Source organism: Haematobia irritans, chromosome 1 (assembly GCF_050003625.1).
Source record: "Haematobia irritans isolate KBUSLIRL chromosome 1, ASM5000362v1, whole genome shotgun sequence".
NCBI lineage: Eukaryota > Metazoa > Arthropoda > Insecta > Diptera > Muscidae > Haematobia > Haematobia irritans.
In genome coordinates, this window is record NC_134397.1 from 278,792,183 (window position 1) to 278,914,078 (window position 121,896).

Sequence of the window (121,896 nt, forward strand, 5' to 3'; positions counted from 1 at the left end):
GGGGTCGCCTTTAGTGGTAGTGCAAAAACCAGATGGCAATGTCAGGCTTTGCGTAGATTACAAAATTGGAGTGAATCAACAACTACAGTCTGCTCACTACCCAATTCGGCGTATAGACGAAATTTTTAACAGCTTAAAAAACGCAAAGTATTTCTGTAAAATTGATTTGTACAAAGCATACCTCCACATTCAAGTTGACGAGCGCAGCAAGGAAATACAAACTATATCTACCCATCGGGGCACCTACAAAATGAACAGACTTTCATTTGGAATTAAAACGGCACCGAGTGAATTCAATAGAATTCTAGACCAGATACTACAAGGGCTAGAAGGTACCATATCGTATTTCGACGATATCGTTGTATGTGGGTTTTCTATAATGGAATGTTTACAAAGACTAGAAAAATTTTTTGAAAGGCTACACAAATTCGATCTTCATGTAAACCAGAGCAAATGTGAATATTTTAAAACAGAAATAACATATTTAGGCTATGTTATAAGCCATAATAAAATTGCAAAATGCAAGAGCAAAACAAAAGCCATTTCAGAGCTACCACATCCCAAGGATGCTGACGGTGTAAAACGTTTCTTAGGAATGATAACATATTATTCAAAATTCATTCCGAATATATCAACCCTAACCCATCCATTACGTGAACTTTTACAAAAGCACAAAAAATTCGTATGGTCGAAAGAATGCCAAGATGCCTTTAATGCTCTAAAACGTGAAATAGTTTCGGATAGAGTTCTTCGGCCTTATGATGAAACATTGCCGATAACGGTCGCGTGTGATGCTAGCCCTACGGGCATTGCTGCAGTTTTGTCGAATGTAGTAGAGGGCGAAGAACGGCCAGTGGCTTTCATTTCACGTGCGTTGACAAAAGCCGAGCAGAACTACAGCCAATTGGACAGGGAGGCTTTAGCCATCATATTTGCAGTAGACAAGCTTTTTATGTACTTATACGGCAGAAAATTCACGCTAATAACCGATAATCAACCTTTATCAAGAATTCTTCATCAGTCGTCCAAAATACCAGCTATGACTTCAGCAAGATTGTTAAGATATGCATCGTTTTTACAAGGATTCGACTATGAAGTGAAACACCGTAGCGCAGAAGAAAATGTGAATGCTGATTGTTTGTCAAGAGCACCATTAAGTCAAAATTCGGAATATATACATTTTCTCGATCAAGAAATTAATATTGTTCAAGAACAAATTTTTAACGAAATTTCAACTAATTCTATAACTGCTTTAACTATAGCAAAAGCAACGAACGAAGACCCGGAATTATCAAAATTAAAATCTGATTTGACGAATGGAAACATTAATGAAGCTGAGTATTCTATTCAAAATGGCATAATTCTAAAAGCAAATCGGATTATTATTCCAAAACAGCTACGAGAAAAAATGTTACAAGAATTGCACCACACCCACATAGGAATTGTAAAGATGAAGCAACTGGCCCGCAGGTATGTGTTTTGGAACGGCATCGATATGGATATTGAAAGAATGGTAAGAGCTTGTGCAGATTGTGCAAAAGTAAGGAAAAGTCCCCCAAAAGTTACAGTGCACCATTGGGAAGAGCCTGAGGAGAATTTTTTCTCGAGTTCATGTCGATTACGCCGGACCATTTATGAACCATCACTTCCTGGTCCTAGTAGATGCTAAATCCAAATGGCCAGAAATACGGATTTTGAAGAATGCACCAACAACACAATCAACAATATCTTTATTGCAAAATATTTTTTACACGCACGGATTGCCTCGAATTCTAGTTTCTGACAACGCCACAATTTTTACAAGCGCTGTTTTCAAAGAATTTTGCGAAGCCAATGGAATTTTACAGAAATTTATTGCGCCAGGGCATCCGGCAACAAACGGCCTTGCTGAAAGATATGTTCAAATCTTGAAGACCAAACTCAAGGCTATGGAAAATGATACAACACCATTATATCAAAAGGTTCAAGAAATTGTATGGCGCTACCGGGCAACACCATTGGCCAGCGGTGATACACCAGCAAAGTTATATTTAAATCGAGAAATTAGATCCAAGCTAGATGTCATCCGACCAAGTAAACCAGAAAAGTCTAAACCATCTGAATCCAAAGTTCGTCAATTTTGCATTGGTGATACAGTACAAGTACATTGGTATGAGAAGGGGAAGACGGTATGGAAGTTTGGTATCATCACAGCAAAGTGGGGACATCTACACTATGAAGTTTTATTGGATAGTGGTTACAAGTTAAAGAGGCATATCAATCAAATCCAAAAGACTGAGGTTCAAAGAGATGATGAAGCCGTAGAAGAGCAGGTCCAACCAAGTAGTAACTCCAAGCCATTAAAGGATGAAATCTGGATTGAGACATCAACCAATAAACCACCAATTGAACCGGCACCATCTACACCTCCAGTGCGCATCCCATCAGGTAGTAATGCAAGCATCATTAGACGATCTAATAGGACGAGAAGACCGCCTGCTCACTTTTCGGATCATGTCCGTTATTAAGCCTGGGAGAGTGTAGTGTCGTCATTACTCCGTATTATCATATCTAAATTTACATATAAATATGGTAACATTGTTCTTTATTATCCATTTGCTTTAACTATGACATTTCATATTCACGACTTGTATGTATGTAAGTTCATCTTAATATTTGAATAAAGTTCAGTTATCTGTTGTCTACTGAAGTAAAGACATAACAAATACCTAAACGAAATTTTATTTTGAACCACATTTTTTTCCAAAATCGGACCAAAGAACCAAGAAATGTGTGATATATAGCGGTTGATATCGGAATCAAAACGTCAAACTTTCAACTTTTGTTAAAATTTGGAAAAATAGACTTTCTGAAAAGGTCGAATTTTTAAAGTCAATTTTAGTTATCATTAAAAGTCGAAATTCTATATCACATAAAGTTGACTTAAACTTTCGACTTAGAGGTAGTTGAAGACCACAACAGAAACGTAATTGGTTTATATTGTTATAGCCCCACGAAGACCGATCTTCAGATTTTACTTTTTCAGAGAATACAATAGATTTCGGAAGTTTCATCCAATTTGCTGTAGTGTTGCTTGCACGCATATTTTTATGCGTCAATTGTGGTTGATATCGGTCCATATTCTTATATAGATCTCATATAGCTCAATGTATATGTGTTAAAACTGTCCAAAAAATATAGAACCTAATCCAAGACCAAGACGTGAAATATTAATTCGACTTTCTTGTTTTATCCGGTAATAGAAATGGTAACTAATGCCATAGATACTATTGAATATGTAATAAAAATTTAAATACTAGAAAAAATAGATAAATTGGAACAAATTTATGAAAATGGACCAAAATGGGCTATATTCCGTTTGGTTCAAATTTAAAAATTAAAAATCTTCTGGACCAATTTTGGTTCGATCGGACGCTATTTATATAAGTAATTAATATACCAGTTTTTGTCTAAAATAGACACCGTATGGACTAAATTACAATTTAGAATTTTTAAGATACCTTACCATCAACAACGGTGAGCTTCTCTCTTATAAATGAGTGCTGCCCGATTCATGTTTAGCTCAATGGCAAGGTACCTCCTTTCTATAGCGTTTCATATTACGCTGAAACCATATAGAAGTGCTTTGAAACACTCAGAAATGTCACCACAATTACCGAGAGGGGATAATCCCCGCTGAAAAACTTCATGTTGTTTGGTCGAAACTGGAATTGAACCCATGACCCTTTGTATGCAAGACGGGTGTGCTAAGCATTACATCGCTTTAGATCCCAAAGCCTAATGTAGCTACATGTAGTCTTTTTCGCCCTCCTTTAGCTGTTTCTTTTATTATGGTTATATTCTTTCCCATGAGCGTATGAAATCAGAACACTGTCTTTTTCCTAAACATCTACAACCCCCTTTGTAAGGTAAAAAGGTAATATTTAGTGGTTGCTTCCAAGATCTCCATTGAATAAAATGGATTGCCAATGAATTTCTTTAATTTTTGCAAAATTTTATTGTTTTGCAGTCATTGATTTGATATTTGTATTAGTTTCGATTCCAATTCAAAATTTAAGAGAAAATTATGTCACAGCAGGATCTTGGAATTTATGAATGCGACATACGGGCTCTCATTGTGAGAGAAGTCTACGTTGAGATTGAGTGAGGAGCAAGTGCAATTGTCTTCGTATTGCATTCTCAACAAACCAAAGCAAACAAGAATGGTGCCTCATTGTCTACGAAGGCTCTCTGGAGTATGAAAATCAGAAATGCTGTGTGGTCTCTATTTTGCCATAATTATGTTGTCTGGTTGCAAATTCTTCTTTGTGTTTTCAACTTCTAGGCAATCTTTAGTAGAAATTCTGGACCACCAACAGTTGAACTGTTTGTTTGGGCCTTTGTGGTTATCCAATAGCTAAAATAGTTAGAACATTGTGGGGATTCCAGTGGCGTGTTTTGTGTTGAGACTTTGTGACAACAAAATGACTTTGTTCTAGCATCCATTGAAGTCAAATTCATACAATCGAATTTGGCAAAAATTCTTTTTGCTAGTTTTGTTTACATTGATTTTGGTCAATATCTGTGAAAGGATAAATGAAACATAATCGGTTGCTTGCCATCTTAATTAGCGAACATCAACAGCGTGGGAAATTTGTGTGCAAGGTGTTAATATTATTCGAACATCCATTGAATAAAATTTTAACGAGGACCTCCAACTTAAAAGTTCTGAAGAAAATGTTCCAGTCAAATCGGATAAAACGGTGACTTTTTGATTCAATAGGTAAAATCGAGGGAGGTCTTATACATATAGGAGCTAAATCAAAACATAAAATCATGTGACACTATCTATGGTAAATTATTTAAGGTTGTGCGATTACTACATACAGATAGACGGACATGCATCCTGATCAGGAATCTATATGTGATCAAAATCGATTTTACGATGGGCCACAAATGGAAATACACCAGGAGATAGGACAAGATGCTAAAAAAATTAGATATATAGTAATGTTACGGCAAGCATCGAAGACATCACCCCTCCGAGTTTTCTCTCTCGACACTCGACACCGCTCCTCATGCTAATGTTAAATGTGACACTAATTTAAAGAATTGTGAATACCAATACGAATTAATTATAAGGGAATAAAATATAGTTAAAGAAATACTGGTTTTATTCACAATTTAAATTTAATTTTCCTCAATATTGCGAACATGATAAATATGATAAAACCTTTGAATGAAGGTTCGTATGTTATATATCGGCCCATATTTTGATATAGTTCCTAGCCCGATTTGACTTCCAGAGAGCATGGAAACCGCAATTTGCTTGAAATGCGAACCCTACGGATATTTTCGGTTCGTTAGGAGATGTGCTACATAGGTATATATGAGTTCATGTTTTGATATAGCTCAGTACAGAACGATCTTCCGATTTGACTGTACACATAAAAAAAAAAAATTTTCTGATTCAATCACGAAATTAATTGATCCAATTAATTTTTAATTGAAATGTCTTCAATCACAGACATGATAGTATCAATTAAAAAATTAATTGAAGGCCAATTAAAAAGTTTATTGATCCAATTAAAAAATTAATTGATACTATTATTTTTGTGATTGACTTTTGTTTCAATTAAAGAATTTGTTGAATCAATTAAATTTTTAATTGAATATTTTTTAAAACTCAATTAAAATTTTAATTGGAAAAATTTTCGAGAATTTTTTTTGTGTGTATGAGGGCATGAAGTCTCAATTTTTATCAGATTTTCTTGAAATTGGAAACCAAGAGGAATTTAAGGTTCGTAAAGAGCTAGTCTATGGTATACATCGGACTTCGTCCCAACATAGACCGATATCCCGATTTGACTTCTAGAGGGCATAGAAGCCGACATTTTCACCCAATTGAAATTTTAAATTTATATGTACGTATTTTAGGTTTGCAAAGAGCTGTAACAAATTTGGTTCACCGAACTGTTTTTCTTCGTAAAAAGAACGAAAATTTTCGTTAAAAGTACGAAATTTTTCGTCGTTTTACAACCAAAGAAACTTTTCATTAATATTTACAACGAAAAGTTCTTCCAAATTTTTCGTAGTTTGTAAGAAAAAAATTCGTACTTTTTATGAAGAATCTTCGTACTTTTTATGAAAATTTTTCGTACTTTTTATGAAGTTACAAGTGTGAAAAATGTCATCACTACTTTACATCTTAAGTTTTTGAATAATTTTTAGTTTTACTGCTTCACTTTTATGCATAGCACGCTATCACCCAAAGGAGAGATAGCATAGACATGCATAAAAAATAGAATAAAGGAATACACTCAAGCACATTATCACAGGCAATTTTATGTTGCGAACGGAAATTTTACAACTTCAATGAAACTTCTTCGTTATTACGTAAGAAAATGTTTCGTACTTTTTATGAAGAAATATTAACGCATGTTTCGTAATATATTCATAAATTCGTAATAACTTCTTCAAAAAAATCATGAAATTTGAAGAAAGTTTCGTTAAAAGTACGAAACTTTTACGACGAAAAATTAATGTAGAATATTTCGTAGAAGTTTCGCATATTCGTAAAATGTTCTTCGTACAATTTACGAAAATGAATGCAAACTTCGTTGTTTTAATGAAGAATTCACGAAGAATAGTTAATGAAGAATTCTTCGTAAAATTAACGAAAAGAATTCTCTCGGTGTTATAGCGGTCTCTATTTTTATATAGCCCCATATAGACAGAAGTCATAAAAACCTATAACGAATTTGGTATATTCAGGATGCAATTAGGTCAATTTATTTAATATTTGAACAAATAATGTATTCTTGTCAAATATTTTCTGCATGTATTAGCGGCACTAATAGTAGATTTGTCTGTGTCATTTCCAACATCAGCACATGCTACAGTATGAAGTAATTCATCAATTTTTTTTTATTTAATTTTTAATCTCTTCACTCAAGCATGATCTGTCACAACATTATCATTGGAAAATATCGTAGATGTTGTATTGTTGCCTCCCAAATGGATGTCAGATATTAATTCGTAGAAAACCAAGCCAGCTAATTACCTCGTCAAGAACTCACAAGTTGATGTCACCATAAAGAGAAGTGAGAACAATCGCCATAAAAAAAAACTAAATTCAAAAGTCATTTCATGACATACACCTCATAGTGTTCCAAAGGACTTTGTTTCGAAATTGTGTTATTTTGCAAACATATCAATTATCCCGAACAAGGTAGGAGACAAAAAATGCCCAAACTCCCTACGAATTGTATGAACGCCAAAAAAAGGATCTTTGAGAAATTCAATGTTTGACATTTATTTCTTCATCCATCATCGAAGAGAAAGATGATATGAACTTCCTCGCACAATGCAGTTTCCTATGGTGGCAGTAACTTCCTTCTTTTCATTGTGCTCTCTTCCTGTTTTCCTGCTACGATGCCACAATATCCTTTCGTCATGTGTGGCTATGTCTTTTTGTGGGCATTCATCATTGTATAGAGACGAAGATATTTGTTGTTTGTCTTGTTCGATACAAATTATATCGTCATTTGACTTTTATGGACCTACATATCTATCCACTGATGTTCTCATAGCCATCTCTGGCTTAATAACTGCCTTAAAGTGTAACAGCAGGATGCCCATATTATCTAATACTACCTCATATGCGATTTTTCGTTTCTTTTCCCATACATGGAAGCATGGAAACTGTTCCCTGACCCACTGAGTTTGTTTTGGTTTTGTCCATTTGTCTTGCCAATTGTTTTTATTAACCAACTCAATAAATCGATCACTTCCGTAATAAGAAAGGACAACGATCCCAACCACCACCCACTGATTTGTAATTACCTATAGACCATTATAATTTGGGAATTTCACTACCCGCAGTTTTAAATGACATTTCAATTTGCCACAATTAGTTTGACATCTTAAATGACATTTCAATTTGCAACAATTAGTTTGGGATAATTCCATAACATTGCAAAATTATTTAAATTTGCAATATTTTGGCATTGAGTAATGAGCATGACTCTGATTTCATGTGACAAAAGCAGATAATATGGCCCTAGCCACCAGATATAAATAAAGATTTCATGAAAAGTATCATTCGGATGACTGAGGTATGTAGCAAATCGTCAAAGAAATAATTTTTTATATAAAAAACTTCCAATCTCGGAGACCTACGCCGTGGTGCAATGCATGCCCGCCTTGCATACACAAGGTCGTGGGTTCGATTCCTGATTTGACCGAACACCAAAAAGTTTTTCAGCGTTGGATTATCCCACCTCAGTAAATTTCTGAGTGTTTCAAAGCTTATCTAAATGACTTCACTGCATTGTGGAACGCCTTCCGGGTTCGACTATAAAAAGGAGGTCCTTTCTCATTCATTTCTCACTTATTCCTTTCAGTTCACCACTGTGGCATCACAATGGGCTGATAGTCTAAGTGAGCCTTATACATCGGGCTTCCACCCAACCTAACCAACACACAAAAAAATATCACCAAATTTTTTTCCAATTAAAATTTTAATTGAATTCTAAAACAGTTTCAATTAAAAATTTAATTGGCTCAACAAATCGTTTAATTAAAACAAAAATCAATCACAGAAATTAATAGTATCAATTACATTTTTAATGGGATCAATGACATTTCAATTAAAAATTAATTGGATCAATTTTGTGTTTGAAGACAAAAAATATTTTTTTTCTGTGTAGAGCAAAAACAACATAAAAATTATGAAAAATTAAGCATTTTAATTATACGAAACATATGTTTTGCTCGTATCCCTCAAAGTAGCCAAAATTCCATCCGAACTCTGAAAAAAATTGTATATGAAAATGTTACTTTGCGCACTGAAAAAACAGTGAACCCACCAGGAAAGATAACTTTCGATTAATTTTAGAAAATTTGGAACATTTTTAGAAAATTTTAACTAAACGGTATTACAAGCGCTGGCATCACTCCGATATGGCAAAAATAAGTAAATATTTTTCGACAAATTCAAGAAAATTTATTAGACATAACTAAATTTTTTCAGTAGTTAAAGAAAATTTTGTAGTTTTAAGAGAAATCTTGGAGTTCAAAATTGCAAGAATGTCTTTAGTGATATACGAAGTTCACGATGGACACATTTTTGGTAAAATTTACAAATTTAAAGAAATAATGAACTATTTTGTAAGAAATACGAAATTAGGAAATCTTTATGCTTTATTTGTGTATAACCTTTTCCCGTTTTTTAGTTCATTTAACTAACATACGCAAAAAATTATTTGACTAAAATAAACTTTTTCCAAACATAATGATTCTATGAACTAATATAAAGTTAATATGGCTTTAGTGAAATAGAGAGTTCACTTTTTTTTTGAGTGCGCGTATGTCCTGATCTCTACATTCTAAAGCGAAAAGGATTTGAATTCGTGATCACCGCAAAGAATAAATCAATATTTAAAAAAAAAAAAACTTTTTTGAGAAAAATAAACTAATAAACTTGAAGCAATTCGAGGTCGCCGAAAAGTAAAAAAAAACATTAATTCGTGATAAAACAGAAAAAAATCAAAAATCTTCTCAAACATGTTTCCAGAGAAGAATGTTATTTTTGGATGGAGTATATACACCCAGAAAAAAGTGACCTCTTCTTTAAGTTAAAATGAACTTATTGTGAAGAAAATTGAACTTCGTATAGCGCCAAAGACATTTTTATTTGTTTGAACGATATGATTTTCGTAGAAATTAGGTAGAATGCATTCCATATATTAGTTAACATTTTCCTATATTTATGTACCACTATACTACAGAATGGAAAAATGTAACTGAATTGAATTCATATATGGAATGATTTTATTGAACTTGTTTCATTCATTTGGATAAATCTTACATATTTGTGGTAAACCTTTTACTTCGAAATTAGAACTGCGTATCTTCGTTTTTAAATAGAATTTTATTTATTTATATATGCAATTTTTTCTTCAATAAAAGACATGTTTTATTAATATATTAAATATATTTATTTAGAATCAACAGCATCGACTGGCCTTGAAATATTTTTTTCTTCTTCTAGTACCTTTCACTTTGAAAAAGTTGCTGCCTAGCAATTTTGTCCACTTTTTTCCAATTTCAATACCTACACTGTTAGAAAAATATGTTTTTCATATGTTCCGATATAAACAAAATGTGTTTCGGGCACAATTTTTAAACACAATATATTTAAGTGCAAACATGTAATGTTCCTAAACTAACACAAAATGTTTGGGACACATATGTTAATATGTTAGAATATATTATGTTTGGGGCATGAATGTTTCATAAAAATAATATGTGTGAATGTATACATATATAAATTTACAAATTTCGAGTAAACATATATATGTTGTGATACTTTATTCAGAGAGCGACAGAGAGAGAGAGAGAGAGAGAGTTAGTATAGAGAAAGAAATAGAGATGTAAACCAGGAGGGTTGAATAAAAAGATATCAACATAACACAGCGAGAATGAAATGAGAGCAATTTCTGTGAAACCGCTTGTATGTAGTTTCGGAAAACTGTTTCATGATAAGGCCAAAAATGTAATATGCTTAAGTCTAAATATTATTTAATTTGAATATTAGAATGAGTATTTGGAATAAAGAGAATAGGCATTCGGAACCAAGAGAATAGACATTTGAAAAAAACAGCATATTTGTATTACAGAAAAAGATGCGAAGAACTCAAAAATTTCGTGGAAGTGAAAATTATCTGAGGAAATGAGCACAATCTTCTTTGAGGAATTCTTCCAAGCATATACTATTTTTGGATTCAAAATGCTTCCAAACATATAATATGCTCACATAAAACAAACATATTAATGTTTCGGCAGTATCCAATAATATATGTGCTTCCTGCAAAATATGTTTGGAACATATGTTAGAGAAGCTATTTTTTTTGAGGGTGTACAAATAAAGGGTGATTTGTTAAGAGCTTGATAACTTTTTTTAAAAAAAAAACGCATAAAATTTGCAAAATCTCATCGGTTCTTTATTTGAAACGTTAGATTGGTCCATGACATTTACTTTTTGAAGATAATTTCATTTAAATGTTGACCGCGGCTGCGTCTTAGGTGGTCCATTCGGAAAGTCCAATTTTGGCAAATTTTTCGAGCATTTCGGCCGGAATAGCCCGAATTTCTTCGGAAATGTTGTCTTCCAAAGCTGGAATAGTTGCTGGCTTATTTCTGTAGACTTTAGACTTGACGTAGCCCCACAAAAAATAGTCTAAAGGCGTCAAATCGCATGATCTTGGTGGCCAACTTACCGGTCCATTTCTTGAGATGAATTGTTCTCCGAAGTTTTCCCTCAAAATGGCCATAGAATCGCGAGCTGTGTGGCATGTAGCGCCATCTTGTTGAAACCACATGTCAACCAAGTTCAGTTCTTCCATTTTTGGCAACAAAAAGTTTGTTAGCATCGAACGATAGCGATCGCCATTCACCGTAACGTTGCGTCCAACAGCATCTTTGAAAAAATACGGTCCAATGATTCCACCAGCGTACAAACCACACCAAACAGTGCATTTTTCGGGATGCATGGGCAGTTCTTGAACGGCTTCTGGTTGCTCTTCACTCCAAATGCGGCAATTTTGCTTATTTACGTAGCCATTCAACCAGAAATGAACCTCATCGCTGAACAAAATTTGTCGATAAAAAAGCGGATTTTCTGCCAACTTTTCTAGGGCCCATTCACTGAAAATTCGACGTTGTGGCAGATCGTTCGGCTATTCATGATGAAATGTCAAAGCATACTGAGCATCTTTCTCTTTGACACCATGTCTGAAATCCCACGTGATCTGTCAAATACTAATGCATGAAAATCCTAACCTCAAAAGAATCACCCTTTATAAACAAAAAATCCTAAACCAATTTTTTCACAAAAGGTTAGCGTCACTAAACATTATCTGATAATCGAAGATTCCAAAATGAAGTCGAATGAAGGGGTTGTTATTCTGCTTGTGTTTTCTTTTTTTATAAACCAATTTTCTAAAAATTTTCTCACTAATTTAAAATAACAAATATTTTATATATTTTATTTGTTTTTTATTATATTATTTTACTATAATATTTTTTAACAATCTCTCCGTATACCATAACAACGCGATTCCAACTAAAAACAACCCACGCGCAAACATATCGATGACAGGTATCGATTACAGGTAGATAAAAGAAATGTAGGAAATTTTCCTATATTCTAATAAGTGTGTTTCCTTAAGTTGTGAAAGGATTGAATACTTCGTAGTAGGAATATACATAAATAAATAAATTTATCATTTTATAAGAAACTTTACTAAATTTGAGGAAACTTGGTTTTAGTTCGGTTTTTGCTTATTTTTACGAATGCTTTGTTATCAGTGAATAAAATTTTCTTGTTCAGTAGTAAATTCTTATACCCAGCGAAGAAAACCGTATTAGTAAAATTACATGCCTTATTCTAGTTAATGAACTATTCTTAACTGCTTTCAGTTTAGGATTTTTTTACTGAAACCAGTAAATTTTATTATTTGACACAAAAATTTAACTGAATGGAAATAAAATGGCTAAACTAAATTGATGAACATTTTTTCCTTTAGTTTCGAAGACACTTTTTTCTGGGTGTATAATATATTTGTCGTAACCATGTTATTTTCTCGGAAATTATCGATCTGAGTATTTTCATTAATGCCGAGAAAACAAAAATGTCCCATGTTCCCCTTCCCAAAAAATGACATTATGCTCAATGTTATTTTTAGAATCCGTCCAACAAATTTAATTTTTATAAGAAAACTCCTATCTCCTCGTTATTATTATAGAGTAACGATATTAAAAACAAATTTCGATCAGGACAAACGAAGTTTTTTGTGTGCATACATACGATAGAAAGAAAAAAATATCACCAATTAATTAGTACGAAACGAAAAAAATAATATAACAAATAATCAATGAAGAGGAACCCCGACAATTATTTATCTATCGATGGCCAGTGTAACATACCTTCAAAGATAAGATATCGAGAAAAAAAATCAAAAATCTTCGTAAGAACCATATTTTTTTAAAGATGCCTTTAGATGACTAACATCAATCAAAGACAACGTATCTATCTGATCATCAAAAAAAAATGACAACAAATTCTTCAAGAAATTCCAATCATCATAATTTTATGGTGGCAATAGCTTTGGTCTCCCTTTGTGCCTGCATTTTGATTATTTTTGCCATGTCCGGGGAACACTGGGTGAGTGTGTAGGATATTCATCCATGTTTTTACAAATGCATTTGAAACTTTTTTAGTTGGAGGCCACAGCCATCTTAAGCGAACGTTTACAAAGCCATGTAAATTATGGTCTGTTCCAGGGATCGATAGAACGACAACAACTGGCATCTACATTAAAATTCACTTTATCATGTAAGTGAGCCCACTTTTATTTTGTGATTGCAACATACACCCAGAGAAGGAATATGATCACCACAAAATTTTTTCAAGAGCATAATGTTACTTTTTAACGGGGAACGTGGAAATATTAGTAGGTTGTGGTTTCCGAAAAATTCAGATTTTTGAGCTAACAACTAATTTGAAGATTTAAGGATTTTCTATTTTATTTATACGTACACCAAAAAAAGTGAACCCACCATGAAAGAAAATGTTTATTTAAAAAAAAATTGAACTATAATATTTTACTAATTGCAACATTTTAATGAATGTAATACAAACAATACATTTTGTTCTCGTTCGACAGCCACTATTTTAGAAAAATGTACTAATATTAAAAATTTATGAACACAATGTAAGTAAGATTCACTCATTTTAGAAAAATATGAACTATTTTGTTCGTATTTCGTATTTTAGTAAAATTGCACTTTTTTCTCATAGTTTAGTCTTTAGCATGGCATTAATGTAAGCAAAAACTAATTAAAATAACGAACATTTAGCACTTAATTAATTTGATAATCTACATTGAAAAAAAGTTGTCGTGAGGCCTAAGATTTAATGCCCTTAAAATACGTATGCGATAGAGGACGTATTTCTCGTCTTGTCCTTATGTTTAGGTGATTCGACTTAAAATTAGGTATCTTTAAATGAAAGCAAGTTTTGTTTGACCAAGGTCAACTTAGCATTAATAATTCTGAAAAATTCTTCAAAACTAATGAAATCGTCTTTATATTTGTTTACTGAACTACACTCATAGAAAAAAGTCTGCTAAACAGCAGTCGATGTCTGCTGTTATATTTTTGTACTTCAGGGCCTAATGAACAACAATTTATAATATTTTTAGGTTATAAATTTTTCCCCAAAACATATTTAAGAACCAAAAGTAGTTTTTGGTATATTTTTGCACTGTAATATACTTACAAGCTCCTAAATACGATCAGCAAACATTTTGTTTGCTGTTATGCCTCAATTCGATAAATATTCAGATTTTTGGTCAAATACCATAGATATTCATAAAATATTGTGTTAATTATGTTAGGATAGCTTCTAAGTTGACATTTTTATTTGTTTTATTTACTTAAAAATAGCAGGAAATGTTTGCTATTTCGGCAAACAGTGACTGCTGTCCCTTTTTCAGCAGACTTTCTGCTGTTTTAGCACACTTTTCTGCTGTCCCTACTAACAGATTTCTTTGGGTGTACAAAGCTAGAAAGCATTCGAAAATAGGAAATGTCTAGCAACACTTTATTTTAAAGGCTTTTTCATAATTTATATTTGAAGTCGAGTCTGAATTTGGAAATATAAGTTGTCGTTAACACGTTTTAAAAGGAATCTTATAGCACATGAAGAAAAAAGCGAAAAAAGAATAAATTCGAATTTGTTTCCTAGTACAAAGCAGGGATGGAAAATACAATTTTTAAGAAAGTACAAAAAATGTTTTTTTGAAAGAAAAAGTACCTTTCACTAAATTTTTTTGAACGAAAAAGTACTTTTCACTAAATTTCAACAAAAATTCCATTAGATTGAATTTTAAAGTGACCTTGAAAGCCCATTAAAAAACAAAAGCTAATAATTAAGGAAAAAGGTCGATAAACTAAATAAACTTAAAATAAAATTTTGTTTGTCAACTCCTCAGTATTGTAATCACTACCGTAGTATTGTAATCACGGTTGCCTCAGTTGTCCTTCATATATTTTCTGAAGAGAAATAGAAATAACTTTTTGATAAAAGTTTCTATAGAAATAAAATTTTGACACAATTTTCTATAGAAATAAACTTTTGAAAAAGTTTTCTATAAAAATAAAATTTTGTCAAAATTTTCTATAAAAATAAAATTTTGTCAAAATTTTCTATAAAAATAAAATTTTGTCAAAATTTTCTATAAAAATAAAATTTTGTCAAAATTATCTATAAAAATAAAATTTTGTCAAAATTATCTATAAAAATTAAATTTTGATAAAAATTTCTATAAAAATAAAATTTTGACAAAATTTTCTATAGAAATAAAATTTTAACAAAATTTTCTATACAAATAAAATTTTCATAAAATTTTCTATAGAAATAAAATTTTAACAAAATTTTCTATAGAAATAAAATTTTGATAAAATTTTCTAAAGAAATAAAATTTTGATAACTATAGAAATAAAATTTTGGCAAAATTTTCTATAGAAATAAAAGTTTGACAAAATTTTCTATAGATATAAAATTGTGACGAAATTTTCTATAGAAATTAAATTTTGAAAAAATTTTCTATAAAAATAAAATGTTTATAGAACATTTTCTATAAATATTTTCTATAGAAATAAAATGTTGACAAAAAAAAATTGACAAAATTTTCCGTAGAAATAAAAATTTGACAAAACTTTCTGAAGAAATAATTTTTTGCAAAATAATATTTTTTGGTTCGTATTATTTTAGTAAGCGATCGATAGCTTCTCATCTAGAAAGTGTTCTTTTACAAAATCGAGATTTTCTTCCTGCATGAACTTGTCTGTTTTGCCAAATTTTTAAAATACTATTAGCAAATAAGTTTGTTAAAGACTTTCTCAAAATATTAAAATATTTTGTCAAAGCTATTGTACAATAAATCTGAAATCGGCTCAAAAATGTCTATACAAAAGGTACTAAATCATTCGCGGGAGTATTAAGGTACTGAAAAAAGTATTGAAAAAAGTACTATATTACTGCATTTTCCATCCCTGGTACCAAGTGCGTGAAACTCAAATTTATAAAAGCTCTGTGTCTTCACTGTATCCTTACACGAATTCTCCTCTTCTTTGACTCGAAATCAATCTTTTGAACCGGACATGCTTTTCTTCAGGGTATATTGAAAATAAGAAAATAATATTGACCTAATATGAATGATTATGTAAAATAAGTTTTGGGATACGCAAGAAAATTTAGGTTTACTTTAGAAAGTTTTAACAAAAATAGTTTTCGTGTTACAAATAAGTTCATACTTTTTGTCAAATTAAAGAAACAAACAGAATGTCTGCTCATGTAGTATGTAATAGTAATTCGTGAACAGCAGCAGTCATCTTGTTAGCAATGTTTTTTTTATGAGTGTACGTTAAGTTTCGTTAATCTCTTTATAGTGGTTTGTGACTTTGAATCGAATGTATGCATGTACAGTTGCCAGCAGGACATAGATCGCAGAAAAATGGAGCTAAGGCGTGTTCTCCGACGCCAGGATTTAGATCCGTGTGAGCAAAAAGCACACTGGTATGATGACAGCAAATTGCAAAACACATATTGGCAACGAATAAATTCGGCCCACAATTATTCGAAATCGTTAGTGCTTGGTAGAGCCAGCGTAGCAGCTCGTTCGTGCATTCCATCATCTTTGCATCTCTGCAGTATTATGTTCCTGTGTTTAGGACTCATTTTCGCTCTTCTTGAGTTCACGTGTGCCTGCATTAATTTGAAATGGCATCCTGTCGAAAGAATTTTCAATATCTACGGCCTTTATATATGGAATTCCATAGCAGCTGGATGTTACTTTTGGTCCCTGGCATTGTGGGGCGCCATGTATGGTCATCACTTAAGCCACAATATCGCCATCACCGACACATTACGTCAACAACTAAATTTTTCCTCCGACGGATATGCCAGCTTAGGATATTCCTATTATTTGGTTATTGGAGGTATTATGATGCACATCATTAATGTTGTTTTGCTCTTTGTGAGGAGATACCATCTAGAAACTGAACCGCATCATATAACACATAATGTGACCACAAATGATGACAATGACCAGAGATTAGAATTCTATTAATATTAAAAATGTTTTCATATTATTTAGATAATAGGGATTTTAAAATAAATACAAGAGTTCTGTAAGTGTAATGTGATATGTCTTCGAACTTTACTATTGATAAACTTAAACAAAGTTGTTTTGTTGGCACTACAAAACTACTGAAATGTTTCGCAGTCAATGCCCTGATACTATCCCATCCATGATTTGGCAAATATATATTAGTCGTCATGCATATATTTGCACTTCTAATTTAGTGTTTTGGTGGAAAAAACAAAAACATAAATAAAAGTGGGTACTTTTATTTCACAAGGCTTTTACGTTCGTATAGTCCACAATCTTATGGGCGTTAGAAACGAAATATTTTAAATTTCGGATTTCTTGATTTTTAGTTCACATATGGCTAGTTGATAAAACATTTGATTGATTATATACTGATTTCTTAATAAAAGGCCCCACGAACAAATTCCCAGTAATTACACAGGCGTTATTTAAAACTTATTGTATATTTATTAAAAAAAAAACTTAACACTTTAATATGACTTAAATACCGGCTGGAATTAATATTTCCGCACAAGTCTCATCATTAGGTTAAAATAAAATGTTGTAAAATAATAGAGTATAATATATAGGAGAGATTCATAAAAATATGGGCAGTAGAAATACCATATAAAAGTTAAATATATAAATGCAGAATAGTAGAGATATTTGCTATTATAAAATACACAAAAATAACTTAGATTTCTTTTTAAAATGATTTAAATGGAATGAGATTCTATGTTAATTACTTATTGAGGTTAAAGGCAAACAGAGGCATTTTACTATTACATCGTACAATTACTTTTAAATACATCGACACTAAAAAAATGCTGATTCAGTGTGTCTTGGATTTTAAAATTATTCGAGAAATATGGAAGTACAAAGTACAATACCAAATAAATTTTAAGTATACAATTGTATGTGGACTGGTATGAGTAACAACAAATCTCATTGTTTTCTTGTTGTAGAAAAATGTTTATCCATGTGTGTAAAATGTACTATGGATTGTTAATACAACATTATAGCGCATTCGTTCTTCTTTTCACTGGGCGGTTCCAAACGTTGACGATCTCTTCGGTCACAATGTCTAGCATATAATAATATGGAGATGTTAATTAAAACGACTAGTGTGGACAGTATAACCATATAAAAGCTATAACCCAATGAAGCCAGTCCATTGCTATACCAATGTTGTTTGTGGTCAGCAGCTGCTAACACATTATGTTGTAAATACTGAATGAATTGAAGTAGCCAGCAAACAAAAGCAACAATTTGTGTTACAGCCGACGAAATGTTTGATGCAATCAAAACCATCATATTAACGGGACCCTTGGCGGAAGATGCAGATTTAAATACTGCAGCTATAGCTGAGATTGCACAGCTGAGTAAACCAAAACCTGCACCTAGTGCCGTAAAGAGCCATAGCCAAAAATTCATAGTATCTGGTTCCGTTTGAATAAATGTGTACACTGAAAAAAAGGATTGTAATTTCAGAACAAACATTTTAATACTAAAATAAAAACATACCTTCTACGGGGGTAATGCGTTTACCAATGCCAGAGTCTAATATTTTACTGCCGTAAAATAAACCAAAGTGAACTTCACCTTCAGAATTCTGCAAATGAAAAGAGAATGTTTTTGGGACATTTATAAAAATGGCAATTCTCAGATATCAAATGGTTCACTCAAAATGCTCAGACAGCTAGCCATTTTTATACATTCCACCATAGGGTGTACAAAGTTTGTCACTATGTTAGCAAATGGGGTATATCCGACTATATTTATTTATTTATTCATTTTTTTTTTTCATTATGTAATTTGAAGCAACATAGCGGCGAATTTATATAAATCACAACGGACTACTAAAGTTCATGTATAACCAGCTCCATATTTATTTTATATTGATCACATTGGTTCATAATTAGATTAACCGCTTTAAGCGTCTTAAGGCTCCATTGGGCAGTTGTCGTTATTCGTCCTTAAGTACCAATACAAAAATTGGTTCACGTCGGTTTAACAAGTGTAAATTCGGAAAAATTATGATTGTAAATTCAATTTTTTGTCGGAAAACCTGAATATTGGTACTTTTAACCAAAATTGAAGCCGGCCTTCAGCAAAGGTCACAGGACACTTTCTCCTATGGACTGAGATCAAAATGAACTAACGAAATTAGAACTTCCCGGAACCTCTCCAGGTGAATTTTAAATATGCGCTTTATTACATCTTTGTGCGATGGATACCAATTCCATATCAGACCCAATTACTTGTAATGTCTACCAATTTGACTTACCGACGAATTTCCTCGCTTTGGAGTAGCTCTAACCCAATTGTCTGTCGTTAGACTGCCCAGAAGCAGTCCAATAGCAATACAGCTTCCAAAAAAGGTGGAAAATATTAATGTTCGTGTTCGTAGACTCATTTTAGACCTTATAAATGTGAAAACAAAGGAAAACAACGAAAAGACTTAGGCAACAAACTGGTACTGGTACTCGTATGATCGTGACGCCAACATTCAAACATTAGAAGCCGTAGAAATACATTTGCTTTTTTCGCAGTAATTAAAAATAACCAAATTCAAAAATGCTGATGACGATAACGCTTTGTTTAAATGGTGAATAATTTGAGACCATTAAAATATATGTTTATTCTTCCTTTTTAATTCAATCGTTCTTTTTGTCTTTTTTGCCTTTGTTGATCGATCGATAAATGATCCAAAATGGCCAGATCACAAAAAAAATTATCAGCTTTTACTACAAACGATATCGAATTTTCTCTCACATGCCCATCTCTATATTCTGGTTGAACCGGTTTTTAACTAATATTTCTCTTTTTCACAACAAATGCTATTATAGTATAGCAAAGTAGATATACGGGGTTTTTTTTGAGACAAATACCAAATATTGGCAACATATGTTATAGTGTTATGTCCATATTAAAAAAATACAGTTTATCGAAGGAATTTATATGGGAAAAGTAGGTTTAAAGTTCAATTTAATGTTTATGCAGAAGGGTATTCATAAATGTACTCGAAATCTTCTTTTTTTGACTTATGAAATCTCGCTTTTATATGGCAAGGTTATTTGCAAATCTCAAAAAAGCGAGATTCGAGCATAGTGTGAACGAGAAACCCGGTTAAGTAATGAGAATAATCCGATAGTCGTATGTCATTTGTCATAAAATAGAAAACCGAATAAGGAAAATCGGTTCATTGGTGTTGTAAAAAATTCCGATTAACAAATGTCGATGACATTTAATAATTATCGATTTCAGTATAGTCGTTTTTTGGGAAGGAATGACATCCAATAACAAAACTCATCAATAATATTGTCAATAGGTAAAATACTTGGAAAATATTTTATAAAAAATCAACTTGTGCTGTCCGTTTCAACAACTTAGCCAACAACCAGCAAAGCAAATGGTATTTTTCGATCCTTGTCAATAGGGGACCAAATGAAGTGTCCATTACCTATTAGCTGTAGTGGAAAAAGTCGGGAAAACTAGCGTACATCAAGGATACTAGGTAGGTAACAATTAAATTGACAATAGAATTTCATGTTCCCCATTTTTTTGTCATATCTTTGTGGCGCCCATCCTGCAGTGGGAAATGTTTGCGTAAATCGGCGATGGTGAAAGTTGTTGGGGCAAAGTTTGTGAGACCAAATATTTTCACAGAAATTTATGTGCACAATTAATTGTTGATCAAGTAAAAATAACATTTCATCACCATTATTGGTCGAACGGGGTAGTCAAAAGTGTCCGTGTGCTAGAGCGAGAGGGGTGACGCAGGTGAATGGATGGCAAATAATTTGCAATGTAATTTACTCATTCCCCCCTCTATTCCTCACCGATTCAATGGATCGATCAAACAGTGTGTGTGTAAAGTATTCATGCAATTGTTAATGTTGATGAGTGACTTAAATGTAGCGAGCATTGTTTTCCAGAAATATGTGATACATTTGAAGTATTAAGCAAAAGTAAATAACACATCCATCCTACTGCCAAACTTTGTAGTCAAGTAAGAATTTTACATTCACATCAGTCTTTGGGAAATTATTTTTCACAGTTTCCTCATTATCTGAGAAAATAAAAAAAAAATCAAATGGATTAGCCCAATAGGTACATGATATTACACTATAAGCAAATTCACCGAATAGTGAACAGCCTAAACTTTGCAGCATATAATGATGAAGAAAATTTTAAAAAAATCTTATATGCAACAATTGTTTTAAGAAGCTATAGCATTTTCACCTAACATTCTTATGGCGGTGGCGATCTCTTATAACTCTAGAATATTTTGTCCATATAAACTTAAAAATGATAATGACTTCAAATATCCTCGTAATTCCTCTTTGGAAACGAAAATTCCTGTTTACTTCGAATTAATTTTCTTTCCATTATTTTGAAATACATTATTCTGAAGAATGAATGTAGTACCCAAAAAATCCATTCCATAAAATATATATATCCTAGTAGTTACGAAAGCACAAATTTTAAAGTCCAAAGATAACACAAATGGGCAAGCTTGCAAGATGTATTCCATCTACCAAAGATTCACGAATAATATTAGGACCAATTAATGTCGGACATGACTAGCAATATCATGCGTTTCCAAACCATATACCAGCGGAGTTATTAAAAAAACTAAAGACATTGCATGAATTAATTTCTCAAAATCTTATATAATTAATGAGCGTTGACTTCAATTGTGCACTGTATTGATTTTAAACGGTGACAGCGCGCAATCATACAAACACATCCCAAATATGTAATAGCGATATTTCGGATAGAGCAAACGTAAAAAAATGTTGACATATTTGAAGAGAACATCCTATAGTAATTTTATTGGAAGTAGGTATGTGTCAATAATAATTCAGTGTTCTATAAGTCGATTAAACAACGGTCACGGTTGATTTCGTTTTTTTACTTATTTACTTTATAGATGCTGACCCGGAAGTAATACAATTTAATTATACAAAAAATACTGTAGTCTTCTTCAACAATTATTATTTCGAATTACAATGCAATTATAGCGGCAATGTATTTCACGTCTATCGCTTGATCTAGTTTAACATGTTCAAGTTAATTGAGTTTACAGAAAATGCGCTAGTAAAAAAGCTCTATATTTGTAGGCTGTTTTTAAATATGTAACCAGATTCCTCCAATCTTCTTTATTTTTTCCATTCAATACTGTAGCCATTACATAGGCTGTTTTTAAATATGTAACCAGATTCCTCCAATCTTCTTTATTTTTTCCATTCAATACTGTAGCCATTACATAGACAAAATTAAAAAAAAAAAAATAATAATAGGAGGAGGGAAAATGCTGAGCGAGAATCGGAATCGGTACATATTTTCAAATTTATTTGATATTCTTGCTTTTATGTTTAAAACAACATTTTATGAAACAAAAATCTGCATAACATTTTAAAATCTGCATAATCAAATCGTTCAATAAACTGCCTACATATTATTTTGACTATAGGGTTATTATATACATATTTATATATTGTTTTTTTTAATGAAATTGCGAAGATGTCATATCTTTTTCCAGCAATATAGATACCACAAATAACAAATTTTTCGGTGTGCGGTCGAAACTGGGATTGAACCTATTGTCCTTTGTATGCAATGTGGACATTGTCATGAAAATATGCATCTCTTTCTAGCTCATATTTTTATGGCGGTAGATGGTATTGTGTTGAGCCATAGTCATAGATGAGCGATATTTACAAACATACAACAAAAGTGTCAAAAAATTCTTTTGAGTGAATCTTGTAATTTTTGTTAAATGTAATCGTAAAGCCGTAAAAATAAAAACGTTTAGCAAGATTATTTGGAATATATTAGTAGAAATGAAGAAGAATCTGAATGTCCTAGGTAAATATAATTTTGTACTGGGCAAATGGATACCATATTCGTATTGCAAAGATATCAGAATGAAAAAAAAATACATTTCAAGTACATCGCATTAAAAAATAGTAGTTCAGCGCATACTAAATATAAAAATATTCTTATGGGCCAAAAAAAAAATAACGTCATCAGGCGATAGTTCATAATTTTTAATTTGAGTCCAGCATCCATGTCTTTAGTACCTTTAAACTTTATCACGAACGAGTTCAATAACAAAATAAACTAAATAGAAAATTTTAATTGTTGAGCTAAAAAATTGTAAATTAAATAAAAATTAAAAATTATCGTCAATTAAATTAGTATAAATAAATAAAAATCGACGAATTTTAATACAAGGGCGTCGTTCACGCAGTGTGAATCAAGTGGATTTGGCCGAACATATGACGAGTGTTATATGACTCTCCATTAAAATTGTCACGTCTCCCATGAGGCTTTCGATTATCGATCGTCATGTCAGTACTGGAAACGTCAAGTCTGTAAAAATGCTGTCACACATTCCATTTTATATGAAACATAAAAACTGCCCTAGAAGATTGCTTCTGCCGATGCAAACATTAACTCCGAGAACAGTATTCATAGAGAACTGCGTAATCCACACACTCTCTATTAGCCTGATGAACCAGACCCACCTAAACTCAGGCAATTGATCCGACTCCTAAGTACAGATTGTGTTCCACACTAGTGAAGATGTTTAAAGCTACAACGCAATGCCAAGAATTTGCACCTAAAAAGCTATGTCAAAAAACATGCATAACTTTCGAATCACTCTTTACAAAAGTAGAAAGTAAACAAAAATTCGATAATAATTTCGCTTTCAATCGAAGGTCTTTTCATTTTTATAAAACCTTAGTAAAAGAATTGTTGCCAAAAAATTTGAAAAAAGAGAAAGCATTTTCTAAAAATAATCTACAATCCTCATCACTGTTGAATAAAAATGATTATTTTACTATTTCTCATTGTGCTCTTTGCTTCGTTATTCCTCGTTCTAAAAATTTAAATTTAAAATTTTACTAATGTGGAATATATGTTTGCTTTTTTTTCAGAAGATCAAAATATATAAAGCCGCAAAAAGATAATTTATTTGGAATTTTTGGATGAAGACCTTAAAAATCTTACTAATAACAGAAGAGAGCTTGTTTCTTGAAGATCTATAGTAGGGGAAACAGTCTATCAGAGACACAGCTCCAGCTTTGAAAAAGCAGTTGCTGCTGTCTGTGAGAACACTGTAGATTCATTCGTGCGGAAGACAAGAACTAGCATTCGAAGATGTGCGATTCAGATTCGAATAAAGAAAAATGGGTTTGCGACTATTGCACTTACGAAAATTTTCCTTCTGCCATAAAATGCACTATGTGCAAGGGAGTTAAGCCAATGGTCAATGAGGATATATTTAGGTAAGTAATAGGAATGTTGCCATGTTTATAGTTTTGTATTATCAAAGAGGAAATGCATTTTTTTTTCCAGAATGAGCCCTCCTCAAACGTCTTATAAGGCTGATGTCGAAACCCATGGGGCTATGGCTGATATCATTGAAACAGAGCCGAAGGATTTAATAGCTTGTTCGCGGCAAGATATGGCAAATAATACGGATGATTTGGCAACTACAGAATCTGATTGCAAATGGTCATGCAAATTGTGTACTTATAAAAATTGGCCACGAAGCGTACGTTGTGTCCAGTGCTACACTAAGCGAAATGCAACATCGGACACCAGTCCCTCAAGGGATATGGGTGCCACCTCAGTAGTAACTCAGCGGTCGTCCCCCATATTGTCGCAAAGAATTTTAGAACGCGATATTATTGATCCGAAATCTATCATTGACTGTGCATGTCCAACAGGGGAGGCGAGTAGCAATCAATACCACCACCTAGAAGAGAGGCTAAGTAAACTGAACATTGCAACGAATATCGATGCAGAAATGAATGCAAGCAATGCAGCAATGAACGCCAGTGCTGGTGCGGCAGCTGCAGCCGCCCAGCGTCTGAGTCCTGTGGAGGACTCAACCCTACATCTCAACAATCTCGCCAATATAAGTTCTCAAATACAATCCTCCACCTGTTCCTCATCCACCTCAACCAATCCACAGCTACCAAGTTACACCAAAAAATGGGCCTGCAATGTAAGTGTTTCTAAACCATAATAGGCTTAGGTCTCGCTCATTGTTTTTATTCTTTTTTCAGACTTGTACTTATGAAAATTTCCCCAAAAGTCTCAAATGTTCCATGTGCGGTAATCCTCGTGATAGTAATAGCTCATCTTCCACTGCCAGCAATAATATTGAAATTAATGCCAGCGGAGGAGGTGGCATCGGAGGAGGAAGTAGCAGTAATAATCAAACAAATATAACATGTAGTGATAAATTAAATGATACCGTCTCATCGAATAATTCCTTCAACAAACAGCAAAATATTTATCAACTTGGTAAGCGCCTTTCTCTTTGCGATGATTCGATTCTCATTTAAAATGTAATTCCTTAATTGAACTTTAGGTTCTGATACTATAAATAACTGTGATACAATTCAAGAACGTCAGGAACGTCGAATACGACAAATTCGTCGTCAAGTAGACTGGCAGTGGCTAAATGCTTGTCTTGGTAAGTCGTTCGAACAATCGAGCTATGAATTGCTACTACTTAGTAACATTTCAAGTGATTTTTCCTATAAAAAGCCAGATTAGTCGAAAAACAAAACAGTTTATCAACAATAACATTACAACATTATATCTTAAATAGGTGTGGTGGAAAACAACTACAGTGCGGTTGAGGCATATCTATCGTGTGGTGGTAATCCAGCCCGTTCCTTAACCAGTACAGAAATAGCGGCTTTAAATCGAAATTCGGCTTTCGATGTAGGTCACACTCTGATACATTTGGCTATACGGTTCCATCGCGAAGAGATGTTGCCAATGTTGTTAGCACAAATTTCGGGTTCAGGTCCTGGAATTAAGAGAGTCCCATCGTATGTTGCTCCTGACTTGGCATCCGATATACGTCGGCATTTTGCCAATATCCTTCGTATGCGAAAATCGATGTTCCCATGTACATATGTGCAGGAACATGCTACATTTTTACTACCGGCTGAAATAGAGGAGTTACCCTTGCCAATACAAGAGCAATTGTATGAAGAACTTCTGGATCGTGATGCCCAAAAACAACTTGAAAATCCACCACCGGCCTTAAATTGGTCATTGGAAATTACGGCCCGACTTGGTTCACGTTTGATGGTATTGTGGAACCGCAGTGCTGGTGATTGTTTATTAGATTCCGCTATGCAAGCCACTTGGGGAGTATTTGATAGAGACAATATATTGCGACGGGCATTGGCCGATAGTTTACATCAATGTGCACCCATGTAAGACCTTTTTGTTTTACACAATCTATTTTTGTTAATAAACTCTACAATAATTTTGATTTCAATAGATTTTATTCTCGCTGGAAAGAGTATGAAATGGTGCAAGCATCTATGTTACATTTTACCCTGGAGGAGGCTCAATGGCAAGAAGACTGGTCTACTTTGCTATCATTAGCCAGCCAACCAGGGGCTTCTTTAGAACAATTACATATATTTGCATTAGCCCATATTCTGAGGAGACCTATTATAGTGTACGGTGTAAAGTATGTTAAGAGCTTCAGGGGCGAAGATATTGGATTTGCTAGATTTGAAGGTCTGTATTCAAAAAGAGAAAGTAGAAAGTTCGTAATTCAATAATTATAATTCGTAGGATTGTATCTGCCCCTATTTTGGGATCAAAATTTTTGCATTAAATCTCCCATTGCCTTGGGTTATACGAGGGGCCACTTCAGTGCTTTGGTACCCATGGAGCCATACGCTCGCATAGATCTGAGACGAGACGAACCCGAAGATGTTACATACTTGCCTTTAATGGATTGCGAATCAAAACTGTTACCAATACATTTTCTAACACAGTCTGAGGTATGTATTTTCATGAACCATGGACTTTAAAGGGTAAGAAAAAGTTGATGCTCCAATTTATGTAATAATATGTACAAGTGCCAATTTTCATAAAATTAATATATTGCCGTTTATATTCTCTCATATAAATTTGTGCTGGGTTCTTGTTAGAGCCGACCATATTAGCTTATAGCGGAACGCAGAAGTAACAGCACTCATTACACAGAGCGTGCCGCAAAAATATTGGCTGTTGAGGATGCGGAAATCCGAAACACCTGTCTTTCAACAATTTTGTACAAGATTTTCCATAACACCATAAAAATCTGTAATTATAGGCTAATTAATAATAATGTATATGAAGTAAGGGAAAACACTCTAAAAGTTGCAAAAAATCACACTTGACAATTGAGTGTTAAGCTGAAAGTCAGTTTTTAGTATTCGATCGACAGTGCCTAATATCAGCATGGGGTGATATCCCAAGTACTAGTGGAGGCTGCTCTTTACGAGTAGAATTAGAATGCAAAATAAGTTAACCCAATTGGTTAACAGTTTTTTAGTATCCGGTCCATCTGCTATTTATTATTTTCGGCTAAAAGAAGTTTTAGCAGAAGCCCGAGTAATAATTAATTGTAAATTAAGTTATCATGCATTTGGACATTAATCAGTACCAGGCTAATATGAAAAATAAGAAGTTTTATATTTAAACATCATAATTATATTTTATTTAAAAAATAAGTTTACCAAATTTTCCCATTAAATCTCTCATCACGCAATGGTCGTGGTAAACTAAAGTGACATTTATTTGGTATACATACTTCGAAAATAGTGTTATGGAGTATAGAATAGTTCTATCGTGAAAACGAATTAAATAAATGTGTTACATGTTATATTGCTAAAATTCTCTTTTGGGAAAAATTTCAATAAACAACCTTCCGGTGAGTGGTGGTTACCGTGAACTTTTTGGAATTGTATTCCTGCATAATTCTGTCTCAAATATCATAAACGATCATAAACTTGAAACTTGAAAACTTCCACAGGGACCTTAATTTGTTATTATCGATGAATATCAAATCCACTCATTGTACTTTTTAGAATAAAATGTGTACTTTTCTTTTTTCCATTTTTCTATAAAAGATGGGTCGTGAAGAAGCTATAATGCGTCAATGGCTTGATGTTTGTGTCACGGATGGAGGTTTGTTAGTTGCCCAACAAAAACTACGCAAACGTCCCCTGTTAGTTGCACAAATGTTAGAAGAATGGCTTAATCACTATCGTCGTATAGCGTAAGTATTCGTATAAATATACATAATAAAAATTTAATTAATAATTTGATTTGTTCCCATATCCATAGGCAAGTAATAACCGCCCCATTTGTACGCAATAGACATCATCAACAAATTGGCTACTCATCGGATGGTGATTCCGATGAGGAGTAAGTGCCACTTCTAAAAATATTTTGCTTACATAAGTATATTAAAGAAACACCTAATAAGTTTGATATATAAACAAAATTAAATGAAATTTTTCGTAGTGAATTTTTTGAAATAGTTAACTAAACTCTTAAAGAAACGCGTTATTAAAACAAATCGAAATAAAAAACAAACATGAAGTTCTTTTAAAGAAATAATACAACCACTAACAAAATCACCTACAGACCCACGCAGGAATCATGATCTTTCTATTATTAGATACAAACTATTTAAAATTTAAAAGGTAATACAAAAAGAAAAAGACAAAATCCCCCAAGTAAAAAACAAAAACCTGCAATCAAAATCCAATTTTTAAATTAGATCTAACATATACCTATGAGATTTATTTAAGAAGTGTAAAATTCTCTCGAGACTACTGAAGTGAGAAGTAGTAACCAAGGAAATATATGGTGTCCTCCAAATTTTTAGTTGTTAATTTATAGCAAAATACTTTCCCAATCGCCCTTTTCTCAATACAACAAACAAAACATAAATACAATTATGTGTATTTTGAATGGGAGATTTGTTTTATTGTTTTGAAAACAAATTTAAATACACACCTATATTATTTATGTCTCTCCCCAGTGCCCGTTGCCCGTTTCAAATGAGATGTAAAATGAACATGATACAAAATCTAGTAATAATCATAATAATAATTAACATTTTTAAAACAGTAATAATATACTATACAGAAACAAAAACAATCTTTTTTTAACATTAATGGTATTTAAGATGATAAATATTAATAGTTGTTTTATCACATTTTATTTTATTTCTTTAAACTTTTAAAAGATATATTGAAAATATTATGAAAAAGATGATGATGACGGAGAATACAAAGAAAATTATTTTGTTGGTAATGTTATTAAATAAATAAATGAAAAATAAGTATGGAATACGCAAATAAATCATTTAAAAATGAAAACAAGAGGAATAAACGAGTTTTGCATGATTTAACAAACAGCTATATGGTTCCCTACATCAATCTATGAGAATTACACGTTTACGTTACACAATATAACAGATGACACCGTATCCAAACGGATCAAGTTTATTAGAAATGCGGTCATCAATTTAGGGATTTGCCTTTGCTACTGCCTTACTAAATAAATAATTTATTCATTTAACTTAATCGTTACAATTATCTCGAATGAAAGTAGAGGTATCTGCAGATTCTAGTACAAAAGGAGTTTCAACATGTTCGGCCGATGATTTTTTATGAGGCATGTCCGGGAACCTCCAAAATAGAAGAATAAAAAGACAAAAATCAACTATTTGGTAGTTGATTGAAAGTTCGCGAAATGGCTGAGATACCTAGTACTATACTATATTCCATCACGGAAATTTGAACCTGCAGTTTGAATTTTTTAACTTTCTTTTGAGGTTTTGCGAATTGTGAGAATTATTAATTTTTTGTGGAATGAAAACAAATATTTATATAAAATGCGTACGAAAATAAAAAAAATAAATTTGCTATATGATTACAACCCTGCCAGCATTTCAAAGATCCATTTCATCCTCATCGCTACCACAGACTCGTAAGTGACACTACAACAATCGCCAACTGTGACGGGGAAAGCGAATCAAAAAGTACGAAATGAACGTGAAAGTATTTTGCCATCACTATTTTTTACAAGAGCCATTTTATATTTTGTAAAACACCAAGCGCAACTAGCTTATCATAATTTAATTAAATAAAAACGAAAATGAAGTGCTGAAAACGTAGTTATTTCGCTTAAAATTGTGAAAGGTATATTGGTGAACAATTTTCGAATTTCCAAATGGAATAAAGTGCTAGTTTTTCAGATGTTTTTCCAGACACGCTGCCTCCATTGGCTGATAGACGCTGCAACATGTAACTTGCTACTTCTAAATCGACATCATTATTTTATTAGTGTCAAAAATTAAATGTGATGTGATAGTCGTATAAATGTTATATTTATAAAAATTTTTTAATGTTTAATTAATTTAATAAACATTTAAACAATCGTGTTTTACATAACCACAATGATTCCTTTACAACTATCTTAAAATGCACTTTTTCTGATAGTTTGAAGGGTCTCTTTTTGGCGTCGTTCTAAATTTATCTCAAAAGTCACCTAATAATTGCACTCATACAATACTTTTTTGCATTAACTTGGCGTGGTACAACTTCTCAATAGTGACGGCACTTTTGCGAGGAGTTTTGAATATCGTATACGACTGTTTTCGACGTGGTGGGGATTCTCAGAAACGCCGTCAAATCCAAAAAATGTTGGCGGGGAATATACGACTGCTGCTATTTTCTTATCAAATATTTTCATAAAATAAAGTTTGTTATACATCATAAAAAAACTTTATTTTATGAAAATATTTTATAAAAATAGCAGCTGTTATATATTACGATCATTTCCATTAAAGTTCCGATGAGTCGTGTTCAATGGATTTTGAGACTGAGTTTGCTAAGACTTTCCGTTATGGTGGTCGGTGCGAAAGAGTTGTTGTTGTTTTTAATGTAGTTTTATATATTTTGTTCTACGCTTATGCAGTTCAATTAGTAGCCAGATCAAGGAACTCTACGACAAGGATGGGGTGTGTCCAGAGTGACAGAGTGGTGAGACGGGTAGGCTTAGCTGGGCAAGCGAAAAGGTGATGAGTGTCATGTGGCCCTTGATTACAGATGGGACGCACGTCAGCTACGCTACTATCAATCACTGATAAGTAGAAATTGAGACGGCTGCAATTGCCTGATCTTAGTTGGGTCTGCCTAGTGAGGTCTCTCTCCTCCAGTGGTCGGATTCCGAGAACAGGATTCTCACCGCGTCAGCTACATTATCCTCATGAAACCTGTTCAGACCTGTGTGGTATGCTGCCTGATTTAGAGGCTCTCTTTTAAAACGCTGGATCTCGCGCTCTAGAAGGTGAAGATCAACCCTTACATTCTTGGGTGGAGGTTGTCTATCCACAAGATGGTGATTTGGATGACTGCTTTGATAGCAACCCAAGAGGTACTGCTTTGTCAACATGTAATTGTGTCGACGCACTAGAATGATCTTGGCACCCCAAGTGCTGCCGGCAAGCGACTTGAGGACATTGTTTCTACCGCGGAGCTTATCACAAATTGCAGTGGCATGGGCGAACGACTTAAAGAGGATGTCGAATATGACCCCGAAAATCTTGGGGTAATTTGTGGTCGGAATTATTCCGCCGTCGACTCCGACATTCAACTGCCTGCGTACTTCCGCCGTCCATGTAGTGAATAGTGTGGCTGAGGATTTGGTGGGAGATATTCTCAAATTTCTTGCAGTGAAATAACTGGTAAGATCTGCGAGGTAGACGTTCAATCGAACGCATATGTCATCAACAATGGGTCCGTATGTCATGATTGTACAGTCGTCCGCATATGATACAATCTCGACGCCGTCAGGAGGCAGTGGAATCGAGGACAGGTAGAGATTAAACAGTGCCGGAGATATCACCCCACTGCTGCTGTCGTTGACACAGCATCCTGCCACGTAGTCAGTATGACTATACTCCGGAGCAGTTCCGGAAGTGCACCCACTCCAAGCACCGGTTACACCGAAACCGAACTGTGGTGGATCAGGTTTCGGCAGACTGAACAGTACCGTGGTCCGGGATTTTCCTCTATCACGGCTCGGACCAACAGCAAACGGAGAAGGCTCCCCGGGATACACTTTACTGATTTTGCTTATTTGACGATATTATTATTATTGTTACGTTTTTATATTGAGGCGTGTTTAATAACCCGATAATTAAAACAGTTCTTTTCAAATAACGAGAATCTACAATTTATTTGTTTAACTGATAGGTTTCACTTATATGCTCTACGATGTGTACTGTATAAACTTTAGCTTACGACTGATTTGGCAACTCCGCTAGGGGTTTATATACCGAGATATGACGATTTCGAATGTTCTCGCTAATTGGCCTACAACCTTCTAGATTAATCTACTACTATCTGGTACACACATATTTATCGGCTTATGTTCATTGTCTTGGCTATCTAGAACTTTCTATCGGGCGTTATTGTACAGGTGATATGGCACACATACTTTTAGGCTTATGCTAATAATCTAGTGCATTCTACTATCTGGTAGATGTCGTGTAGGCATAACATAAGAGATTATAGTCATATTACTACAATTATAAGTAAAACAAAATGTGTTACTTTTACAATGAACGATTGGAAAACCAAGAACACAAAATATGTTTAGAAAAGTACTAGAAATAAAGAAATGACTATAACAAGTTATGACGTAATTTTATCGTTACAATTTGAAATTCAAATTAACGGAAACTAATTTAAATAAACTTAAATCTAGAAATATCACATTCGTAACATTATTATTATTATTAGATTATCCATTTCACACTGGACATGGTACATTGACATTAGTGTAGGGTCTCCCATCGTACGGTCATGTGATTATATATCACAGTAGGAGTTGAGGACGTGATAGGTAGGATGGGGTTAATAAAATAGCGACTGTTTTTTGACCATTTGCAATCGGTATTATGGTGCTAGTGGTTGAGGGCTGAGCTATGGTTACATAGTGAATGAGATGAATAAAGCAATTTGTAAGGACAGTTGAATTTTAGCTGACTACTCTCAAATTGACCACACAAAGGATTGGCTTCGAATTTAATAAGAAAAACTTGCATTCGAATGACGATAATAGTGAATTTATGACGGTAGCAACAAATTCTCAATGCATTTGCAACGACTAGTAAAATTGAAATTTCCATATTTCAAGCATATTAAAGAAAGTCATGAAGACAAATGGTTAGTTGAGGATGGGTTTGCTTTATTGCATTTGTAAACGATTCATGTTTATTTCATTATTTAACAATTTTTTATAGTTTGAGCGACCCATTTGATGCCTTCCACGTTACGTTGCGATACGTTATTGTTATCGATAACTGACTCACTGTCTGTTACAGAGGTTCGAAAACAACAACATTTCTGCAATTGTTAACATTAACATGTTAGTTCGAAATCATTTCAATTTTATTCAGTCAGCAGTCAGCAGTCTCGGGTTGCAGGAAAAAAGGTTTTCTGTGAAGGGGAGAAAATACAATTTTCATTGCTTCTTTTTGAAATTAAGCAAAAACATAAAAGTTGTAAAAATAAAACTACTGTGAAGTGTGCTTGAGCGTTTTGATTACTGTTAATTGGTGGACTTGTAATGTGCTAAGTTTTCTAGCTTTTTTCGTCGGTATAAGAACTTCTTTCGTGAGCAAGAAGAAAAATGCATTTAGTGTGAAAATATTGTGGAAATTTTACTTGATAATTGTACATCACATGCTAAAATCTACTAGTTGTAACATTAGTACAAGTAAAGTTCATGAATTGTGTTAAAAAAAGGCTTACAATAAAACTAAATAGAAACAAAAGGCGAGCAAAAATAGACAACGCACATCGAAACATTAAAAGGGGACGAGCATCAACAGCGAGGATAGTGTTGTAATGGGTGAGTTTTGCAATTGTGGGAAAAAGAAACGTGAACACAGAATTACAGAATTGGGGTGGCAATTATTTGGTACCGCAAACAATTACAAGCGCTGAAACAAAAAAAAGATTCGAGAAAACAAAACGTATTTTTTTCATTTATAAAGTATCTAAAGTATGACGTCTGCAGTTGGATGTTTTGTTTTCTTATTTCGTGTACACTCCCAATGTTGGATTTTCTGCAAAGAGAATTTCGGTCCCAAAGAGGGAGAGAGAGAGAGTGAGAGCAGGGCGTCTGGTTGGCTTTTCTTATTGGTTTGCGTGGATGTGCTTGTCGAGTTAGAATTTTCTGCAATATGTTCGAATTCGAAGTATGATATCACCGTTTACCACGGCACGCAAAAACAACAACAACAAAAGTATTCACACATTAAACGTACTGTGAAATAAAAGATAGTGAAACTTAAAAGGAATACTCTATGCTGAAATTTTTTGTAAGTGTACAACATGTGCACATTCATTTTTTTTACCCGAGCGGTTAATAGTAAATAATGCGCCTTACGAATGTGTTTGGTTGCTGTTTGGCCATTATTTTACATTGAAACTCTTTTTCCCTTGTATTTAGAGTGGTTCCTTCGTTCATTTCATAAAAGTAGGTTGGATCGACGAAAAAGATGAAAAATCGAACAATTTGTTGAAAATTGAAAAACACAAATCTTGTATTTTTAAAAGCAACACGAAGTGTTCCAAAAATTTACCATATGACTTACAAAAATATAATGAGCAAGACTTCTGCTGCTTCACTAGGTCTATATGACACTCTGATATTAATTAGGACACCGTGGCAAATTTTAAGAAGAGTTTTCCAGGAGGTATCATAGATATTCATATGAAACTATATTGAAAAGAATCCAAATAAAAAAAAATACCATCGAATTATGTGTACTTGAAGGATTTATTGCTAATTTCAGTTCTTCGTTTTGCTTCAGATCTATTTTCATTTAGAGTTATCATAATATTCCAAGATTATGATAATCAGAAAAGTCGTTATTAATTGGCCTGTTTTCTTTTATTTGTGTTTGTATGAGCTATCCAGAACATCGATGTACTTGTTTTCGGGATTTTTTTATTTTTCGGAATCCCGAAAATATAATCCTCATTTTTATTAATAAATTGGAGTCTGCATTCAGTGCAAGCGATGCTTGAAGCTGTGTCGACCGTGTTCATTTTTTGCATTTCTTTTCTTTATACCTTTGAATTGGACTAAGTAAGTTTCTGTTAAGTATGGTAGCGATTGAACATTGATCTTTCATTTATTCTTATGATCTTTTGTTATGTTTGTGTGTGTGTTTTTAAATAAAATTCTATTAAACCAAATAGGTACAATGTTTTGGTGCTGTAGATTGCTATTACTCAAAATATTTGAAAAATTCGGGATACCGACAAAATTCCGAAATCCCTGGATTTATAATACACACAAAAAAGTATTTTTTGTCTTCAATAACGAAATTAATTGATCCAATTAATTTTTAATTGAAATATCTTCAATCACAGAAATGATTGTATCAATTAAAAAATGTATTGAAAATCAGTTAAAAAATTAATTGATACTATTAATTTTGTGATTGATTTCAATTAAAAAATTTGTTGAATCATGAATGAATTTTTTTCTGTGTAGTTATTCCCGAATTATCCCAATAAGAACAAACCTTTCGAACACTTTTTACGAACAAATTTTCAACGGATTAGGTTAATATTCGAGTTGAGAAATTGTTGAGAAAATCGAGTTCTCAAATTGAGAAAATCGAGTTCTCAAATTGAATTTCATCGCTACTCAATAATTTTTCAAATATTTTTTGATGTGAAGCAAATTAAAAATTAACATTATTGCGAGTATTTTTAAACCAAAATTTGTACAAATGCTAACCCAATTTCTAACTGAAAGTCATAACCAAAATTCTAGGGATTTTGTATAATTTATTCATTTTCGGCAAAAAATAAATAGATAATAATAACAAAATTAAACGAAATCTAACATACATATATTTGCTTTAGAATAAAATTAAGAAGCATTAAATGAAAACTTTCTTTGTCTAAAATTTCGTTCCCCAGAAAAGAAAACTCTCCTTTCAGTGTACATATTAAATTTAATTTATATGCGGGCAATTGGAAATAAGGAACGTGTTGTAAATTATTTAATATTTTCGTCGATTTGAATGAATTGTAACAGATCTCTTTTTATCTCTCATCAAAATGCTTTAATTCAACGATAATTATTAAACAGCCGTTAAGGGTATACGCGCATTTTGGAGGTTAAGGTTTACTGAAATGTATACAGTGAAACCTCTGAATGGTGGACACACACTGTCGCCTAAATTTGAGAGGTGTCCAGGTTTGAGAAGTTAATTTCAATGTGTTAATATAGTAAACGTCACCAGACAACTGTCCATGTTTGAGAGATGTCCGGTTTTCAGGGTGTCCAAGTTTGAGAGGTTTCACTGTATATGATTTTAATGCTGGCCCGGGACTTCAACTGCCTTGTTTGTTGTATTTTTTTTAAAGGTGGGTATTAAGTTTAAGTTTAGACGTTAAAAGCGAACTTAATACCACCTTAACTGAGCAAATGTTGAGTTTTGATTTTTTATGAAAAATCGACCGGTGTACGAAGAGTTGTATAAGGCTTTACAATTACGCCAAATTCAGGACAGGGCTCTATATATTAGCATTATTTTATATCCTGCGTTTTAGGTAACTCTCATTCACATGAACCCGCACCAAATGGCCATTGTGTCTATCAGACGTATGCTTATATTTTTACACACTTTTCCGTTTGTCAATCCATAAACGTTTGCCCATAATGGGTCGCCCGTCAGTCCATTCATTTATTCAGTTTTGGTGATGGCCACTTGTTTTGTTTTGCGCTCTTGACTCTTGCTATTCTGTCGTACTTTTTTGTTGTCCCCTTTCGAATCAATTGAATGAATAACATATCGAAGCAAGCGACCGGGAAATTTATATACGTGTTTATAAAATATATGCGAAGCAAATGCACCGTGTATTCCCCCTCCACGAAATGGATTGTGACAATCTGGTATGTACCCATGATATTGTTTGTGTACCATGTCTCTGTCTCTGACCACTCGTCGTAACCAAAGTTATAGTCATCATAATTATTATGAACAACAACAACAACAATATACTTATTATTGCTATTATCATTGTTGTTATTATGTACAACATACTGCATTATTTGGGCTTTCTTTATTTGTCGTTGTCGTCACTCATGCACGGGATTCGTCTTAGGAGCAACGGTGATCGACGTACATATTAACGGTAACTTGCTTAACATTCTCATACTTACCGTTCCATTCGTTGATGTGCACTATGTTATGGTTTTTGTGGTTGTTGTGGCTAATGCAAGTTTCATGTGAACGTGCCATGAATGAAAAGATTTTTGTATCTTTTAGTTTGTTTTTCTTTCTATCTTTGAACCGATTCTGTGAATTCGATGTCATTTACTTCATTTTCTTTTGGTTTATTTTAATACATTTACTTACGTTCATTACATTGGTGGGCCAGCCTACTGGGGTAAAGTACCATGGTTCGAGTGTACTATTGAATGAATTGTGTTGAATTGGATGTTTTGTTGTATTTGATTATTTTGTGGGGGTTTTCTCATCATCCAATTTAATCAACGACGTTTATGACATTTTCTTGGGATGCATCTCTAGTGCAGTCCAATGCAATGCGGCGACGATTTTAAAAAAGGCAGCACTACATATGAGAGGAAATGAGACATTTCATTACAAAAAGGAGATTTGTAAAAAAAATCTCATAGTATTTTTCCCCAACAATTTTTTTTCTAAGTTTTCTCCCCATTGAAGTTTAGTTGGAGTTTGCAAAAAATTGTAACATAATCAATTTTGGATTGTGTTTACAACGTGTTTTAAAATTATTCCAAAATTCCATTCTGTGAGTCGATGGACAAATTGTGGGGAATATAGTACTTTTATAATTGAAAAAATATTAACATTTGCATATCAAGCATCTGATTTGCCGCGGATTATTTCAAATGTAGACACATATTTATATGGTATACGTTTATGACATACGCTGTAAATTCAATTGGGACTGGAAAGTGCCATAAATTATTCATTATAACAAATAAGACTTTCTCACGCAAATAAAAGCGAAAGGATTTTTTTGTTCCATGATGAATATAAAGAAGATGTTTGGACTGGGTTAATGTTTTGATTGATGTTTTAATTCACTTTCTGCAGTTATTGTTAGATATCAACAAATTGCATATTAAGATAAAGCTTGGCTTCAGAATTTCAGTTTGATCTGACACATTTTTCAAAAAACCGATTAACAGATTACCTTTAGTAGAATTGCTAAATAGGGTCCGTCCCTTATTGCAAAGGAAGTACAACACCTGGAACGGCAACTAAGCTTGTTTGCAGCATTGACTTATGTCTGTAAAACTTTGGTGGCGTATTGGCAATACCAGAGTGCTATGACAAGGCAGGTGAACAGTTGACATATTCAGCAAGTAAAAAAATACATTCGCATTGATCATTTTTTTTGCTGTATAAGAGGTCATACCATCACTAATAAGTCTCTTTATCCAATTAAAAATTGTATTATTTTGAAGAAACGATTTTTTTGCCTGAGACAGACGGCTGATTATATAATTTTAAAAATAAAAAAATCTTTATATGTTCCAGGCTTTGGATTATTTTTAAAAGCAAAGATATTCATAACGCTAAACACTTTTCAAATGTATATAACTGGCTTTTAAAATGAACTAAAATTAGAATTATGAAGTTTAATTTTATATGAGAGAGATAATTATATCTCGGCCGACGCACTATGGGTACATAAATATGAATATTGTGACCACATTAATTAATTCTCGTGTGAACTAATTGTTAAGACAAAAAATTGAACCGATAGGTCTGATAGTTTTAATTTGAATGTATAATTTTTATTTTTGTTTCAATAATATTCAAATTCAATTAAATCAAACGTACTAGATAAAAAAGTTTTATTGAAGACAAGTAAAAAATTAGAAAAAACAAAACATTTTTTGTTTTTTTTTTAGTCGATTAAACCAATATTTCTTCTACCTCATTACTCTTTATACTTCATTCCAATCTGTTTTGCTGGCATTACTCACTTTTCTTGATAAAATTGAAATCGCTAAAGCTATATATGGTCTAGAATTGCATGCAAGGTAAAGAAGTGATCCAATTGCTTTTCGGTATTGATAATTGTTTTCAGATCTGTTATCACAACTTATCTTGAAGTATCCTAGATCCAAAGGAATATTAGAGTCCCTTGCGTCTTCTATATTGTGTTCTTCCAGTATCTTTTCAATATACGTCATTTGATCCATGTAAAATATTCCATCTCTATTTCTGGTAAAATGTATGCCAAGGTAAAGTTTTAACGATCCAAGATCATTAAGACAAAAAATTTAACCGATAGGTCTGATAGTTTTTATTTGAATGTATAATTTTTCTTTTTGTTTTAATAATATTCAAATTCAATTAAATCAAGCGTACTAGATAAAAAAAGTGTTATTGAAGACAAGTAAGAAATTGAGAAAAAACATAAAACTAACACATGGCTATCATCAAAATGCATTATACACCAGCAAACACTCTCATTACCCGGTGATCTTGTAGGTAAGCCTGTTTAAAAATTAATAACCACTTATTAATTGGCATCACTCCGGATTACATTTACATACGCATGTCCTAGGAGGAAGTGCTTCTCCCCAGACATACCTTTGGCCATGAAATAATTAGTGCTTTTAAAGCATGTAATCACCTAATATCTAATCACTTATTCGTACATATACCAACGTTTGCAAAATAGCCACTTATTGTCTCAGGCAACCAAATCTTGAAAATATTGACTTCTCTAGCCGATTACAATGGATCAAAATATGGCGAGTAGTGATGTAATATGAACATTACTTGAATAGAAAAGAATATTGTAGAAATAAACAAAAATGTAACAAATAATCTAAAAAAGATTACAGGCAAATTAATTTCACAGTTAAAATAGAAATAAATGTTGTCGTTTAAGCGAGTTAGATTCACATTATGTTCGAAATCTACTAAAAGTGGATTTTTATATCCCTTTTTATAAGGCAAATGACAGTTGAAATCTGGTGAAGTCGATTTTGAAAGTGTAATGTGAATAAGGTGTAATAAAGCATTTATTTTAAAACACAATTATTATGAAATATTCATGAAGAATATTCCTTAACGGAAAATCTTCAGACTTACCGTTACATAACATATTCTTTTTGAATGTTTTTTGTTACTGCTCAATTATGTGAATAATTATACCAAATGGTACCATGGTCATTTATTCTATTTTATTAAGTCATTAGCAGCCAAATGCATTAAATTTTGAGAATATCAATTCGAAAATTGCCGGGAGGTATTTATTATTGTTATTACAAGTTAGTCATTATAACTCACCGTAATGTAATGCAATGTATAATGTCAGCTTTACTCCTGGTAATGTAAATTGTAATGAGATGTGGTTACCTAGTTTTTGCTGGGACGTCTTGTGATGAAAGAATATTGTCCTTTTTTAATTTTTTTTTCTTTATGAATTCACAAAAATATGTGCGAAATATCAAACACTAGATTAGGGAACATTGTGATAAATGAGATAACAGCAGAATTCCAAACAAACAATAACTACATAATACAAACATGTGTGGTTGGGCGGGTGTCAATAAACGACATCTAGACGCTGCACATACATGCTCACCCATAAACCGATTTGTATGAGCAAGACGCATTGGAATTCTCTTATTACCACACTCGTGCTAGAAGAGTTTCAACCCTCCCTTTCCTGACACATTCATGCTCGGTAGCTACAATAATGATTATGTTTACAGAAGCGTCATAAATACAACCATAGAGGGAACGTGCTCAAGTACTTGCATTTGTTCCCTATTTCCACAAAGTGTTTGCCTGTCATTGGAAGAGGGTCCAAAATTTCCATCTATACATCTGTTGGATACTTAAATATCAGTGAGTGTGTTTGTGTGAGTGTTTGAACGAAAGGGGGTCACAATGTAGGTCATATGCACTTGATTCGTTTAATATGTTGTTGCTGTTGTTTTAGTTCTCCGATACTTAATTGATATCTATTTATAGTAGCCAAAGTCATTGGATATGTGTGTGCGTTTTCTGCTTAGCACTTTTAATTTTATATTCTTCCCAAGCTCTTTAATGGTGTTCATATCACCCATCCAGTTTTATTCAATTTATGTTGTTAATTTTGTGTCGATATTCCTTCAATGGCCGCTGTCTTGTTTGTTAAATTCTTCGATTTTCGGAAGTTATTGATGTTTTTGTATATGGTGGAGAGAAAATGAACTTTTGTCGCATAGACGAAGGTAAAAGAGATTTTACTGATGTGACTTTATTTCGTATATATTTTCTACTCAAGTTAATCATGCCATACAATGTTGAGAGGCAGAGATTCTCCATTTCTCATTTTAGATCTTTATACAGTGAGGACTCTTTAGATGATACAATTTCAAATGAGATCGTATCTCTAGTCTCTGTATTTATGTCATCGCTGATTAAAAGTATTATTAAAAATTATATAGGTTCATTTGAATGTTAAGCATATATAAGAAATATATTATACTATATACGATTTCATAACATGAATATAATATTTTTATCACAAAAAAGAGATATTTTTGCTAGATAAGAAAAAAAGTGCAAAAAAGTTATGATTCTGAGCCAAAGGTTTGATTTCTTTGAAATAAATATAAAATTAGGAAAATACGCACCAGTGAAGCCCAACCGGTGCTGTGCTATGTCATCCGGAGTTACACGGTTGCATTATGGCGATTTCGATTCGAATAAAAGGTGCAACATTCTCGACATTGATTGGAAAAATGTGAAGGACACTATCATAGATTTTGGATAACAAGACCCCTCACAATATTATGAATTAAAAATAATTTTGGAATAATTTTCCCCCCTTAAGATGAGTATCAAGTTCGAGTTTAACCGCTAAAATCGCTAAAGTGAAAACTAAATCAGTAGGAAAAAGGCATAATATTATACAAATTTAATTATAACTTGATAAGGAATAGCCCAAAGCAAATTTTCACAAAGTTTGTATTCCTTAAAATGGATTATTAAAGAAAAGTAATCGTGAAAAAATGACGATTTTAGCGGCTAAACTCGAACTTAATACCCACCTTTAGATAAAACACCAAACCACTCCGTGTGGTGTTTTACCATTAGTACAACTACTGACACTGTTGTGTGTTATTTTTATTTTTGTCTACCATAAAATACTCAAAAACAACCACCGCAATACTGAAATATAAGAATGATAACAACACTTGTTGTGATAATCGATTTTGGTGCTTTCATTTTAGAGTTTTCGGATTCATACATTTGTAATATTTCTGATCTCTTTATAAATTCGGGTCGGAAACTTCTTAGCCTATCAATGAAAGAGAATAGTTAGTTTTTCAAAAATATTTTTATTTTTCAATGTAATCTCCTGAAACTTCAATACACTTAGTCCAACGCTTTTCTAGCAATTCTATCCCTTGTTTAAAATAGTTTTCCTCAAGGTCTTCAAAATAGTGGTTTACAACTGTAATTGCATCTTCATTTGAGGTAAAACGCTTGCCAGCAAGGCATTTTTTTAGATTTGGGAACAAGTAAAAGTCACTGGGAGCTAAATCAGGAGAATAAGGTTGGTGGTCAAGCAACTCGTACTTTAATTCGTTGATTGTAGCCTTTGTTAAATCACTCTTGTGCGCTGGTGCGTTCACCCTCATAAAAAATCGCTTCTGTAACATATACTCCCAAACATATTTTGCTTCAAGCATATACATTTTTGGGTATTGCCCAAACATTTGTATGTTTGATCTCTTGCAATATATAATATGTTTGAAAGCATTTTGGTCTAAAAAATATATGTTTGGGTAGTCTAAGTTCCAAACATTTTGTATTTTTGCATCCAAATTCAATAATGTTGTCTTCCAAAAAACAATATGTTATTTTGTGAACATATAATATGTTTGGAAGCATTTTGCACCCAAAAATATTATATGCTTAAAAAAATTCTCCCAAACAATATTGTGCTCAAAATTTTATTTATTTATTTATATATTTACAATCATAATGTATTATGAAAATAAACAGGAAATATAGGTGCTAACAACATAGGTTTTCGACTTGAATGCTCAAAATTTTGTTTCTGCCTAATTGTATATTCCCCCACATCTTTCTCACTTCCACGACATTTTTTAGTTCTTAGCACCTTTTTCTGTAATACAAACATTGTAGAAGAAAATATTCAATTTTTTTTTTATTTTAATTTTACCTTTTGCCGGACGGGGATTCGAACAGCGGACCACACAGTAGTAGCTGATCAACTGCCCAAGGAAAAATAAAATGTTAATTTTGTAATAACAAGCAACAACCACCAACTTAATTCAATATCGCTCCCTGTTAAATAGCGCTCCAAGCTACTAAACACATATAAGTTTATAGGCTATTTCTAAATTAATATATGTTTGCATCCAAGCATATTATATTTACAAACATTTTATGTCCCAAACATAATATGTTCTAACATATTAACATATATGTCCCAAACATGTTATGCTAGTTTATGAACATTATATGCTTGCACTCAAAAATATTGTGTTTAAAAATTTGTATTCCAAACATATAATGTTTATAGCCAAACATATGAAAAACAGTCTTTTTCATCCGTGTTGTCTTGATGAAAAATTATTTTTTTGTGTTGTAAGACAGGACGTTTTTCTCGAATTTGTACGTTTAATTGATTCAAAAGGTTGCAATAGTACTCTGAATTTATTGTTTTACCCTTTTGCAGATAGTCATTCAATAAAATACCTTTGAAGTCCCAAAAAACCGTTGCCATAACCTTACCAGCCGATCGAATTGTTTTGCCTTCTTTGGGGCACTTCCTCCACCTCCAGCTTCAGTCCATTGTTTGGATTGTTCTTTTGTCTCTGGAAGCACGCTTAAAATCCATTTTATTTCGCTTAAAACGATCCAAACAAGCTTGAGAAGTGTTCATTCCTATGCGTTTTTGATCGATTGTTAACAAATGCGGCACCCATCTCGCAGGAAGCTTTTTCATCTGTAGTTCTTCATGCAAAATTAAATGGACTCGATCATTTGAAATGCCCATGATCAGCGTTGCCATTTTGGTCCGATCGGACCAAAATTGGTCCAAAAAATTTCTAATTTTTAAATTTGGTCCGATGGTCGGCCCAAACGGAATTTAGCCAATGTTGGTCCATTTTCATAAAGTTTGTCAAAATTATACATTTTTCTAGTATTTAAAATTTGTATCACATAGTACATGTGCACTGAAAAACATATTGTCGTGAGGCCAAAGATTTCATGTCATTAAAATCCGAATGTGAAGTTTGCTTAGCATAAAGAAGTATTTCTCTGATATAGTTTTTTTTTCTTGTCCAAAAGACGATCAAATTTTCAATGAAGTCGTTTTGTCTTTACACCCATAGAAAAAATCATGAACGGCGTGGTCATTTTGAATGATCCGTTCATGAAAGTTAATCAACACACATGTGTTGTCAAACTGAGAACAGATGGGGACAATCTGACAACGTAAAAATGACACCATAAGTTTTCAAAACAACAACCAGTGTTCATGATCTGAAAACGTAATGGTTACGAATTTATAAACAAAAAAATTAAAAAAAAAAGATTTCCCCTACCGTGACTCGAACCTGTGTTGCCTGCACGATACACGTTAACAGTCGCCTAGCACATTGCACCAACGGCGGAGTTGACATAACAACGTCTAACGATTATTTTAAGACATTTCATGACCAAAGAAAAACGAATGGCGTTCATGAAATCGTGAACGCCCGTGGACGAAATCGTGAACATTCCGTTTTGATTTTTTGTGAACGTTTCCGTTTCATTTTGACAACGTCCGTTCACGATTGTGAAACGCAATTTTTTCTATTAGTGTATAGTTAAGTGATTCGACTTGAAACATAAAATAATTGAAATAACTTTTGATTTTGAACACCTGTTTCTATATGAAGGAGTTGCCAGATCTTAACAAAATTTAACATGTGTTCATAACAGAGATGGAAGTTTCCAAAACACTTTTCCCTGTTTAATCCGTGCTTTTTGTGCTAAGCTAAGAAGTTTCCGAACTGCCTTCGTACATTCATTTCGCATAATCGTAGCTGTCTCTAAGCTATTTATTAAGAAATATATAAAGCGTCCAAATGAAACGATACCTAGTAACATTTCAATCACATAATTAGATAGAATTTTATTAATTAAATTATATACTCCTCTACATAAACCGATCTAGAACTAGAGGCTGATACAGCTATTAATTCTGCCATTGTTTATATAAAAAAGACTCCATATGGACTATGCCATATTAGACATGAATCCTGTAAAGATATGTCAATTAAAAAAATATGGTTTTCTAATTTTTAATAAAAAAAATATTTGATTTTATTAAAAAACAAAGTGATTGAAAATAGTTACGTCTCAAATAATTGTTTAACTGATTTATTAAAAAGTTAATTGGAATTTGAACTGAAGTTAACTAAATAATTAAGTGAATCAATGATAGAGTTTTCCAATCGACATAAATTAAATTTTCGATTGAATCAATTAAAAAAGTTATTGATTTTTTTCAATTAAATTTTAATTGAATCAATTAAAAATTAATTGCTTTTCTTGCAAACACATCAATTAAATTTATAATTGAATCAATTAAAAGATTAATTGATCTTTTCAAAACAAACCCATTAATTTTTTAATCAAATATTTTTTTCATGCCCAATTAAAACTGTGATAGATTGTGTGTATCTAAATGGTTTGAAATACCTTGTACTTAACTTAAAATTTGGAGACCAGAAACCATTATATGGATTCGCTCATGTCAATTGGACCCAAAATAAAATCGACATAAAATCAAATAGCGGTTTTATTTGTAGGTTCAATGGAGCTCCCATTTCATGGTGTTGTTGCAAAATATAACATATGAAGATAACCATAGCTGTTTGAAATTATTTCACTTCTCAGATAGTTTAGTCGGCGAAGCAAACATATTAGAGAAAAAATTATTTTTTTATAAAAGATTTGAAGGACACGGAAGAAATACGATTGGAATAATGTCCTACTGAGTTAATGAACGCTGACATATGTACCAAACCTCTTCAAGACTCACAAGTTTCAAAGATGCTTTGCTTGCAATGAAGTCTAATTGAGAAGGGGCGTTAAATGCAATTTAACCTCCTTTAAAAACACTTCTTTTGCATTTCTATGTTTAAATCAAAGTAGCTTTGGAACCTGTCTTTTCTAAATTGTTCATTTTTCTGCAAGTTATCTTAAATAAACATAGAATACATTTTTTTAGTTTGGTGCCCTTTTATTAAACTCTGCCAATAGATGTAGCGCTTGCCGTTGAAATTTTCTTTGGATTTGAGTCTAAATTTAATGAACTAATGATGAGTTGTATATAAAAATTAATTATTTCCAAACTAAAAATTTTAATCATATAGTTTTTAATATAATTACAATTGTATTGTGATTCAGTTTCTTAACTGACTTTATTTTTTAAATTCATTGAAAAGTTAATTTTATCGGTGATTTGTTTAGTTGATTAATCAACTTTCTAATTGGAAATATTTGGCGATTTTTTCTTGTGTATAGATTTCTATTATTTTTATGAATAAATATTTTTTGTTAACTTGTTAAAATTCGGATATACAAAATTCTTTAGTATCCACTGTATATGGGGGTATTTCTGCTAAATTACCGCCAAGATTTTGAGATGTTTTGTGTATTAAAAAAAAACAATCGAAAACATTTTCTCGCGCTCTTTTCCCATACATTTTCCGTTTTTCTTTTCTTCGGGTGGGAATTTGGTGGATCTGCCTTTAAAATTTCGTTTACTTTTCTTAGTTCATTGCGTTACTTTAGTATCTGCGGTCCGTTATATCGTTCTGTGCTCCGTGTCTCGTATTATTTCGGTGATTTGGTTGATTCACCTTTAACGGTACCAATATCTTTGTGTGTGTGCGTGGGAAATTGTAAAAAAAAATATATATTTTCACCCAATTTAAGGAAAAAAAATAAATTGAAGTGAAGTGTGATTGATCGTTGGTTATCAAACAGTTGCATCAAAAGAAGATACAAATTTCAATTGGATTATCAAAGAAAGTGATCATTAGCAGCCGTGATTATGAAAAAGAGCGGTTCGAGACTTTTTGATTTTTTTACCACACTGCGTAAGATTTCCAAACTACTATTTAGTAAATTAGTTGTTCCCCCCAAGCACTAATATTATCATCATCTTATACAGTAGTTATTATACAATTTGTTTAATTGGTAAAAATATTCCAAAAATTAGCCCACGCCTTTATTATTTAATTTTTCAAAAGCAACGAGTGTTTGTGTATGTTTTCGTTTGCCATTTTTATGCTCATGATTATGATGATGATGACGTTGATGACTCAATTTAATTATACACACACACACATACACATATGTATATGCATATATTTTTGGTGGCGTAGACATATGGGAATGTGATGTTGGACTGACTGACAGTACGAGTATTTTGTATACGAAGAAAATAAATGAAAACATCCCAAGATTTTGGTGGGGTTACTCTTTAAACTGTTGACGATTGTTTCGATGATCTTACACTAAAGAGAATACTTTACATGTTGGCTCATGCATAACGGTATTCTGTAACACAAGAGTATAATTGGGGGTAAAACTTAGTTAATAAATAGTCTTCATGGATTTTAAAGGTTTTAAGATACTAATTTACATTTTATTAAAATATGAAATGATATGAAAGAAATTTATCCACAATATTTGTATAGACTTTTTGTTCAAAAATATTGATCAGTGTACCTAATTCAGATACAAAATATAAATCATTGGGTTAGATTATTTTAGATAGTTCCTACACTGGAAAAAATATTTACGTGATAATAAAGATTACGCAACCTAAATTTTAGGATGCGAAATTTACAAAATATTAAGGACACATTTCATAAAAATAATGAAATTTTAATTAAAATAAAGTTTATAATCTTTGCTTCAATTTTTTTCCATTTTGTAAATTTGCGTACCTCCGTTAAAATCCCATGTCTTTGAACTAAGGCTAATTTTCCTTAAAGTAAAGAAACACATTTTTGATTTTAAGACATTGTCCTTCAATTAACTGAAAAATTGAAACTTTAGATTTAAGATAAAAACGCTTCAAATATAGGCTACGACTTATTTTGAGGATTGAGCGTCTTTGGTTTATTTTTTTTTTTTTTTTTGGAATTAAAAAAACATTTTTCACTTTGAAGTATCCTCATAATAAATCATTTATTTGGGTAACGATTTAACGAAAGGAAACTGAAATTTGAATTCAGAATTTTAATTTGTTGTCAACAGACGGAAAACCGAATAAATTAAAATTTGTGTCCTAATATAAAATACGCTAGACTTAAATTTAAAATTGAATTGCCTATTAAATGTATTTTTGGTGAAATTATCCGCTCCTTTGTCTTGGACTCAATATAAAAATCATTGGCGGAAAGACAAAAACTTTGGAACCGCACAAGTTTTTTTGCTGTGTAATAAAGACATTTCTTAAAAATTTTTGATACACGAGTTTAGCAAAATTTACTTACTGACCCAGACTTGAATCAAATTGTAACACACGCCCCAAGACTTCTTAAAATAGTTTTCGCCTTGTATAAATACTAAAACTGAATTTTGATCAACAAAAGAAAACAGATCGTATATTATAGCATCTGTCTAAAGTTCATATCTACATTTAGACCATACGTCATGCGCCGCTTAAAAATAAAAACACATTCCCGTCAAGAGGGAGACTGGGAAGTCGCCAAAAGAAACCATGTCAAAATGACCAAAAGTCATAGAAAGCAACACGGTCACGAGAAAACATTTTACATTTCAGCGTGTATTAAAGACGCTTAGCAAAAAACAAAAAAAAAAAAGAAAACAAACAAATGAGATTAAAAGAAAAACAAAAATTTATAAAAAAAAAAAACACAAAACAAATATCAAAAGATAATAGATGGAATAAGAAATTAAGTAGACCAAACAATGTTCTCACAATTGGTATAAAATATCCTTGCACTAAATTATACGTAATACGAAATTAATTCATTTTTTTCTTTAATTTATCCAATTTCTTCGTATTCATTGTGAATTAAAGAAAATTCTCATTTTTGATATATTTTTAATCTATAAATTCGGAATATTCTACTACAAACATATTACAATAAATTAGAACAATTTTATATAACCTTTATATAACTTTAATTGGATTTAAGTTTATTCAATTTACTGATTGCATTAATATCAATAATGACTATTTTTTAATCTTTATCAACAAAATATTTTGTCAATTCATCTTAAAGTTATACTTTTGTCTTGGTGTAGGAAAGAATAATTCGTAAAATTTCTTGGAATTAAAATGTTATTAATCTATGCAACCATCAAGAACCAGATATAGCTTTTTCTATATTCCATACCACAAATAGTTGTAAAAGGAGCCGAAGAGTCTTACTATAGTAAGTCTTATATTGTTTGGGATATATCAGCCAAACTAAAATATATTTTATGAGACCGTATTAATAAATAGCTGAACAAGTTTGATATTTTTGCAAACAATTGGTAATTTAAAAATTTTTAAATGTCGCAAACAACTAATTATACAAAAAAGTAGTTCTGAGTAATTTTAACAATTATTCTGAGTGTATCCCTTATTCACCAGAAAAAATATTTATGTGCTCTTAAAGAATCCTAAAATAAAGTTTATAATCTTATGTTTTTTTTTTTTTTTAATTCAGGACACAAATTTTGGAAATTCGTGCCCCTCCGTTAATGTCGTATATTTTTGAACTATGGCAAATTTTTGAATTAAAGAATCATCCTTAATTTAACTGAAAAATTTAATCTTTAGATTTAAGATAAAAACGCTTCAAATTTTGAAGATGTAACATATTTGGTGTAAAGTTTATTTTGGAATTTAAAAATATTTTTTACTTCGAAGTATCCGTTACAATTTGAATTTTAAACTGGCCTTTGTTTTTGCGTTAATAGCTTCATTAATATACCGATATTGATATTAGATTTAAAGGTTGCTAAAAATTTCGTTATTTTAAAGAAGACTCATCATTGATTCTGAATCAATACACAAAATTCTTAAGGGAAGGTCAAAATCTATGGATCCAAGTAATGGTTTGGATCCAAGTAAATGGTGGATGTGTAAAATAATACGGTTGAACCGCAACTAAAAATATTGAAGTGTCGAAAAATCCACTTTTCCAAATTATTAAAAAAGTCAAAAAGTCTTTTCAATTCTGATTACAATTCCTAATCTGCAATATGCCAATGAATATGTCAACAATTTTTACCCTTTACGATTAGATAAAAATTATCACTTCGTTGACAGAAACGCCGACAAATGCAGTTTGTTGGAGTAGAAAAATTCTCTCCACTTTTCATTGTTCTGTTGTAGGAAGGAATATGTATGAAACATGACACAGATCACAAATTTTGATATTGATTCCGAACTTTTCGCAGTATAACTTTACCTGTGTTATAAATATATGCTTTACTATAACACTGTTACAAAACCCTGTCTGAATTAGGAATTTATAATTCTAAAATGTAAAGATCGGTGCTATGTTTTGCTGTGAAAATCAGTTTAATGTCGAGATTTCTTTAATTAAATTATTCAAAGACAAAAATAATCATATTTGACCAAAATATTGACTGCAAACCACTGTTTATAATGTTTACAAATATTGTGGTTGTTGGTTAATTTAGTCTCCACAAATTATTATATGTTTGAAATGTGCAGTATTTTTTTTTTTTAGAAAAAACAACAACAAGAAAATATCAATCCGTATTGCTTTTAAATGCATGACATCAATTGAAAAGCCGGTGTTCCGATAATCCACTAGAAAGTGTTTTCAGTGAAATGGTTTCATGTTTACTTCATATGTAATATAATATAAAGTCATATATTGTCTCGCATTGATTGTTTGACCAATGCATATGGTTCATGCAACAAGTACATGTTTCCATTTACACCAAGATGTTTGGCAATGAATTGATCCATATATATACATGGCTACAGGGTTAGTAAGAGAAAGGGGAAGGTATTGATACTTTGTGTAGAAAATGCAAAGCTTTGATAATCTGCCGTATATCGCTTCCATGATTATTTATATTTCATGTGGATCCCAAGGCGATAATTTTCTTTTTGCGAAATTCAACACCAGAAAATTTTACCACACTCTGCTGATTCATTGGAGTATCTAAAAGTTGAACTTTGAATATTTTGACCTCGTATCGTAGTTTTTTTTTTATTTATTTATGATTGAATGTCTTGAACATTATTTAGCACTGTTGCAAATTCAATCAATGTTATCCAATACATGCTTAAAATCTTTCATTATGTTTGAGGTGATCATATTCTTTCATTGCGTGTATAAAGGATAATGCACTGAAAAAACAGTGAACCCACCAGGAAGAAAACTTTCGGTTAATTTTAGAAAATTTTCAATATTTGTAGAAAATTTTAATTGAACAGTATTACAAACGTTGGCATCACGCCGATGTCATAAAAATAAGTAAATATTTTTCGACAAATTCAAATAAATCTTAGACATAACTAAGTTTTTTCACTTGTTAAAGAAAATTTTGTAGTTTGAAGGAAAAACTTGGAGTTCAAAATTGCGAGAATGTCTTTAGTGACATAAGAAGTTCATTATGGACGCATTTTTGGTAAAATTTACAAATTTAAAGAAATTCAGAAATATTTTGTGGAAGACACAAATTTAGTTAATCTTTATGCTTCATTTGAGTATATTTTTTTCCTCGGTTTTAGTTAATTTAACTAACGTACTCAAAAAATTATTAGAGTAAAGGAAACTTTCTCCAAACATTATAATTGCATGAACTAAAATAAAGTTAAATTGGATTTAGTGAAATAGAGAGTTCACTTTTTTTTGGAGTGTGTGTTATTCTCAAATCAAATGGGGATTATGAAACGGTAGTAAGATGGAATGAGAATATTCTGAAGAGGACCCCATATAACCAGAGTGAACTAAAAATTCTGGATGTGGGTCCCCGGTGCGCAAGGTTGGCAATACACATTGATTACGGTACATATCAACAATCATATTGCTACACACAAAAAAATTTTTTTCTGATTCAATCACGAAATTAATTGATCCAATTAATTTTTTAATTGAAATGTCTTCAATCACAGAATTGATAGAATCAATTAAAAAATTAATTGACAGTCAATTAAAAAATTAATTGATCCAATTAAATATTTAATTGATACTATTAATTTGTGTGATTGATTTTTATTTCAATTAAAAAATTTGTTGAATCAATTAAATTTTTAATTGAATATTTTTTAAAACTCAATTAAGATTTTAATTGGAAAAATTTTCGTGAATTTTTTTTTTTCTGTGTAATACTGCAATCCTTCTAACTTTCCATATCCTAAGAAGTAAACATCGACATTTAGTGAGCAACCTTTTTCAAATCAAATGAATCTTTTGAAATTTTTGATGAAATTGTAACCAAGATTTTTATTTAAATTCATACTTTAGATCATTGATTGGCTGGGGTATAATTACTGAGTATATTTTTATATTTGAAAAAGGTTTTTCATTTGATTTCAAAAAAATCATTTGGAAATGCTATATATGACCATATTTTTTTTCATAAACTTACTAATAGAGACTTACTTAAAAAATAGAATGTTGCGTTAATATACACTGGTAGAAAAAGTTTCGTAAATTCCTACGTTGTATTAACGAAATTCTTCATTAAAAGTCGGCCAACGTACCATTTCATTATAACAACGTAATTTTACGTTATATTTACGAAACACTTTATGGAATACATTAACGAATAATTGCGTTGCTATAACGTAGCCTTTTCTTTGTATTAACGAAAATTATTTGTTGTATGAATGAAACTTATTCATTGAATGGATGCAGCTTATACGTTGTGTGAATGAAAATCATTCATTGTCTGAATGAAAGACGAACGTTGTATTAATGAACAGAAACGTTATACTAATGAAACCTAACCCATTAATGTATTTGCGTGTAGTCATTGGTAGTGTATTATTTTTTGTTAAGATCATATAAATATAATTTATATACAGTAGGAAATAATACAATTTCTCCAATTTCTTTGTAACTAAAGTTAATTCCGGTAATTGTTACACGTTTTCATCTGAAAGTTCACTTCCCAAAATTTACACCAAATTTCTTGTGAATATAAAAAAATTAACTCGCCCACGATCTATGTTTATAATTCACAACGAAACTCTAATGAGCCTGTGTACTCTTCAGCGAAAAGAACGTAAATGTTGTATAATACAAACGACCTAATGAAGGTTTGTCCATCAGACAATTTTTCAGTTGAACTTTTTACCGCTTCAAGATACACACGGAAACATGTGCTTATTGTCATGTATACATGTGTATGTACACATTACAAAGACGGCACAGGCGTATTAGAGAGAGTATAGAGAGACAAAATACTCGAAGTCCCATTCGTACTATTAACGAACATATTTCATTAATATAACGAAAGATACCAATTTTAAATTTATTTTTTAAGGATCCATATCGTTATATTAACGATCACATTCGTTTTATAAATGAAATTTTCAATTCCAGTTTGGGAGTATATAAAAGGACTGTGTTTTAAGGGTTAAAACTTTCCAAAAGTTTCTCTCTATGTGCAAATGATTATAATAATTCCATCTTTGCAAACATTTTTATTCTAATTCTCGAAAAAAAAAATACAAAGTTTATATTCGTAATATTAACGAAACATATTTCATTAATATAACGAAAACACAAAATTGTCTTTTTACGATTGTTTTCATTGTATTAACGATCACTTTCGTTTTTATAACGAAACATTTCGTTATATTAATGAAAAATAATCAACGAAGCCCGTTCGTTAATAGTACGAAGCATTTTTCTACCAGTGTACGGGAAATCACTTTATTATTTTCATTTAATTTGAGTTTAGAACCTTTGGGGAAAATTTGTTCACTGTATGTTTTTAGGTAACATGTCTACATTCTATAACCCCTAAAGGGTTATGGTAAACATAACTAATGAATGGAAACTTTACCCATTTTGTATGTTTGTGCAAAATCATGAAATTAATCAATTGAATACCAGGCCTTACAACTGTCCACTTGAATTGATTCATGTGGCCAGGGGTCGCAAATTTAATGAAAGCAAAAAGAACCCCGTTTTATGAAATATTTCAAATTGTTCGTCAATTTAGTTTAGATTTCGACAATGCCATCAGTATCGCCACTGATGGTTGAGTTGATGTCAGCCAAGCTGCCTACTTATTTACATACTTGGCTACTACATTTCAAAAAACAAAAACAAAATTGAAGTCACTTTGTCGGTGGTGTAGTTGAATGGTTCATTGGCGACTGACTGTTGCTACTTTTGTTATTGGTTTTATAACATTCATTCATAGATAACAAAGTCGGTCATAGTCAACGATCCCCACCCAACTATACAAGAGCAGAGTAACACGTTTGTGTTGCTTCTATAGAATTCGTTCTCTCTTTTTTTTGGCCGAAGTTCGGGATTTATCGAAAACGATAATTAAAAAAGAGGTAAGGGAACAAAGTGTTCGATTGACTAAAAGTCACCACAGTCAACCAATTTCTATAATTATTATTGTTTTTTCTTTTTTTTAATAAATACCAGCTTACATAGGATGTAACTAAATTCATATAGTCTATATTTTCTCTAGGGGGTCTCCATTAAACCATGACGTATCACTACTATGCTCGTTCGTTGTACGAGAAAAAAATAAACAAATTGATAAGAATTATGCAATCATCATAGCCCATGTCGTCCGGCACGATTCATTCGTTCACAATCGAAATTAATCAAAAAGAATATCGAACATTTTTAGCGAAATGAAAGAGAAAATAATGCTACCACCATCACAACACAGATACATGCATACAAGGGCAATATAAAAACTGGAGAATTATGATTTGTGTTAGTGCCAAACGATGTGAAACAATTGAGCTAATGTGCGTGGAAGAATTATTATCGTAAACAAATTTTTGCCATATCTCCAAAATGTAAAATGAAAACTCTAGTTAATCTCTTCATTAATACATAAACATACATAGAAAATTTAGAATAATTAAAAAAAAAAAAAAATACTAAACTTTATGACACGCTGATAAAAAAAGTGTACCCTTTATGGCACTAAAGCCAGTTTAATTATATTTCAATTAACGGAAATATTATGTTTTGAGAAAGCTTTCTTGAGTTTAATGGTTTTTGTGTATTTTAGTTAAATTAACTAAAAAAGATTTACTAAATTCGTGTCTTCCACAAAATAGTTCAATATTTCTTTAAATTTGCAAATTTTACTACAAATGCGTTCATCATGCACTTCTTATGGTTCTAAAGACATATTTGCAATTTTGAACTCCATTTTTTTTCCTTCGCACTACGAAATGTTCTCTTACAACCCAGCAAAAAAAAATTGGAAGTTGTTTCACAAACATTTCTTTTAAAGCCCATACCAGAATCCCCCATCGATTTTTTCCACTCTCGATGCAGTCCTTTTGGACAAGTCCACAAACATTTATTCTAAAGCGCATCTTGGGATCCTTCAATACTATTTTTCTACTTCCGCTGCAGTCCTTGTGGACAAGTATTAGAAAGCCTATTTTACCTATATATGGATTATTCAAAATGCAGATTTTAACGTACGTTTATAAAGTTTTGCACAATATAGGATTTCACACCATAAGATTTCGCCAGCGTAATCATGGTATAAATACAAGAAATCATATGAATTTGTACGTTGTCAGGTGTCGCTTGGAAATGTCAAAGCAGAGAATCGAATTTATGGGAAGCATGGAATATAATGATTTGCCATTGTATGTTAAAGATGCACAATCAATATCAATATTTAAACAAAGATTAAAGCGTCATCTAATTGACAATATTGAAATGGTTATAATATGATGATGGGAATAAGCAGAATTTGAATTTATGCTAAATATAATTGAACAAGATTTAAAATTATTATTAGTATTATTATTTATTTTCTTTTTTTTCTTTTAATGAAATATGTTGTAATTGAATTTTGACTTCATTAACAGTTTAAATGTTGCCAGATTGCCTCAATAATGCCATTATGGCGCTGAGGCTATAAATATTTTTATAAATGTATATATATAATTAATTTGTAAAAATGAATTAATAATAATATAATAAAATGTTATACAAATACAAAAAAAGTGTAAATTTTTAACAATTAAATTTTGCAAAAAAAAAATAGAAAATTAATAAAAAAATAGAAAATTAATAAAAAAATAGAAGATTAATAAAAAAGTAAAAAAATAATAATAAACAAAAAATAAATTTCATCCCCGTTGGGATTTGAACCTATGCCATTTGACTTTTTCGCTTCCATGGAAGTTCTTTTGAGAAGGTTTTGCAAATTACGAGAATTTTTAATTTTTTTTGGTCGGAGCGAAAATGTTTTTCAAATTGTAAAAAAAAATAGATAATAGGAAAATAATAGTGTAATAAAAAATATGGTTTAAAAAAAGAAATTGGTTGAAACAAATTTTTTTTTCGTTTTTTAAATTTCTTCATTCAAATTAACTTCCAGGGCACAACTTCTAAAGCAATGCAAAGGATCCAAAAAGGGAGTACTTCCGTCCTGTGACAAGCCCATGTAAAATTCATTGGAGATTATCCAAGTTTGCACTACTTCCGGATCATAGATTGGGGATCCAAACTACTTTTTTGGAAGCTCTTTTTTTTGCTGGGAAATTATGTCTAAGAAATTGTCTTGCTCATACTTATTTTTGTGAAATCGGCGTGTCATCTGCGTTTCTAATGCAGTTTAGTTAAACTTTTCTAAAATTAACCAAAATGTTCCTTCTTGGTGGGGTTACTGTTTTTGAGTGTACGAAAAATATTTTTGGTAGCACATATTCATACAGATCATGACTATACCGTGACTGCATGTCGAACGAAATTTTATAACAACAATTGATAAATTTCTTGAACTTATGATGACTAGGAAACGATTTGTGATTAAAAGTTTAAATGAATAATAAATAAATAAATTTAGCATATTTCAATCTTGAACATTTTTGGACACAACAAATTTGATCATTTCATTGAGTAAATAACAACTAATATATATTTTTGGACAATTCTATATTATTGCAATAAAGTACACCTTGCACATGTAAGCAAAATGATGTAGGTACCGTGGGTGTTAACTTCCGGCAGATTTTACTCTCGTTAATATTTCCAAGAAAATGCTTCTATTATTCGAGACTTTGGACTATTCGAAGTTCAGTTATTATTGAAATCTATTAATTAACCCTAGACAGTCATACTTCGTCAAAATGACGACGTGTAATTTTATTTTCGATCTAATATGCATTTTAGTCGATTGGGAAATGATAAATTTAAATTATACTATTTCAACAATTTTATGAATTTTTGTTTTATGCTTATTAAAAACAAATTGAATAAGAAAATAAACTCAATATTGGTTCTCATTTTTGTTCACGTTGCAAATTATAGCGTCTTGAAAAAAGCCGTAGTCAAAATGACCAAGGATAACGTTAGTGTACAAAAAATAAGGTTAACCTTCCAGGGTTAAACAAACAATTCAATTTAAATCCTCAGAAAAGAAAATATGTTTTTGGATTGTGGAAATCGGTTTATATGGAGAATGTACTGCAAAATTTTGTATACACGCTCACAAAAAATCGCTTCTGTAACATATACTCCCAAACATATTTTGCTTCAAGCTTATACATTTTTGGGTATTGCCCAAACATTTATATGTTTGATCTCTTCCAATATATAATATGTTTGAAAGCATATTGGTCTAAACAATATATGTTTGGGTAGTCTAAGTTCCAAACATTTTGTATTTTTGCATCCAAATTCAATAATGTTGTCTTCCAAAAAACAATATCTTATTATGTGAACATATAATATGTTTGGCAGCATTTTGCACCCAAAAATATTATATGCTTAAAAAAAATTCTCCCAAACAATATTGTGCTCAAAATTTTATTTATTTATGTATTTACAATCATAATGAATTATGAAAATAAACAGGTAATATAGGTGCTAACAACATGGGTTTTCGACCTGAATGCTCAAAATTTTGTTTCTACCCAATTGTATATTCCCCCACATCTTTCTCACTTCCACGAGATTTTTTAGTTCTTAGCACCTTTTTCTGTAATACAAACATTGTAGAAGAAATTATTCAATTGTATGGTTTTTTTTTATTTTAATTTTACCTTTTGCCGGACGGGGATTCGAACAGCGGACCACACAGTTTGTAAGGATCAAAGAAGTAGCTGATCAATGTCCCAAGGAAAAATAAAATGTTAATTTTGTAATAACAAGCAACAACCACCAACTTAATTCAATATCGCTCCCTGTTAAATAGCGCTCCAAGCTACTAAACACATATATGTTTATAGGCTATTTCTAAATTAATATATGTTTGCATCCAAGCATATTATATTTAAAAACATTTTATGTCCCAAACATAATATGTTCTAACATATTAACATATATGTCCCAAACATGTTATGCTAGTTTATGAACATTATATGCTTGCACTCAAAAATATTGTGTTTAAAAATTTGTATTCCAAACATATAATGTTTATAGCCGAACATACGAAAAACAGTCTTTTTCATCCGTGTACATATGGATATACAAATTTCAAAACAATCAGGTCCTATCCTCTTCACTCTCAAACCATAAATTATGGATATCTCCTCAATATTGTTGTACTATAGTTTGTATAAAAAGGGTATAATGTACCTTCCCCCCGTTGTAAAAAAAATACAAAAATTGTTATTCCATTCGGATTCGTGCTTTGTAGAATATACAATACCAACATACCTATATTGAAAATATGTTCGTGTATCTATGTCATTATAATCTTTACCAAATACCCATACATATCTACTTTCACACATGGATTTGCGTTTTTTGGAAGTATGTGTGTGTGAGCTTTTTAATTGCGACACAGAGTCGACAACAAATGACGGCAACACGATGATTATGATGATGTCACTTGTTAACTCAACTAAGAAAAACGAATAACAAAAAGAAAACAAAACGCAAAATAAAAAAAAATAAGTCATATGTAATACACCGTTGTTTTCACTCTCTTCTGTTTATGAATGCCATGATACAGCGTATTCTCGTTAGAATAGAATAGAGGTTTTACCAGTTTATCAGTATAGTGTTAACTACTATATTTTAGCTGACATATTTTGTATTAACATTTATTTTAAATTTGCTAGAATGTAAAACAAATTTAGTGGCACTCAATTTGAATTTCCTACCAAGACTTAAAATCGAGAATTTTAATAGTTGAATGACAGTTAAAGACTAAAAATAAGGAAATTAATGTCACACACCCTTCTGCATTTGAATACCAACAGAATGTATTTAGTGGCAGCAATAAGGCCGAGAAAATGTTGAAGACCACTAATACTCACCAAAATAAAGGTCAAACATATGAGGTCAATTAGTAAATGCTGTTGTCATGGCACCCAACCTTTTTTTACTATAGCTTTGGACTAGTGTGGAAATACACAAATACATTAACTAAATTTCTATGTTGCATTGTTTATGAACCCTTACATTATTCTCGTTCAAATTAATCAGTTCCCAATCCTAACCTAATGATTTTTGTTAATAAATTCTATCACAAAAGGATAAATATGAATTTAGTTGAGACTAATATTCAATTGAGTCCTTTTAATTACTGTACTAAAGTGCGTAATTTTCAAGTCTAAATTATTCAAGGCTACAACACACAAATACTTAACTATTTTAAATCCCTTACCCGAAATAATTATGTTGAAATATCTAAGATTAAACATGCCATCTTTGGATAATTAATCACTGATTTTCTCATTTTAAGTTTCTTCAAAGTTCATTTCATCTCAACAGCCCTCTTCAATCACTTCATTATTAGCCCTTGAAATAGAAATGTGTGTAATAGTCATAAAAGTAGGGAAATGAGTCTATTTTTCAAGATCATAATCAGCCAAATGGGAAAAGTCATTTGCATTTCATAATCACCCCGCATTTGAAGGGCAACTAAGCGTTTGTATAAATAAAAATCAATTCCCAAGCATTTGCTAAAAATAGAAATGTTAATTGTTTTAGGAGGACTTTTCCCCTATAGACCCTCAAATCCCTCCCAAATGTATTTGAATAAATAGAAATTAAACAGACTTCATATTTTGTTTACACCACCTTCATAAAGCGAGCAGCAATGATATACGTGTATATTTGAATAAATTAAAACAAATACAATAACAAAAATTTCGTTATTCTTAACACTCTTTACAAAAGAGAGCGGGAGATAAGGGGGACTCATCGATGGAAATATTAAGAGATTTGTGTACAGGGTAACATCAATCAATCTACCGGCAAATGAAGAATTGTCAAAGAGATCAATAAATTATCTCTACAAAATTCCTATATGAATGAATTTAGTTGGTCATTTCTTAATTTTGAATGAGTATGGATGCGAAACAATTAAATTAAATTCGATTTTTTACTATACTCATTCCCAAGAGAAATTCCAACACATGCATAGTTTTATACACATAATTAAATTTCGTTCACGAATGCAAACAAAACACGCATATACAAATTTGTGAGAAGCAACGTTAAGTAATTAGTTGAACTCTCCTAATTGAATAAGCAACAAATGTATAGAAAATACAAGTGCAAACGTATTTACATACGTACATGGTCAATTGCCGGTTATGTCAGACGGACGGACGGATCAATGTGGTTAGGCGGCATACGAGGAGCATTTAACGAGGATAGTTTGGTCAGTTTCGGCAAAATCTTTGTTTACATGGAGAACAACGAAAATTGTAAAGAAGGAATAGTTAAATTTCAATGTGTTACGGACCTAAAGAGTTAAATTGGCCCCAGAGGGTTCACATTAACTATTTTTGCAATATACATTTTTTACTTAGATTCCAGGCTAATAATATTTTATTAGGTATGATTAAGCTAAATGGAAGTCTTATTTAAGAAACATTTTTAATTAACACCGATCTTAAACCAAAAGCTTTTCTTGTTATAAAAAAATGAATTCCTTTGATTGTTGCATAGCTATTAACAAATATTATTGTACTCAAATTTTTGTTATGAAATTCTTGAAGTAAATCGCTGGGATATATGTATAAAACAATTATCTAGTTGGTAATTTTAACAATTATGAAGATTTGCTAGTGATGACTTCAACCACATGAGCTTGGATGATGAGCTAATCATTTGTTACTTGCAATGAGCGACTTCTGTACGCGTAGACATTATATATGTACTATATTGTTTTCCTCCAAAGTTTACATTGTGAATCTTTTTTTTTCTGCTATTTTGTTTAATTGTATGGCTAATGTGTTTGTCTTTCCTTTCTCCATTACAGGCAAACAAAAAATTTATTGCGCCAAATGCGATAAAAAATGCTCGGGAGAAGTTTTACGTGTGGCTGATAAGCATTTCCACAAGGCCTGCTTCCAATGCTGTCAATGCAAGAAGTCGCTGGCCTCCGGTGGATTTTTTACCAAAGATGGTGCTTACTATTGCATACCTGATTATCAACGTTTGTATGGCACAAAATGTGCTGCATGCCAGCAGTACGTCGAAGGAGAGGTGGTCTCAACGATGGGTAAAACCTATCACCAAAAGTGCTTCACATGTTCCAAATGTCAGAATCCATTTAAATCTGGCAGTAAGGTAAGCAAATATGTATATGAATTTCGAAAAATAAATTAAATTTGCACACACTAACTGTCAAACAAATATAGAGATGTAGCTAGCAGACACCAAGGCCAATATACAAGAAAACTAAACATACCATATACATATATGCGTTTGGATACCCAACGACACCCAAAAATATGATAGAATTATTTTAAAAGATTTCGATAAAGTTAGGGATGCTGAACTTTGAAGAAACAGGTCTTAGTCCAAAATGAATGCTAAGATACCACTTAGTCCTCTACACTAAAAGTACTGCTTACCCAGTATTATATATACCTCATCCTGTCCTGTCCCAAAATCTTTATTTGTCAAAAACTTCAAAATATGGATGTAAACGAAATATGGATTGAACAGGATAGTGCCACTTGTCATACTGCGGGACATTATTTCGAGAAATGGACCTTTGAATTGGCGCCAGCGTCACGGTTGCCACTCGTGCCAAAAATAATTTAGCAAAATTTGAAGAAAATTTTACCACAAATCTACGACATTAAAAAAAAAATTATAAATATATCCCAAATAAACCACCTCTATTGGTTAAGCTAATCTTGTAGTTTAGTCAACGCATGGTTTTAAGCTGAAATCATAATAACAATAATTATTGATGAATAAACCAACAATAACAAACAAAAATTTTATTTCTCTAGAAAATTTTGTCAAAATTGTATTTCTATAGAAAATTTTGTCAAAATTTAATTTCTATAGAGAATTGCAGTACATCTTAGTTGGAGAGAAATGTTTTGCAAAATCTACCAAAACATCAAAAATTCTAAAAATTCGACCATTTTTGGTTGAATCTTACCAACTGTGGCAACCGTGCTCCGTGTGGGTGTGGTTTGTGGGGATACCTGAAATCATTGGTTTTCGTGGATAAACCAACAACTATTGATCCTTTGGAAGCATATATATATTCAACGTGTCATTGCTGAAATGCGCCCTTAACTGCTTTTAAACGTGGTCGAAAATTAGACCTCCAGAATGACCTTTGTCGTGGTGTCTATATGCCCGAAATTATATTAATGCTAAATGACACGAAATTATCTACCAAAATATTTGGTAGGTAATCAGTAAGAAAAACATGTTTTTTTTGGTATTTTCTTTATTAACGAAAAAACATTTGTTTAGATTTTTTTTATATTATTCTTAAATCACAATATTAAATATTGGACATATAGTCGACTAACACCATATTTACTCATTTGTTGTTACATTAAATTTGTTTTGTCTTGATTACTTGGCAAACCCTTAAATAACGTCCCTCAAAGTATGACCTGCTTGGGAATTAGTTGGTTACAAAGAAGTTATCATTAATCAATCATATATTCTATTCGTGAGGTGAGAAGTGCCGCCAACCAGTGTGGAACTTATTTGTGTGCTAATTTCTTTTTCGCTACCGCAAAGGATTAAAATGTCTCGTTATCGTATTTATTTACGTCATTTTATTATTACTCATATTTTTATATGTATATTAAGTACATCGGTTTAGTTCAATTGCGAGACATTTTATCACAATACTTTCTTGTTGTTATCAGTGTGCAAATTTCTCCCTGTGTAACCATGTATAGATACAATGGAGATTCTAATTATATCAATTATTCTTTTCAGGTAACGAATACGGGAAAAGAGGTGCTTTGTGAATCATGTGTATCGGGTGCACCAACATCTCCTACGAGGCAAGTAGCTAGAGGCAAAGAAGGTACAATTTCTCCCACTCCAGTTGTGGAGTCGCCAACCAGAGCGACTGCCCATCAACAAATGACAAGCGGTGTTATTTCGGATAAAGCACACTTAAAAGAAGACTACGATCCTAATGATTGTGCCGGCTGTGGTGAAATGCTAAAGGAGGGGCAGGCATTGGTTGCTTTGGATCGACAGTGGCATGTCTGGTGTTTCCGTTGTAAATCGTGTAATGGTGTACTGAATGGTGAATATATGGGCAAGGACGGTGTTCCGTACTGTGAGAAATGCTATCAGAAATCCTTTGGTGTCAAGTGTGCCTACTGCAATCGCTTTATTAGTGGAAAAGTTTTGCAGGCAGGCGACAATCATCATTTCCATCCGACATGTGCGCGTTGCACCAAATGTGGCGATCCCTTCGGTGATGGTGAAGAAATGTACTTGCAGGGTAGTGCTATATGGCATCCACGTTGTGGTCCCGGACCAAATGAATCTGGTTTAATTTTGAATGGCTGCGGTGGTGTTGGAGTTTCAAATGGCAATTTTACAGACACCGAATGTGATCGTATGAGTTCGAGTGCTTTAAGTGATATGGTAAGATAATGCGTTGCCTTAAACTGTAATTTGGCAATTTCAGGTGTTTCGCACGTTATGACCAATGTTTGTGGGGAAAACTAAACCAAATTTATTACTATCAAATGGAAAAGAATCCGTTTGTAAGTTGTTGATTCTTTTGACTAAGCAACAATTGATTTGTACGAAATCTTTGCGAAATTATCCAGTTGTAATTATTCCTATAAAAATTTATATGCAACGTAAAAAGATACAAAAATACGGATTTGGAATCAAAGTCGAAATTGACTTTCGACTAATCATCTTTTCGAAATAGACTTCTCTGTTAACTTTCAAGGTTGACATAAATCGTATAATCTACTTCGATTGAAAATTCCCCCTTGAACCAGAGGTACAGAAGAAGTCTTCTTGAATACTATACCTGGAAATCTGGAAATAATTGGAAATACTTTCTCACAAATTATTGGTCAAACAACTTATTTTGCTCGTAGTAAACCAAAAGTAACAAAACATCACATCACTGCTGGCTGTAATGAAAAGAAGCACTTTTTGCTACTAACGTACCCTTTTCCCACTCCACAGAAATGATCTCGTCAACACCACCATATTAGCAGGGCATGGTGGCACGCCCAACCTTAAATGTTATTTCATCACCGTTTCATTTAGAAATGAATAATAATATCCTAGTTAAACTCATCACTCACTGTTCTTCAACTTGTATTAAAAACCAAAATGTGCATTTTTTCAAAATAATGATTTTTTTTATTTTTTGTTTCACACCATTTTTCTGAGCTTGCAAGATTTTCTTTTTTGTTTTTGTTTTGTTTACAGTACATAAGATCCCGAACGCCGAGTTTTAATGGTTCCGTATATTCCTCTAGCCGCAAGGTTTGTTTTAATTTTTCATTTAAATCTCTTTTTTAGTTTCCTTTTTGCTTTTGTTTGCATTGCTATCTATCACTCTCACTTACTAACGAGTTCAATTTAATTATAATGAAATTCACAGAAAAGTAGAGAGTACAAATATTTTCGACATCATGTGCCTCAAATGAAAATGGGATAAATGAATTGGTTTTGATTATTCATTACAGCACTACCGCACAGTGAGTCCCGGTTTGATTTTACGCGAATATGGTCGACATGGCGGTGAGGATATATCGAGGATTTACACATACAGCTATTTAACTGATGCACCGAACTACCTACGAAAACCCATAGATCCATATGACAAGACACCATTGTCACCGCATTTCCATAGACCATCGTCATATGCTACCAGTACTGCCGGCTCTGTGGCCGGAAGTAGGCCCCCTTCACGACCTGGTTCTCGCACACGTAGTGCTATGAAAGTTTTGGTCGATGCCATACGTTCCGAAACTCCACGACCAAAAAGTCCTGCCATGAACAATGAAGAGCCCATTGAACTATCACATTACCCGGCTGCTAAGAAACCTCCACCAGGCGAAAAACCTAAAATCGAACGTGATGATTTCCCTGCACCACCCTATCCGTACACGGATCCTGAGCGCAGACGCCGTTATAGTGATTCATATAAAGGAGTACCAGTATCTGACGATGAAGATGATACTGAGACCAACAATGGTGAAACAGAGGAGTCGTAAGTCTGCCTCTCAATCTTTGGCCCATTAAATCAGACTCATTATTTTATGATTTTAATTTCAGTCGTTTACAGCGCGAAGCCAATGAATTAGAAAAATTGAATTCAGGTATTGGCTCGGCGATTGCTAAAGATCTAAAAGAGACAGCTAAATACCGTAAATGGAAGCAACAAAATCTAGATCCAAGAAATGCATCACGTACAGCGTCCGCTAACAAAGAACCGCTAAATAAGTTAAGGTAGGCAATATTGAAGTTTTTAAATATGAATGTGACCCCAAATCCATGACACTTTTACCACTCGGATATCAACATTCAACCGAAAACTCTCTTCAAGGCATAGTTTTACACACAAAACATGTTTTTCTTGATGAAATAAACAAAAGTAATATAATCGAATTACAAAATAATAAAAATCGAAATCTCCACTCTCTCAAATTTAGTGAAACCTTGAAAAACAACACTACAATTCTTCAAGATTTCTTGTTTTCACATTATTTTTTAAAGAGAAGTCGAAGTTGAAAATGATATGGACATAATACCTATCTTCTTTTTGGGGAAAATTCTATTAATGAGAGCTACCCAGTTCTATGATCGTAATAAGGAACATCCTTCTTATAGCCAAGTTGCGAAACAGGGTTCCATATTTCAGCAATCGCGTGCTGCCTTCATCTTGGTAGCCGAATTTCTCATGTTTCTCATGAGTATACCATTCATTACATTAAAAAAAAAATTTAGAAATATAAAGCTAATAACATCGATTGGTATAAGAGACCACACGAAGCGCTTGATTCAAGTTTATCGAGATTTTGCAACAAGTGTTCTACAACTAATATTGATGTCTACAATAAAATATCTTTCCAGATACGAATCACCTATTGGTGCATCACCATCACGCAATTTAGATCATCAAAAGCCATTCTATGAGGATGAAATGTTCGATCGTTCAACGAGCTACAGAGGGTCGCTCGGAAAATCTTTGGGCAACGCACCTAGTTATAACGGTAAGTTTTAAGTTAAGAAATCACAGCAATATTTATAAAAAAGACGTTTTCTGTAAATCAAAAACCAAATGTTATGATTGTACAGGCCAAGCTCACACTCAAACACAGAGAGACTCCCCATAATAGAATTATGATGATGAAACATCTAACACTAGATCTCGAAGGGATTTGGGTTTTATATTTATTTATGTAAACATTTTTTGTTACTATTTTTTTCTCTTATTAATTTCCTTTTTAATTTATTTTGTGGCAATACAAAAAAAAATATCCTTTTGCATTTGGGGTGTTTGTTTCCGATTCTCGTTTAAATCTAAAAAAAATGAAATGAAAATTACAAAACCTTACGAACGACACAGCTATACATTCCTACCGATCACCACCAAAACCTGGATATGGATTTAAAACTTCAACCTTGCCGCCGTATATACGCAATGGCTATTCTTCAGTAAGTGTGAATCTCTTTTTTCTCCCAAAACGAATAAACCAAAAAGCACCCAACGTCGCTCGCTATATAATTCACGCTGTGAGGATCTCTATATCCAAACTCAGCTTTCATTCGTACAAACGCTGTGTTTAATCTCTAACTCTAATTAAAACTCTATTGTCGGTTGTTGGTATTGTTTTGTTGGCTATTACTACTACTACTACTACTACTGCAAACAATTGTTTGGAACTCTATTTTAAGTGTTTAACTTCATAACGCATCTTAAATTCATTATCACATGCATAAACACACACGCATCCAAAATAAAATAATTATGGAGCCCTATCGTTCATTGGAGCATTGTATGTATATCTACACACATCAGAAATGTAATGGACTTTTCAAAAAAGTGAAAAAAAAATGTTTGGTATGTGACGATCAGGTGATGGATTTTTTATAAAATCATCATTGTAGAGAATATAAGAAATTAACACGTTAAATGACACAGCCATAAAAAATATAAAAAGACAACTCAATCGAAATGCTCATCACAATACTCCCCATTTTACAATTTTGAAAAGGCAAAGTCTACTTCTCCGCGGCCGCCATTTTGTTTAAGATATTGAAGAGCCAGAATAAATCAAATTATGGACAATTCAGTTCATTTGTTGTAAATAGTCACCTCTTATGTATTTTGATCTGTTTAATTCGAAAAAAATGTTAAACTAATTTTTATGGAACAGTTTTTGAGATATCCCGATATTGTTATGTCGAGTTAGAAATATCTGATTATATCGTTATTGGTACTTAAATGAAATGTATTGAGATGGCAAACAAATAATTGGTTCAAAAAATATCGATGCAAAAAGGGCATATTTTCAAAAAAAAACAATCATGTGTTTTCCGCCGGAAAAGTACAAACCATTGAAAATTCGTCATCTCAATACCTTTCATTTAAGTACCAACAACGATATAATCCGATATTTCTAACTCGAGATATGATTTGCTTAGTGAAAAAAGAGCGAAAAACTAAACATAAAGGGATATCTAAAAAACTCTTCTACAAAAAAAAATTAAAAATTATTTTCGAATTCAGCAGATCAAAATACATAAGAAATGTCACATCTCATCAAATGTACACGAAAAAAAAATGTATTTTACTATACTAGTGTAATTAATAACCATTTCCGGGAACAGCAATCAAAAAAATAAATGTACATTATATTGCTGGAAATTTCCACTCTTTTCCGATTAGAATAAAGATTTCTTATTCAATATTCTATGTCTTGGATGAATAATGTCAGTTTTTTTGTGAGACTACAACATTTCAATACACAAAGATTTTATAAAATTACTTATTTACATTCCAAAAAAAATATTTACTGGAAATGTTATAAACTAAACTACTTTTGGTTGTATGCTATTAAAAACATCAAAATGTGAGAGCCTAATTAAAAACAACAGTCTTAGATTACACAAGTAAAAAATAAAAGGCAAATCAGTTTATGATTAAACCATTTCACTTTGAAGATATATTAAAATTGTTATGTTTTTTTCTTTTTTATCATAACTTATGACATCATAATTTTGTATTTCATTTGAATTTTTTCTTCTACTTTGTTCTTTATGCTGCCTCTAACTCTTTAATAATATAACAAACAATTTGGGATCAACTACATGGTCTTTGCGTGCCACACTAATTTACTATTACCAAAATGGGTCGGTCTGTCTATCTGTATCTACTTTATCCACCCCACCCTTTAATTCATCACCGTCATATCAACATTGTGTCATGTGTATTTTGGAACTACTAAACAAAATATCTTCAATGCGGTGTTCTTGGTGAATACAAATATTTTACTTTTTAATGTTTGTTGTGTTCACAAAATCATTACAAAAACAAAACAAAAAACTAATATTTTGTCACCTCTTTCCCTTCCGATTAAAAAAAAAAAACAAACAACTACACCAACTACAATTGTGAAACATAATTATCGTCGACACATGCACATATACATAATTCTTATAAAACAACAACTACATAATACAATTTACAATAAATAATAAACAAACTGCATCGTTGTGAAATGTTACTGTCACCGACTGACAATTGCATCAACGGCGGTCATATAATCGTACTCTCATCAACATCAACATATTTGTAAATGACACACTTATAAACTATATTTTGGAACAACATCATCATCATCATGATCATCTCAAACACCCATCCATTCATCATACACCCACTCACAATCATCTGTAAAACAATCATCACCGGAACTACTTAAACCATTTGAAAATGCATGCTCGTTGTTATCGTTATTGTTGTACTCGATGTGTGTGTGTTTGCCTGTGTTACCCCCCCAATTTGTGTGTTGGGTGTTGTTTATCACTGTTCAGTGGTGAGCTCACTTCGTCATGTCCCAAAACCTGGATACGGCTTAGCTCCACGTTCCCACACTTTCAGTTCTACCACATCGGCCGGCGCCATGATGCACGGCGTCACTGTAAGCGCTTTTATTTTCAATTTCATTCACTAGTTGTAGACTACATTCATTCATTTACACATACATAATTACCCCCTCCCCCACATATGATATACCACCTTAAGTTTGTGGCTGAGCTTTTATATTATATTTAACCATACAATATTCACACGTTATTTTTATTTTCTCATATGTAATTCAAACATAGTATCTACGTACTGTTATTGTTTTGTTATTTTTTATTTCATACAATATCTTCATGTTTTCTTTGTACAAGTTTTATTCGATACTACTTTTTGGATTAATTTGGTGGTTATAATGTGTTATATTTAATAAATGACAAGTGTCTGCAATCTGGCCAGGGGTGGGCAAAGTTTATTAAAAAAAACGAGCATTTTTTACAGTATACGTTGTAGAACTCGGCCGAAGCGGGGGATATTTTTTGCCGAAGCCGAAGACGATGTTCGGCAAAAAAGCAATAATCGGCCGAAGCCGATTATTTTCCTCAAATTTGTAATTAAAGAAATTTGGTGTTTTTTAGTTCAATATTAGAATATTTTTTTAAATAAATGCATAAATACAACAATAAAAGGTAATTCATTTGATATAACTAGTGACAAAACCAGATTTTTTATAATTTTTTACGTATTATTTGTGTTTTATTATTATATTAATTTATAATTATTATATTAATTTTTTACGTATTATTTGGGTGTTTTGACTGAGATTCAACCCATGGACAATACAATATCAAATAAATTATAATCGTGGCCGATTATCGATTTTTGGCCCAATGACGAAGCCGAAGCTTCGGTCGAGCACTAATACGTTGTATAAAAAAGCTACTTCAATAATTTTTTTGTGAAGTTATACTTTTTTTTTAAATATCCACTTCTCTTGTCAGAAACACGCTTTGAATGTGTTTCCATTTCCAAAACTACCTAAATCAAAATGCTAAACTCAAAAGTAATTTCAATAAATATAAGCTATGCTCAAGTTTATGATTAACCCTTTGATATTATTAGTCAAAGGATTAAACATAACAAAAAATATGGTTCCCGGCTGAATTTTTACTTATTTTTTATCGTACATTGTTATTGAAGGAGACAACAAAGTTTTTATTTCTTAACCCTCTAATGCCCGATTTTTTTGCCAGCGGATTAAATGTTCAATGTTAACGACCCTAAAAGAAGAAAACTAAACAAGAAAAAAAATTATACGGTAAAATTCAGTATATGCTGTAAAGCCTCTTGAGTAGGTTTAACTAAGTTTTGTTTCTATTTTATTCATTTTTTTTTTGTCTTAAGGTGCGTTTTACTAAAAGCTTGTTGATTTAATGAAGCCCGCCTAGAAGCGGGATTGGGCATTAGAGGGTTAAATCATAATTTGAAATGATTTATTGACTTTATTTTGTCGAGAAAAATTATCAGGTAAAATTCAGTATATGCTGTAAAGCCTCTTGAATAGTTTTAACTAAGTTTTGTTTCTATTTTATTCATTTTTTTGTCGTAAGGTGCGTTTTACTAAAAACTTGCTGATTTAATGAAGGGATTGGGCATTAGAGGGTTAAATCATAATTTGAAATGATTTATTGACTTTATTTTGTCGAGAAAAATTATCAGCCATTGTGGCTAAAAACGTAATTGTTTGTTGATTTTCTAGATATATAAATAAAATGTCACGAAAAAAAATCTCGGTAAGTGTCGAGCAGTAGTGGCGAGAAAAACCACATACTTAGAACTATCAATTCCTTAAAAAATAAATCTCCTGATACCTCTCTATAAATTGGATATGAACAATGCAATATTACCAAAAATAGTACAAGTAGACAGGATAATAAAATATTAAATGTGTGTATGTGCAAACATTTGCACCAGATTACATCTCTAGATGTAATCAAAAATATATTTTATATTTGATTTGTTAATTTTGTGTACGTTTTTTCCTTTTTTTGAGGACTAGGTCCTAAAATTATGAATTTCAATCAACATCAAAGATCAATTAAAGCTGTATATACATTTAGTTATATTTTTTTATTTTACTCTTCATTTGACAAAAACATTCACAAAATATTGCTTCTACTAACGCTTATTATATTTTTTTAATTTGGAGATTTAGGCCGTATCTTGACGATAAATACAATGATAATTTTTTATCCCATTAACTACAAAACACTGATTTCAGATATATATTTTTATGTTATGCACGATCATCAAGTTTTTCTTTGGTATATGCTTATTTTAACCTCTCGCTCGCATGTTTCCATTTTCTTATGTTATCATCAAGCCTCGATGCAAACTATAGAAATTAGTTTGATAGAATAAACACGAAAACAAAACAAAAAACATTATTAATTTGTGTTTTATTTAACAAACATGTTATAGGACTACTCATACGGTGGATTAGGTGATAAAACGCACAGCACAGATTTAAGTTGTGGCAAATCTGAAGGTAAGTTTACTTTTCCCTTTAAACTCTTATTAATTATGGGTGTAATTGAATGTTCTCTTCTTGGTTTTAGCTTCAGTTGACTCCATTACCGAAGGTGATAGACGTGCTTTGATGGGTGGCGATTTGCCCGCCTCTAGTACATACTCTGGTGCTTTGTCTTATCACTATCCCCAGGCTGGTCTAATACGTCGCAGCTTACCAAATATGGCCCATTCGATGTTGGTTCATGAACCGGCTAAAATTTATCCCTATCACTTGTTAATCATCACCAATTATCGTTTGCCTTCGGATGTTGATCGCTGTAATCTTGAGGTAGATTTCACAACGTCTGTTTGCTATTAGACTCAATAATTTTACTTACTATGTCTTCTCGAATACAGCGTCATCTATCAGATGTTGAGTTCGAGCACATTCTGCAATGTACTAGAGCCGACTTCTACCGATTCCCTCAGTGGAGGCGAAATGAATTGAAACGCCGCGTGAAATTATTCTAAATTAACAAAAAAACGAGTTGTTTGTTGCTCCAATCTGTTAAATCTGGGTGAACCTAAGCCGCAGTTTGAGGCCAAAAACTGTGGAAATTGATACCAAAACCAAACCAATAAGCGTTTATTTTACTATAAATCGTAAATACATAAACATTTGTGTATCCTCTCGTTAAACTAAACCAAGTACACAACAGTAACCACAGCTTTAGCTAATGATATATGACAAAAACAAAAACAACCAAACTAACGAACAACAACTCCACTACGTACGTTACTCCACAATCCTGAGAAGAGAAATATATAGGAAGCAACCCCCAACTAATCGCAAATTTCTAAACACAAATCACTGTCGCCATCATCACATATAAATGAATGTATGCAGCTTTTATTATTTCTTATAAACTTATAAAAAAAAACAACAACAAAAAGATATTTGGCAACTAAATTATAAACAGAGTTTAGGCTATTTTTTATTTTTGTTTTACATCCTTTTGAAGGAGATAGGGCCCTTTTATACCTACCGCCGACTTAGTAGCAACGCATGGCATTATTAAGAAGCTTTTTTCTTTACATTTACTTTGTGCGTATTTCAACCTAAAGACGTATGCATAATTTTATTAGGTTTCTGTCAAATCTACTATACCATTCACTACGATTTTGTGAAAGAGTTTTGTTCAATATTTTTTTTTTTTAGTTTTAGATTTATGGAAATGGAAAGTTTTTTTTTTTTCAAATGTAGGAGATTAATAATTTAAACATTTCCTTCTTGTATTAGATTCTTACAATTATATATATTTTTTTATAAATATGTCATTGTCCGTATCAGTACCTCTTTGTTTGCGCAGCTAAAAAATTAGATCATGTATTTTTTTCGTTTATAGGTATCAGAGAATATATATTTTATATAAATGTCAAAAAAAATAAATAAAGAAAATATATTTTATTTATTAATAAATAAAACACACACAAACAAATCAAAGAAATATAAAAAAAATAATTGAAACTTCATTATAAGCTTATATAGTAATTATTAATGAAAATAATAAATTTCAATTTCAAATGCTGGAAAATGTTGTCTTTAATTAATATTTAATACATTTACATTACTACATTACAATATCAGAAAACAAAACAAATTAAAATTATTAATACATGTGTGAATAAATTATCCTTTACACGTACACAAGTTTTTTTTTAATTAGGATATGATGTAATTTGTATGAAGCCAAATTGGCCTATGAAAAGGAAATTTAAATTATTTTCTTTATGATTTGTTTAGAATATATTTATTATGTATCCGCACATTTTTGCTACACACTAATAAAGGTATTAAGAATGTCTAGGGTCAACGCAGTAAAAATTACAACATTTGTGTGCTAGTTTTTAAATCCGATATATTAAAACATGTTCTACGGCAAAAACGACAATCTAGCTGTTATCGTAGCACAATAAAAAGAATTTTATTGGGAATATATCTTCTAATTTCTGAAAAATTTCAATTTTTTTCAAATTAAAGCACAACAACAAACAAAATTTTTGCTAAGCTTTTCCGAATATTAGACGACTTCAAAGTACATAAAACTAACATTGAGTAACATCTCAGAAAATTCGTTTTTACAAAACATATTTTCACTTTCTTAATGTATCGCTCACTTATAATTTGATAGTTAAAGCTGTCATTTGTTTGAATAATTAAAATAGTTTCAGGTCCAATGTTCAGAGATTTGCTTTACCATAATTATAATTTGTTCTGTTATTCATGTATTGTCATGTCATCTCAATAATTTGGGTAAGTAATTGGGAGGTTTTTCTCCCGAAATTTCCTGTGTTTTACCATATTTTCGCTCTACAAAAATGTTTTTTTGTAAATTATTTAATTCTTTTTGATAGTTTTGTTCAAAAAAAAAAAAACGAAACTAGGAGGAAAGATAATTTAATAATTTACGCTCGAAATCTACTAAAAGTGGATTTGAAATCTCTCCTATAAGCAAATGACAGTTGAAATCTAATTAAAGTAGATTTTGAGGTATAACGTGAATAAGGTAAAAGTAAAAGTTTTCAATTTCTTAAGAAATTGTATTTTACTATTTGAATATGGCAGAGCTTCCCAAATGGGGATCGCGCCCCTCTAGGCTGGCACCACGAGGTTCCAGGAGGGTGAAGGGGCAGCGTCATTTTTGTTGAGCAGGTCTTGTATCATTAAATTTATTTAAAAAACACTCATTGTTAAGTTCAACAAAACATCAATAATATATAGTTAGTTAAGTTAGTCGTTTCTTTTTATTATTGAATAAATTTATTTGTTTACAAAATGTTGTATGTTAATGTACTAAATTTAGACAAAATTTTAGTTTAGACAATGTTTTATAAAAAAAATTTTATTTAAAGGTTCTCACTATTTACTAGAAATTGCCTATATTTGCATGTAGTTTTCAAATATTTGATTAAATTGCTCCAGTTATCGCAGCCTTCGCCATTTAAAGTAAAAATTAATTCTGACTCGCTTAATGTGTGTTTCTGAAAACGTGCAGTACGTATTGTATAATGTATTGGTGATTCTCGCTTCTGTAAATTGCAAATATTGCAAAGTTGCTCGCGGTCGCTAGCTCCATACATATTTCCATTGAACTGTAGAACTTCACATCGCGCTCTAAATATCGACATTATGTTTTCCATAGAGTTTTGATCGTTTATGTATGCAAGTCCTCTAGAAAAGTCCAGTTTTTTTTACTACTACTTTGCCGATTTCATAACCTCTGAACGCCGGACGTTTATTAATCAAAAGAAAGCCAACTGGGAAGGCTTCAGAGATTACACCGATCGCCGCTTCAGTGAGCTCCCGTCCCCCTCTCATGTTTATGTTGCCCAGAGGGCGTTCCGGGACATCATGAACGCAGCAGCCGCTCGCTTCATACCCGCTGGTCGAATTGCCCATGTGAGGCCCAACTTCCCAGCCGAAGCGGCGAGACTCGCAGACGAGCGTGATGAACGCCGTCGTGCTAATCCTGCTGATCCTAGAATCAGAACTAAATCTAGAGATTAGTAAGATAGTCGACGAGCACAAGCGGAACACTTGGTTAGAGCACCTGAAGCAATGTAACTTAGGCACAGGGACTGGTAAATTGTGGTCAACAGTTAGAGCCCTCTCGAACCCCGCTACAAGGGATGATGGGATTTCAGTCACCTTTGGCGACGTGACTGATCCGAAGAGATGCGCCAAATACTTCAACCGACAGTTTGTCGAGCATCCCGACATTGATAGAGCGAAAAGGAGAGCCACACGTCGTATACGTGGTCTCCGATCCGACGACACACCACAATTTACTGTAGCCGAAGTTACCATTGTCATCAACATCGCGAAACCATCCAAGGCGCTGGGCCCCGACGGAATTTCAATGCTAATGTTGAAGCATCTGGGAATACTGGGAGTTGAGTACCTGACCAGACTCCTCAATTTGTCCTTAGAATCACTCATTATACCCGATGTCTGGAAGATGGGAAGGGTGATTTCACTACTGAAACCAGGCAAAGATTCGAGTAAAGGTGAATCGTACAGACCTATATCCCTTCTCTCGCCAGTAGCCAAGACATTTGAGGCACTACTCCTCCCTAGCCTTGTGGAGAATTTTCCAGCTGCCCACCATCAACATGGATTCCGTAAGGTACACAGTACGACGACAGCCTTACATGCCATTTCGACACATATCAATAAGGGACTTAATCAGCCCAAGCCGTGCCATAGGACGGTCCTCGTGGCGCTTGACCTACGAAAGCATTCGATACGGTCAACCATGCCAAATTATTTGAGGACATCGAGAATACGTCCCTACCGGCAGGAGTGAAACGTTGGGTGCTGAATTATATGTGTGGACGCCAGTCGTACGTGGAATTCAGGGACAAAAAGTCAAAACCGCGTAGAGTTAAACAGGGAGTTTCCCAGGGTGGGGTGATATCTCCGGCACTGTTTAAACACTACCTGTCCTCAATTCCAAGCCCACCTGACGGCGTCGAGATTGTATCATATGCGGATGACTGTACAATCTTGGCATCTGGGCCCAATGTTGATGACATCTGCGATCGTTTAAATGTATACTTAGCTAATCTTACCAGTTATTTCACTGCGAGAAACTTGAGGATATCCCCCACCAAATCCTCAGCCACACTATTCACTACATGGACGGCAGAAGTGCGCAGGCAGTTGAATATTAGTGTCGATGGCGAAATAATTCCGACCACAAATTACCCCAAGATTCTTGGGGTCATAATCGACACCCTTTTCAGGTCGTCTGCCCATGCCACTGCAATTTGTAATAAGCTCCGTGGTAGAAACAAGGTCACTTGCCGGCAGTACTTGGGGTGCGGACAAAGAAACCTTGTTAGCTACCTATAAAGCAATTGGCTGGTCAGTGGTAAACTATGCAGCGCCAGTGTGGACACCGCAGACTAGTGATACGCAGTGGAATAACATACAAACCTGTCAGAACGCTGCCCTTAGAACTGCGACTGGGTGTCTCCGCAGCACACCCCTGGATCACCTTTATGTGGAGACAAAGATCATCCCTGTGCGAAGACACAACTACATGTTGTCAAAGCATAATCTAGAGCGCGAGATCCAGCGCTACAAAAGAGAACCTCTAGATCAAGCAGCGTACCAGGCAGGTTTGAACAGGATTCATGAGGATACTGTAGCTGAAGCGGTGAGAAGCTACAAGGTTAATCCTGTTCTCGGAGTCCGTCCACCGCCCATAGCACCGGAGGAAAGAGACCTCCCACGGCAGACTAGGGTAGTTTTAGCCCAGTTAAGATCAGGCAAGTGCAGCCGCCTCAATTCCTATTTATCAGTGATTGATAGCAGAGTAGCTAACGTATGTCCAATTTGCAACCAGGGGCCACACGACACGCGTCATCTTTTCTCTTGCCCAGCTAAACCAACCCGACTTACCGCCAGGTCACTCTGGACGCACCCCACCTTAGTCGCAGAGTTCCTCGATCTGGCCACAAGCTGAAGTACCAAAGCGTATAACATAAAAATGGATGAAATCACAATAAACTGTTACAACAACAACAACAACTTTGCTTTTTTATAATATTATTTTGAAAATTGTTTAATTTTATTGAGACTAATATATCATTGAAAAAATCATTCCATTGTTCACCTATTGACTATACTTCATAGGATCATTTCTGTAGTCAGTCTTCAATTACTTTCATTGCAAAATGAAAAATCAATAATATACTACAAAAGAGTATACCATACGTACATTTCGAAATGTACATTTATAACCACAATGGGAAAAGAATAGAAATTACATGCAATTCTATAATTTGTTGTAGGTTTTCCATTATTAGTCGTTCACTTTATTAGTCGTTCACACATTTTAAAAAATTTGAAACCATTTTCGTCACTTTTAGACATAAAGTCAAAATATCTGTCTTGCCTTCATGTTGAAACAGATTTAAGGCGTACTTTATCAGTAATAGTACCAGGGATCCGGAGCGTGGGGCGGAGCGGAGCAAGCCCTTTTTTGCCGGAGCGGGAGCGGCATTTCTAAAATCCGGAGCGGAGCGGTAGCGGAGCGGTTTCCAAATGAAAAACCGCTCCGCTCCGAATAAAATATTACTTGAATGAAATGTGTAACTTTGAAATTACACTGTGTAGGTAATTTCAAATATAGCTAGTACTTAGCGTAGTGTGAGTAAACGTTTAAAATATACGATATGTATTTTTGTACGTACGTACATTGGGGAAAACACAACGTGTTTTTTTTTAGTAATTGTTTTCAAAAACGGCAAATGTCAAAATATATCTCTAGTATGTGTTGTAAAAGTAACAACAGTACTTTCGATCAATTTCATCCCGTATTACTACAAAGATGTTTGTAATGAAGGTCAAATAAATGCAATTAAACGATATTATTTTTTTCTACACTGAAAAAAATATTGTCGTGAAGTCAAAGATTTCATGTCCTTAGAATAAGAATGCAAATTTTGCTTAACATGGAAGACGCATTTCTCTAAAATAAAGTTTTTTCCTTGTCCAAAAGTCAGTAAACTTTTGAATGAAGTTGTAATGTCCTTATAATTAAGTGATTTTACTTAAAAATGTGTATCATAACATGAAAGATAAAATTTTTGAGGTAAGGTCAACATGACTTTAATAATTAAGAAAAATTGTTTAAAATTAATAAAATTGTCTTTAAATTTGTTTCCTGTTTGCATCTTGCCTACAAAGCAAAAAATCGTTAAAAAATAAGACATGTTTTTCAACACTTTAATTAAAAGACGCTTTTTACTTGAAGCATAGCATAATCTCTACTGGAAGTCGAGTCTTAATATGGAAAATAAAGGATTAAAGGATTTTGATAACAACTGACGGAGAATCTAAAAAAATGAAAAATTAACATTTGCTTCCTAGAAACAAGTACATAACCCCAAATTTAAAAGATAATTGCGTCTTTAAAGTATCCTTACTTGTATTCTCCGCTTCTTTGGCTCGGAATTAATACCCAAACTGTTAAAGTAAAGACAAAATCTTTGGAACCGGGCATGCTTTTTTTCAGAGTAAGGACATTCATATTTGCTTTACTATTGTACTGTATCCTAGCATTCTCTTATTTCTGATATTAGTTCTCGAAAATTTAATTAAAATTATGGATAGTTTCAATTTTGGTTGAAAAATGTGCGCATATACATTTATTTTAATTTTTTCTCACATTGAAAACTAATGACTTCATTTGTATTATTGCATGTTATCTACTTTTTTTGAGAACGAACATTTCTTAAAAACGCTGTTCGAAAATGTATTTTTACAATAAAGGGGAAAAAAGCGAAAATAGGTAACACTAGATCTGAGTAAGAATATTCGTAGGTATACCACGGACTGATTTCGATGGAGGTTGTTGCAAACATAAACATACACACACACATTACATATATAACAAAACCTTTTCTTTACGTCTGTTGCAAAACAAAAAAAAAACTTTCGGAGAGTAGTTACTTCTACTCTGTGTATAGACTTTCAATTCCAATCAGCGTCCCGCAAAGAATATTGTCGGGTGGCCAAATATTTCACATGCTTAAAATACGAATACGAATTTTGCTTAGAATAGAAGACGTATTTCTCTGAAATAAAGTTTTTTCCTTGTCTAAAAGTCTCTAAACTTTTCAAATAAGGCTGTTTGTCCTTATAGCTAAATGATTCGACATAAAAATGTGTATCCTAACATGAATGAAAATTTCGTTTTAATGAAGTCAAAATGGATTTAATATTTCTGAAAAAATCTTCAAAATTAATAAAATGTATCAACACATTGTTTTAAAGTCATTATACCCTAAACCATAGTGGTTAGGGTATAATAAGTTTGATCTGCCAAAAAATGTGCCTACCAGAAATATAGGTTTTAGACCAATATTTCTGGTAGGTAGTTTTAGAAATATATACCGATCGACTCAGAATCACCTCCTGAGTCGATCTAGCGCTTGGTGTCCGTCCGTCTGTCCATGTATTTGTTGTTCACAGGATTCCGGTTGCAATTATTAACAGATTTTGATGAAATTTGGTACAGGGAGTTTTTTGGGCACAAGGACGAACGCTATTGAATTTGGAAGAAATCGGATCAAATTCAGATATAGCTCCCATATATATGTATCGCCCGATTTCGACAAATGGGGTCACGCTGTGCCCCCATAAAATAAAACTCAATTGAACAAATAATACAATGTTTGTACTATAATTTTCTCGAAGAGGAGCGGAGCGGAGCGATTTTTTTTTCTGGGAGCGGAGCGGTTTATTTTTCTCCGGTGCGGGAGCGGAGCGGAGCGAAAAAAATGGACCGCTCCGGATCCCTGAATAGTACCAAATATTAAAAATCTAGCTAATGAAACAATTGCCAAATTTCGCACTAATTGATAAACTCTTTTATATTAATATTCATTAACATTTTTATTATTTAATTAATTATTGTTAATAATATTTTCAGCTTTTGTTAATATTTACTTCTGTTTGTTTGAAAACAAAATTTGTTGTAGGTTGGGGGGCGCGAAGCAAATTGAGTTAGGAAGCTCTGGAATATAGTGTCACGTATTAATAGTTGCTCTGTCTGGCATACATAGAGGTGGTCCAGATTCTAACAGAACCGATGGAAGGTTTGTCTTCCTGAGTTATGATCGGTATACTTTTTGCAACCCACAGTTCGTTGGACTAGTGGACTAAATAAGTTCTTATCGTTAAAAAATCCCGCTTTGCCGGGAATAGAAAAAGTCTGAGAAAAAACCCTATAAGTAACACATAGTTGAGTAAATAAATGAAAACTTTTGCTAAAATAGTAAAATAGTCGTTGACAGGTCTGTTAAAACGCCAATAGATCTGCCGAAAAATATAGATCGATTTTATTTTTGATATCTATACCATCTGGTAAAAGAATGACTAAAGAATTTTTTGTGAAAGCTGCGCATTCTATTCGAGTGATTTAAAATATTTGAAAACTCTTCATGAATAATAGTTGAGTTTGAATGTTTATTGAAGTATTTACAGATCGGATATGATGATCTGTTACAATAATTTTTTCATTTGAACAGAACTTTGTCAGTATTTGCTTATATTTTATTAATGGCAGCATCAACCGAAGCCGAAGCTTTTTGAATAATACATTTCATATCGCATTGCTCAGTATTTAATTTCTCTCAGTCAAAACACCAAATTTCTTTAAAATTTCAGGAAAATAATCGATTTCGGCCGATTATTGGTTTTTTGCCGAACATCTGCTTCGCCCAAAAACAAAAACCGCTTCGGTCGAGCTCTACTTGGTACCTTCCTTAATATACTTTGGGAATACTCTGATGTTCCCTAGTACACTCAAAGAAATTGGTTTTTAAACAAAATAAAAAGAAATACTGACAACTCATATTTGAATGATTTTCCGAGGAGACATTGTTTGTTATTAAAAAAAATAAAATGGGCATTTAGTCAAAATATTGCCAGTATTACAAAAAGAATATCCAAAGACAAAAGAGATTGTAATTGCTTGTTTTAAAAGAAATTTTCGTAAATATTTCCATCATAACCTGTACTATTAATCGAATTTTCTATAGGCGTTGTGAAGTAAAACAACCTAATTTAATCTACATAATTTATTATTATACAATTAACCCCCATTTTCATGAAGCTCCGTTAGTTTTCCGTCAACTAACGAACTTTTAAACAGTATTATGGACACATCTATCATTTTGCCTATATATTCCATATGCCAGTTTGGAACTTAACTGGCGCAAATTTGTCTCTTAGAGTTAACTGAAGAGTAGATATTTGCTATTTACTTTCTGTTAACTGGCAGTTAAAGTCTAACGGAGCTACATGAAAATGGCCGTAAATGATCTTTCATACTCGTCAGAATAATTTATAATTTTATCAAAAACAAAACAAATATCAACGAGGAATGTGATAAAATATTTTTCAAATAAAAAGAGGAGATTCCATAATTTCGTCCTGTGAACGCAAAATATCAGTTTTGTTTTTGCAATGTGTCGGTTTTTAAATCGTACGTTAATTGAGTTTTCATAACGGTCAAACTTGTTCCGATTATTTTTTTGTGGTAGATTTGTCTGGTAATAAAACTAAAAATAAAAAGGTTGTATATATAGTGATAGATAGCTAGGCATTAATGTCAAAATTACCCCAAATTATCAAAGAAGTCTCTTGCTTCTTCCTGCCATTCCGACATAGTGCATTCCAAACTACTGTAACCCAGCTGAACACAGTTCTTGGATACCAAATTTATCATAGGTTCGGCAACTTTTGGAATCGGATATCCTGGCGTTACTGCGAAGCGATATATCCACGCTGCATTATAAATGCTACTATGGTTTTTGACACTTATACAAGCTATAATCTAAAAGCAAATACAAAATTATCAGTATTATTTCATATAACACCAGAAAAATATAAGCTTTCGATACATAGTATTTTTTTTTTTGATAATCTTGGCCGTGCTGTTGTTACATACCTTCTTACGAAATTTGTTTTTGTACGAGGTTTCATATGGTGCATCATCCATAAATATCTGGTAAGTACACTCAGATGGTTTCATACGGAATATAAATGGTTCGTAACACTCAGCCACTAACGAAAGATTTGGTTTTGTCTGTAACAACAAGAAAGTAAATATAGTTTCCCATTTCTTCTAGCCTAATTGACAAAATCCGAATGTGTATTGGTTCACATTTATTATTATTATTATATTTTATTGTAAAAATGACCAAGCCTAAATGGTTACAAAAAAAATGGTTATAAAAAAAAAAACTACAAAAGTAACTTTAAATATATAAAAATTTGACCAAAAATAACAAAATAAAATTTGGAATAAAAACTAACAATAATAAATTATAAAAGAGAAGAACAAAGAATAAATATACATTTTTTTATAAATTAGAAAAAAAAAATGAAATAGAAAGCAAAGTAAGAAAAACTACTACACTCATAGAAAAAAGTCTGCTAAAAACAGCAGTCAATGTCTGCTGTTATATTTTTGTACTTCAGGGCCTAATGAACAACAATTTATAAAATTTTAAGATTATAAATTTTTCCCCAAAGCATATTTAAGAATCAAGAGTAGTTTTTGGTATATTTTTTCACTGTAATATACTTACAAGCTCCTAAATACGATAAGCAAACATTTTCTTTGCTGTTATGCCTTAATTCGATAACCATTCAGATTTTTGATCAAATACTATAGATATGCATAAAATATTGTGTTAATTATGTTAGGATAGCTCCTAAGTTGACATTTTTATTTGTTATAGCCAAAATAAAACTTGTTTTAGTGTAATCGAGCTTAAAAAATAGCAGGAAATGTTTGCTATTTCAGCAAACAATGACTGCTGTCCCTTTTTCAGCAGACTTTCTGCTGTTTTAGCAGACTTTTCTGGTGTCCCTACGAACAAATTTCTTTGGGTGTAATAAACAATGGATAAAAAAGAACTTATTACTACTAAAATATCATTACAACAAAATGTGTTTTTTTGCATTTTACGTACTTAATTTGTATTTTAAATATTTAGTTCTAATAATTAAGCTCTAATAATATTTAGCTCTAATAAAAAACTTACTTTATTAATTCTTATTCTAATATATATATTTTTTTAATATATATTTTTTTATTTTCATTTTTTAATGTTTTCCAATCTATTTCTTAAGGCTGTTTAATAACAAAAAATGAGGGCATAAGAATAGAAAAAAACACTAACTATATTCGCATACACCAAAAAATTTTTTTAATAAAAAAATTGTGAGCGAATAGAGAAAAAGAGAGAATTTTTTTAAGTAATACTATAAGTTACTCAATATGCATGTCTATGACTGAAAATTTTTCAAAAGTTTGCATCTAAAACTATTATATGAAAATGAGAAATTCCTTAACGAAACAGGCGACCTGTTGTATATACGAGCAGTCCTCACACCAAAAGATTGGCTCACAGTACCACACAATTTCGGATATAAGAGTTGTGGATTTCTCTTGGATTTGCTAAATTTAAATAAATTTACGAGGATTGAAGGTGTTTGCATTTTATAAGTCTTTAATTCAACGGTGCTAAATCGTAAGTATACCAATAATAACCAATTCGTAATGAATGGTTTGTATTTTTTATTTACATAAATGCCATAAATAATTTAGTAATAATTTAAAAATAACATACAAATTAAATTACTGGTCTTCGAACGTTCTAAAATAAATTTTATAAAAGTGAATAATTTTATTATTTTCCTTGAGAGGTTTTATTTGTAACTGTACTTTGATGTGATTTGATCTTGATAATGGATATTACTCCTATGTTTTTGTTTCAAGATTCATTTTGCAAAGTCTCTCTAATTCCGATGGGTTACATAAATTTATTTTATTTTATTTATTTATTTAGCATAACATGCTACTGATTTTAAACAATACTTCGTTAAATTATTAAATTGGATTGGGTAATTTTGACATTACATAACTTTTCAAAAATTTTCTTTTACATATGAAATGAGCGATTTTTTAAAGGAATGTATGTTATTTTCATTTTTTAATTCAATTGGCATTAAATTACTGGTCTTCGAACGTTCTAAAATAAATTTTATAAAAGTGAATAATTTTATTATTTTCCTTGAGAGGTTTTATTTGTAACTGTACTTTGATGTGATTTGATCTTGATAATGGATATTACTCCTATGTTTTTGTTTCAAGATTCATTTTGCAAAGTCTCTCTAATTCCGATGGGTTACATAAATTTATTTTATTTTATTTATTTATTTATTTAGCATAACATGCTACTGATTTTAAACAATACTTCGTTAAATTATTAAATTGGATTGGGTAATTTTGACATTACATAACTTTTCAAAAATTTTCTTTTACATATGAAATGAGCGATTTTTTAAAGGAATGTATGTTATTTTCATTTTTTAATTCAATTGGCAGTTCATTAAATAATTTAAGCCCATTATATAACAATAAGTTTTGATAAAAATTGGTTCTACTTAAATTTAATCGAAAATCTTGAATATTTCGTAAATTGTACGGTTGAACGTCTGCTACATACGTTATAAAACTTTGCATATACTTTGGAACTAAGTCGTGCTTTATTTTAAATATATATATATCAATGCGTTCATTGTAAGTCTTTGGTTAACTGACATCCATTTTAGTTTATTCAACATGCTGATTGTATGCGTTAAATGATGACATTTTAGAATCGCTCGCATTGCTTTATTTTGTAACTTCTGAAGTCTGGCTTTCATAGCTTGAGGTTTAATAATCGTATTAAATATATTGATTGCGGTTGGAAGAGAAACTTTGTTTCGTATTCTTTTTAAAAAAGCAACTTTTTTTGAGATCTTTTTGCAGATATAGTTGTAATGTGCATCAAACTTCAATTTTTTGTCAATTACAATACCTAAGTACTTTATTTCCTCAACTTGATTCACTTCTTGTTCATCGATTAGAATATTTCCTTCAATGACTCCATTGACAACCATTACGTTAGTTTTGTTTATGTTGAGCTTCAGTTTGTTCATTTTTAAATACTTTTCCACTGCTCTTAGATCTTCATTAAGCTTTGATATACATTCGTTTGTATTTTTTCCACTTATGTACAACAAAGCATCATCAGCAAACAAACATAATTTAGTATTTCTTAATATGTTTTTTAGATCGTTAATATATATTAAAAATAGCAGTGTTCCTAATATTGCTCCCTGCGGTACACCGATTCCTACAGTACTCCCTGATGAAACATAAAGGCCACATTTTGTTCTTTGTGTTCTCTCCTCCAGGTAACTTTTAAACCATTTACTTTCAACTCCTTTTACTCCATATTTTTCAATTTTCTGTACCAATAATTCTCTATCGACGGTTTCAAATGCACGTTTTAAGTCCAAGAAAACTGCTACGATGCAATTTTTATTCGTGACTTCAGATTTCCATTGAGTAATAACGAGATTCAAAAGGGACTCACAGTTGTGATTATGTCTGCATCCTGATTGCGTTTCGATAAATACATTATTTGATTCAAAATAGCTATTCAGTTGCGTGTATATTACTTTTTCCAATATTTTACTAAGAATCGGAAGGTCTTATTTCATTGGGGTTATCCGTATTTTTGATTTTCGGTATGGGTATTACATATGACTCTTTTAGACATTTAGGGAAAATTCCCCATCGCATAGATTCATTTATTAAACGTTTTATTGCTTCACCAAGCAAGTCAAAGTTATTTAATAAAATTTTTACTGACAGAAAATGTTGATCTTTTTTTGTATTCATTCCCTTTAATAAAGATTTCAAATCATTGGTATTTATAAATTTGAATTTGAAGTTCTCCTTTGGAATGTGTGAAATATTATTTTCATAATTGATCGGAGGTATACTGCTGACTATTTCTTCTACACTCTCTATAAAAAATTTGTTCATTTCTTCAGCTATGCATTTCTCATCAGATATGAGGGATCCATTTACTTTTATTTTCTTAATATGGGTATCATCTTTCTTAAGTACAAATTCTTTTATAGTTTTCCACATTGACCGTTGATCTGTACAGTTATCAATTTTATTACTGATAAAAGTTTCCTTAGCACTACGAAGTTGTGATTTGTATTGATTTCTGAAATGCCTATAATTTTCCCAACTAGTATTATCGTTTATCCAAACAGCTCTTTGATGTAATTGTTGTTTGTGAACTTGCATTCTCTTTAAATTGCTACTAAACCAATAGTTTGGTAATTTTTTTGATTTTGTTTCCTTCGTGCATATCATTGGATGCAAAGCCCTATTAATACTTTCAAACAGACGTTCGGCGTAGTCATCAACGGAATTTACAGGATGGTAGTAATAAATGTCATCATTAACTATGGTTCTTCGGAAAAGGTCGTCGTTGTAACGCAATATTTGGATATTCTTAGCTGTGGTAACTGTCTCTCTTTTTGATGGAAACTTAACTTCAATTGATTCGTGGTCGCTAATTTTGAGGTTTGTACAGGTTTTTGCAGTACATAGGTCAATATTGGTTACTACATAATCAATTAAGGTTGAAGTCGTACTAGTAACTCTGGTAGGTTGGTTTACAATTTGGTTAAAAAAATTATCATTTATTATTTCCTCAATTTTTTGTCGCTTTGTAGAAATTTCATTCCAATTTATGTTGAAATCGCCAACAATAATACCAATGTCATTTCCACTAATTTTGTCCATTTGGTTTTCAAAAAAGTTACAGAATATTTCTTCTGAGCTGTTTTGTCTATTTGGCGATCTGTAAACACCAGCAATAAAAAATTTTATATAACTTTTCCAGATTTCCACTTTAAGCCACCAAATCGTCTTATCAATTGCTATACATTCAATAACTCTTGATTGCCATGAATCTTTTATGTAAAGAGCCACACCACCCGTATGCCTAGAATCACCATCACATCTCAAAATATTGTAGTTTTGAATAGAGAATTCTCTATCTTCCAAGTCTGCAGTTAGGTGTGTTTCACTCAAGCAAATAAAGTCAAACTCGTTTTCACCAAGTATTACTTCCAGATCATCAAAGTTAGCACATAATCCACCAATATTTAAGTACAATCCACATATATTCTTTGGTTGCTAGTATTGCACCCTTTCTGCTTCTATTCTTTCTCTACGTTTCAGAACACGGCACCCAGTATCTCGGCAATCATGATTGATGTCTATATCCGATAAATGTAACCTCTCTTTTGCCTTTAAACAATTTATGCATTTGGATACGTTATTATTACACTCTCTGTACGAGTGGCCAACTTCACTGCATTTAGCACATACTTGATTTTCACTTCTGCAATGTTTCGATGTGTGAGCGAATCCCCAACATTTGAAGCATCTTAAAACTTTCAAACTTTCATATACAGGACATCTATCCCACTCTATATTAATTTTCTGTTTATCAATAATTTCCTTAAATCCCTCTCCATCAGTCTCAATTATGGCGTTAAATGTGTTTCGATTTTTATATGACCTGTATACCTTGACACATTCCAAATAATTGCATTGTATATTGTTTTGTTTTCTTATAGCTGCAACGACTGAACCTTTATCCAACTCCTCGCTTAAACCTGCAATTAACAGTTTCGGTTTTCTCATTGATGGTGATTGTACCTCGTAATTTTCTCCCATTTTCTCTTTAATTTGTTCTCTTAAAACGTTCCGTGCACTCTCGTTCTCGCATCTTATAGCTATCATACCATCATTTCTCTTCGTTATTCCTTTTACTTGTACATTGAGTGCTGAAGGTTTAATCCTCTCTTTTACCTCTCTCTCAGTTGTCTCACTGTTCTGCTTATTTTTTGGTTTCAAAATAACGGGTACATTGTTGGTAGATTTAAGCTTGTCTGCATATGTTTGTACTCCTGGATTAGCTTTGTTATTTTTCAGCTCGCTCATAATTTCTATCTTTGCCTCTTCAACTCGTTTCTCCACATACTGGTTGTTTTTGTTAATTTCGCTAGTTATTTTTGCTTCATTTTCAATAACCATTGACAATAAATGTTTATAATTTTCATTTGTGACCAGCATAAAGTTAATACAAGAATCACAAAAAAAATGTAATATTCTGGTGTTTAAAAATTGCATCGCACTCATACTTTGTTAAGACAACACATTTCATATGAAAAATTTTTCCGCAAAAACTGCTGCACCTTACTTCCGTGTCTCGGCAAGTGGTTTTACATTTTCCACAATTTAAATCCATGTTATCTCATGAATTTAATACCATTTAAGTGAAATCAAATCTCACTCAAATGATTTAAAAATTGTTAATGTTTTAGATATTGTTTTTATGAAAAAAATATCCAATTTATTCAAGAGCTTTAATTTCGCGTCTGCTTGCAACGAACGAACGAAATTGTCCTCCGTTCGGTTGACACTAATTCGCTATTCGTCACCTTAAATTCTTTGAATTGCTTAAATAAGTAAAATTAAGGGACTAGTTGTTGTGTAAACATGAAATGTGTAAAAAGAGAATAATTTTTGACATATTCCTGTTCTACCATGGAAAATTCATTCCCAAATATCGCTATTTTTATTTTTTTTGTAAATAGTTGGATATTATTTACTATGAAGTTTCAATTATTATTAATTGAATACTTTTTTAAATTAATCGGAGATTCGTTTTGTTTTGTTATTGTTGATTTTGTTCTTTAATCATTGTTTTTTTTTTTATTTCAGCTTAAAACCATGCATTGACTAAACTACAAGTGTAGCTTAACCAACAGAGGAAAAGCCGGCTATCATGTCAAACCTTTTTTCGGAAGGTTCAAGTGTGGTTCATTGTTGGGTTTAATGAACTGCCTGATTTTATTCTGATAATTGGTTGATAGTTTTGCTGCAAGTAGAGGATGCTGATGAGAAATGTGTTAATTCTGAAACGTGCGTCCATTCAACCATATTGCAGTCTATAGGACCTTGCCCAAATAAATTTGACAAACATTCTTTTCCTCTGTTGGTTAAGCTACACTTGTAGTTTAGTCAATGCATGGTTTTAAGCTGAAATCAAAAAGAAAAAAAAACAACATTAATCGGAGATAAAAAGTCGGGAATAGTCATGCTGACACAAACATATTACCCACTTATAAAGCTAGTGTAAACGTCTATTAAAAATGTATATCATAGAATACTCGGATTGTTGTCACTTGGAAAATTAGAATAGACCTTTAAATCATACCCGCATCAATTCTATGGCCTTAGCATAGAAAGAGAAATATGTCCCAGAGAATAGGAAGAATATGCAACCAGGAATAGTTAATGCACAGAATATCAGTGGCACTCCAAAGAATATAAATAGCACAGCCCATGTGATGACTATAAACTGCAATGTTATCTGGAAAAAGAAAGGTCATCATCAGTATCCAATCAATCAATATCAATTGTACTAAGATTCAGCAGTTTAGTTACCTCTCTGAAACAAAAACTGTAGAAAGACTTTTTTGCAAAGGACATAATGTATTCCTGTACAACATTTTGACACTTAAGCTCATCATCTTCTCGGTAGTTTCGTATAACTATAAACGGTTGCATTAATACTCTATTTATGTAAAAGTGTAAAACTAAACGGAGAAATAAACAATTGAGATGGTAGGGACTCGATAAGCGTCGATAACAAAAGCCGAAAGCAAATGTAGACATGTATTAGAGTCGGTACTAAAAATTACTAATAGAATTTAGATGCAAACATATAAACCATATTTAAGCAATAAAAAAACATAATTATAGGCCTTTTCGTAAACGTAATGTTGTATGCAAGCGTCATGTGTCCGGCAATGTTCTAAAAAGCAACAATGAAGCATATGTTGCGCAAACCTAGTGAAAACATAACTTGTTACGGCAAATTAGTTCCCTATTGATATTTCGATATTTTCATTTCCACCTTATAATCGTAAAAAATAAAATTTAATTGATTGCTACCGCAAACACTGTTAGATGTTGTTACCGATTGTTTACTCTTGAAATACATTGCCAAACTGTGTTGTTTTACGCTAACAAAATGTCCGCTAGAGGGCCTAAATTCATTTGCTACATACGATTCTACACGCCTTTGTTTAGGTTTGTGTACTTATCGAAACTACTGTAAATCGATAATACCGCATTACGTTTGCAAATAATTTTGCATTAAACAGATGTTTGCACGCGCAAACAAATAGATCAGATTTCGAAGATTTTTATTTTGTAGTTCTTGTGGTGTTTTGGAAATAGAGAGTATCAAAAGTGTGCTTCGAAGCGTTTTGTAGATTTCTCTGTTCATTGAAAAGCGACGAGAGTAATATGGAGGAGTGCGAATCGAATTCAAAAGCACCAGAATGCCCAAAAGCCATGGACAATAAGGAGTCAAAGCCTCATTTCATTTGCGGTGTTATTGAGGGATTTTATGGGCGCCCATGGACAACAGAACAAAGAAAAGATCTGTTTAGAAAGTGAGTATGGGAGGTGGTAGACAATGTAAGGCTAGTCTCTTTAAACTAGAAATATATTTTTAGACTAAAAAAATGGGGCATGGACTCTTACGTATACGCCCCGAAGGATGATTACAAACATAGAGCTTATTGGCGTGAGTTATATACCGTTGAAGAGGCTGACCATTTATCGGGTAAGTGGCTACGGGGGTAAAAACATTTTTAGTGAAATATTTCAATATTTTCTTCTGACAAAGGTTTAATATCGGCCGCCAAGGAGCAAGGTATAACATTTTACTATGCTTTATCTCCTGGTTTGGACATGTCTTACAGTAGTCAAAAAGAATTGCAGACATTAAAGCGAAAGTTGGACCAAGTCTCACAGTTTGGTTGTGAAGCCTTTGCACTTCTTTTTGATGACATTGAGTCCGAGTTGTCCAAAGGAGATAAGGAAGTGTTCCAAACCTTTGCTAATGCTCAGGTTTCGGTCACTAATGAAATATACACGCACCTGGGCAATCCCCGTTTTCTTTTCTGTCCCACTCAATACTGTGCTTCTCGCGCCGTACCATCCGTTCACGATTCTGAGTACTTGAATACACTCGGATCGAAGCTCAATCACGATATTGATATCATGTGGACTGGAGACAAGGTGATTTCGAAAATTATATCGGTGGAGTCCATACAAGAAATAACGGAAATCCTGAGGAGACCACCTGTGATCTGGGATAATCTACACGCAAATGACTATGATCAGAAGAGAGTGTTTTTGGGTCCATATTCAGGTCGATCGCCCGAATTGATACCACATTTGAGGGGTGTCATGACTAATCCAAATTGTGAATTTCATGCTAATACCATAGCCATACACACACTAGCCAACTGGTCCAGATGCAGTTTAGACTCCAAAGTTAACAGTAAGTTGGTTTATGTTTTAGGTTACGATCTAATGGCTTCTTTTCTATATTAACTTCAGGCTCCATATCGGCGGATATCAAACTTGAAACAGAAAATGACGACGACGAGATAGGGTCAGATGACTTGCCTCTGGATTGCAGTCATTCCAAAAATATCTATCACCCTCGCATAGCACTGAAGTAGGAGACTTTTATAGCATACGACTTTGGAGACTTAATATTTAATTTTATTTTACAGGAATGCAATTACGGATTGGTTACCAGAATTTTTCGTAGAAAAAGAGGCCTGGGGACCAATAATAAAGCCACAGCCACAAGTCACACGTAAATGATATATCCCAACTTCTAATGTGATAGAGATCTACTAAGTTATTTTTATTGCAGTTGTTATGCCCATCATACCCATACCAATAATCCCATCCATCAACACTTGCATGAGTTTAACAACCACAACTACAACATCAACAAGTGCAAAATCAAACGTACCACAAGTAAACACCACACAACTGCAAGCTTTGGCGGAAGTTTGCACAGTCAATTCCTCCTCAGTTAATCCCATTTCGAATGCAGTTATGAATTCGCTGGTTTCACCTACTAAAGTGGTGACAAATGAGGATATAATCAATCCTATACCCAACTCGATCGCCTCAAATATAGAGCTGCCCAAAAAGATTCCAATCTCTATAGTATCAGTGCCCATTATGCACTCAAAAGAGGTAAACAGCGATAGTGACGATATGCGTGAACTCGATGACAATGAAATTTCACACTTACCAAAAGTCCAACAAGAAGTGTCGGTCAAATCGGATGCTCCGCCAAATAGTATTGACAAAGAAGTACTACCCGAAGTCGACGAGTCTGTAAAACATGACGATAAACTGGAGGACGATATCCAATTGGAAATAAAAAATTCAGAACGTGACAGTTCAGGTCTGTCCATAGATCCAATGGCTGACGATAATAACCATAGCCCTAGTAGTAATGGCAATGAACCAATGGAGTGCAGTAGTAGTTTAACATCACAAATATCGCCAAAAGATGATGTAGGCAAATCTGTGGGTGTGACAGTAAACGAAGATGTTATTATGGCAGACACTAGTTCCAATAGCGATAACATAAATGTAAGTTGCCTTATCAAGTTGAGATATCAAAGTTATTACATTTAATTTCAGAACACCATGCAAGTAGAAAGTGTGGAATCATCATCTCCCATATCGATTGCCGAAATGACTGAAGAGGAAAAGTACGTGACCGTTTTTTATCATATTATAAAGTACACAACTCTAAAAAGTTCCCATATTCATTTTCCAGACTACCAATTGAGTCCACTAAAATCAATGCTCAAGATCTACATTTACTTTGTGATTTATTCTACTTACCATTTGAACATGGATCTCGTGGTTCTAAATTACTAAACGAATTTAATTGGCTTAAAGCGAACGCTCATGTACTTTTGGAGGGAAAATCGGTTAAAGGAAAGCACATTGGCGAAATTCCACTCAATCCTGAAATAGACGAGTGGGGTCGACGGGCAGAATACTTTTCCAAATTATGCCAATCGGTGAATGTGTTGCTGCAAAAGTTTGCTCTATGTGAAAACAAGGAAATATGCCATGATCTGTTCGCTTATGTTTGGGATATCCAATATGCCTTATCATTATTGGATGCATTTGTGAAATGGCTTAGTTTGGGTCATTTTCCAAGCAATGTGTATGGTTATACACAGGGAAGCTATACGTGTAAGTTCAAGCTATTGTCTCCAGGTTCCTTTAATTTATTTTTTGCTTAAATAGGGTTCAGCAAAGGTTGGAAGGAAGCCTTCATGTCCGGCGATCAAGAACCATGGGTTTTTCGTGGAGGTCTAATATCTGACGCCCACCGATTAATGCCAATCGATCAGGGCAATGACTTATTTGTTTACAAGTTACCCGACCTTCCCACCACCGATTACCACACTTTGCGTCCCTACAAAGCTATGGATGAATCTGCCGTATATCAAGTGTGCACACAAGGTTTTCTATGTTTAGTAGCACCTCCATCATCAGAGGAGAAAGAGCATCCACTTCAATTAAAGGAAAAATATTCAGATCTAATTGCTGATAGTATTGTAGGACCATTTATAACTTTACATCCAGAGTTCTGTATCGTGGCGACAGACTCAACAAATAAGATTGTGGGCTATGCTGCTGCAGCCTTGGATTATAATAGTTTTGTGCGCAATACAAAAACATGTTGGATACCAGAGATGAAGGAGAAATATCCGGAGGATTTAGAAGAACGTGATGTCTTTAATACATCCTCTCCGCACACTCAAAAAGCTTTTGCCATACATAAATCAATGTTTGAAGAATTACACGAATACGAACCACAATGTCCACCCGAAGTGATTGGTTCATATCCAGCTATTATGACCTCGGCCGTGTTAGAGCATTACTTATCCCCAGACTGTTCCATATCAAAGCGTTTGATAACTGTTCTTCTGGCCACTCTCAGATCAAATGGCTGCTTTGGTGTTCATGTGCGTTTACCAACTGAATATGTCACTGCTGGACTTGAAATATTGCAATATTACATAAAGCTGGGATTTGCCGAAATTTATCGTGACGCTCAATTTATTTATTTTGGCCGCCGCTTCTAGCAATGTCAACACCTCCCAATTATTTGACCATGAGCAGAGTAACATTCGAAGAATTGGAATCTCCTCCATGTAACGTATTTCTTATATATCCATGCAATATACAACAGAAGATCGCTTTACGTATCTAAATATTGACGAGTCGTCAATGTGTCTAAAATTTTCACTTGGATATTCCAAATTACACACCCGCCCGCCATTTTGACAGTGTGCTATTCCCAGTTTTTTTTTAATATCAATTCACAAAACTAAAGAAAAGTACGCAGCTGATAAAAGCGTACAATTCAATTTTATCGCTAGTATTTATACATATTTTTTTAGATATAAGTGTTCTTATTTGGACACTCGCCGTTCTTTTATTGGTTTTATATGAGAACAAAACAAACGAACTATTTTTCGCAATGTATTTCTTTTGTCAGCCGTCAAAAATGCATTTAAATCACAAACTTTTTATTATTTTTTCAAAAAAATAAATCTTAATATATATAAAAAAATACTTTTACTCATTCAAAGGTTTCTGTTGTATTTTACTAAGGTCGTAGAACCAAACAGAATTTACTCCTTCATCAATAACTTTCAAGGGTTCCAGAGTTGGCAGTGGAAATCTGCATGCTATCACTTTAGAATTTGGTACCTCCGCAATGAGTTTTGCCTCCAAATCTTTCATCTGGGAATTATGAATATAGAATATGGTTTATAGAGAGTAAACTGAAGATTATTTTGCAAACATTACCATTTGTTCGACTCCAAAGATAACCACATAGTCATAGGATTTCAAATTAAACTTCCATAAATCACGGCGGAAAAATTTTGTTTTTGAACTGACTTCTTTGCCTTCACGAAGTGCGGCCAGCCGTGACCACCACACCAGCCATGGGTTCAACTCAACTCCATCTGATTGAATACCTTGTTTAGCCGTGGCTAGTGAAAGGTAACATAATTATGTAAACATAACCAAAGTATTTGTGTTTAGAAGACGTACCAATGACTATTCTTCCATCCCCAGATCCAATGTCCAGTAGACGGTTAGGAGAATTTCGAGGTAGAAATTTTAAAACATTTGAGATTTGTTCTGTGGTGGCGGGAACGTATGGTAAACAAATGCGTCTAAAAGCCGGTGCAACAAATGATGAACATACAACGGACAGACCAATACCTATTCCGCCCGTTGCAAAAATTAAAAGTTTAGCTGTGTTTGACATTGTCTTGGGTTGCGACCCGGTTGATGCAAGTTCCAGTTGTTCCATTTCTCACCACTTGGAGAGTTCAGTCCAAAACAAAATATGAAAAATTCAAGATCCATTCAAAAAGAACATATGACCTCAAGCTATCGTGTGGCTGTGTGCCAATTCGTAAATAAGGAAAGTCTGAAGCCGGTCGGGGCCGACTATATTATACCTTTTACCACATTTTCGATACCATATCAAATTCTTGAAATTTGTTGGATGCTTTATACATATAGTTAAATCTGACCGATTTGTGAAATTTTTTAGATTATTTTTTAGATTTCTCCACAGTGTTCAATTAAAAATGTTTATAGAGCGCTTATGATCCACATAATTATTTTACAATGTTTGGCCATCCCATTGAAGAGTCGAACATACTACCACTGACAGCTAAAAGCAATGCTGTTCCAAACTCAGCTCCTGAATATACCGATGTTAACAAGAACCCTCTCTCATTTCTTGGTACCCATTGAGCCAATAGTGTGTGAACACAAGGATAGGGTATCCAAACCGATACAGGGGCCAAATCACCGCATTCGTCACCGAGTTCTGTTTCGTATCGAGAAACATTTCGATTGCTGTAAAATTTATTTTGTCTACTACTTTTTTTTACATTGCTGTAAACATATGGTAATAAGAAATTGGAAGCAAAAGATAGTTTCAAAGCAAAGACTATTAATTTATTGAAGACGTGAGATCAGCTTGTTCTTCCTCTTTTTCTTGAAAAAAAAACAGATTAATATCATACATGTTCCATGAGACGTTGCAACTTTTTTCGGTTTCTCTTTTCATTTTGCATTCGTAACAAAACTTAATTCGCTTATTTTAGCAATTGTTTAACTCTTAAACGAACAAAAACACTTTGTGAAACATTTTATTAATAATTTTGTGCAACCGACACAGAAATTTGCTTGAAATTTTGGAGAAAATAGCTAAATAAAAATTGTCTGCATCAAACCAGTAAGTTCGCATCGCTTTTCCAACAAGTATGAGATTAATCTCCGTTTTCTATTACTAACACTATCAAAGCCAAATCCACGTCTTCTTTAAGGCCGGTACTCTGTTCGGTTTTCGCGTTGAAACTCCATACAAAACCAAAAAATGCGAAAAATTTGCGAAATTTTTTCCATTTGTGATACTTTGTTTTTTCGTGTTGAAAAACTGACGTTTATAGCACGGCGCCATTTGCAATGTGAATTAAGAAATAATTTATTTTTTTAAAAACTATTTGTGCGGGTTTATAAATCAAACACGGACCATATTTTTGTTCCGAAACTATACAAAGGATCAAAGGAATAGCAGATCAATTGCCCAAGGAAAAATAAAATGTTATTTTGTAAAAACAAGCAACAACCACCAACTTAATCCAATATCGCTCCCTGTTAAATAACGCTCCAAGCTACCTAAAAAAACGCCGCTTTCTATGTGCGAAATAATGGTTTCCATAAAAATTTTTCGCAAGAATGAACATAGTACCGGCCTTTATGTAAAATTACATATTTTTGAACATAAGACCTGGAGAAAAAAGGTTTGAAAAACAATGATTTTGAAAAATTTTTGAACTTCAATTGGGATGTCCCAGTGACGAGAAATGCGGCGATGATGTGGAAAACATCTGCAGTGCAGTGGGGAATTTGGAAGGAATCGTGAAAAGGGAGGAAGCCACTTCTTGGCAACATACTAGTGGGTCACGCGTGATTCACGCGAAGCCGTGAATGAAATTTAAACGAAATCTCGTGAATGAAATTTAAACGAAACCTCGTGAATGTGCATGAAGGGGATTAAAGAAAAAAGTGTGGCGCGTGAGCGTGAGTAAAAATCAAATTGTGTTCGTGATTGTGAGTGAGTAAACTTTCTCCGAAATCACGCTCCCGATAAAAATTTACTTTCACGATCCAACCCACGCTCACGATCCAACTCCCGCTCAAGATAAAATTCACGTTAACAATAAAATTCATATTCACTATAAAATTCGCACTCACGGTAAAACAGACGCAAAAAGTCACAATCACGAACAAATTCACGTTCACGATTAAATTGAAGCTCACCGATTTTAATCACCTTTACATATTTAATCACCCTTAAGATTTCAATAGCGTGAGTCACGAGAAATTTCGTTAATTACCAGAATTTTATTGAGACACGAAAATTGTCGTGTTCCGAAAATATTCGTGACTTACGAGATTTGTCGTGAATTACGAAAATTGTCGTGAATCGTGCGAAAGCGTGAGACATAAACATTGTTCATGTGTGAGCGTGGGCGAGTATGACTTTTCATTTCGTGACCGTGAATTCCTACCCACATGGCATGCGTGAGTACAAATATTTCTTCGTGAATGTGTTTGAGCGTGATTGAAATTCCACTCACGCGCGCATCTAAGTATATATTTACTGTAAAATAAATAAAAACTTAACAAAAATCCGTAATACGTAATACGCCTATCATTACAAAACAAAATAGTTTGTAGTCACAATTGCCCAAAGTTGCCCACAGGCAACATTCTCTACTGCCTAAACGAATGGGCGTGGCGACCCGAAATTTTGGCTAGACGCTTCTTAAATGACTTCAACTTTTGTATGGCAATCGTTGCACTGGTGTTCTATGCAGTGCAACTATCAGTGCAAGTCGCACCAGAGTCACCATTATATGCGAATTTTGTAGTTGTCAAAATATGAATTGGCAACTAACTAAAATACTGGGGAGGAACACATCTCAAGTGAATGTCACATACTGAAAAGAAGAAGAAACAAAAGCAAATGTAAATAAACAAAACAGAAGTATTTGTTTGCACTGGATAGAACTTTTGTATGGCAATCGTTGCACTGGTGTTCTATGCAGTGCAACTATCAGTGCAAGTCGCACCAGAGTCACCATTATATGCGAATTTTGTAGTTGTCAAAATATGAATTGGCAACTAACTAAAATACTGGGGAGGAACACATCTCAAGTGAATGTCACATACTGAAAAGAAGAAGAAACAAAAGCAAATGTAAATAAACAAAACAGAAGTATTTGTTTAAATTTTGTTTCACTGCAACAAAAACAGGAATATGTATCGAATTATGTAGAAATATCTAGGGTCCCAACTTTAAATGTAGCGTCTCTAACAACTTCCAATAAAGGAACTCTCACGGAAGTGACGATTTCATTTGGACATTTCGTCAAAGGCCTTCTCTGTATTTCGTGAGACTCACAATAATTATGGAGTTCGAAAAAATTTAACCGCGCCTTAAATTTTTACAAAAACACCTTAAATGGCATGAGAATCAGTGAAATGTGTTTTATTTTCCTACAAATCAAAGTTTAAATTGCATGGCTCGGGTGGTGGAAGTTTAGTACGAAGGTCCAAAGAAAAGTCTTAATCCAAGAAATAAAAACAGTTCCTTCAACAATGGTGGGGGTAATATTATGGTCTGGGGGTCGTTTTTTGGACATGTTATGGCTCCGATTTATAGAGTATAGAGGGCACTATGCTTTTGGAAATCTTCAAAAACAGTTTGTCCCATGTAATATTACCATAACAATCACGGGAAATACCGTCTACATGGATTATTCAGTGCGATCATGATCTCCAGCACTCGTATAGTGTGCTAAAACAACTTATTTCTAATGAAAAAGTGTGTGTACTTGTACTCTATGTTTCGAATTCAGGCCAATGTCGTTCCTATGTTTAAAAACAAAATAATTTATTATACCCTTCATTGTGGACCAAATTCATTGATACCATCTCAAGTTTGTTGCGAGCTATATAAAGGTTGATATTCCCATATGCATGAATTTGAATCTGCACCGATTTAGACAAAATTGTATACACTTCAACAAAATCTATGTACTTAATATTTGAATCTAGCTTTATGGGACGAAACATAATTTTAGTCAAAAATAAAAAAAATAATAATAATAAGAAAATCTGAAGTCTGGCGGGGCAGACTATAATATACACAACTTTGTATTTAGATCCACATTTTGATAAAATCTCAATCCTTCAATTTTGTTGAGTGCTTTTTATAAAGGTTTATCTTGCTATTTACCTCACTCGATTTGGACAATGTATATTGTAATACTTCTATAAAGAGTGCGACGCAGGGTATACATTTTTAGGCAATTTCGCAAAATTGAATTTATAATCGGTCGAAAGATTTATATTAGAGGTTTTTTAAGAATCAGTGACCATCAGCACGAAATAACATTATATGAAAATTTACTATAGAAATACATTTTCAATAAATATGCTAAATTTTGAGAAAATTTTCTATAGAAATAAAATTTTGACAAATTTTTCTATAGAAAAACAAGTAAGGAAAGTCTATAGTCGGACAGGGCCGACTATATTATACCCTGCACCACTTTGTGATCTACATTTTCGACACCATCTGAATTCCTTCAAATTTTTTGAGTGGTATATATAAAGATTTATGTTCCCATATACATGCATTTAAATCTGAACCGACAATATATTTAAGACCAAAATTCTATTGACTTAAAATTTATGTCGGCTAATGCCCTGGGGTGGAACACAATGTTAGTAAAAAACAAGTAAGTAAAGTCTAAAGTCGGGCTGGGCCGACTATATTATACCCTTCACCACTATGTATACCAACATTTGTGTTACCACCTTAACTACTTCAAATTTGCTGGGAGCTATGCAAAGGTTTGCATTTCCAGATACAAATACTTATAATGAAGAGAATATTTGTACAAAAACACTAGAATTAAAATCGGCTATCACCATGGGATGAAACACAATGTTAGTAAAAAATATGAAGCGAGAGAAATTTTAATGCAAGTGTACAAAAGGACATTTATGATTTATCAGGCGATACATATGTATACCAAATATAGGAAAATTTTAGTAATATTTGCAATTTTTGCTACTCACCAGTGGCGATTTTAAAAGGATATTGGTAGATCTCGCCAAGATATGTGGTCAAGTGTGGGTTGTAACATATTATTTGGTCAAGTCGAGCGACTTGGAGCCTTATTTAAAAATCAACTGTTCTGTGGAAATTCTGGCACTACAGGATATGACTAAGATATGAGGAAATCATCACAGAGTTTTGTCTAAAGTGTGGGAATTTTGGTCATATTTGTAATAACTGGAAACACGAATATATGGGGGTTTTATCTAAATCTGAACCAAATCAGATCAAACTTAACACACTTAAATATCTAAAATATTAAAGATTTTAACCAAATTCAACACACATAACGACACCTAAATCTGAATCGATTTCAATCAAATTTACCAAGCATTGCTAGAATGTTAATTCTACTCTCTGTGCAAAACTTCACGAAAATCGGTAGTAAACTTTGGCCTCTGTTGTCATATGAGTCTAAATCGGACGAAAGATATATATCGGTGCTATATCTAAATTTGAACCGATTTCAATCAAATTTTGCACTCGTGACTATATGGCCAAGCGTTATGTTTGAGCAAAATTTCAACCAAATCAGGGTAAAACTCAGGCTGAATCCATATAAGTGCATATCGGACGAAAGATATATATGGAAGCTATATCTAAATCTGAACCGATTTCAATAAAAGTTGGCACATTTGACTATACTACCAATTGTACTCCTAGTGCAAAATTTCTACCAAATTTGGGTTAAAATCTGGCTTCTAGGGCCGTATAAGTGGACGAAAGATATATATGGGAGCTATATCTAAATCTGAACCGATTTCTTCCAAAATCAATAGGGTTCTATTCTGACCCAAAACACATACTTGTGCCAAATTTGAAGTCGATTGGGCTTAAATTGCGACCTAGACTTTGATTACAAAAATGTGTTCACGGACAGACGGACATGGCTATATCGACTCAGGAGCCCACCCTAAGCATTTTTGCCAAAGACACCATGTGTCTATCTCGTCTCCTTCTGGGTGTTGCAAACATATGCACTAACTTATAATACCCTGTTCAACAGTGTGGCGCAGGGTATAAAAATTTTATAAATTATTGTTCATTAGGCCGTGAAGTACAAAAATATAACAGCAGACATCTACTGCTGTTTTTAGCAGACCTTTTCTATGAGTATACTGGAAGTCGAGTCTGAATTTGGAAAATAAAGTTGTTAACTCGTTTTAAAGGATTTTAATAGCATATGGAGAACAAAAGCTGAAAAGCTGAAAAAATGAAAACTTAAAATTCGCTTCCTAGAAAGAAGTACACAAAACCGAAATTTAAAAAAAAAAAATGTGTCTTAAAAATATCCTTACTAGTATTCTCCGCTTCTTTGGCTCGGATTTAAAAAAAAAGGAAAAAAAGGAAAGGGAAAAAGTAAATTTTTAAAGTAAAGACAAAATCTTTGTAACAGGACATGCCTTTTTTTGAGTGTATACTGCTTAATTTTCATAAATAAGGAAATTCGGTTCATCTCCCAAACCTATACCAATGATACCCTTGCTTATGTTTACTAATTCGCATGGGGTGGTTTAGGGTATGATATAGTCGGCCCCGCCCAATACCGATATGGACCAATTTTTGTATGGTTGTTAGAAACCACATACTAACACCACGTACCAAATTTCAACCGGATCGGATGAATTTTGCCCCTCCAAGAGTCTCCGAAGGTCAAATCTGGGGATCGGTTTATATGGGGGCTATACGTAAAGTAATGCGATATGGCCCTTTTCCAATAAGATATATCAATAACAACTTCTTGTGCCAAGTTTCAAGTCGATAGCTTGTTTCGAACGGATGTTGGCGTGATTTCAACAGACGGACCGACCATCATCGGGTCGTATTTTTTCCAAAATGAGGCCGGTCAGGCAGTTACTGTGAATGGTGTTCGCTATCGTAAGATGATAACGAACTTTGTATGGCCCGAATTTGCCCCACAGCTAACGAAACAATGGCTCTTTTGCGCAACAAATTTAATGTCCGTGTTATCTCACGTAATAGCAATGTCAATTGACCGCCAAGATCATGTGATTTGACACCGTTGGACTTTTTTCTTTGTGGTTATTTGAAAGAAAAGGTGTACGTCGATAAGCCAGCAACAATTCAATAGCTAAAGGACGAGATAATTCGGCACATTAACGGCATAGAACCTCAATTATGCCCCAGCGTCATCGAAAATTTGGACCATCGGATGGAGGTGTGCCACCGAGGTCGCGGCGTCTATTTGGCCTATAGTTTGTTCCATACATAATTGAGTAATACGAATATATCATAATAAAATAAAATTACAATAATGTCCTAAATAGTTTGTGTTTTATTCAAAATCAACATCGGCCCTTGAAAATTTAACCACCCTATTCTTTATGGGGTCTTAGAGCAATTTTTCGATCTGTTACAAACGGAATGACAAACTTAAAAAACCACCATCTTATGGTGGAGGGTATAAAAATAGCATTTGGAATAGTATATAATAATAAAATTGCCTTCTTCATCATTATTTAGAAAATATTCACCAAGACAGTATGATTTTGGTTTGGATTTTGCGGTAAAATTTAAAATTTTCATGAATTTTTTAGATATTTACGCTTCATTTGTGTATAATTTTTCTATTCTTTAGTTAACCCTCTAATGCCCAATCCCGCCTTTAGGCGGCCTTCAATAAATAAGGAAGCTTTTAGTAAAACACACCTTAACACAATAAAAATGGGTAAAATAAAAAGAAAACAGTTGGAACTGTTCAAGAGGCTTTGCAGCATATACTGAATTTTACCTATAAAATTTTCTTGTTTAGTTTTCTTGCTTTTGTGTCGTTAACATTAAATATTTATTCAGATGGCCAAAAAATTGGGGCATTAGAGGGTTAATTATACAAACATAATCCAAAAATGAATAAAGTTAAGTTAATTTGCTGAAGAAATAATAATTCCGATAACTAAAATAAACCTAATTTTTTTAATGGTTACATTTTCTTAATAAATTTTAAAATAATAAAAACTTTTGTCTTACACTTTTCGACATTTTTTATTTTCACGGCGAAAGCTTAGGGAAACCTTGAAAATAAAAAATGTAAAAACAAGTGTAATGAAACTTAGTTTTTATTGATGGAACCATGAACGCCTAAATGTTTTTTAACATATTTAAAAATTTCACTCCAGCGCCTCTAAAATGGGATTTCGTGATAAAGACTCCTTGTTCCAACAAGCAAACACCTCAAACACACGGCCTGGGATGTGAAAATATGGCTCCTTCACAACACTAAATATCTCAAAACGCAACCACAAAGCCCAGGTAGCAACCCCATTGAAAACTAGGATCTCATTTGGAACCGTGGATCGGACAAAACCAAATTTCATCTTGGACAGCCCTTAAAAAAGTGTTACAAGAAGAATGGGGCAAAATCTCTCAAGAAACGTGTCGATGCCAAGACGACTGGTAGCCATTTGCGCTAACAAAGGGTACTATTCCAAATACTAAGTGGACCAAAATAATGTCTCATACAATGTGATTACTGATACGACGAATACTTTTGTGAGCTTTTTTTGTAGTTTTTTGATTTAATGATTAAAAATAATACAATAAAATTAATTTCACGATTTTTGTTTACGTTTTGCTGTTATGTATATCCATGGAAACATTTTAATAAAACTTTTTCATATAAATGTTAAGCGGTTTGAGATTTCAAGATATAAAAAAGAATATTTTTGTGAGTCACTGTATATGTTTTGTTTTTGTTTTTTGTATGACTTGTATATACAAATAAACTTGCGATATTTGTTTGTGGCTGGTGCCCTGCCAGCATTTCAAAGTTCCATTTCAACCTCATCGTTACCACAGACTCGTAAATGTCACTTCAACCATCATGAAAAGGTACATCAAAAAGTACATGCAAGTAATTTGCCATCCCTACTGTTAAAAAATCCATTTTTTTTTGTGAAACGCCAAGCGCAAGCAGCTTGTTATATTTTAATTAAATAAAAACGAAAATAAAGTTCTGAAAACATAGATTATACGCTTAAAATTGTGAAAGGTATATTGGTGAACAATTTGGTGATTTTCCAAATGGAATAAAGTGATTGTTTTTCAGATATTTTACAGACACGCTGCCTCCATGGAATAAAAACACTGGTTGATAGACGCAGCAACATGTAACTCGCTACTTGTAACTCAACATCATCATTAATGCCAAAAATTATGTTAAATGTAATGTGATAGTGATATAAATGTTATATTTTTAAGAATTTGTAAATGTTTAATCAAATTAATAAATATCTAAACAAACGTGTTTTACTCGACCACAATGATTCTTTTACAACTATCTTAAAATGCACTTTTTCTGATTGTTTGGAAGGTCCCTTATTGGCGTCGTTCTAAATTGATCTATAAAGGCACCTAATAATTGCACTCATGCGAATCATTTTTGTAGTAACTTGGCGTGGTACAACTTCTCAATAGTGACGGCGCTTTTCCGACGAGTTTTTGATGTCGTATATGATTGTTTTCGACGTAGTGGGGATTCTCAAAAGAGTCCCCAAATTCAAAAAATGTTGGCAGGGTGGTGGTGATGTTTTTCTCTGCCTACAATTATTGGTATTTCGTTCCAAAGAAAAACTTATAAACCAAGGTGGCTATTAAACCCAAGACAAAAGGCATCAGCCATGACTTCATTACGATTCCTCGTTCTTTTGCTCTGTATTCCATGTGGGTTCGGATTTTTCTGGAACATTTGTACGCTCTTCAGCAACTAGTTAACCGATTTTGTATTGTTGCATCATTTCACGGGCATATGAACTGTGACCAACTTCTTCGAAATTTTCTGTAGCATCTTTACCAGCTTGTTCGATCAAGACTTCTTCACCACCAGGATGCTCATTGAGAAAAGGGGTCACGTCATACACGTTGTTGTGGATTATGAACCAATTCTTTTCTTTTGTAATATTTTTGGCAACTTCGGCGTGGGTAAATTATTTTACATTTTGCGATGACATGGTGTTTAATTAAATAATTTGTGGTATTAAGTTGAATTATATTTCCTGTATATTCTCTCCCTTTTGTGATGGCTGGCCGATGTCTGTAATTCTACGTTAACTAGGCTTTTGTGATTTTGATGCAATTGGCATATCCATTTCTATACCACATATGCTTGTGGTATTAGCCACTTGTAAATCCACCACTTGAGCAAATTCCCATATTTCCACGCGTTTGGTTGATAAACATGACGCACTGAATCTGTTTCCACGCACGTAGCTGTTGCCAGCAGTCATTTGTTTTTTAAAGGCAAGCAGCAAATCCTTTAAAATTAATAATCACTCTTTCGTTTTTGGTACACTTATTTCTATAAATTGATTATTAAATGTATACCCCCTATTTTTATTTGTAAACAATAACTTTGATTTTGACATTTGACGACCAAGTGTTGCCAATCAAAATCGAAATTTGAACTGAAATTTTTTTTGCGTTTTATTTTAGCACTGGTTATCAGTGCAAAAAGAAAACAGCCCTATGATTAAAAGTAAAAAAAAAAAATTTGCGATACCTATAAAAATTCGGGGTCGAAAGGGTTAAGAGTTAAAAAGTTGCTAAAATAAGCGAATTAAGTTTTGTTACGAATGCAAAATGATAAGAGAAGCCGAAAAAAGTTGCAACGTCTCATGGAACATGTATGATATTAATCTCTGTTTTTAAAGAAAAAGAGGAAGAACGAGCTGATCTCACGTCTTCAATAAATTAATAGTCTTTCGTACAAAGTGGCATTAATAAGGAAAAATATTCGAGCTACTAAGCATTCCTTTCTTTGTTCCGTTTCCCTAAATGCAAGTAATATTATGTTTTCTTAAATGTATTTTGCCAAAATTTATAAACAATACTTACATATTCACCATCTTATTGTTTCTTTGTTTACCTTTTTTTTTGCTCGATAGCATGTTACCTATCGTGTTCAACTTCGAGTAGAAACAATTCGATAACGACCGCGGTGATCCTCGTAAACTACATTACGATGACGAAGTACTCGATTTCGACTACTGTAATTTGGCCCAAGATTCACGATCAATGAATTTTTGTTGGCAAAAATAAGGTATGGAAGTCAACGAAACAGGATGGTTATTTTTTGTGGGGATATCTGAAGACAATGGTTTACCTTGATAAACCAGCAACGATTGAAGTTTTGGTCGAAAATTGGACCTCAAGATAATAAATAAAATTAATAAAATTGTAACAAGAAGATACCCTGCCAGCATTTCAAAGTTCCATTTCAACCTCATCGTTACCACAGACTCGTAAATGTCACTTCAACCATCATGAAAAGGTACATCAAAAAGTACATGCAAGTAATTTGCCATCCCTACTGTTAAAAAAGCCATTTTTTTTGTGAAACGCCAAGCGCAACCAGCTTGTTATATTTTAATTAAATAAAAACGAAAATAAAGTTCTGAAAACATAGATTATACGCTTAAAATTGTGAAAGGTATATTGGTGAACAATTTGGTGATTTTCCAAATGGAATAAAGTGATTGTTTTTCAGATATTTTACAGACACGCTGCCTCCATGGAATAAAAACACTGGTTGATAGACGCAGCAACATGTAACTCGCTACTTGTAACTCAACATCATCATTAATGCCAAAAATTATGTTAAATGTAATGTGATAGTGGTATAAATGTTATATTTTTAAGAATTTGTAAATGTTTAATCAAATTAATAAATATCTAAACAAACGTGTTTTACTCGACCACAATGATTCTTTTACAACTATCTTAAAATGCACTTTTTCTGATTGTTTGGAGGGTCCCTTATTGGCGTCGTTCTAAATTGATCTATAAAGGCACCTAATAATTGCACTCATGCGAAACATTTTTGTAGTAACTTGGCGTGGTACAACTTCTCAATAGTGACGGCGCTTTTCCGACGAGTTTTTGATGTCGTATATGATTGTTTTCGACGTAGTGGGGATTCTCAAAAGAGTCCTCAAATTCAAAAAATGTTGGCAGGGTATATTTTTTTCTATTTTTGTAGATTTAATTTTGATTTTAGCGGCCAAACTCGAACTGAGTACCCACCTTTAGCCGCTAAAGTCAAGAATAATCATTAAAAATGTTTAAAATTATACCTCTTTGATGCAAATGTTATTATAACTTGGTGGGGAATAGCCCAAAGCAACTTTTTATAAAGTTTATATTCTTTAAATGAATTATCAAAGAAAGGTAAACAAAGAAAGGTAAAGATGACTAAAATTTTTTCATTTGAGCTGAACTTCGATTGTCGGTATTTGGTTAATGGCATAGGTGTAGCTAATGCGCTTTACAGACTATCAGTTATTCCGGACGGAATGTCGGTGTTTGTAAAGAATCTTACAATGTGTCGAATCGATACGACTTGTCGGCGATGACTAAATAATTGGTAAATGTGTTATCGATCCCATAAACATGCAGCAGTATCGATTATGCCTTCGGACTTAACTTATAATGCGCACAACCCTGCCAGCATTTCAATGTTCCATTTCATCCTCATCGCTACCACAGACTCGTAAGTGACACTGCAACAATCGCCAACTGTGATAGTGTTTTGCCATCACTATTCGCATGAAAGTATTTTGCCATCCCTATTGTTACAAGAGCCATTTTATATTTTGTGAAACACCAAGCGCAACTGGCTTATTATAATTTATTTCAATGAAAACGAAAATAAAGTGCTGAAAACATAGTTATTACGCTTAAAATTGTGAAAAGTAAATTGGTAAACAATTTTTGACTTTCCAAATGGAATAAAGTGATAGTTTTTCAAATATTTTTCCAGACATGCTGCCTCCATTGGGAATAAAAGTACTGGCTGATAGACGCTACAACATTTAACTTACAACTTGTAACTCAACATCAATCTCTTATTAATGCATAAAAATGTGTTAAATGTGATGTGATAGCCGTATAAATGTTATATTTATGAGAATTTATAAATGTTTCATAAAATTAATAAACATCTAAACAATCGTGTTTTACTTGACCACAATGATTCTTTTACAACTATCTTAAAATGCACTTTGTCTGATTGTTTGAAGAGGCTCTTATTGGCGTCCTTCTAAATGTATCCAGAAGGGCTCCTAATAATTGCACTCATGCGATACTTTTTTGTAGTAACTTGGCGTGGTACAACTTCTCAATAGTGACGGCGCTTTTCCGAGGAGTTTTGGATATCGTATACGACTGTTTTCGACGTAGTGGGGATTCTCTGAAGCGCCCCCAAATTCAAAAAATTTTGGCAGGGAATATATGGGATATGTTCGACACTAGCACTGTCGTCCGGAATAACTGATAATCTGTAAAGCGCATAAAGGGGTTTTATGGGTTTGTCATCTCCCCTACCAAATACCATGCAGTATTTCTGCAAACTACGATTATATATCATTGAATTAAATATTCTGGTTTTTCCTCTCTACAAGAATTTATCTATTCTCTTTTTGAGGTATCTTCACAATGAGCACACATTATAGCTTTAATCCCTTACGAGAATGTTTAATTGAAAATTGTGACAAATAAAATAAAAAATTCAAAATAAAATTATTTTATACCAAAAATTTTGAAATATCAAATTTGTTTAAAAATTATGAGAGAAAATTATCGAAATAAATTGTGCTCATAATTAATAGTAAGAATTACTTCAATTATTCTTGAGAACCGTAACACATTTCCTCATATTTCACAGCATACATCGATACATTTCCAGATCTTCTCTATTTTAAATTTCCCACTTGTTCATCTGAAGACTGGCGAAAGTACCTTACTAAATATGCCTTGAAATTTTACTTTTAAGCCTAGTACTAAGGGTTGTATAAATATATGTCTGAAAATGCTCAAAACAAAGATTTCGCATTTATTCCGCGCTAACGTTTTTTATATGGAGTATAACAGTTTTTCGTGCGACAACGTTATCTTAGTACTAGGCTTAAAGAAAGGTAACCGGGAAAAATACTATTTTAGCGCGATCTTAATACCGGCATTAAACCCAGATTTTGTATGGACAGGCGGTTTGGAAAAGTAGATAAAGCGAGAGTTCGAACATATTGTGAACATATAAATCTTTATAATACGTGCACAAAGAAAACTTCTATTTATATATATAGAAATATATATAAATATAAGTTTTTTCGGACAGAATGTCTGTGCTTGTAAAGAATCTTACAGTGTGTCCAGTCGATACGACAATTTGTTGATGACTAAATAATCGGTAATTGTGTTTCGATCCCATAAACATGCAGCAGTATTGATTATGCCTTCGGACTTAACTTATAATGTGGCCAATATATGGGATATGTTCGACACGACCACTATCGTCCGGAAAAACTTATAATCTGCAAGGCGCATTTATGTTGGCAAACAACGAATGAAACTTAATTGCTTACTTACTAATCTTAACTTTAATCAAATGAAACCAACAGCTCAATTTTTAAAATTGTGTGTAAAATAATTATATTCAAGTCAAATTTCAAAAAGTCTACTTTTAAAGTTTTTAAATAAGTAACAGCTGTTAAATCGTCAAATGATGGAAATCTCGCTACTTTTTCCAACATGAACACTTGGGATTTGTAAAGAGATTTAAATTCTAAATATCAATATTTTGTGTCAAGTAAGGGCGTTGGATTTCTTACCGATAGCGACAATTTCACAAATAATATTCACAAATAAATTCCACAATGTTACGTTGTACTGAAAAGTCACTATTAAAAGTACAAATACTAAAATACTAATATTATCAACCCATATAACAAGAAGTAACTCAACGAAAGAAAAGAAGAAGAGCGACCCGATAGTTGACGAAACAAAAAAAATTTTTTGACAGTTTATGTTAAGATGGCGAATGTGCGAGACAGCGACACATCATTGTGGCTGCATAATAAACTCGGAACATCAAATGATTCGTGGATAAGTGGCTCAATATGCTCTCAATTAAACAAGGAAGTGTTGCGCAACATCAAGGAGTGTTTTCCCGATCTCCAGACACAAGTGAAACTAAAATTATTGCTAAGCTTTTTCCATATTCCGCGTCGTCTTGTCGAGGAGGTACGCAAAAAATTTTCCTTCGCTGGTGAAATACTGAAAAAATCAAGTTTCGTTAAGTCATACAAGCAAACATACACTCACACAAGAACAACTGCAGTGCCTATACACACATCAATAGTTCACCAACACATTGCAGTGCCACCAACAACAATAAGAAAACATAAATGGTGTTGTTGGTGAAATTTAAGAAAAACATGATGAGGTGTAAAATACGAACAAAAATTGTGAATTTTTATCATCCTCAAAGAATTTTGAAACATGAATTGAAGTGCAAAACTATTAAAGCTATAATTGGAGATAATGTGCCGAGAACATTCATATCGGTTTATTGAAGTGATAATCCAATTGCAATTGGTGTATTCGTATGTGAATCCACTGACAACTTAATCAGTGTTGTATTTTCCCGCCACTTCGAGGGGGAGAGATCTTCCCCATATTGGTGTTTTGTTTCTATTTTTTTTGTTTCCGATTATTATTGAATTAAAGTTATGCTGTTTGGTATTTTCTAAATGGGTTTTTGTTCTTGTTTATGTTTTGTTTATTTTCATTGCAACATCGATTTCATCAATGGCGAATTTTGGATACACAGTGGAAAGCCGAACTAGAAGAAGTCATAGAAGTCGCAGGCCTAGACTCAGAATTATGGGTTTCTATGCTGGCCGAAAGTATGAAAACGTTTCCAGCGACCAGTTCGCTCAATACAGAGATCTCCGATTATGAGGACACCCGACCCATATTCACTGACATGGTCAATGATTTACGGAAATTGGTAGCAAAACACAGTGATTTGGGAATGTTGCCACTGGAGTGTCAATATCTCAATAAGAATGCATTGATATCTGTGGTGAGTACTAGTTGTAAGGCATTTTAAAAGTCGAAATATATTTTTGGTGTTGAGGTTCGCGAATACAGAAAAAAATCTTCTTACAATTGCAATTGAAATCGCCATAGATAGTGAACGATAATTGGGCTTTCGGCATTTGATGACATTTATGAAAATTATTTTAATTTAATTTCGACATTATTAGCAACCTTGTGTCACACCCAAAACTAGGTAACCACCTAGCAAAAACTAGGTAACCACATCTCATTACAATTTGCATTACCAAGAGTAAAGCTGTCATTACACATTGCATTACATTGCGGTGAGTTATAATGACTAACTTGTAGTGACAATAATAAATACTTCTTGGTAATTTTCGAATTGTTATTCTCAAAATGTAATGCATTTGGCTGTTAATGACGTAATAAAATAGAATAATTGATGGTACCATAAGGTACATTTATTTACTTATTTTATTTTTTATTTTATTTATTTAAGCAATGCAAAGCCTTTAAAGGACGAATTTAACGAAGTACAATGTACTACTCTAACGAACATTACAATATTAAATGAAAATACAAAGCATCAATTAATGAAAACAAAAAAAAAACAACAATCTTATATGGAAAATTGAACCAGGAATCTTATATCAATAACGTTATACATATTTTTTCTTTTTTTTATTATACCTCATTCACATTACACTTTCAACATCCTTTTTGCCTTATAAAAAGGTATTTAAAATCCACCTTTAGTAGATTTCGAACCCAATATGGTCTATTAGGTTTATTATAACGTAAAACACGAATCAATGTGTGACATTAATTTGCGTGTAAACTTAGATGATTTGTTACATTTTTGTTTATTTCTACAATATTCCTTTCTATTCAAGTAGTGTTCATATTACAGCATTACTCGCCCTATTTTGATCCATTGTAATCGGCTAGAGATGTCAATATTTTGCAAACTTTTGTATATCTACGAATAAGTGATTACATATTAGGTGATTATATGCTTTACAAGCACTGCTTATTTCATGGCCAAAGGACATGAGTATGTAAATGTAATCCGGAGCGATGCCAATTATTAAGTGGTTATTAATTTTTAAATAGGCTTACCTACAAGATTACCGGGTAATGCGAGTTTTTGCTGGGCAGAGACTATATGTTTACAAATGAATATAGGGTATTTTCAATTTTCTAATTGCTCCTGCCGTAAACCTACCTGTAGCAATTGTAAACATGCAACTACAACTTGCCGCGATAAAAACTACTGTCACTATATCTAATCTATAGATATTTATTGTCATTTGGAGTCATGGAAATCGGAATACAAAAGCAGCCATCGCGAAATATCAACCATTAAAGTATAGTCCATTGTCAAAAAGGATATGTTGTAAGCGAATGATATTTCGCGATGTCTATTGTTCATTATATGGTTTTAGAAATTACCACTTCAACGCTCTCAAACCAAAAATTTGATCCCTATTTTTCTCCATCCGCATATCCCTATCGACACATGTCTGTTGGCGCCTCTCCTTCAGAGATCACACGATGGCGAAATAGTTCCCGTAAAGAGTTGATAGTTGAGGTTTATATAAATTATGCGACTTTTATTGTAGCCAGCAAAATTTTCCATTTGTATTAAAAAACGAAACAAAAATATTTTTTTAAAATTTGTTTCTCTATCTCAGGTTGGACAGCAGCCTAATGCAATAAAGCATTTTACTATTAAACGCAAACCAAAAAGTGCCGCTTTACGTACTGAGCTATTACACAAATCTGCGGATGCGCAGTCTTCTCTCAAAAAAGCATCTGCTCCTACCATACCGCTGAGATCACGCGGTATGCCCCGTAAGATGACAGATACTACGCCTCTCAAGGGTATACCTTCACGAGTGCCTACATCTGGTTTTCGCAGTCCCAGTATTAATGCGTCAAATGCTCAGCGACCAAATATGAGTCGTACGCCAGCTGGACGCAAAGATGGTGGAATTAAATTAATTGAATTATCTGAGCAGCCCCTTGGATATGCAGCAGCCAAGAAGCGTAAACGTGAGCAACAACTGGAGGAGCAGGCACGAAAACAGGAACAAAAGGCTGCTGCTGCCGCCGCTGCAGCTGTAAATCCAACAGACAGCAGTACATCACCATCCAATATCAATAATAATGCTAGCGGCAAGGAGTCGACTACTCCGACAACACCAACGTCTGCTAACAACAGCTTTGAAATTAAAACGGAAATAAATCTCAATCAAAGCCAAAGTAGTAGTGCTGATGAGAGTGGTCATATTTCCGACTCCAAGGAAGACATAAAGCCCGATATAAGCCAAACAATTGTGGTGAAATCGTCATCTGAGAAATCAAGTACTACAACACCCGATTATGCTCCGCCTTCTCTAAGCTATATTCAAAGTACCCCATCTGGTATCACGGATAATGCTGCCATGGAAATGGAAGATAGTAAGCCTAATACCCAGAAACTCATAGACTCAATGATGCAACAGGCGTCTTCGGAAAAATCAACAATTACAGTGCTACAACAACAACAGCCATCCCAGCAACAATCGCCTCAGACGACCAATAGCGTTAATAAGAGCAGCAATTTGAATCATATCCACAAGCGTATTAAGCAAGAAATCAAAATAGAAAGTGAAGAAATTCTCGTACCAGCCACCATCAAAGTGGAAAAGATAGATCCGCCTCCTCTAACACAACACGTACAGACTTCAACATCAATGGGCCAGCGGCTGCAGCAACAGCAACAGCAGCCGCACCAAACACAAATTCATCAACAACAGCCTCAGCAAAGGGTTATAATACAGCAACAAACCACATTACCCACGTTGCAGCAGATACAGCATACAACAAATACAAATCAACAACAGCAGCCCACACAGCATGTTATCATACGTACGTCTCCACAAACGCAGAAACAAACATTAACCGTGAGGCAACAGAACACACCAACGACTCCCATTAAGATGGAGAAATTGGAAATAAAACCGCTTGTGCGTAGCTCACACCAACCTGGAACCATAATAACGCAGCAACAGCCTATGCGCCCTGTAAGTAATTCGGTTACTACATCAAACCACAATCCTTTGGCAAATTTGCCCAATAATATATCGGTTAAAATAACATCGACAAAAACCGGTAAGGTGACACAACCCACCACAAGTAGTCAACAGCCGCAAACACAACAGCCAATACTCATAAATAGCTCCACCCCGGTAATATTGGCTTCGACTCCCTCACAAACGGCTGCTTTGAGACAAAAACAGTTGGCATCTGCCACAGCATCATCGCAAAATGCAACACCACAAACAGCTCAAGCTATAAAATCTATGCCTTTGAGTCAACTGAAGAATGCAACAAACAGTGGACCTGTTATAATATCGCAGACCATAATTCAGCCGGCGAAGAGGGCGCAACAACAACAGCAACAGCAGCATCAAAACAATCAACAACATACACAACAAACACAAATAATACAACAACAACAACAACAGCAGCAGCAGCAACAGACCTTACCCACATTAACAACATTCACGCCACAACGTCAACAACAGACCACGTACCAAACAACACCATCAACGCCGCAAACGCCTACTTCAACTAAAATCCTCCTGAAAACATCGCCCACATCTTCAGTGGTCATACGACAGCAACCAGCCACACAGCAAATAGTTACAGGCAACAGCGGCAATCCTCCTCCGTTAATAGCATCTTCATCAGCTTCGTCGGTAACATCAACACAGCCAACACTTTTGAATATTCAAAATGTACAATTGCCCAATCGTCCTGTCACTATACAACCTGCATCACACGCTGCACAACAACAACACATGCAAGCCCAACTTCAACAACATCAACAGCAACAGCATACATTGGTCTCCAATAACACCGCTACTCAGCAACCTAAACTCACACAGGTTCTCATGCAACCGGGTAATAATGCCACCTCCGTTTCTGGACAATCCGGTGTATCGGGCAATGCAAATGTCAAGAATAAAACGATTATACTTACACAAAAGGGAGTAATCCTTCGAAATATTGGAGGCGATATGTATCAGCAGATACCTATTAGTAATGTCAGTGGTTTGCAATCTCTTGGCTCTGGTGCTACAACGCTTATGACAACTGCGGCTGGTCCGCCCGGACTTGTGAAGACAACATCATCAGCCTCTACACTTCAACACCAGCAACCTCAGACAATTACCTTGCAACAGCAAACCTCCCAGCAAGCTACACAAGCAACACAAAAGTTGACAACACTGATACCAACGCAACAGCATATGATTGTTCAACAGCAACCACAGGCAACCACAAGCTTAATCACAAATGTAAGTATCGTGAATCGCTACTACAGCTTTGCTTATAGATTTTTAGATGAGTTATAAGTTTCGATCATATAGTTTTTGTAAATAATTTTGAATGGTAAAAGAGTACAATTTAATAATTTTTTAACGATTGAAACACGGTGACTTCCAATCTAATCGTAGAATTGTTTGATTGTGTGTCTGAAAAAACTTAAGGCTTCTTTTTTTCTTTAAAAATGGTAATATTTAATTAAAAAGTCTTGAAGCTAGTTTTAAAGTGATCATGTTTATCAGGCTCGCTTAGACTATTCAGTCCAATGTGATACCATAGTGGTGAACTTATCTCTTATCACTGAATGCTACCCGATTCTATGTTTAGCTTAATGACTCCTTGTCACTCCTTCAAACTGGAATTGAAGCCATGTCCATTTTTGTATGCAATGCTTGCATTCTAACCATTGCTCCACGGTTGTGCAATTGTTATCGAACTTTTAAGGAACAATTTCTGGTTTATCAGGCATTAATACGAAATCATTTGAATTACCTAGCCGTTTGTTATGCATGGAAGAGATCTACGGAACTTAGAAGTTTGCAAACGATGCAGAACAAGGCCTTGCAAGTCTGTGGGAAATTTACCTTTGAGGTACACTATACACCGTGGTGCAATGGTTAGCATGCCCGCCTTGCACACACAAGGTCGTGGGTTCGATTCCTGCTACGACCGAACACCAAAAAGTTTTTCAGCGGTGGATTATCCCACCTCAGTAATGCTGGTGACATTTCTGAGGGTTTCAAAGCTTCTCTAAGTGGTTTCACTGAAATGTGGAACGCCGTTCGGACTCGGCTATAAAAAGGAGGTCCCTTGTCATTGAGCCTAACATGGAATCGGGCAGCACTCAGTGATAAGAGAGAAGTTCATCACTGTGGTATCACAATGGACTGAATAGTCTAAGTGACCCTGTCACATAACCTAACCTACACTATACACTGAAGTGTTTCCAACTATTTTACCCATTTTCGGAATTCATAGCTTTCAATTGTATGTATATGTTTATAAATGTCTTCATGCAATAGGAGACGTTTATGTCCAACAACCATACATTCAATACTCGTAACAGAAGCCATTTAAGAGTAGCGTTTTGCAGAAGTGAAACCACTAAACAAAGAATTTAGTTTTCTGGTACAGTCAAGTTTAATGCTTTGCCTTGCAATATGAAGTCCACCTCAAGCCTTTACCTTTTTTAAAACGAATATAAAAGATTTTTTGTTAACAAAAATTGATGAGCTGTTAACAAAAATTCTAAATTAATATTTTGTCATATAATTCAGTATAAAATGTATATAAATTTGCTGCCAACGATCCTCTAAAATCCCATATGGCGCTGAGGCATATTTTATTAAATAATGGAATATTATAACGTTATGATAAAAACATAAAAAAACTTCTATATACCTTGAAAGATACATTCAAATTCGTAAAATCCTCTAACTGCAATGTATTTTTGTAAATTTTAGCAACCCTCACAACAGACGATTATCCGACCCGTAATGACCAATGTTCAAAGCGGCTTAACAACAACTCTACCCGGTGGCTTAACTTTGATCCAGAGACCAGGGCAACAACCTCAATTGGTACAAGTACAGACGACGCCAGTTCAGTCGCCGCAACAATCGACGACTCAAATGCAGCGCACCATCATTACACAACCACCATTGCAACAACAACAACAGACATCTCAATTGCGACCCCAGCAAATTGTTTTGCAACAGAAACCCGCTACCACTCAACAGCGTCTGATAACCACAACCACGGGTGGCATGATGACAGCTGGAACGGGGACAGGAACACAACAGATTCAACTACAACAGACAAGTACGGGTGGACTACAGCGCACCCATATTATTCAAATGCCACAACAACAACAGCCGCAACAGGCTGCCTCACCACGTAAAAGCTTAATTCTGACAGTAAGTCTCTTGTTTTCTTGTTCCCTACCGAACTTTACCAATCTTTCATTTCTCATTTTTTGCAGACTGAACACGTTCATAAAGCCCATGAAATGTTCCGTAAAGCCAATCGTATTTCCCGCCCTGACAAAGCATTAATTCTTGGCTTCATGGCCGGCATGCGTGAAAATCCACGACCGAACTCTGAAAATGTGATTGTAATAAAGCTGGGAGAGTCAGAGGTAATTGATTTATGTTTAGTATTATTAAATTTCACAATAGAAATTTGTACCTGGACTAATGATGCACTCATAGAAAACTTCTGCAAAAATTAGTAGTCAATGTTCACATCCGAAGAAATTTGCTGGTGGACACAGCAGAAAAGTCGACGAAAATAGCAAAAGGGGGAAGTAGCTACTAATTTCTGAAATAGCAACCATTGTCTGATGTGTTTTAAAATCGATTATACTAAACAATGTTTTAATTTAGGTGAAACGAACAAAATATTTGAACTTAGGACAAAATCAATATGTCTTGTATTTGCCCAAAAATCTGAGTATTTATTGAGGCATAACAGCAAAACAAAATGTTTGCAGAAAAATAAAATGTTTGCAGAAAAACAAAATGTTTGCAAAAAACTATTTTTGGTTCTTAAGTATGATTTTGGTAATATTTTAAACCCCAGCCATTTAACAATTTCTTGTTCGCAGGCGCCGACTGCTGTTTCGCGGCACTTTTGTATGAGTGTAGCGAAAAACAATTCTTAAAACTTTAGGGGTTTACAATGTTACCCAAAGTATTTGCAACCACCCAATAAAGCTTTTATATATTAACATATATTTTTAACACCATTTTTTATTGTGTTAAGATAGTTTTATAGTGTTAAGATAGTTGTTTCAATCTTGTAATCAAATTCATGCAGAACTTTGTTTTAAATGAAATGAGTAATGTGCATACAAGTTTTTTGATATATTTCATAAAATTCATTCATCTGAAACTGCCTTCACAAATTATTATTATTTTTTTATTAATCTTATACCCCAATATTCGTTGTATTAACTGGACAGTTAATAAAAAATATCTTAATAATTTTTCGTGTCTATTTTGTCCTCAAATTAAAGTTTGTATAGAAGGGATACGAATGCAAAGTCCATCACTGCTGTGTTTTGTGTTGTGGGAAAAGTGACCAAAAGTTGCGCATTTTTACATCCTAAGCGGTTTCCTTTATTGGAGATGTTCTGTACAACAGACAGAACATCTACTTTATTCTAAATAAATTAAACTATATAGTGAAAATAAAGTTAATAAACATTAAATAAAATCACATTTTTCTTTTTGTAGGAAGAGGTTCAGCAAGAAGATGGTCAAACAGCTCTCTGTTTAGTGGAGTCTCATATACGATTAGATTACAACACGGGAGAGTGGAAGACATTCCAAAATTATAGACGTCTGGATCAGAGCAATCAAAGTTCAGCCGATGGTGGCGGTAATAATGTAATGCAAGCTACAAATTCTGTGGTAATATAATGAATAAGGCCCGCATCTACAACAACGACGGGCCCCACAACATCAAAACGTTTAAAAAACTAAACAGTAAAAAACAAACAAACACCGGTTTAATTTATCCAAAAAACAAGTGTAATAAAACATCTACTCATGATATAGGGAAAGCTTAGAGAAAAGCGCTTAAATATAGAAAAGAATTATTTAATATTTGTCTCCAAACCACAAAGCACATAACATCATCAATATTAAAATTGTCATAACCATCATTGAAAAGAAACCTACTTAGAACACAATCCATATGTATCCTTTAAATGTTGCTGTCTCTAAGGAATGATCCTTAATGTAGAGGAATAGAATTTACATACACACCCATACAATAATAATCTTAAGAATTTGCTGCTGAGTTTTTGGTAAGTACTAGCGCCAAGCATTTCTTTAATTGCAAGTTCCATTTCAGTTTTAATTTTTTCCGTAATAAATTCCAACAATTCTCTACCGGAGTACAGAAGAATTTAGGAACCACTATGCAATAATGTCAATACCATACAAATCATAAAATGTTTTTTTTTAAGCAGCCTCACCCACAACAAAAAATAAAATTTTTACATTTAAATTATCCATAATTACTAAATATATATATATAGAAAGAAATCGGATGGAAAAATATATATTATGTAAAACGTTTATTATTAATTTAGTTGTACAAAAATTAAACACCCTGGTAGTTTATTCATAATGCTTAGATTTATTAAAAGAAACTCTATATATAAAATATATAATAAGACATGATCTGAATATATGAAAAAAAAACTTAAAATTAAACATTATGCCCCCTTTATAGTAATCCAAATTTTTGTTTGTTTTTCTCTCCATTATTTCTACTTTTAGTTCAGCATTCTCGAAAGGTATTTATTTTCTTATGTTTACTCTTTCATATTGATTTTAATTTAAAATCGATAATAAAGAAGAGAAGAACTCTTCACATTTTGTGAATTTAAAATGTTCTGATTTTTTTTTATTTATTTTGCAATTATGCTATAGGCACATAAAAAATATAATTTTTAACGAAATTATTGAGAAGAATTTCAAAAACCTTGAACGAGAGTTTATAAAATAATAATAATAAATAGTTATGTAATAAAGTGAAAGTAATAATTATTTGGCTTATATAAGAGAATTTTTATATTTCGTCACATTTGACTACTCGGAAGACACACGCAATCACATTTTGTTCTCAATAAATATAAACAAGTTTGGAACACAATTTTCCATGTAGACATTTAAAACGACAAGAATGTACAACAAAATATGAGGTTTTCCCGGGAATTCCTGTGATTTTCCCATATTTTCACTCCTGCTTTCCCTGGAAATTTTCGTTAAAATATTTCATATAAAATATTAGTATGAATATTACATTTTTTTTGGTACCATTGGGTTAATTTAGCCCAAGTAGAGAGGAATGTATAATATAACATAGTTGTTTTCGGTGTTTTGGTTTCGATCAAGGCAGATTTAGTAAGGTAGTTTTAGTTTTACAAAAACAAAAATGTCATTCGCCATATTGAAACTTTGATTGTCAGTCAAATTTAATTAAATTTCCCACTTGTTGGACAATATGTTCAATAAGTGAGAAATTTAAAATAGAGAAAATCTGGAAATGTATCGATGTATGCTTCGAAATATGAGAACATATGTTACGGTTCGCAAGAATAATTGAAGTAATTCTTACCATCAATTATGAGGAGAATTTATTTCAATACTTTTCTGTCATAAATTTAAAGTCTAATTAGAATTTTTGTATGGAAAGATATCGTCAATTAAACTCAATACTGTTCAAATTGAAAAAAGCACCAAAAACACTAATTGAAAACTGCAGAAAGCACCAAGTTGGTGCTTTTTTTGAAAAGGCATTAAAAAGGCAATTGGTGCTCTTTGGAAATCAGAAAGCACAAAATTTGGTGCTAAAAGCACCAAATTGGCATCATTGTCATATAGTTGTGTTTTTAATAGAGATTCTGCCTGAAAATATGCAATGAAATGTAAAGTTTTTTACAAAAGTACTTTATTATCGTACGTTAAAGCATTATGATCCAAAGACAGAACAATTAGCCCTTTAACACTCGATAAAAGTAAGTTTTTCTTGCGAATTCATATTCATGTCACATCGATGTGTCCTTTCCAAAGTACGCCAAGTCTAAAAAGTTAATTTTATAGGAAACAAGTTCAAAGTTTTTTTGAATTTCTCAAAAACCGTATAAGATATAAATACACTTTTTTTCGGTCTTAAAATCATGTTTTTTGTAGATTTTTTTTAGAATGTACCAATTGAAAATAGTGATAATAGAAATAAAAATGACTACGACCACTTTAGACCGAACAAAGATTTTTGCCCTTTTTGGATTGGAAATTTTTAAAACTTTAATCGCAGGCAACGTACAATAACTTTTGAAGTGCCCAATAAATTCGAACTTTTGACAGGATGCAATTCACATCAATCCGAATA

The 121,896-nt window shown here is 32.9% G+C and overlaps 8 protein-coding genes, 2 long non-coding RNA genes and 2 pseudogenes across 17 annotated transcripts; 8 read left to right on the plus strand and 4 right to left on the minus strand.

The window, feature by feature from the left end:
- The first annotated feature begins 13,062 nt into the window (after positions 1 to 13,062).
- Positions 13,063 to 17,248, plus strand: LOC142219814 (uncharacterized). The gene is made up of 3 exons (XM_075288619.1): positions 13,063 to 13,207; positions 13,264 to 13,378; positions 16,498 to 17,248. Exons 1-3 carry the CDS (start codon positions 13,094 to 13,096, stop codon positions 17,175 to 17,177), a joined length of 909 nt encoding a protein of 302 aa, XP_075144734.1. The 5' UTR covers positions 13,063 to 13,093; the 3' UTR covers positions 17,178 to 17,248.
- A 395-nt stretch (positions 17,249 to 17,643) lies between these two features.
- On the minus strand, positions 17,644 to 19,908 carry LOC142226325 (uncharacterized). Its single transcript, XM_075296262.1, has 3 exons — positions 19,486 to 19,908; positions 18,723 to 18,810; positions 17,644 to 18,664 (listed from the first exon to the last, which is right to left on the minus strand). Exons 1-3 carry the CDS (start codon positions 19,612 to 19,614, stop codon positions 18,204 to 18,206), a joined length of 678 nt encoding a protein of 225 aa, XP_075152377.1. The 5' UTR covers positions 19,615 to 19,908; the 3' UTR covers positions 17,644 to 18,203.
- A 568-nt stretch (positions 19,909 to 20,476) lies between these two features.
- trbd (ubiquitin thioesterase trabid) lies at positions 20,477 to 29,423 on the plus strand. Of its 2 annotated transcripts, none has more exons than XM_075296271.1 (10): positions 20,477 to 20,715; positions 24,149 to 24,499; positions 24,570 to 25,224; positions 25,286 to 25,526; positions 25,594 to 25,698; positions 25,837 to 26,455; positions 26,524 to 26,768; positions 26,826 to 27,037; positions 28,151 to 28,299; positions 28,368 to 29,423. In XM_075296271.1, the coding sequence occupies exons 2-10, from the start codon at positions 24,372 to 24,374 to the stop codon at positions 28,450 to 28,452; spliced, it is 2,439 nt and encodes an 812-aa protein (XP_075152386.1). In that variant the 5' UTR covers positions 20,477 to 20,715; positions 24,149 to 24,371; the 3' UTR covers positions 28,453 to 29,423. The 2 variants fall into 2 exon arrangements, with proteins under 2 accessions (XP_075152386.1, XP_075152395.1); XM_075296280.1 differs by having other exon boundaries at positions 24,152 to 24,499.
- A 4,071-nt stretch (positions 29,424 to 33,494) lies between these two features.
- Positions 33,495 to 73,064, plus strand: Unc-115a (actin binding LIM protein Uncoordinated 115a). 7 transcript variants are annotated; one of them, XM_075296326.1, is made up of 11 exons: positions 33,495 to 33,956; positions 61,576 to 61,886; positions 63,519 to 64,184; positions 64,995 to 65,051; positions 65,255 to 65,781; positions 65,847 to 66,020; positions 66,645 to 66,784; positions 69,612 to 69,718; positions 72,082 to 72,148; positions 72,219 to 72,460; positions 72,529 to 73,064. In XM_075296326.1, exons 1-11 carry the CDS (start codon positions 33,953 to 33,955, stop codon positions 72,640 to 72,642), a joined length of 2,409 nt encoding a protein of 802 aa, XP_075152441.1. In that variant the 5' UTR covers positions 33,495 to 33,952; the 3' UTR covers positions 72,643 to 73,064. The 7 variants fall into 7 exon arrangements, with proteins under 7 accessions (XP_075152441.1, XP_075152462.1, XP_075152426.1 ...); XM_075296311.1 differs by lacking the exon at positions 33,495 to 33,956 and adding an exon at positions 46,981 to 47,267; XM_075296317.1 differs by lacking the exons at positions 33,495 to 33,956; positions 69,612 to 69,718 and adding exons at positions 46,987 to 47,267; positions 67,141 to 67,229.
- Positions 73,065 to 77,795: 4,731 nt separating this feature from the next.
- Positions 77,796 to 77,887, plus strand: LOC142222800 (small nucleolar RNA U3; annotated as a pseudogene).
- Positions 77,888 to 81,750: 3,863 nt separating this feature from the next.
- Positions 81,751 to 90,273, minus strand: LOC142226385 (uncharacterized). Its single transcript, XM_075296379.1, has 5 exons — positions 90,072 to 90,273; positions 89,842 to 89,997; positions 82,638 to 82,775; positions 82,309 to 82,523; positions 81,751 to 82,248 (listed from the first exon to the last, which is right to left on the minus strand). Exons 1-5 carry the CDS (start codon positions 90,192 to 90,194, stop codon positions 82,137 to 82,139), a joined length of 744 nt encoding a protein of 247 aa, XP_075152494.1. The 5' UTR covers positions 90,195 to 90,273; the 3' UTR covers positions 81,751 to 82,136.
- A 513-nt stretch (positions 90,274 to 90,786) lies between these two features.
- On the plus strand, positions 90,787 to 95,114 carry Oga (O-GlcNAcase). Its single transcript, XM_075296365.1, has 9 exons — positions 90,787 to 91,087; positions 91,151 to 91,260; positions 91,324 to 91,983; positions 92,043 to 92,163; positions 92,222 to 92,307; positions 92,368 to 93,104; positions 93,156 to 93,226; positions 93,295 to 93,722; positions 93,777 to 95,114. The coding sequence occupies exons 1-9, from the start codon at positions 90,939 to 90,941 to the stop codon at positions 94,619 to 94,621; spliced, it is 3,207 nt and encodes a 1,068-aa protein (XP_075152480.1). The 5' UTR covers positions 90,787 to 90,938; the 3' UTR covers positions 94,622 to 95,114.
- Positions 95,009 to 96,014, minus strand: LOC142226390 (ATP synthase subunit C lysine N-methyltransferase). The gene is made up of 3 exons (XM_075296390.1): positions 95,601 to 96,014; positions 95,352 to 95,539; positions 95,009 to 95,285 (listed from the first exon to the last, which is right to left on the minus strand). Exons 1-3 carry the CDS (start codon positions 95,863 to 95,865, stop codon positions 95,118 to 95,120), a joined length of 621 nt encoding a protein of 206 aa, XP_075152505.1. The 5' UTR covers positions 95,866 to 96,014; the 3' UTR covers positions 95,009 to 95,117.
- Positions 96,015 to 104,750: 8,736 nt separating this feature from the next.
- Positions 104,751 to 106,136, minus strand: LOC142226398 (cytochrome b5-like; annotated as a pseudogene).
- An 831-nt stretch (positions 106,137 to 106,967) lies between these two features.
- Positions 106,968 to 107,464, plus strand: LOC142219816 (uncharacterized). The gene is made up of 2 exons (XR_012717788.1): positions 106,968 to 107,209; positions 107,267 to 107,464. It is a non-coding gene; the product is annotated as an uncharacterized LOC142219816 (long non-coding RNA).
- A 756-nt stretch (positions 107,465 to 108,220) lies between these two features.
- LOC142219817 (uncharacterized) lies at positions 108,221 to 108,748 on the plus strand. Its single transcript, XR_012717789.1, has 2 exons — positions 108,221 to 108,470; positions 108,539 to 108,748. It is a non-coding gene; the product is annotated as an uncharacterized LOC142219817 (long non-coding RNA).
- A 1,838-nt stretch (positions 108,749 to 110,586) lies between these two features.
- Nelf-A (Negative elongation factor A) lies at positions 110,587 to 120,243 on the plus strand. Its single transcript, XM_075296418.1, has 6 exons — positions 110,587 to 110,796; positions 111,386 to 111,640; positions 113,313 to 115,964; positions 117,456 to 117,908; positions 117,974 to 118,129; positions 119,229 to 120,243. The coding sequence occupies exons 1-6, from the start codon at positions 110,587 to 110,589 to the stop codon at positions 119,412 to 119,414; spliced, it is 3,912 nt and encodes a 1,303-aa protein (XP_075152533.1). The 3' UTR covers positions 119,415 to 120,243.
- The last annotated feature ends 1,653 nt before the right edge of the window (positions 120,244 to 121,896 follow it).

What these genes read in the sequence shown, in the direction of transcription:
- Oga (XM_075296365.1), top strand. Translation starts at nt 90,939, where the DNA reads ATGGAGGAGTGCGAATCGAATTCAAAAGCACCAGAATGCCCAAAAGCC. An exon ending in GCCACAGCCACAAGTCACAC is followed by an intron (nt 92,308 to 92,367) that starts GTAAATGATATA and finishes TTTTTATTGCAG; the next exon opens with TTGTTATGCCCATCATACCC. An exon ending in GAAATGACTGAAGAGGAAAA is followed by an intron (nt 93,227 to 93,294) that starts GTACGTGACCGT and finishes TTCATTTTCCAG; the next exon opens with ACTACCAATTGAGTCCACTA.
- Unc-115a (XM_075296311.1), top strand. Translation starts at nt 47,222, where the DNA reads ATGAAAAAGAGCGGTTCGAGACTTTTTGATTTTTTTACCACACTGC. An exon ending in AATGGTGAAACAGAGGAGTC is followed by an intron (nt 65,782 to 65,846) that starts GTAAGTCTGCCT and finishes TTTTAATTTCAG; the next exon opens with TCGTTTACAGCGCGAAGCCA. An exon ending in AAGTTGTGGCAAATCTGAAG is followed by an intron (nt 72,149 to 72,218) that starts GTAAGTTTACTT and finishes TCTTGGTTTTAG; the next exon opens with CTTCAGTTGACTCCATTACC.
- LOC142219814 (XM_075288619.1), top strand. Translation starts at nt 13,094, where the DNA reads ATGACAACAAATTCTTCAAGAAATTCCAATCATCATAATTTTATGGTG. An exon ending in CCATGTCCGGGGAACACTGG is followed by an intron (nt 13,208 to 13,263) that starts GTGAGTGTGTAG and finishes AAACTTTTTTAG; the next exon opens with TTGGAGGCCACAGCCATCTT. An exon ending in ATTAAAATTCACTTTATCAT is followed by an intron (nt 13,379 to 16,497) that starts GTAAGTGAGCCC and finishes ATCTCTTTATAG; the next exon opens with TGGTTTGTGACTTTGAATCG.
- LOC142226385 (XM_075296379.1), bottom strand. Translation starts at nt 90,194, where the DNA reads ATGCAACCGTTTATAGTTATACGAAACTACCGAGAAGATGATGAGCTT. An exon ending in AAAACAAATTTCGTAAGAAG is followed by an intron (nt 82,524 to 82,637) that starts GTATGTAACAAC and finishes ATTTGCTTTTAG; the next exon opens with ATTATAGCTTGTATAAGTGT. An exon ending in GACTTCTTTGATAATTTGGG is followed by an intron (nt 82,249 to 82,308) that starts GTAATTTTGACA and finishes TTTTATTTTTAG; the next exon opens with TTTTATTACCAGACAAATCT.
- Nelf-A (XM_075296418.1), top strand. Translation starts at nt 110,587, where the DNA reads ATGGCGAATGTGCGAGACAGCGACACATCATTGTGGCTGCATAATAAA. An exon ending in CGCGTCGTCTTGTCGAGGAG is followed by an intron (nt 110,797 to 111,385) that starts GTACGCAAAAAA and finishes TTGGATACACAG; the next exon opens with TGGAAAGCCGAACTAGAAGA. An exon ending in CCACAAGCTTAATCACAAAT is followed by an intron (nt 115,965 to 117,455) that starts GTAAGTATCGTG and finishes TGTAAATTTTAG; the next exon opens with CAACCCTCACAACAGACGAT.
- LOC142226325 (XM_075296262.1), bottom strand. Translation starts at nt 19,614, where the DNA reads ATGAGTCTACGAACACGAACATTAATATTTTCCACCTTTTTTGGAAGC. An exon ending in CAAAGCGAGGAAATTCGTCG is followed by an intron (nt 18,811 to 19,485) that starts GTAAGTCAAATT and finishes TTTCATTTGCAG; the next exon opens with AATTCTGAAGGTGAAGTTCA. An exon ending in ACGCATTACCCCCGTAGAAG is followed by an intron (nt 18,665 to 18,722) that starts GTATGTTTTTAT and finishes CCTTTTTTTCAG; the next exon opens with TGTACACATTTATTCAAACG.
- LOC142226390 (XM_075296390.1), bottom strand. Translation starts at nt 95,865, where the DNA reads ATGGAACAACTGGAACTTGCATCAACCGGGTCGCAACCCAAGACAATG. An exon ending in GGATGGAAGAATAGTCATTG is followed by an intron (nt 95,540 to 95,600) that starts GTACGTCTTCTA and finishes ACCTTTCACTAG; the next exon opens with CCACGGCTAAACAAGGTATT. An exon ending in TCTTTGGAGTCGAACAAATG is followed by an intron (nt 95,286 to 95,351) that starts GTAATGTTTGCA and finishes CATAATTCCCAG; the next exon opens with ATGAAAGATTTGGAGGCAAA.
- trbd (XM_075296271.1), top strand. Translation starts at nt 24,372, where the DNA reads ATGTGCGATTCAGATTCGAATAAAGAAAAATGGGTTTGCGACTATTGC. An exon ending in TGGATTTGCTAGATTTGAAG is followed by an intron (nt 26,769 to 26,825) that starts GTCTGTATTCAA and finishes TATAATTCGTAG; the next exon opens with GATTGTATCTGCCCCTATTT. An exon ending in ATTTTCTAACACAGTCTGAG is followed by an intron (nt 27,038 to 28,150) that starts GTATGTATTTTC and finishes TTTCTATAAAAG; the next exon opens with ATGGGTCGTGAAGAAGCTAT.